This window comes from Nelumbo nucifera, chromosome 2 (assembly GCF_055504915.1).
Source record: "Nelumbo nucifera cultivar China Antique chromosome 2, China Antique-T2T, whole genome shotgun sequence".
Classification (NCBI taxonomy): domain Eukaryota; kingdom Viridiplantae; phylum Streptophyta; class Magnoliopsida; order Proteales; family Nelumbonaceae; genus Nelumbo; species Nelumbo nucifera.
The window spans coordinates 92054510-92198688 of NC_142650.1; the positions used below are offsets into that span (position 1 = coordinate 92054510).

Below are 144179 nucleotides of genomic sequence, written 5' to 3' on the forward strand. Positions count from 1 at the left end.
AGGAGCTGCTTATCCAAATCATATTTGGATCAGCCTTCTCTTCAGGTGATAAAGATTAACCCTTATCTTATCTGCAGATTAGATTAGCTTTCTCCTAATCTCATTAGGAGGTTTCTAAATCTAAATCACATTCAGATCTGGACTCTCTGAGTGGATAGGGTCAAGACCCTATCCTACCTGCTAATCCATCTCAGAATTTGCCCCATTATTAACTAAATAAATACCCCAATTCGAAATGGGCTTTAGGCTCATTAAGCTTATGTACTCACTTAACCTTCCTAACTGCTGCCCAGTTGGGCTTCCTTGTATGGCGTGGGACCCAAGCATTGAGCTACCCATCAGCCACATGGGTCCGGCCCAGCCTTTGTTACAAGGCCTGGTCGAATACACTGTTAAGGACAGTGCACCCCCTGAAACCCATCAAATGGGCTCTATGGGCCCAACACTTACCCTATGTGGTCCCTGGGCCAAGTCACCTTGTAACACCCAGGGACTGTGGGCAGATACAAGATTAGCCCATCAGGTATTATCCTCAATGGTATCCTGTCACTATGATCACCCACTCAGATGAATTCTCATACTGTCCCAACATACCCAGGTTTTGACCCCCGCTAAGGATCTCACTGATTGGTACATCAAAGACAGCCCGATCCAACACCTAGTGCAGTATCATAATCGAGTCTAGGGGTTGGGTGTAACTTTCCAATTTTGCCCATCAATCTCCAAAGTCCAAGGCAATACTGGAAATCTGGTCCAGTTCATGGATCGCCTAGGGTCTCACCCTGGTAGCTGAGACACGCCACCCCAACCGACTTGGTGGCACTACAGTGTCAGCCTTGTCAAGATAGGTCTCCCCAGACTGATCCACTGGCTATGAACATTCTAAACTAACACGAGTCTCATTAAGTGTCCAGTTTAAGGGTATTACACAGAAACATACCAAGGGAACATGAATCAAATATGCACTTTTATTCATTTACAATAAACTCATAAAGTACATCATTCTGATTGAAGCTAAGGGCATACAGAACTGTCTAACAGTAGGTCGGTGGTGGATGTTGGTGTGCTTCTGACACTTGTCGCATTTTTTGACAAGCTCGGTCCCATCTGGCTTCATTGTTGACCAGTAATACCCCTGTCGTAGTGCTTTCTGAGCGAGGGCTCTGCCCCCCAAGTATCCACCGCACAGGCCCTCATGGGTATCGTGAAGGACGAGCTCGGCTTCAGAGGGTCGCAAGTAGTGCAGGTAGGGGAGCGTGTAGGATCTTCAGTATAGCCATCCATCTATCATGACGTATTTAGCTGCCTAACGCTCTACCCTCCTGGCGGCATTACGATCAGCGGGGAGGGTCCTGTGTAGCAGGAAGCTCGTGAGCGGATCAATCCAGCTCGGCTCTACTTGAACAACAGGAGCGGATCAAGCCGAACTCAATAGAAATAAAATAGAAAAGAAAGTTTTAAAACAGAAAATAAAAAAAAATAGATGTTCAATCTAAGGCTAATTTATGTAGTTTTGAAATGCAATAAACTAGTCTCCGGCAACGGCGCCAAAAACTTGTTGTGTAATTTATCCACAGTTAAATTCAAGCAAGTGTACCTCAGTCAAATGTGCATATAATGATGAGAAAAGTGTCGATCCCACAGAGACTAGATCACAGTACCAAATCAATTTTAAACTATCCTTAGTTGAACTCATGAATCAATTGAATGAATAAAAACTAAAAGAATTAATGCAAATCCAAGAACTTAATAAAAACTGAATTGATGGATGAGTGCAGATAGGGTTTAGATTTCATTAAATCAATGTTATATAATTACCTATTTAACCCAACTCAAGACCAAAATTACCCTAAGGTATATTAAAGTTACTTGCATGTGATGGTGGATTTCCCTAAATTAATTAATAAGCTTTCTCAAGTCATATTAGTTCTTTATTAATCCAATTGTACCATCAAATTTCTAAGTGGTTGTCAAAAGAAAAAAATAAGCATTAATTTCTTTGGAAACCTCTAATCGTAGAAGGAGATTTGACTCACTAAGCTTCCTTGATTCCCACACATGAGCTAATCATCTTTCGATATCATAGTCTATCATGCAATTTTTATTGCCTAGGGATCTAATTCATAACAATCCTTTGGTCAGTCATGCATGAATCATCAAATCATTAAAAGATTGGCCAATTCTTTTAAAGCATTAAGCATAGAAATAAAAATTCCTCATGCAAATAATAAAGGTCTCGAATTGAATTAAACAAATAACTATATAATCTTAAGATCAAAATCCATCTAAACCCTAGCTAAGAGAATTTAGCTAGACATTATTAAATTCAACATATTCAAGAAAATTAAAGGGGAAACACACCAAAAACACATCAAAGAATGAATAGAATAATAAGAAAATTTTAGCCTTTGGAGGTCGAAGATAAGTGCAGCAACTAAGCCTTCCTCCCTCTTGAATTTAGATTCTTCCTCTCCTCTCTGGCATGCTGAAATTGCTTCTTCTTCTCTTCTGATGTGCTGAGACTGCTTCATCTTCTCTTCTCTACTGAATTCTCTCTAAGGATGTGTCCCTTTGCCTTGAGTCTATGGCCCTTTTTATAGTGCAACCTCCCCCTCAATTGCTTCTCAATGCAGACCCTAATTCAACACAAATTTGGTTTCTTAGTCTTTATCTCAATTGAATTCCTATCTCTTCTGCACTGCCAACTGGTAGACTCGAAAATTGTAGCTAGAAATGCACTAGGTTGGCGGAGGAATTAGGTTGAGTAGTAAACACAGGGGTTGTAGCCCTATCTCTTATCTTTAATTACCCGTTTGAATCACCTCAATCCGAGTTGTTGGAAGAATGTTATGCCCAAAATATGGGAACTATATCAAAACAGGAAATTTCCCGATTTTTGTGCATACATATCAAATCCGATTTCAATGGATTATCTCCTTCATGGCTACATCCTGGAGCATCATTGCTGCATGGTCCTTCCTCTATGATTATCTTGATCAATTAAATCAAATTTCTCCTTAAAATTGCACAATTATGCTCCAAGTCATCTTGCAAGATAATTTCATCATAATTAGTGCGATACCATGCTAATTCCAAAAACATTATTACCCAAAATCATCAAGTTAGAGGTATGAAAATAGGTACAAATATATGTTTATCACTTAGAAAAACCAACCCCATCGAACCAACAATCTGGTTCAACTAGTTTGGACCAAACCTGGTACAAATCGGCCCATGTTTTGGTGTCCAATTCAAGATTTAATTCAAGAATAATGATCTAAAAATAAATTAATACAAGATAATCAAATTATCAAGAAAACTAAATCAGAGTGTTGCATTGTGTTTTTCTTGGACATCTTGCAAATTTGCAAAGAACAGTTAATCGCAGATTGCAGAATCGATATCTGCAAAACCGCAGATCGCAGAACTTCTTTCTACAAAATCTTCTTCTCCTCTGTTGTGCACTCCAACAATCTCTAGATGGAAATAAAATAAAAAAACCAATTTTTTTCTATTATTACATCACATCAAATTTCTATAGAATCTATCTAAAAATAAAAAATAAAAAAATTATTTACAAACCAAATTGAATAGAAAAGAAATAGCAGGGTGCACCAATCTTGGCACCAAAAGGATTCGATCTCCATCACATGTGCAGCCCAAGAATTCAAGAAACACTTACAGAACAATTCTATAAATGTAACGGAATAATAAAGATTTATTTTCCAGATCATCTGCCCATAATCTAGGAAGCAATTCCCAAAAAAAAAATGCTAATTGTGCAAATCGGGTAGAACACCTTCTGCCCATTTGCACAGATCCAGATTTGATCTAATTTGGTTTTAGACTTGAACCTGGATCTGATACCACTAAAGGTATGGGAGATCCATCATATGGATGGCCGAACCCTGTAGAAAGGTTGGGCGAAATTTCAAAAATTTCTTTACTCCCATCTGGGAATCCTATTCACAATTTAGAAAGCTGCTTTTTCAAGGTTCGTTCTTGCAACCAAGCCAGACCAAATATAAAACCAAGATTAGGGAGGGATATACCTGATATGGAATCCACACAAGAATGCTCCTCCCAATGTAGAGGTTCACGCCCAAAGAGTGTACCAAATCCTTCCTCCATTGAAAATGACACAGCTTAGGATGAGGCAGGATCAGTAGGTAGTTCTTCACCAAGAACCATTGATTATTCAGCAAGAATTGAATGGGAAGTGAGCATAGCTTTAGAGTTGTTTCTTCTAGCAAAAAGCAATATCAAGATCAAATCTTGATTAGTTCCAAGAATTGGAGATCAAACAGGGTAAGTTGGCAAGAGTAGGGAGAAAAAGAACTGAAGGCAGAAATAGTCATACTTAGTTGTCTTCTCTATGTTGTGTGTGGTTTTTTTTCAGATCCGCCCGGCTTTCTATTTATAGCCTTAAAGAGACAACCTCCTAATCTGATTAGGAGTCTCCTAATCCAAATTATTATTTGGATCTGAACTCTTTAAGTGATAAGGATAATCCCATATCTTATTTGCAGTTAAAGATCAACTATTCTTAATCAAATTAGGAGTTCCTTAATCCAAATCTCTATTTGGATTTGGACTCTTTAAGTGGATAAGAATTATCCTCTTATCCTTATCTGCTGATCCAAACCCAGATCCGCCCCTATTTAATCAATCCAATTAACCCAATTCGAAATGGGCTTTAGGCCCCTTAAGCTTTCAGGCTCACTTCCTTTTAATCCTAGCTAGCTTGGCTCTCTTTGTATGGCGTGGAACCCTAACATTGATCTATACATCAGCCACATGGGTTCAGCCTAGCCTTTGTTACAAGGTATGGACAAATTCACTGCTAAATGCAATAAACCCCTGAGTCCATCACCATAGGCTCTTTATGGGCCCAACATTTAAACTAAATGGTCTTTGGGTCCAGCCATCTTATGTAGGCCCAAGGATTGTGGACAGATGAAAGATTAGCCCATTAGGTATAACCCTCAATGATCTTAGACTTAACTTCTCATCCCTTAATGATCAAATACTGCCCGACAGGAGAGGACATTTCGCTCAACTGCAAGGTTCAGTGCTGCACTCTCTACTCACATAGATCCTGGGAATTAAAACCTTTTGCAAATAATTTGTGAAACCATAAAATATAAGTATATATATATATATATTTCAAAAATAAATTTCAAACACATTTGAAATCTACTGCCGGTAGTTTAGTTTTCCATCAAAGAGAGTGCATTTTTCTGATCATTCACTTAGTCTGACAAAGGGGCTGATCCTGTCACTATGATCACCCACTCAAATGAATTCTCAAACTGTCCCGACATACCCAGGTTTTGACCCCCTCTAAGGATATCACTGATTGGCACATCAAAGACGGACCAATCCAACACCTAGTGCAGTATCATAATCGAGTCTAGGGGTTAGATGTAACATTCAAGTTTTGCCCATCTATCTCCATGGTCCAGGGCAATACTAGAATTTCGGTCTGATTCAAGGTTTCAACAAAACCCACACTACATGTGCCACAGGCCTCACCCTGGTAGCTGAAACAAGTCACCCCAACCAACTTGGTGGCACATTAGTGTTAGCGTTGGCAGGATAAATCTCCTAGATCTATCCAACTGCTGTGAAGATTCCAAACTAACACAAGTCTCATATGTGTCTAGTTTAAGGGTATTACATAGAAACATATCATAATAACATGAATCAAATATGTACTTTATTCATTTACAATAAAAGTCATAATGTACATTAGGCTAATTAGAGCTAAGGACATACACTATCTAACAGCTCCCACTTGCACTTAGGTCTAATTAGGTACAAGCCGGAGTCGCATACTTTCCACGTGTTTCTCAAACACTTTCTGTGTTAATGGCTTAGTCAATGGGTCTGCTATATTTTCCGCTGATGCTACCTTCTGAATCAGAACGTCCCCTCTTCCAACTATCTCCTGTAGTACATGGTACTTCCTCTCGATGTGCTTTGACTTTGAGTGGGCTCGAGGCTCCTTAGCCTGAGCAATGGCTCCAGCGTTGTCACACAACAATGGATTGGGTGATGTATTGGATGGAACTACTCCTAATTCCTAAATGAACTTCATCCATACGACTTCCTTGGCAGCTTCACTTGTGGCAATGTACTCGTCCTCGGTTGTAGAATATGTAGTGGACCCTTGTTTGCTACTTTTTCAGCTAACTGCGCAAGACCCCATCGTAAAGATGTATCCAGATATAGATTTTCTATCACCTGGGTCTGACTGGAAATCGGCATCGTACTCAAGGATCTGTAGTGAACTACCATCGAATACCAGACAAAACTCTTTTGTCCTGCGAATGTATTTCAGTATGTTTTCCACAGCGGTCCAATGCTCTTGTCCAGGGTTAAACTGGTATCTACTTACCACACTCATGGCCTGAGCAATGTCCGGCAGAGTGCACAGCACGGCATACATGATGCTCCCTACGACAGAGGTATAGGGAACTTCCTTCATGCCCTCAATCTTCTCAGGTGTCTTAGGAGATATACCCTTGGAGAGAGTGACTCCATGCATGTATCTCTTAACTATCTTGTCATCATAAATAGACTGGGATAATTCTATTATCCTTTTTTATCTATCTCTACAGAATCGAAGCCCCAAGATATAAGAGGCTTCTCCATGATCTTTCATGGAGAATTGTTGTAAAAGCCATACTTTCACTGTAGTCAACATTCCTACATCATTCCTAATCAGTAGAATGTCGTCTACATACAAAACCAAGAACGTAACCTTATCCCCATTGGTCTACCTATAAACACAGGGCTTATCGGAATTTTGCTTAAAGTCAAATGTTTGACTGTAGAGTCAAACCGGATGTTCTAGATCCTAGAAGCTTGCTTAGGTCCATATATGGATCGATTGAGTTTACATACCATGTGTTCCTGACCTGCAGCTATGAAACCATGCGGTTGCAGCATGTAGATATCTTCAGTAAGATCTCCATTCAAGAATGTAGTTTTGACATTCATTTGCCAAATCTCATAGTCATGGTATGCTGCTATAGCTAGCAGGATCCTAATGGATTTAAGCATGGTCATGGGCGAAAATGTTTCCTCATAATTGATTCCCTCTTTTTGAGTGTACCCTTTTACCATAAGACGAGCCTTGTAGGTCTCAACCATACCATCGAGGCCCTTCTTCCTCTTATAAATCCATTTGCAACCAGTTGCTTTTACCCCAAGGGGTGGATCTACTAGAGTCCAGACTTCATTGGTCTCCATTGAGTCCATTTTAGCTCTCATGGCATCTACTCACTTCAAGGAATCTATGTCCAACATAGCTTCCATTTAAATCACGGGGTCCTCCTCACTGGTCATGGCTTCCACCAAGTAACTTTCTTGGTCATAACCGTAATGAACTAGAGGTCTGGATGCCCGAGAAGATCTTCTAGGTTGGTTATTAATAGGAGCTTGTGGGACATCTCCCACTACCCCTGAGCTATCCTCATCAAAAACAACTTCCTCATGATGATTGTTAAGGATGTAATCTTTCTCCAAGAAATGGGCAATGTCTGATATTAGATTCCAATTTGTCAGCACTTGTTCTTTTAACATGTGCCAAACAACCCCAAATCTTCAAGTGTCTTACACTTGGTTTTTTACCGGTCCAAAAGTCATAGGGAGTCTTCGAAACAGATTTGATTGGAACCTGGTTCAACACATTTATCGCAATCTCCAATGCATAACCCCAACAAGATGTAGGTAATTCCGAGTGGACAAGAAGTGATCGGACCATATCCAATAAAGTTTGGTTCCTCCTTTCTAATGCATCGTTTAACTGTGGGTTAGCAGGAGGTGCTAGTTGCGATATTATCCCGTTTCCCTTTATGTAGTCCCTGAATTCATCCGAGAGATATTCGCCTCCTCGATCTGATCGAAGGGCCTTAATGTGTCTCCCCAACTGTTTCTCGACCTCTTGCCTTTGAACTTTTCAAAGGATTCAGACATGTATCTCCTTAGGTACACGTAACTATACCAAGAATAATCATTGGTAAATGTTATGAAATAAACATGTTGATTACGTGTCCTAACATTCATGGGACCACATACATCAGCATGTATAAGGTCAAATGTGTCTGTCCATCTTTTAGGCTTACCATTAAATGGTCGTTTCCTCATCTTACCTTGAAGGCAAGGTTCAAAGGTTGGAAGATTTTCTACAGTGAGAAAATCCAAAGGACCATCATTTATCAACCTTGTGATACAATCTATGTTAATGTGGCCAAGTCGATAATGCCACCGGCACGTGGGATTAACTGTATCAAGGGTTCTTTTCTTGGGGTTATTTTCCAACGTAGTTCCGATTATATTTGTTTTCAAAGAAGGATGGAAAACATAGAGACCATTCTCAAGTTATCCATATGCAAGGAATTTGTTATTCCTTTTGATAGTAATCACATTACTAAAAAGAACAGAATAACCATCCGCACACAGTTTTGAAACAGAAAACAAATTTCTTCTCAAATTGGGTACATAAAGACAATCTTTTAATGGAATTATTCCTTCTCTGAAATATAATTCTACAGTTCCTATGGTTGTAGTTGCAACACTTGTAGAAGTCCCCAAGTAAAGAATCACTTCTCCATCACTCAGTCTTCTACTTGTCCTGAACCTCTGCAATACGTTACATGCATGAGTAGAAGCCCTAGAGACAAAACATCAGGAAGTAGAAGTGACCAATATATTGGTTTCTATGACAGGATTTGAAATTACCTTGTTTCTTGGTCTCCAAGTACTGAGAACAGTTCCTCTTCTAGTGGTTAGTCTGTTTACAAAAGTGGCAGGCATCTGATGCCTTGTCCTTCTTCTTCTTTTTAGGCTTGCTAATTTTCTTCTAAAGTTTATTCTTTGCCTTCATCTTCTTCTTGCCCAATTTTCCAGCTTCAACAAGCATGGGTTCATCCTTCTTTATCAAATCTTCGGCCCATTGCAACATGTTATTGAGTTCCTGAAGGCTAATATTTAGCTTGTTTATTTTGTAATTCATTATGAACTAATTGAAGGAAGGAGGCAAAGAGTTCAGGATGGCATCAACTTTGGTGACCTTATCTAGCCCAGATCCAAGAGCCTCTAGTTCATTGATGTATCCCATCATCTTAAGACAATGGTCATAAACTTGTTGGTTCTTGGACACTTGTGCGGTCAAAAACTGCTTTAGGACCTTCTAACAAGTAGAATGATTATGCTCTTCATACGCTATCCTTAGACTATCCAAGATATCCTTGGACACTTCAATCTAATCGAACAACCGTTGTATTTGATTGTCTAAGGAGGCTATGATGTAGCACCGGGCAAGAGAGATTTTCTCTTCCCATTCTTGATATTCCCTCCTGTGGACCTCAGAAGCCCTATCATCCAGACGATCTGGAGCAGGGTTTTTTGCAACTTTGTCTAATTTCTCGGACGTCAAATCCAGCATAGTGTTACAAAACCAATCAGTGTAATTTGGGCCCTTAAGCTTATTATTGTCCAACAGTTTGGCGAATTGTCTGTTTACCATTTCTGATAAAAGGCAAAGCAAATATTAATCCACAACCTGATTTGATTCATGTTATCTACATTGATATGGCTTTTAATCTATGTTCCATTTTCATTTATTCATCTCTGAGATTTCCCTCCTATCTCAGTGACAGAGACTACAAACTAAGTCTCTAGAAATGTGGAAAATCACATATAGTGCATGGAGCCAACTGTTTTAGCTTCATAACCCCACCACCTTCTATGACGGATCATATCCACTCATCTCATGAGCTTTCCCTTTGGCCTCTGTCAGACAAGATTCATTTCCATTTTAGGTTAAAACTTTCTGTCCAATAAGTGTTAACCATCATATTTGTTAACACCAAGGTACCGTAAAAGAGTCTTCCATTTTAGGATAGCCCCCCCCCCCCCCACTTCAGTCTATGATGCTCCTATTTTCTTATGAAACAATCCAACAGATCCAGTAGCAAATGGATACCCCTATTCTGTGGTGTATCTCCTCATTACTAAAGGACCCATCTTCACACTAATGATGGAAGGCCTTTAGAGAGTTCATAATATGAATCTCCCTATCACATGCACTTATTTTTCAGTGGAGGGAACAAAATATTACGCCTTAGTTTTATTTAGGTCAAACCAAAGTGGCTCCCACTGGCTTTCTCAAAGCTAGATTTAAATACGCCCTAAAACGGCTAGGGTTCCGCATGGTTCCTCTTGGGGAAGAAGTTTTGATGTGGGGCCCATCAAGCAGGGAGATCATCTAATGATCTTATGGACACCATGGCAATGATGTGCATTCAGCCATGGTGTGCGAAAGAGCCACTATCAAATTAGCATGGACCAAGTGCTTATGGCCCTTGTACGTAGCACATCACAGATTCATACATCTAGGAATGGCAACGGGGCGGGTTCGGGGCAGGGATTACATTCCCCATCCCCGACCCCGACCCCCAAATCACCCGCCATCCCCGTCCCCGATCCCCGGCGGGGAAAGGAATCCCCCCTCCATCCCCGACTCTGATGGGGATGAATTCCCCGTCAGAGACCCGAATCCTCGAATTCCCCATCTTCTCTCCTTTTATTTTCTCATCATGGCATTAATTTTAAATTATTCAAATAAAGAAATTTTCTTTATTTAGTGCAAGTTGTATGAGGTCCAATTTTTTAAGTTAGTGAATGTGTGTGCTATTGGTTTGAACATGTAGGGTGTGGTCATGTTCTGTGTGGGAGCCACAAAGGACCCATTAAATCATATTTAAAACCATGGACTTGAGGTAATAGTGATGGACAAGGCTTCTGATGCTAGCATTGTTTATCATTTTGTAATAATTGCCATAGGAGAATCATCTAGCTCCTTCTACAAACAAAACCCCATCTGACTTAAGTGGCAGCCACTCCATCCTGGAAAGGTGGAGAGGAAAGGTAGGTGGAAGTTAGGAAAGTAGCACAAATCCAAGGTTTCCTACCTATAGAGAATTCATAGTGGTTTCAAAAGGATCCTATTCTTTGAATCTGATGTAGGATCTTTGCGATCCAACAACTTCTCTTGCAATGAAACTCAGGTTGCAGATATGTAGATCAGAAAAAAATAACAAAGAAGGAGAAACAAGAGAATAGGTGGATGGATGTAAGACAATAACCCTAGGCAATCACACCTAATAATAAGGCCATTCATATCCTAAACTTGGAAACCACAGCAAATTCTGCAGAGAAGCTTTATTTGTTCATTATCCAAAAAAGCCTTTTGGCTAGGCAAAGACCTACAAAATGGCATAGCCTCCGATAAAGTTGTCAATCTCGAACTATCAGAAACTGAATGAGCCACCAAGAAAGAGCCATCGAAATCTGATCCAAAATACTAGCTAACTTGAACATTGACCAAAAAAATTCCATCTGCCCAAGCTAAAGCAAAATGTATGTGAGGAGCACTATTCACAGCAACCGGGACTCTAGCAACACCTAGCACCTAAGTTTTCATGTACCACTATGCTTTGAGATTGTATCAATCAGCATAAGCAGTTCAAGAGAGCACATCTAAGTTCCCTCATCACATTGTTGACCCTAAAATCACTCTTTAAAGCCATGGAAACTCTATCTCCATGGATGACTCATTTGACTCCCTCCAACTTACCTTTTCATAATGAGGGTGGTTCTAGAATAATTGAAACCAATTTGTCTCTCATAATGTTTGGCTGGGAAAATTATAATTATGAAGCTTGACTAACAACCATTAATATATGTATATATGTATAGGTAAAGGAGTTCTGTTCTTGTAAATATTATTATTCTTATTACTAGTTGAACTGCAATTTCAATTCAAGTTCCTCTCCTATTAGTATTGACAACCTTACACCAATACTTTCTGCCATTAACAAAAACAAATTTCCTTAATCTACAATATCATCATAAAATTTGGTTGGGATACATATATTTTAATGGGAATCTAGATCTAGGAATGATAATAGGATAAATGCAGCAATGACCAATGTACAATTAAGATCATTGAAGAAGCAAGACATTTCTTCTAGATTTTGCAAAAAAAAAAAAATCCAGAGAAATTTCATGCTCACCTTCCCAAGTTCAGTCCAAGCAATTGGATTGTAGTTTTGTTGAAAACTGTATTGTTGAATCGGTTACAGGAATACACTGCGCCATTTTTAGTGGAGGCTGGTTTTAGGACTGATTTGGACGTAAACTTTCACCTCAGGATCTGTGTTTGTGGTATCCATATCATGTCTGGTCCAGTTTAGTGTAAAACCGATCTTGATAAATGTAGTTTTTCAAAATATAAGGAATTCGATTCCTAGAAGGATTAGGAAATTTTTTAAAATTTGCCCAGCCATTTAGCATGGTTCGACCATCCATATGATGGATCCTAACCATTTCTTCAGCAACAACTTTTCAGAAGCTGGTAGAGAAGAATAGGGTTTTTGAGTTTCTAGTATGACTTAACCCTGAGTATGACATTGCACAACAGCATATTCTTTCCCAAGAGAATGTAACTCTCTCTTAGGCATATGCTTTGTGTCTGGAGAGGAGAGTAGAAGGAATGTGATGATGAGGAACCCAAGCCTTGGTAGTTAGCTATGGTTAGCAAAGTGAAGCCTAAGTCGAGTGGGGACAAGGGTGGAAATGAACCGAGGAAGGAGGATAAGAAGGAACTGATCTGTGACTACTATAAGAAACCTAAACCTACTAGATATACCTACTGGAAGCTTTACCCACACCTTATACTAAGCCAACTCAGAAAGAAGAAGGAAAATGTGAATATGGTAGTGACTAGTGATCTATCAGGACCGCCTACTATAACTTCTCTAGAGTTTGTTGTAGTAGCTGTAGTGAGGGCCGAATTGGAAAGATATGGGCAATTTCTGAATCAGAGGGATACAACCAATTCCAACTCATTATATTAAGTGGACAACAAAGTGCAGGTGGATCAAGAGGTAGCCATTCTACTTCGTTTGTAGATACAGGTAGTTCACATTTCACTACAAATTATGTATCCACTACAAGTAAGAGGGGGAGATCCCTGGATTATAGACTCAGGAGCCTCAGAACATATGACCAACATTTCCCCCATTTACTCCTCATATCACCACTTCTCTAGAAAAGATAGAGTTTCCATAGCCAATGGATCACATGTTCCCATTGTTGGGAAAGGGTTTGTCAAGATAACTAATACCTTTAGCTTACCTTTTGTCCTTCATGTTCCTAGACTGAGCACTGATCTTGTATTTATTAGTAACTTGACAAAGAATTTGAACTGTTCAATAATTCTTTTTCTCCTAGTCATTATGTTTTATAGGATTTGGAATCAAAGAAGATGAATGGGAGTGGTCATGAGGTGAATGAAATCTATCTTATTAATACACTTCCTAGTCATGAGAGTCATCATGTCAATGGAAACATTGAGTCAGAGTCAGTGGATCAGATTATGCTTTGGCATAATCGGTTAGGGCATTTGTCTTTTGCTTCTTTGCATTTTTTGTTTTCAAAATTGTTTGAGTTTGTCACTTTGTATAGCTTGGAGTGTAAGGGTTGTCAACTTGGAAAGCATTGTAGACATTCCTTTAAAGAAAGTAATAAAAGATGTTCTTATGTTTTTTATATTGCTCATACTGATGTGTAGGAGCCACACCATATTTCCTCTTTGTGTAACTATCGATATTTTCTTCTATTTGTAGATGATTATTCTTGATACTCTTGGATATATTTGCTGGGATCACGTGATAAGGTATCACCTTTGGTTCGACATTTGCATCAAATGGTGCTGACGTAGTTTGGGTATGAGTGAAAGTGTTTAGATCAAATAATGACAAGGAATAATTTGAAAAAACCTAGCATCATACCTATTGGAGCATGAAGTAGTCTATCAGAACAGTTGTACATACACTCCACAACAGAATGGTGTAGTATAAAGGAAGAACAAATATATTGTGGATGTAACAAGAAGAATGATGTTGAGCTCTACAGTTCCAGTTCGTTTTTAGGGTGATGCAGTCCTTACAACAGTTTTCTTGATTAATCGGGTGCCTTCTCGTGTTCTTGGATATAGCACTCTGTTCAGCCTTCTTTTTCTTGAGAGGGAGATGTTCCATATTCCTCTAAGGGTTTTTAGATGTGTATGCTTTGCCCATGTTCTTGGTCCTCATTGCTTAAAGCTAGACCCTAAGGCGAAGAAGTGTGACTTCCTTGGGTATGCAGGAAATTAGAAGGGGTATTGTTGTTATAATCCAGTCTTTAGGAGTCAATATGTTACTATAGATGTCACTTTTTCTGAGTCCACACCTATTTTCCTCAAGGGGTTCCTCTTAGTGGTAGTGTTTTGGGGAAGAAAGTGAACAATCTATACCACTTCCTGTTCTAACTCCTTTGTCCACTCCAATGTCTAACCAACCTACTCTACGCACTTTGCCATCTCTATTGTGTCCTACCTCTCAGTGTTTTACACGACAGAGCATACGACAGCACAGGAAAGTTATTCCACAATAAAGGAACCCACGTCACTCCCTATCGATTCATTGGAGATTCCAAGTGCAACTGACACAAATCCAAGTATGCCTCTTGTTTCCTCTTATGGTTTAGTTCCTATTGATACTACTATCCCTGCTCTTAACACCATTGTAGATGACCTAGAGCTCCATATTTCACTCCAAAAAGGAAAGAAGAAGTGTACTACTCATTGCATCTAACACTATCTTTCCTACAATGGATTATCCCCTTCATATCGGGCCTTCATTTCCTCCCTCAACTCTATTTCTATACCTGGGAGTGTTAGTGAGGCTTTCTCCAAACCTGAGTGGAAGAAAACTATGCAAGAGAAAATGAAAGAACTGATTAAAAATCAGACATGAGAGATTTTGGATTTACCTGATGGCAAGGAGACAGTTGGATGTAGATGGGTTTATATAGTGAAGTACAAGGCTAATGGAAGTATAGAAAAGTACAAGGCGAGGCTGGTTGCAAAATGGTACACTCAGACTTATGGTGTAGATTACTTGAAGGCTTTTACACCAGTGGCAAAGATGAGCTCAGTCCATATTCTTCTATTACTAGCAGCTACATACTCTTGGTCACTCTTCCAACTTGACATGAAGAATGCTTTTCACAATGATGTGGATAAAGTTAATGTATGTAGATTGAAGAAGTCTCTATATGGTTTGAAGCAATCATTTAGAGCTTGGTTTGACAGGTTTAGAAGTGCATTGGTTGTATTTCGCTATACTCAAACTCAATCTGGTCATACTCTTTCTGTGAAGAGGAGGGGTCACTAGTGTCAGTTTTGATAGTGTATGTAGATAACATTGTAGTCACAAGAAATGATCTGAGTGAGATTGATACATTGAAGAAGAACCTGCAAAAAGAGTTTGAGATTAAGGATCTTGGGGAGCTGAAGTACTTTCTAGGCATTGGGTAGGAAGGTCCAAGCATGGGATCTTCATCTCATAGAGGAAGTATGTTCTAGATCTACTACAAGATACAAGAAAACTTGCATCAAGGGTAGTTGATACACCTATTGATCAGAACCACAGAATAAATGCTTTAAAAGGTGAATTAGTGAAGGATGTTGGAAGGTATCAGAGATTAGTGGGCTGATTGCTATACTTATGTATGACATGATCAGATATCTCTTATATAGTGAGTGTAGTGAGTCAATACATGCATGCACCACAAGTTCAAAATTGGGAGGCTATTGACAGGAGACTTTCCTATTTGAAGGGACGCCTGGGTAGAGGCATACTATTTGTTGACCATGGACAATTGAAGTTAGAGGCTTACACAGATGCTGATTAGGCGGGGTGTCTAGATGACAAGAAATCTACATAAGGAGTTTGCATTCTTATTGGAGGTAATCTAATTTCATGAAAGAGTAAGAAACAAATAGTTGTGACAAAGTTAAGTATAGAAGCTGAATACAAAGCCATGGCACATGGTGTTTCAGAGCTCCTTTGGGTCCATTCCTTGTTATGGGTGATTGGAGTTGACGCTGAAGAACCTATGATGCTATACAATAAGAATCAAGTAGCAATTAACATTGTCCACAACCTAATTCAGCATGATAGGATGAAGCATATAGAACATAGAGGTATCAATGTTTAGAACATATGGGAAGTGTTTAGCCAGCATATATATATCAATGTTTAGAACATAGAGTCTAACAAGTAAGATCTTTGTCTTCTCTTATATGCTCTAAATTTCCTCCAATGCCTTAATGGGATAATCCTCTTCAAGGAGTCACTTCACCTAAAGACAACCAATGGCAAACTTTTGTAGAGATGTCTTCAATAAGGAAGGTGTGATGCCAGAAATACACACTTTCATATATTAGGAAGAGGTCAGCTTGGTTGAGTCAAGCTGATAATAAATGATTATCTACCCATCAACATCCCTAATCCTACATTTATAAAGCTAAACGCATCCCTAAAATTAGAGTGAACAGTGTTTGTTCATAGAAAAAAATAAGCATTGAAATGGGTCACTGCAATGTATCTAATACAAAAAATGGATTATCTTGAAAGCTAAAGAAATGGGTAATTTGAACAATTCTACAAGTGTGAATGTCATTTCCAAATTGGTATAACCGCTTATAACTTTTTGGCCCTTTGAGAAGGTGGAAGACTAATTAAACTATAACCAAGATTTGGTCATTCAACGTTAAATTGACATTAATCAAATACTTAGCACTGCCAATTAAAAAAAAGGGTATATTTCTATTTGGTAATTGCAATCACCTCCCCTAAACTTTCTAACACAATTGCAAGTAGACCCCCTCTATTAGAATCCTCTAACAATAGGTATGAAAATGTCCAAAATACTCATTCAATTACTTTTAACCTTTTGAGCAAAATGTTTATTATTCAAATTTTCTCTTCATATCAATTGCCATCCCAAATCCTTTCAATCTCTTTTCAAAAATTTATTTATTTCCAAATTTTCTCTTCATATCAATCCCTTAAAGGTAAAGCTACAATTCTTTCTGCTTTTGTTCATAAACTTTGTATTGCTTTTTGTAGAAACCATCATCAATAGTAATTGCATGGGTATTTTGAACATTTTTGTCTCTGTGGGTAGGGGTGGATTTGAGTCGAGTTGAGCTAAACACTTGGCTATTCAAACTCAACTCACTGAAATTGTGTTAGGCTCGAGCTCAATTCGAGTTAGAGACTTGAGATCGAGCTTAGCTCGTTTCAAAGCTCGTAAGTTCGAGCTCGGCTCAACTTGGCTCAATACGATAACCAATTGAGAACACTTGGGTTTCAATGACAATTTAGGACAACTATACATGAAATAGGAAAACATGTAAAACATCAAATACGAATAATGATAAAGGATGAAATATTAAATATACTTTGGTTTTTGGGAACTTTCAATTACCATTCATGTTGAGAAATTATAGTCATTAATTTTGGTCTTTAAATAGGCTTTATCAAGCACATTATAAAATACTTGTTTTCTCCTTGTTTGCACATCAAATAATGTCAAATATAAAAGTAAACAAGTTCAGTTACCAACTTAATATTTAGTACACGTTGAGCAATTACATCTTTAATTTCAGTCTTTAAACATGTTTTATTAAACACATGAAATACTTGTTTTTCCCTTATTTAAACTTCGGAAAATATTAAATAAAAGGCTAATTTTTTCCAACCAAAATTCCAGAAATATTATGAGAACATCTGTACATTTTATAGTACTAGTAATTAAGCATGTGTATTGCACGTAAGAAAATTTTCTTCATATTAATTACTTGAATTTTAGATATATCATAGTTAAGATAGAAATTGGAAATTAACAAAGTAACAATTTGATTAAAAATAAACATAAATGTTTTTTGTAAATGTGCATGCACATTGCACATGGAAATTTTACATTACATTAACAAGTATTATCGTTATTATTTCCTATTATTATTATTATTAAATTTTGTATTCCATTTCTGTCATAAATAAAATTAATTTTTAATTTTTTTTACTATGATGAATATATAACATTAGAAATGTTCCCAACTGTTTTCGACAAAATTCTGTACTTATTCATTTTTTTTATGTTCTATGTTTTTTTAAATAATTATTATTCAATTATGACATCATAAGTTTCTTTGAAAAGTTAGATCATTGACCTACCATCTAGATAAGCAAATAGCTTTGCTTTTGGATTAGTTTTAAATTATATAGTTTATCTATATTTTATAAATAATTTTTATTTATTAGACCTAATTTTGGTTTGAAATAATTAATATATATATATATATATATATATATATATTATTTTGATTATTTGTACTTTTTTATTTTTTTTAAGATCTATTGTTTAACTATCATATCATTGATTAATCCATTTGACCCAAATTACCAACCCACCACCCAAAAAGGAAAATAGTTTGATTTATAGGTTGACATTAAATTTTGCATTACATTTCCATCTTTGATAAAATTATTTCTTATATATAATTCCTATTCTTGTTCAATATAATAAATTTATAAGATGTACCTAATATTTTATTTTTTATAAATATATAATATTAGATATGTGCCCAAATTTTCTCATTTTTTTCAAATTTTTGTGATTCTTTGTGTTTTCTATTTTTAAAATTTTTATTATTTGACAATGGAATCATTTCATTTCTAAGTTGATTTTAAATTTGGTATTCCATTTTCATCATTAATAAAACTACTTGTTATATTTCATACTTATTTTTGTTTAGTATATTGAGCATACAATATTAGAAACAATCTCAATTATTTTTTTTATTTTTTTGTATTATATATTTATATATTTTAATTTTTTATTATTTATTAACTCATTTGACCCTAAATAGCTTAATTGCTTATCCACCACTAGGACAGAAGAAAATGGTATTATTTTCAAATTGTTTTTTGAAATATTTTTTATACTATTAAAAGTAATGTTGTATATTTAATTAGTAGAATTTAATTATGAGAAAAAAATATATCTTAAATATAGGATTTAATGAGATAGAATAGGAAAATGGTTTTACTTAAATTTTATATTCCATTTCCATACTTAATCAAAACATTTCTTAGTTATCATACTTATTATTGTTTAATATGTCAAATATATGATGTTAAAAATGTTCCTAATTTTTTTTTATTTTTTTATAGTTTTTGCATTTTATCTAACTTTGAATTTTATGGTTTAATTGTAGCAACATGTATTGGCCCATTTGACCCAAAATGGTTTAATTTCTTACCACCACCTAAATGAAAACACTATTTTTTAAATAGATTTTAAAAGTATAAATTTTTATGTTATTGAAATTATTAATTTATTATATATGAATTTAATTAATATAATTTAATGATGAGGAGAAACAAAAATGCCTTAAATATATGATTCAATGAAAGTAAATGCGAGTTAATATCTTAAATGTTGGATTTAATGAGAGGGAATTGAATGAATTGAATATCTTAAAATTACCTATTTTCAACTCATTTAATATCAATAACCAATAATCCTATTTGCCCTCATTTTTATCAATAAATTTAAATATAGAGGGGTAGATTTTGTCCTTACAAAATTCCAGATATATTCTTGAAGCTATTCATACTTTTTAAAATAGTATAGATAGATATCTATATCGGTATTACTCACCTTGCTACAAATTGGGTCTTTCACACATAAACTAAGTGGAGATCATTTTTAATTTCATTTCATCTGTGACTTGATTTTAAATAAAAAAATTATGTTTTTCATGTTGATTTTCTAGATCAGATTGTTGATGTATTTATTAAGGGTCTTTTAGTTTTCATGCACTTCTTGAACTGCATGCCATGTTAAAATTTTTCACCTTGAGGAGATGAGACCGAATAGTCAAGTAAGTCCTTGATCTATAGAATGCACTCTGTGTTTTCAACTATTAAAAAAGATCAATGTGTTTAGAGTTTCATACGACTATATAGTTTATCTTGTGCACGTAGGTACCTCTCATCTACTTTCCTGTACAACGACTAATCCTATAATTCAAACCATCGTATATAAACATACAATGAAATCACTCAAATAAACGACAGAATTGACCCTTCAGCATTTGTAAATACAAATGCTGTCACTTTTATCAAACTTGCATATTTGTAGTTGCATTATTGAGCATATTTGTGTTTGCACTCTTCCCCAATAGATAATGTGTCTAGTTGCGGTGCAGATCTGAGATAGATACATATTTTCCACCCAGTTCAGTTTTGCATCATTTTAATTATAACCATGATTTGCAGTCCTACCTGATACAAAATTAGTATTTTTTCTCTGATTTGCAGTAACAGTATAAATTTTAGCATCCAAAAACTGATGCAAAAATTTGCACCACATTCCTCCTACCTCAATTCTCTCTCATAGGATCACATCATCTTGCTTTTCTACCTCACTCCCAAGCAAATAATCTTCCTACCTCCATTTTTCACATATGGATAAGGTGGAAAGGAACCACACCATTAATGTATATTTACAGTCGACCGGCCGGTTTATTTGGTCTACCATGCATTAGTGTATATTTCATTTGCATTGGTATAAATGCATGTAAACACTGGCCGGTTGTTTTTGCTTCAGAATTGACTTTCTCCTATATATTTATTTGTCAGAAGTAAAATAGGAAGTGAAAAGATATAGTCCCCATCTTATATTATATGAAAGAAAATTAAGGTAGAAGGGTTATTTGTTTGAAAGAGTAAGGAAGTAAGATGGATGTGATCCCCAAAAAGTGCAAACTATATATATATATATATATATATATATATATATATATATATGATTACAAATTAACTAACACAAAACTGAACTAGGGGAAAAATCAAGTAAAACCAACGTTCTCAGATCTGATATATTCCATGTGTGGCTGGATGGATGTGGCCAGCAATGTTTTGTGGACAACGTATATGAACTCTTCTTTGGATCTGTTAGTTATATGCTGCTAGAAGGGAGATTATTTTTTATTTATTTTTTCAGCTCCATTAGGATGGTGGGAGCCAATAGAGCATCAAAGAGACGGTTGAGAGACAATTTTGACATAACCGATCCCGGTTCAAAAGGAATTGGGTACTAAATAAGAGAGGATGAGTATCGATCAAGCAAAAGAATTACCAGCTCCCATCCAACGTAAACGGACCTTAATTAAGCATCTTTTCTAATTTTATCGCCACTGCAAACGGTGAAAGGGAAAACAAAACTTATAAAAGCAAAATGTCTCACGTCAAACTACTTCCTGCTTGCTTTCTAGGTTTCGTTCCTTCTCTTCATTTCTCTTCCCTCCTTTTCCCCTTCTCCGATGACCTCCCTCTCCTGACCTCTTCGATTCCACCTTTTCCTTCTTCCATTTTCACTCTTGATTTGGAGTGGAAGAAGGAAAAGAAAGGATCAGAGGTCAGAGGTAGGGGCGCCCCACGCTTGTAGGTGGTGGTGGGTGAAAGCTAGAGAAGGGAGGAGGAGGAAGAAGAGACGAAAATGGCAGCTCCAGAAAACACTGGCAATAACTTCAATATGAATCTCACAGAGAACACAATCATTTGTTACTCGCCAACCATGATTACGACCAATGGAATCTGGCAAGGTGATAACCCTTTGGATTACTCGCTTCCTCTCTTCATCTTGCAGCTGACGCTCGTGGTTGTCATTACTCGTATTCTCTTCGTCCTTCTCAAACCCCTACGCCAGCCCAAAGTCATCTCTGAGATCCTTGTAAGGAAAACAGACAGACCTTTATCATATTTTCTTTTTCTATATTCAAGATAACACTAACCGAAGGAAAAAATGATAATACTAAATGCAGGGAGGTATTATTTTGGGTCCATCGGTTCTGGGACGGTATCCGAATTTTGCCGACAGTGTTTTCCCCTTGAGGAGTGTGATGATGCTGGAGACAATGGCAAACGTGGGGCTTCTCTACTTCTTGTTCTTGGTTGGGGTAGAGATGGATCTGTCGGTGATCAAGCGCACCGGAAAGAAGGCGATGACCATTTCTCTGGCTGGTATGGTCCTGCCATTCATCATTGGGGCTGTTTTCTCAATATTCTTCTACAAGGAAAAAGACAGCATGGAGCAAGGAACCTTTATGCTGTTTCTAGGAGTTGCTCTCTCTGCAACAGCATTCCCAGTGCTAGCCCGAATTCTTGCAGAAATCAAACTACTTAACACAGAGCTCGGGAAGTTGGCCATGTCTGCATCCATCATCAATGACATAACTGCATGGATATTGCTTGCATTGGGCATTGCCCTGTCCGAGAATGATTCGACCACCCTAATCTCCCTATGGGTGATTCTCTCAACCTCTGCCTTCATTGCGTTCTGCATCTTTGTCATTAGGCCCATAATTGAATGGATGATAAGAAAGAACCCAGAGGGTGAGAGCGTCAAGGATAGTCACATCTGCATCATCCTCACGGGTGTGATGTTGTGTGGATTCATCACCGATGCCATTGGCGTCCACTCCCTCTTTGGCGCCTTTGTCTTTGGCCTTGTTATACCAAACGGACCACTTGGAGCTGCCCTCATTGAGAAACTCGAGGATTTTGTCTCAGGGCTGCTTCTCCCCCTCTTCTTTGCCATTAGTGGGCTGAGAACAGATTTTTGGAGCATCAACGGGTTTGGCACCTGGGGACCCTTAGGAATCCTTATTATCTTGTCATGTATTGGCAAGGTGGTGGGCACAACACTCGTTGGTCTCTTCTTTCAGATGCCAATAAGGGAAGGCATTAGTCTTGGAATGCTCATGAATACCAAGGGCCTCGTTGAATTGATCGTCCTCAATGTTGGCAGGGACCAAAAGGTTTCTCTCTCTCTCTCTCTCTCTCTCTCTATATATATATATATGGTTTTGTTTCGACCCTAACCCAAACTTACGTTGCTCCAACCTTGTCTTGGCCTATGTTTGAATATACATTGAAGAGTTGATTAACCAGTGGTCATGGCAAACAGGTTTTGAGTGACGATGTATTTGCTGTAATGGTGATCATGGCGGTGATTATAACGAGCATCATTTCTCCAGTTGTAACTTCCATTTACAAACCTGCAAAGCGAATCATATCATACAAGCGTAGAACAGTTCAAAAGTCGAAGCCTGATGGAGAGTTCCGTATGTTGACTTGCGTTCACAATCCGCGTAGTATCCCAACCATGATCAATCTCCTTGAAGTTACTCATCCCACAAGAAGATCCCCAGTTTGTGTGTATGCTCTCCATCTTGTCGAGCTCACTGGTCGAGCCTCCGCCATGTTGATCGTCCACAACACTCGCCAGTCTGGCCACCCTGCTCTCAATCGTACCCAAGCTCAAACCGATCACATAATCACTGCTTTCGAAAACTTTGAGCAGAAAAACTCAGGCGTTTCTGTCCAACCTCTCACTGTTATCTCTCCCTACTCAAGCATGCATGAGGATATATGTGAGATTGCTGAGGACAAGCGAGTGGCGTTAATTATCGTCCCTTTCCACAAGCAACAAACAGTTGACGGTGGCATGGAGGCCTCAAACCCTGCATTCCGAACTATAAATCAGAATGTCTTAGCCAATGCTCCCTGCTCTGTTGGCATCCTTGTTGATCGAGGCTTTTCTGGGTCTACAAAGTCGGCATCCGGCCAAACCGCCCACAACATTGCCGTGCTCTTCTTTGGCGGACCGGATGATCGAGAGGCATTGGCATATGCACGCAGGATGGCCGAGCACCCTGCTGTTAACTTGACAGTGGTGCGCTTCGTTCCAGGGGAAGAGGCAACCGACGCCGTGGTGCAATCTTACACCGACGATCAAGGCTCTAGCATCCTAACAGTGTTCACAGAAAACGATAAAGAGAAAAAGCTCGACGATGAATATATACACGAGTTTAAGACGAAGGTTACCGGTGACGAGTCAATCACATACATAGAGAAGATTGTGAATAATGGAGAGGAGACGGTGGCGTTAATACGATCCATGGGTAACGCCTATGACTTATACATCGTTGGGAGAGGACAAGGCATCGTATCGCCTCTAACAGCTGGTCTCACAGACTGGAGTGAGTGCCCAGAGCTGGGGGCCATTGGAGATTTGTTGGCCTCGTCGGACTTCGGAGTAACAGTGTCCGTGCTTGTAGTGCAGCAATATGTGGGTGGAGGAGCTCAGGTAGATGGACCCGATACCCCATCTCATAATAAGGTTGATCGATACAGTTTTAAGTCCATGAACAGATCGGTAATTATGGAGGTATAGTAATATTGTACAAATGAAGAGAAAGGTAACAACTTTGTAGTGGTTAGGTGTAAAGATCGATTTTGGTTGACAAACAGATGCATTCATCTGATGCAATTTTTACGACGACTTCAGTTCTCGGTTCTCACCTACTTTTTTTTTGTCCAATTTTTCATTGAATCAAGATTTGCTCCTCACCAAATAATATGCAAGTACGGGTGGATATATGTTGCATATATTTATGCTTAAAATGAAATTTTTGAGGAAAAGATCCAGATTCAGTACCCACTTAACGGTGCTCACGCCGTCCTCACAGTAACATACAACTGTGTATGGGTATGAATACGGTGTAAGCACCCTTTTGTGGAGACTGGATATATCGCTAATAGAGCACGCCTTAGAGCACGCCTCTCACAGCGTGTCCTGGTCGTACATTGGGAACATTGTATTTATGGGAAGTTGTTCCTAATACACGGTACGGTATGGTTGTGAGGTCGGTGTTATTCACACTCTGTGATGAGCAGATCCCAATTCTCTGTTGTGAGGACTGAATCTCATCTCATGCGAATGAATTGTGACCACTAAATTTATGACCTCAGCTCCCATGAATTGAGAGGCTGCAGTTTTTATATACTATATGGTTAGAACCTCGGCCTTTCTCCTAAGTTCATTATTTAATTTGTTTGATAATTCCTTTTTTTTTCTCCTGTGCATTAATGAAAGTGATAGAGCCAATGGGAGGGAGGGGAGGCACACTTGGGATCTTTTATACGCACAAAATTTTCTCACATCCCTACCCACAAGACATTGCCAAGTAAGTAACTTGTAGTAATCCTTGGTTAAGGATGTGAAAAGAGATTGTGGGTAGGAGATCCAAGAATCTCAGGCGGGTAGCCCATCCGATACCCTTAACCTCCATCCTCTTGGTAACAATAGGATTTATCTCAAGTATCGGCTACAAATACCGGTCGGAGAGCCCCCGTACCTTTTCCACCCATGCATAGTTGTACTCGAAAATATATGGGTTGTTAAGTTTTTAAATCAAGTTCATCTACACAAAAAATAAGGCCCATTTGGTGCGTCTTTTTGGGAAGATCTTCTGACAGTTTTAACGGTCAAAAGACGCATTGAGTTTTTGCATGAAGATCTGAGTAGCTCAAAGCACATTTGATAAACATGCTTCTTTCCAAAATCCATCAAAAATGGGCTTTTCACATCTTTTGGCGACTAGATCTTCCGTGCACTAAACAGAAATAGTCCCAGCTTGTAAATAACCGAAAGACCACCCGAAAAGACACACCAAACGCAGCCTAAATAAACAAATAAAATAGAGGGATCTATTTTGAGTACCAAGCAAAGTAACCATTTTTCAAAATCTTTCAAAAGAAAACCTTTCATTGTGGCTGAAGAGGAGATGAAGAAAAAAGGGAAAAATGGGGGAGATGAACGGGAATAAATGAAAAGAAGAAGTACAGGAAAGACAACTTCGGAACAGTTTTAAGTTTAGCTAATTTGGCATTAGCCAAAGTTTTCTTGAAGGACATTTGAGCTTCTCAACTCATGATCAAGATATACTATTCTCTCCAATCTTTATAAAGACAATGTGGGATCACTTTCATTTAGAGGCATCTTAGGAACAAAATCATCTTTAGCACAACCCAATGGTCGCTCCAGTAGCTAGTCTGGTTGAGGCCCTTTATCAAACACTTCATTGCTCCACTTCTCCACCCCATCCAGCACTTTCTCTGCCACTTCAACAACCTGCTCAGATTCATCCAGTGTTGCATGTTTCTCAACCCCCTGTGGTTGTTGTACTTCTACAAGTTCTTCTATTCGAATAATCCAGCAGGTTGATAAACTTATTACATCTTAATAGGCTTTTCAAGCTTCAAAACAATCTCCTTTCCTTTCTCCATCTTCTCAATCATTTCAAGTTTCTATTCCTTTTCCTCTTTCCTTTTCTTTAACTTGCACTCTAGGGCATTCTGCCCATGCTTATAACATTCATGCAATACATGGGGAGATCTTCGTAGACTATTGGCTGCCAAAATCCTTCCTTCCCAACACCTACCCAAATCCTTTTAGGGTTTCCTTTCAGCAAATCCACTTCTACACAGACCCTAGATGTCGTTTTATGTTCTTGTGAACCTTCTTGTCACTCTGTCCATTTTAAGCCCTCTACCAGCAACTTGAGCAATGGATCTCAGAAATCTATTATTGTAGAGATTAATAGGTAACTATGACAAAGAAATTCATGAGGAAATGAATAAAAGTTTCCCAACCTAACACCATTCCAGGCGTCTATTAATTTCAACATATGAAAAAGAAAATCTTTTATCCAGAAATCTTCCTTCTGCCAAACTCAATGAAACGGAGATCAAATCAGTCAAGTAACTAAATGGTGAAGTGAGACCATTGCCTTTATAACCATGAGTGCTTGGATTCAAATTTGTACATCTTTCAAAGTATTTTGGGGTTTATTTCAAAGCAAGTTTAAGTTTCAAGGCCGGTTCCACCACAGCTAAGGCTGGTTCATTGGGTTGGATTGGGTAGGGTAAACCCCTAGACTCTGCAAATAGCCTAATTGGGGGTCGGTTCCTAGAATTTGGAACCAGACCCTACCCTATAACAGATTGGGTAGGGTCAATTCAAGGCCGGTTCGAGGTAAGTTCCATTTGGTTCCAGATATAACCTACCCATTTGCTCAACCCTAACATGCCCAATAAACCATCTAATTCTAATGCTTCCTTCCCTTTCCCTTAATCTCTTTATCTATTTGTTTTATCTCTATCTCTCACCACGTTCCATATACATGCATCTAACTTTTCATCAAGTTCTTAAAATTAACTAGTGGGGACCCGTGCGATGCACGGGATTTATTAAGCAAAAGATAAATAATAGAAAGGGTCATTTACTAAAATATCCCTTATAATTTCATTAGTTTACTAAAATCTACCCTATAGTTAGCATTTTACTAAAACACCACTTATAATTTGCAATGAATTTAATCAATCTTCCATTAGATGACAGTGAAAAATGATAGTGTTAACCCTACTGTTCATTTAAATAAATTTAATTAAAAGAAAATAAAAAATAAAAATACCATTTTTGCCCTAAATAAGATACAGGAAACCACTCTATTGGTTATATTTGGTCAATTTTTTGTACAAAAAAAGTGTTAAGAGTATTTTTGGAATAAAAAATCATGGGCCTAATGGCCAAACAAACACTACTTAATGAAAGGTTGATTAAGTAAATAAGTTGTAAAATATATGGGATGTTTTAGTAAAATGAAAACCATAAGGTAGGTTTACGTAAATATGTAAAACTATAAGGTGTGTTCTAGTAAATGACCCTAATAGAAACACATAAGAGTATACAATTGTTTTATATTTTCAACTTTTAAATAATTAATAATTATTCATATTTTATATACTACTTTTAATAAATTTTTTATATTTTCACATAAGAGTGCAGTTGGTTCTTTTGAATCAATTGACCAAACCAAAAAATCGACCCAAACTGATACAACTTGAGTGGGTTGGTTTTCACAAAAGGTCAGTCGGTTTCAATTAACCAACTCCCCAACCTGACCAGGTCAATTTGGTTGGCCAAATAACCTACAGCCGAACTGAACCAACTAATGAATACTTATAATTTCAGCTAAATTAATAGTCTCATCTCTGATAAATAACAATAGTTTAATCTTCAATAATAATTGAAAACCTATAGTGAAAATACACAATTATTGAAAATATATTAATAATGAAAATACAATAATTACAAAAAGAAAATAAGTACTAAAAATATATTAACTTAGTCAATAAATAGTATAATCTCAAATAATAGTTTAATCTTTAATAAATATCAATCTATAAGTTATAACAAAAACACAATAAATACAATAAGTACAATAAATTAAATTTAAAAATTTCAATAATAGTAATTTAATCTCCAATAATTATTGAAAGTTTTCTATTAAATAAGTGGTTTAAACTCTAATAAGTACTTATGATAAATATCTAATTATTTACATATTTAAAAAATCTATAAAATATTTAAAAAATTTTTTATTTGAATTTTATTTATTTAAAGTTATTACATATTATTAAATGTTTGAAAAACATTTAAATTGACTATCCAGAAAAACATAATTTAAATTGCTAATACATAATTTCATGATATATTCTATAAAATTAATTATTAGATAAATTCGTTATTTTAACTATTTAAAATATAGTTATGATAAATATTTAGTTATTTAAATATTTAAATAATTTAGTTATTTAAATATTTAAATAATTTATAAAATATTTAAATTTTTTGTTATTTGAATTTTATTTATTTAAAGCTATTACATATTATTAAATATTTGAAAAGCAATTAAATTGATAATCTGGAAAAACATAATTTAAATTGTTAGTACATAATTTTGTGATATATTTTGTAAAAATATAAAATTATTTTTTGTGTTTTTGATAAATATTTTAAAGTTATTATATAATTTTTTTTTAGAATATTTAAATAATTCTTAAATTTTTTAATCCAAACTTTCTATAGATAGATATAGGTAAAAAGTAGGGGAGAGGATAAATAGGAATTAGAGATAATTCTCGAGAAAGTGGGGGAGGTAGTTTAGGATAAAATTTTAGGAGAAGAGATTATTTAGGTTATTGGGAAAGTGTATTTCATTGGTTGTTTCAAAAATGACATGGAATAAAAAACAAAAAAAAAATGAGAAAATTTCTTGACCGCTTTGTTTTAATATATCTATCTATCTATCTATCTATCTATCTATCTATCTATCTATCTATCTATCTATATATATATATATATATATATATATATATATATAGATATAGATATGTAGATATAGATATATCTACATAGATAGATATGTAGATATAGATATAGATATAGATATATAGATGCTTAAGGTAGAACTTAAGTATTGAAATAAGATGAGTAAAAAGTATCTAAAATAAGAAAAAGTAAATAGTACAGTAAGACAAATAATAAAAAAATAAGTAATAAAATTTAATAATTAATTAAAAATCTTATTATAATTATAAATAATTTTTCAATATTATAATTATAAAATCCATCTCTCTCCATGGGCATTTTAGGCCCCTCACATCACTATTTTCATTGACATTGAAACGATATTGTGATCGTGGAGTGAACATTGTACCAAAAATATGACTATAATCGATTGGAAAAGGTGACTGCCCCGATTTATTAAGTTATTGATTCAAATAGATCTTAATTGATCTAGTTTGGCCTGCCAAATACGTTATATATTTTCTTAGAAAATATATTATGAAAGTAAATATAAGAAACACTATTAATTAACATGTTTTTATTAAAATAATTTTACTATTAATTGAAATTTTAGTAAAAAGTTTTTCTTATATTTAAAAAAATTGTAAAAAATTCATTAAAAATTATAAATCATGTGAAATTTTCACTACCAAATTTTTAAAAATATTTTCTATGATCATCAATTGTCTCCCTTCTATCATAATTCCATTGCGATGAACTTAATTTTTTGGCATTGCATGATAGATCAAATGGATTAGGTGGTTTCCCAACTTAGTTTATTAGTTTTCTAGGATAAGAAGAAAGCTAGAGAAGAAATGAACCTACAACCTAAAAATGACTATGCTTCAAGAAGATGAAGTTCATGGATCGAGTTATTTTAATGATCGAAAATTGTCCAACCCGCTAGCTTCAATTACCAATTCATACTAAATTAGACCATTCTGGTTTAAACAATTTAACATGGTTATACAATTTTGAAAACAAAATGAGAAGTGTCGAGTTAAAATACCTAAAAACTATTTGACCTGCTGCCTTTAATTACTAGTTCATAACTAGACTAATTTGGTTTGATTGATTCAAACCAATGAGACAAAATAAAAAGAGCAAATAAGAGAAATTTTCACTAAAATATAATTGTATCAAATAAAAATATTAAAAAGTTATAAAAATAAAGGTAGATAACAGAAAAATTAATTATTAACAATTTTTTTAACTAACAAAATATTGATGAAATAAGGGAAATTTTGTAAAAAAAATCCAAAAAAAATAACAAAAAATTAAAAACTTACTTTCTTTAGTTAACTAATAAAATAAAAGAAAAAATCCCTAAAAATAACAGAAACTTTTAATATATTAAAATTAATATTTATTGAGAAAATATTAAAAACTAAAGTAACAAAAAAATATCTAAAATACTAATAAAGAAAGAAATAGATAATACGACAAGAGAAATAATAAAAGTAAAGTAATAAAATTTAATAATTTATTAAAAATTTTATTATAATTATAACTAATATTTTAATATTATCATTATAAAATATATCTCTCTCCATAGGAAGTTTTGGGCTACACACATCACTAATTTTTTATTGATGCTAAAATTTTGTGAACACTATAGCAAGAAGATGGGTCAAGAAAATATAAAGTTTTAGTTACCAATTTGAACAAATCTTGATTGATCTAGTTTGGTCTACCGAATCTACTATATAAATTTTTAGAAAATATGTCTTGAAAATAACTATTAGAAACGCTTTTAATTAACATGTTTTTGTTAAAATATTAATTTCATTGCTATTAAATTTTGAATAAAATATTTTTCTACTGTATTTCCAAAAGTTTTTGTTAAAAGTTCACTAATTTTTTTCTATAGATTATGTGAAAATTTCAGTATTAATTTTCTAAAAATATTTTCTATGAACATAAATTATCTTTCTCTTATAGCTCCATCACAGTGAACTTCGGTTTTGGATTAGATTGTTTTCCCCAACTTTGCTAATTCCCTAGGAGATGAAGAAAGAAAAAGAAGAAACGAACTAGGGGCCCAAAAAACACTATGCATCAAGAAGTTGAAGTTCATGGGTCGAGTTATTTGAATTCCTAAGATGGATAGGATTCAACTTTGCCCAATTACAAATTGTTCGCCCTATATGTTTTGATGATAACAAACTCATTAAGAATACTAATGAATGTGTTAAGTGTGCATCTAATCCAAGTTACTCCTATTAAGCTAAAGTGGTTGACCAATCTACTCTGAAGAATCAAGCTTGAAATCAAATGCTTTGGACAGTTGTTAATCAGTTGTTAATAATCAACTTGTGACTCTCCAAAGAAAAAAAAAATTGCTACAATGAGATGAAAGAAAGAAGTATCAAGTTCAAGTGTTATACATTGTGTATAGTGCTTTTTAGGACTTGATGTAATAATATGCATGAGAGTCAAGGGTAGTGTTGACCTATGGCTTGACTAAACTCGATTAACCTAACCTTAGAGACCAATGGATAATATTAGGTTTGGTTCTTAGGTGTTCTTAGACTCATTTGTAGACTCAATAGTTGAAAATTTAATTTTAGAAGCCTAAGAGAAAATGATTTTAGACCATAATTTGGAACCAATATCTCTATGTTTCTAAAGTTATGAATAGTAAGTAGTTAACTACCTATGATAGTCGAGGCCAATGTTGCTTGGACATTGCTTGGTAGTCAAGTATAAAAATTCATGTGTCAACTATATCTTATAGATGAGAATGGACATAAGTTAGAAATCGACTATCAAGATGAAGTAGTTGACTGACAGAGAAAAAAAGACTCCTCTCCTACAAGTGGTAGTTGACTACTAACTCATGCTAGTTGACTACTTGAAATTTAAAAAAAAAAAATACATTTAAAGGAACAACAGTTATTTCCTCTTTTAATATGCCATCTATCTTGCTGGGAACTTGCTCTGAACAATTTTAAATATGAATTAATCCTTTCCAATGAATCTATAATGGTCATATGTGGTTTATCCTTGGAGTGAAAAATGTAAAAGCTTGAACCAGCGTTTATCTACTAATAAAAGAGAGCATTTATGTGTAAGAGTTTCATATATACAAAGAGATTTCTAAGTTTTCTCTGTTCCATAGTAAGAAAAGCTGAGAAACATTTGGGCTTAATTGTTTCTCATTGAGATTTCTTAAATATCTTCCAAGTGCTTGAGCCTATAGTATTGTGCATACTCTTGTATCTAATATTGTTTGTTTGTATTTGTTATTATTAGCTTCTTATGAGGCATTTGTAGTATTTGAGCTTTACATTGCTATATCTATTGTATCTGTGTTGTGCTTTGAATACCATTAGAGGTCTAGTTGGCACTAGTAAGCCCAATTGGTTTGGTTTGGTTGACACTCGGAAGTTCCACTGATTTAGGTCTTATAGGCACTAGAAGTCCTACGGTTTAATAGGCACTCAAAAGCCTTGTTGGTTTTAGTGGAACTCTCAAGAGGTTGCTTGAGAAGAGGGCATAGACTTAGGTTTGGTCGAGCATCTATAAAAATCCTTGTATGTTTTACTTTTCTGCAAACATTTACTTTACTTGTTCATCTTTACTTATTTGATTATTTTGTTATTTACATTGCATTGATTAGCACACACATACACACACAACCTTACACTCCAAGTTTGCACTCATGCATTTAGAAGGCATTAGTCAAGGACAATCATTCTAGTACCCAATTCACACCCCTCTTGGGTTTGGCAATCTAGGAAATAGAAATGTCCCATGACTCTTGTTTAAATGTTACTTGATAAAGCCTATGCATCACATTGAAGAGTAATAAAACTAATAAAATGTAATAAAAGTAATAAAACTTAACACAAAATTATCTAACAATATATAACCCAAAAATAGTTTAGGTTGGACTTGGGGTGTCATTCTTTTGGTCTGAAGTTCGTTGTCTAAACAGCAAAAAAGATGTGAAAAAAGTAATTTGAAAATTGGTATTTTTTTGTTGTATCTAATATTTTAATGTAGATAATGTTATGCCGGAACTTGAATACGGTTACTTTAAAATTTTGGCCCCATAATTGATTATGAGAATGGGTATTTATGGTAATTATAATTAACATTAATAAATTGATATTAATCATTATTTAGAATAAAATCCATATTAAAAACAAAAATAATAACAATAATAATAAAATATTTTAAATAATAATTTCAAATAACAACGTAAAAGTTAAATTAATTAAAATAATAACTAAAATAAATTAAACAATAATATAATAATTAACTCTTATTATTTTAAAAAAATTTAAGAAAATTAACTAGACAAATAATAATATTTAATCAAAAACAATAAAAGAACTAAAATAATTATAATAATTATAAATAAATAATATATAAAAAAATTAGATAATAAAAGAATCATAAATTGTTAATACGTTAATACTAAATAAAGATTTAGTATAGCAAGAAAGTTTTACTAATAATAAATGAATAAAATGTGAAAAGAAAATTTTGGGGACAAATAATAACAATGTCTTATGTATGAAAAATAAGAGGTATTAAAAGAACAATCTTATGTCTATAGTCTTTTACTTTTAAGATATTAGTCATTGAAAACAGACAAAAGAAGAAGACCACGGTACCACTTAGCCCAATTGATGTTTTCATAAGGTTCCTACCACAATTTCTTTTAACAATACCCATGCATAGAGGTCTAAAGTAGGAGGTACGGTATGGCCCGCAGGTGGCCCGGGCAAAGTGTAGGCCGTACCACCCTCCCCGATGAAAATTTTGAGAGTTGGCCTGGCATGGCCCAGGCCCACGTGGGCCCGTGTTGTGTCGTGTCGTTCCGCAGGCCGGGCTGGCCCATGGGCCAAGCCTTGGCCCAAGTCGGACCATGGACCGAGCCAAAGCTATTTTTCCCTATATGAACTTTGATGTATACAATTGCTTATATACAATAATTAAATAAATTAATATAATAAAATTGAAAGAAAATTTTATTTTATTATTATATTATATACTATATAGTATTATATAATTATAATTTATATAATATATTATATATTATATATAAGTATATAAAATATATAAATATTATGTATATATATAAATAAATATAAAATATATATAAATAGTATATATGGGCCATGTTGGGACATGCCGACACATGGGCCACGGGCGACACGGCCCGCTTGATCATGTCATAGTATGCCGGCCCGTGGACTTCAAACCCTAGGCCCAGTACGGCACGGACCATCGTCCCAGGCATGGCACAACCCATGGACTGTCATGTCGTGTTGTGTCGGGCTGGTCCAAAATCATATTGGGCTATGCCAGGCCTCCGATTTACACCTCTACCCATGCATCGCACAGGCCCAACTAATGGTAGTAATAACAACAACAATAACAATAATAATAATAATAATAATAATAATAATAATAATAATAATAAGTGTATAAAGTTAGAAATCATGTTATTATATTGATTTGAAAAATACTATCCTTATAAATTTGTTCTTTTTTGGTAAGCCTTGATAATTACAACTTAAAGCACATATTTGGAATATTATGAAGGATCCAAATGTTCTGATGTTTGGGGGATCAATCTTATTCTCTGTACCATGTGAGAAAGTTGTTGTGGCACAACTCCGATCCATGTACCCTACCTCCTCAAACCAAGAAGCTCTCATAATTAAATGAAGTCCACTAACACTGAATCAACCACTAAAAGCAACCATAATCTCAGGTAGCTTTACTTGATTCGGCCTTTTCCTTCACAAAAATGTAAAAAACCTGTAACAATGGGCCATGGTCCATAATCTCAGGTAGCTCTTCAACGTCTTGTTTCAAATCATAGAATAAGTTGCGGAACAATTGGGACTTCAAATAGAAAGGAGAGGAGTATTAACCACACAAAAGAGTAACTCCTCCAAATGGGGCGCTGACCACCTAAAGAAATAATTGCTTGTCTTCCTTCTTTTTACCACCATTCATCTTTTAAGAAAAACTTAAAGCAAAATCTTACGGTCTTGGCTGCATGTCAAGCTCGTTTCTTTCCTTATCTTCTTGGTTTGGTTTCCTTGTTTCTCTCTTTTCCTTTGTTCATTTCTCGTTCGTCCCCATTTCCTCTCTCTTGACTCAGTTCTCCCTTTCTTCCTTTCTGTGTTATGGTGATTGAAGGATACTACCAAACGGTAGTTGTTAGTTAAGCTGAGGAGGAGGAGGAGGAGGTGGTGGTGGTGGTGGAGGAAGAGTATTAGGTCAAAATGGGATCAATGGGGGAAATGGGTATCGTCTCGACCAGTAGCGGTGGGCTTGGCGCGAAAAACAACGAAACAATAGGCATGATAGTATGCTACTCACCAAAGATGATCACCACCAGTGGTATCTGGGTAGGCAGCATGCCTTGGGATTATTCGCTTCCTGTGTTCTTGTTGCAGATCACTCTGATCATCATTACAACCCGCTTTCTTGTCTTCATCCTCAAACCCCTCCGCCAACCTAAAGTCATATCTGAGATCCTTGTAAGGAACTAAACCTTAGATTAACGTGTCACTGTGCGTCATCTTCTCTACTTGATCAGTCTCTAACAAATTAAAACATATAACGGAATGAATGAACGATGAGTGCAGGGAGGTGTGTTGTTGGGTCCGTCAGTCATGGGGCGGATCCCTAAGTTTGCTGACATAGTGTTCCCGTTGAGGAGCGTGCTGATTCTAGAGACAATGGCAAACATAGGACTGCTCTACTTCTTGTTCCTGGTTGGGATTGAGATGGACCTATATGTGATCAAGCGCATAGGAAAGAAGGCCTTGACCATCGCCATTATTGGAATGATCCCGCCATTTCTGATTGGCATTTCTCTCTCCTTCTTTTTGCAAACCTCCGAGGACGTTGGCCCTGGCACATTCCTCCTTTTCCTAGGCGTTACCCTCTCTGTCACCGCTTTCCCTGTGCTAGCTCGTATTCTCGCGGAGCTCAAACTACTCAACACCGAGTTGGGGAAGCTAGCCCTGTCTGCGGCCATCATCAATGACTTGTGCGCATGGATCTTGATTTCCTTGGCCGTTTCCCTGGCCAAGACCGGTGCCACCCGTTTTGCCTCTCTATTGGTGGTCGTCTCCGCTGTTGTATTCGTCATGTGCTGCATCTTTGTTATCAGGCCAGCCATTGCATGGATCATAAGACGCACGCCAGAAAGCAGCAACTACAATGAATTCTACATTTGTCTCATCGTCAGTGGAGTCATGATCTGTGGGTTAATCACTGACACCCTTGGTACCCACCCCATCTTTGGTGCCTTCGTCTTTGGCCTTGTCATACCTAATGGACCACTCGGAGCTACCATCATTGATAAGCTTCAAGATTTTGTTTCGGTGTTTCTTCTCCCGCTCTTCTTCGCCATTAGCGGGCTCAGGACTAATATCTGGGCCATCCATGGCTCTTCCACCTTGGGCTTATTGATTCTCGCCATTTTTCTGAGCTGCACCGGCAAGGCGGTTGCCACAATCATTGTTTCTGTGGTTAACCATATGCCAATGCAGGAAAGTGTCGCGCTTGGCTTACTAATGAATACCAAAGGTCCCATCGAAATTATCATCCTCAGTGCTGGAAGGGACCAGAAGGTATCTCTCTATCTATTCTCTCTCTATATCTCTCTATCTATCTATCTATCTCTACACCTTGATTCTTCTTGTTGAAAACAGGTTCTAGATGATCAGTCATTTGCAATCTTGGTGATCGTGGCAGTTATCATGACAAGCATCATAACTCCAGTCATAACGGCCATCTACAAACCAGCAAGACCATTCATACCATACAAGCGTAGGACCGTTCAGTGGCCGAAGCGTGACGCAGAGCTTCGTATACTGGCCTGCGTCCACACACCTCGCAATGTCCCGACCATCATCAACCTGATTGATGCTTCTCACCCAACGAAGAAGTCCCCCATTTGCGTTTTCGCGCTCCACCTTGTTGAGCTCACCGGGCGTTCCTCAGCGATGTTGATTGTCCACAACTCTCACAAGTCCGGCGGCCATCCTGCTCTCAACCGCACCCAAGCCCAATCTGACCACATCATAAGCGCCTTCGAAAACTATGAACAACACTCAGGTGGAGTCTCTGTCCAGCCCCTCACCGCAATCTCTCGTTACTCCACCATGCATGAGGACATTTGCAATCTTGCTGAGGATAAACGAGCCTCACTCATCCTCCTCCCTTTTCACAAGCAACAAACGCTTGATGGCAGTATGGAGGCCACAAATCCTGCCTTCCGTGGTATAAATCAGAACGTCTTAGCCACTGCCCCCTGCTCAGTCGGCATTCTTGTCGATCGTGGTCTAGATGGGTCTACACGGGTGGCAGCAACCGAAACCACCCACCACGTTGCTGTGCTCTTCTTTGGTGGACCAGATGATAGAGAAGCATTGGCGTATGGATGGAGGATGGCAGAACACCCAGGCGTTTGTTTGACGGTGTTACGCTTCCTTCCAGGGGAGGACGCGGCGGATCCTGTGGTGGAACCAAGCAGCGACACCCGGGATTTGAGAATCCTAACAGTGATCACAGACAACGAAAGGGAGAAGAAGCTTGACGATGAATACATAAACGAGTTCAGGATAAAGAATACGAACGATGAATCAATTTCATATTCAGAGAAGATTGTGAATAATGGGGAGGAGACGGCAGCGGTAGTTCGGTCCTTGGACAACACACACGACCTATACATAGTTGGAAGAGGACAAGGAATGATATCACCTCTCACGGCTGGTCTCACTGATTGGAGTGAATGCCCGGAGCTAGGGGCAATCGGGGATTTGTTGGCATCGGACATGTCAGAAACAAAATCAGTTCTTGTGGTGCAACAATATGTGGGAGGAGGTGAGGAAGATAATGAAATGGAGACGCAAAGCAGCCCCATACGACAGGCTCACTGTAACATTAATAGCACGAACCGGTGGCCGTCCAGAGGGCCTGGTACTGTTCAACTTCAAGTCATGAACATGCAAAGAGGGATGGGGGCTGGATATTTTGGCTGAGTGTATCTCCACTGAGATTGGTTCTTCAACAATTCTTATAGAATGGGAAATAAAATTCTTTCTCTGACCAGCGTTGGAAAATTTGGAAAGAGAAGAGTTTTTCTTTCCTTAACCAGAGACCATAGTCTTACCTGTCTACTAGGTTTAGGAAGATGTCCAGATGTTATCAAAAATTCTATATAGTCAATTTGATAGAGCCTTATATGGGGAAGAGTGTTTGGTGTCAATGGACCCCAAGGCCTCTCACATGCGAACTTTATTTTTCTCAAGCAACTGCGTCACATATCCATCATACAGCTTGATGACAAACAGTCTTCGGTACGTTGAAGTTGTGTTTCCATCTGATATTTTGCATGGTACCGCCACTAATGTGGACTTGATAATAACATTTCATCCCGCCTGTGATAACAAAGACACCTTCCAACCATCTAGCTTTTTACGCACCTTCTCAAGTAAGGACTGCCTTTCAGAGCATTTTGTTCTACGTTGTAAAAGGGCCGGGTAATCCAAGTAGATCATCAATACCCACCCAAGTATTAGGGGTAGATTCAAGTCGAGCTGAGCCGAATCCAGTTCAAATAACTCTTTAAGTTTGAGTAAATTAAGTTTTTTTGAAAAATAAAAATTGTATCTATAAAATTATTTTTTATTTTTTAAATAAAAATTAAGAACTATAAAAATTATTTACTATTATACATAAAAAATAAAAATGTTATTATATATATAACAAAATTATTTATTTTATATATATATATAATAAAAATTATTTATTTAATACTAGGTTCATAAGCCTCATGAATCAAGCTTCATTGGACTTGACCCCACTAGCAAACAAGTCTGTATATTAAACTCAAATTCAACTCAAAATTTTATTTAAACCAAACTGAATCAAGCTCGAATAACTTATAAAAAACTCGGCTCGTGGCCATCCCTAATCAACACCCATAGAGCGCACTCTTAAAGTAGTGCAAATGCTGGATCGATCGTATGCGATGGTGAGTATTATAACTGAAATAATTAAATGGAAGATTTCTAGTAGTTGATGTCTTGATCTGACCATTTACAGAAGGTTGATAAAATCTCCCGTAAACAATTAATTTCATCCTTCGAGCATCGACCAAAGTGAACCATATTCTGTGAATAGTGGTTAAGTTTAATTCCTGGTCGTCCAAACTTAATGCCACGTAGACAACTTTCCTCTAATTTTTGCACCAATTACTGTGAAAGCACCTCAGTACATATAATGTAAAGATGGGGATAAAGGGCATCGTTACGTAAGCCAAGGGTTCTATTTAATAAAACCTCCATTCCACACGATCATATACGCTTTGCTGTGAATGCATTCTAAAATGGTCCAATTATCTTCTATTTGATTCACAAGTATTTTAGCTATTATTTTATAGTAAAAAATTATATATTATATACACATATATATGTATATATAAAACTTGTATAAATATCTAGAAAATGATATAAAATTATAAATAGCTAAATATATGTCTGAAATATCTTAAAACTTATAAAAGAATGCCTAATATTTATGAAAAATATATATCCAAAAATACAAAAAATAATGTGAAAAAAATTGAAAGAAAAATGTAAAAAGAGAAGGGTGCTCAAGTTGGGACTTTTGGAGATTTTTTTGATTTTTTAAACCTAAAAATGGACTAAAAAGTATAGGTGGACAGTCGAACCGTCACCCGCTTACTGGGTTGTCGTTTCGATGGTTCAACTGTCTGAGTCATCCGGTTTGCTGACTTGTCAATGGTTTTTTAACAAATCCTGGGTTTTATGAGAACTGGACCCAGAAAGTCGACCGGGTGATGGTTCAAACGGTCCAACCATTCACGTCAACGACAGGTTAAAAACCTTGGTATTACATGACAATATGTGTGATTTAATTTTTTAAAACACCAAAATTACCCTTTTTAAATATTTTTTAGACTTTTACTTTAATTGTCTTCCCCAGCAACGAAAAGAATTTCCCATCTTCTCTAGCAGTAATGGCGGTCTAAAACCCCATTTGTTTTGAATTGAATAACTGAAAAATAGGGTTACAATGATAGCAGTCTAAAACCCTCTTCTCCCGCAATATTTTTCCATGTAACTTCTCTAGCAGGAAGCATCGGTTTGAAACGTTGACGAAAAAGTTACAGAGACTGAGAGATGGGGAGAGATTGCGGGAGAAGTTACATGGAAATAGTTGATCTTCTAATTTTGCCCGTTTAAATCCATTTCCTTGCGATTGGGAAGTATAATTGTTGATCTTCTGCTTCAAAATTCTCATCCAAAATAGTATAATTTTGCCCGTTTGACTCGGGCAATGGTTCGCATTTTTATAGGGTGAAAGATCGAGAGATGGGGAGAGATTGAGACTCAGATCTGATTAGATCCCAGAGACTGTGAGAGAGAGAGAGAAAAGAGAAAAGCAATATTGCAGATCTGAGATCTCAGAGAGATCCAAAGTTGTCATTGCATTTTCTACATCGGATGCTCGTCCTCCTATTCCTCCTTTTTCTTTCCTCCTTTTTTTTGTTTCCTTTCTCTCTTCTTTCTCTCCAGGGGCAGAGTGAGGAAATTGTTATAAGGGGACCAAAACATTAATAATGGATGGGCTGAGATGGAGAGTGGGAAGATAAGAAAATTTACAGTTTCTGAATCATAGGGGAGGGGCATGGCTCCCCTGAGTCCTCCTTAGAAATATTATAGAAGAATGGAAAGATCAGTCTAGGGTTTTGGTTGAGAATTTTGAAGCAGAAGATCAACAATATTTTCAAAATGGAAGGATAAATTAACTCTAAACATTTGATTGATGGAGGGCCTATTTATGTTATGTGGGGCCAACTAGAAAGGTATATGTACGTAATTTTTTAAAGTACAATGTAGATATAAAATAGTTTTCATAAACTTCAGGGTATATATAACTCATTAACACTATAGATAAAAAAGTTAATGAATTAAAAGCAATTTAATAGAATAAAGGAGAGGAGAGAAAATTAGTGGTATGAGTTATTGAAGGAGAGAATTAATGACAGGAGATAATTTAAAGGAATTAATGAAAAGGAGGAGTGAGTTAATGTAAAGTTAATGAGATGATATAAAAATCTTAATTTTAAAATTGGAAAATAGATACAGATAACTAGTAGAGTAGTACTACTACTTTACCCTTACAAGTTCAGTTATCCCTTCTTTCCCCATAGAAAATCAGATTCCTTTGAATGACTATTGATCATCCAATTTAACAATACCCCCCTCAATACAAGGACAACTAGGGCCAGGAGTAAGGTGGACTTTCCATTGACTTAGCTATCAAGCCTATAGCGACTGTTATTGTTCAGGGTTCATTGTTCTGTGAGGGAATGAAAATCGGTGAGAAAACGATAGTTCTGTCGTGGATCGGAGGTGTGTGAACACGCTCGAGCTTAAGGATGGAGACGGTGGATGGAGGAAGAGTGGAAAGAAATCAGGAAGATGCTGGTCAAGAACGTTCAAAGCAGGAAGAGTTTGTATGCAAAGATTATATCGGACAAACCGGTGAATGTAACAAGAGTCATGGATCAGCTCAAGAGCATGTGGTGGTGGATCAAATTAAGGAGAAATGAAAAGGAGAGAGCGAGTGATGATATTCTGTGAATCTCCTTCTCTAGAGAGAAGGATGTGAGGAATATTTTAAGAGAAGAACCTTGGACAATTAAGGAGTATCCCCTCCTTCTCAAGAACCAAATCCCAAATCGAACGCGCGATCTGCTAGTTCCTGAGGTGAATCTAAGCTCTACTACATTGTGGATTCGTGAAACGGGAAAGTTGCTAGAAAGGGAGGCGGGGGAGGTTTTGGATGTGAACCCAAAAGAGGATAGGCAAAGGAAGAAAAAGTTAGAATGGAATATGGGACTGAGGGTCAGAGTGAGAATAGATGTAAACAGGCCTTTGGAAACTGGCTCCAAAGGTGTCCTAGAAGATGGTCGTGAAGAGTGGTTCTCTTTTCAATATGAGAACATCCCTTTCTTTTGATTCAGATGCGGTAGACTGGGACATGTAGAGAAAACCTGTACTGAAGACAAGGATAATTGGGAGGACGTGGATGAATTAGTTGCCAGAATGGAGAAATACAAAATGGATCGAACAGAGATTCCAGAGGGGTATGGGCCTTGGTTAAGGGCTGATGTTGATAATCAAAATGATAGATTTCTGAATGCAGGTAGGTGCGCAAAACTTCAAAGGAATGCTGGGAATGAAAATACACACAGTAAAATACAAAAGACAGATCCCAAAGCAACGGTTTCGAACAAGAAGGCAAGGGACGAACCCCAATCGCCAGAAGTGAGCATTCTGAACAACAATGATGAAGAAGAGCAGCAGGGCCGATTGGAGCTTATTATAAGGAAAACAACGGTCAAGCGCAGACTTTTTGAAGAAGAGCCTCAGGGAACTTCAAATCCAGCAAGTCCAGGTGGTTTCAACTGAAGCTTCAAGTTTATCCTGTCATCTAAGAAGTTTTTCCGGCGAAGCTTTATTGCTCCGATGGGGGACAGATGGAACGACGGAGACTCCAGCGGTAGTCAACATGGATTTACTTTTTCGGGAAATAGAGTAAGAAGCTTCAATAGCCCAAAATTTTCAGAGGTCGGCAAGTCCTCCAAATCCGAAAATTTCTCTCATGATGAGTCAGAAGCCTTGGCTGGTAATTTGAAGGGAGCAGACCAAGGTGGAGAAGAGGGTAATACGGGTTCGGATCTGGGTTTAATGATAGTGTCCATGGGAACCAACACAGACCTGAATCTGAGGATTTATAACACTCCTTTAAGAGCTTTTAAGGTTGAAACATTCGTGATTGTAAAGAGAGCAAGGAACCATTTATAGAGTTACAGGAGGCCTCTGCAACCCAGAAACGAAAAAGGCTAAGGATCAAAGATGAAGACAACCTCGACAGAATGGAAAAGGAGGTTCTCAAGTCCTTCAACAATGACTTAGGTCAGCCCCTAGCAAAGGCAATCCAGTTGAGCTCGTCGGTGTCAGATCAGGTATGCCTAAACCCTAACCCTTTTGATGATAAAATGTGTGATCCCTTGCCAAATACTAGTAGTTTCTTGTTTGTTGGAAGTAATACTAGTATGCCAGGCTGTGTGGATTTAAAAGATTTTGATAATGACTATTACCTTGTTAATGTAAAATTGATGGAAAAAATGTTTGGGTTTATTCATGCTGTTAAAAGCTTGAGAGTCCATATAGGAAATCAATATGGGGAGGGTGGAATAAGACAAAAAGGAAAAAATTAAGAATCCGTTATAGGAAATCAATATGGGGAGGGTGGAATAAGAGAATCCGTTACTTGAAAACTCTAACTGTAGAACTTATCAACAACATCTAAGAGGGTTCGCGGGAGTTGTTCCTATACAACTCCCTAGTGTGGTCATGAGAGCCTTCTATCAGAATTGTCAAGGGTTGGGCTCTCATTTGACAGTTAATGCAGCGAATGAGGTGAAGGGAAGGGAGATCCATCATATGGATGGCCGAACCATGCAGGGCGGCTGGGCAAAATTTAAAAAATTTCTTTTCTTCCTTCCGGGAATCGTATTCTCAGTTGTAAAAAAATTGCATTTTTCAAGAATCATTCTTGAAATAAACCGAACCAGTTCTGAAACCAAAAGAATGGGAGAAAAATACTTTATACGGAATCTACACGTGTAGCTCCCAACGTAGGTGTTCACGCCCAAAGAGGGTACCAAAACCCGCTTCCACTGAAGATAGTGCAGCTTGAGATGAAGTAGGTTCAGCAATGTTGTCGTTCAGCAAGGATCAAGCAAGGAGTGTGAGCACGAAATCAGATCTGATTTTCTAGCAAAATCAAATGTAGGAACTGATCTCTATCAATCCAAGAAACTAGATATCAAATTAGGGTAGGGCGGAAAGAATAGAGGGAGAGAAGTAAATGCAAAAAGGTGAAAAATAAAGCAGATCACCCCCTCTATTTATAAGCCTTTAAGATCAGCTCTCCTAATCCTATTAGGAGTTTTTTGATCCAAATCTTTAAGGTCAGCTCTTCTAATCCTATTAGGACCTAAACTCTTGTTGTCATGTGACTTCTTAATTAATCTAGTTAGTTATGGGCCTAAGGTCCATTAAGCTTGCAGGCTCACTCCCCCTTTTAATTGCCAGCTAACTTGGCTCTCTTTGTATGGCATAGGACCCTAACATTGATCTCACAAAAGCCATATGGGTTCAATCTAGCCTCTGTTACAAGACCTACCCGAATTCACTACTGAATACAGTGAACCCTTGAGTTCATCAGTATGGGCTCAACATTTACACTAAATGGTCATTGAGTCCAACCACCTTATGAAGGACCAAGAACTATGGTCTTAAGTGAAATTAGCCTATCAGGTATAAAAGCCCTAAATGGTCTTACACTTAACCTCTCAGCCCATAATGATCAAACACTGCCTGACAAGAGAGGACATCTCCCTCGACTGCAAGGTACAGTGTTGCACTCTTTGCTCGAATAGATCCCGGGAATTAAAACATTTTGCAAACATTTTAATAAAACATAATATATATATATATAAATATATTTTGCAAAACAAATCTCAAACATGGTTGAAATCTACTACCGACAATTTTGGTTTTCATCAAAGAGAGTGCAGTCCCCGATCTTTCACTTTGTCCGACAAAAGCGTTGATTTTGTCACTATGATCACCCACTCAAGTGAACTCTCAAACTACCCCCACATACATATGTTTTGACCCCCGCTAAGGATCTCACTAATTGGCATGTCAAAGACAGCCCAATCCGACACCCAATGCAGTATCATAATCGAGTGTAGGGGTTAGGTGTAACTCTCCAGTTTTGCCCATTTGTCTCCAAGGTCCAGGGTACAACTGGAAATTGGTTTGGGTTCAGTGTTTCAAGCAAACACACACTATATGTCATTTGGGTCTAATCCTGGCAGCTAAGACAAGCTGCCTCAACTGACTTGGCAACACATTAGTGTCAACCTTGGTAGAACAAACCTCCCCAGGTCTATCCAATGGCTAAGAACATTCTAAACTAACACAAGTCTCATAAGTGTCGAGTTTAAGGGTAGTTATACAGAAACACACCAAATATAACATGAATCATATATTTACTTTTATTCATTTACAATAAATGTCAAATATACATCAATCTGATTGGAGCTAAGGGCATACACTGTCTAACAAGAGGCCCTAACGGAAACAAAAGCATAGGTGATTTTCTTTAGTGATACTAAGTGTAGTGTCTTAACTTGAAGGAAGAAATTCTGGTGCCTTTGGGATTGTAATTGTTGGGGTGTTGATTTGAGGGGTTTATCAGGGGGTTTAGTGCTTTTTTGGGAAAAATATTTAAACCTTCAAGTGATTGCCGCTAATAAAAATATAATTCACACCAAAATTGTTGATGATAACAACGAGAAATTGTGGTGGTGTACATTTGTGTATGGGGAACTTGAGGAAAGTAGAATATTGTCCTTTGTGGGAAAGTTAAATCAATTAGCCACCATTTCAATGGGAGCTTGGTGTTGTGTTGTAGATTTTAACATAATTTTTATTTTGGATGATAAAATTGGAGGCAGAGAGGTAAAAGTGAAATAGATAAGAAAGAATAGGGGATTCCTAAGAGGGTGGGGTTTGGAAGAAATTCCTAGTTTTGGACCTAAGTATACGTGGACAAATAGAAAGGGATCAAGGGAAACATATAAAAGTCAAACTAGACAAAGGTCTTGGCAATCAGGGATGGAAATCTCTATTCCTGGATGCAAATGTCATAGTTATTCAATCCACAGATCAAATCATCTTCCTATTTGTCTAGATACAAACCCTATAAGTTTCAAAATTAGAAAACCCTATAGGTTTGAAGAAATGTGGCTCTCCCATGATAAGTGTGAGGACTTAATTAAAAACTCCTGGAATGAGCAAATTCATCCCATTCCTAGTTCCATTACAAAAAAGTGTGTAAGATTAAAAAAATGAATCCTTAAAAAATGGAACCAAGAAGACTTTGGTAAGGTTCAAGAATGGGTACAAAAGCTGAAGCATGAGCTAGAATTTGATCAAAGGAATGAGGGGTTAGATTACCAAGGAAGAATAAATGAAATTGAAGTTGATCTTGATAGTTGGCTAAAAAGGGAAGAAATTCTTTGGGTCCAAAAGTCTAGGGTCAATTGGCTAAATTATGGGGATAGGAGCACAAAATTCTTCCACAACTCCACTATTACAAGAAGGGAAAGAAACTAAATTCTGAAATTAAAATATGTGAATGGTGAGTGGAAGGAGGGTTAGGAGCAAATAAATAATATCTTAGTAAATTATTTCAGTGACATTTTCTACCTCCTACCCTTCTGAAATTCCCCTAGCTCTTGAAGGAATTGGCTGCCTAATTAGTGATGAAATGAATGAAGAACTTCATAAGCAAGTCACTGAAGAGGAAATAAAAAATGCCTTGATCCAAATGGCTCCCAGAAAATATCTGGGACGAGATGGGTTCCCTAACCTCTTTTTTCAAAAATTCCAAGAGATTACTAGAGAGGATGTAGTAAGAGAAATAAGCATCTTCTTTAATGAGGGGAGGATGAACCGCTCTTTGAATTCCACTTTTATTGCTTTAATTCCTAAAGTAAAGAATCCTGAAGATGCATCTCAATTTAGGCCAATTATCTTGTATAATACTATCAATAAAATAATAGCTAAAATTCTGGCCAACAAATTGAAGCAAATTTTGGAAGGTTTAATTTTAGAAAACCAAAGTACTTTCCTCCCTGACAGAGCCATTTTAAATAATATCTTAATAGCCCATGAAATTTTGCACTATATGTCTAACACCAAAGCTAGGAATGGCTATATGGCAATCATGTTAAACACGAGTAAGGCCTATGATAGGGTGGAATGGGTGTTTCTGAAATCCACTATGGAAAAAATGGGTTTCGGTAGTAAGTGGGTCTCTTAGGTGATGACCTGTGTGTCAACTATGTCATATCAAGTCTTGGTAAATGGTTCATCCTCAAGAAGAATTTTACCTCAAAGAGGATTGAGGCAAGGTGATCCCCTATCATTCTACCTCTTTCTGCTTTGCTCTGATGTCCTATCAGCAATCTTAAGCAAAAAAATGGCTAGAAATGAACTATCAGGAATCAAAATTTGTAGAAGGGCTCCAACTATCTATCACCTCTTTTTTGCAGATGATAGCTATCTTTTTACAAAAGCTTATCTCAGAGAGGCAAATTCTATTTTGGAGGCCATCTCACTCTATAAAAGAGCTTCTAATCAAAAGGTAAACTACCAAAAGTCAAAGGCTTTTTTAGCAAGAATTTATACCCCAAATTTAAAAGGATGATAATTGTTTGCATATAAGAAAGTGGATTTTCCTTCCATTTACCTAGGAACCCATCCTTCATTGGGAGGAAGAAGTCTTAAGATTTTGAATACTCAATTGAGAGGGCTTTTAGTAGAGCTAAAAGCTAGAAGGGTTCCTTACTTTCTCAAACTAGGAAGGAGGTTCTTATTAAATCTGTTCTCACTACTATTCCAGCCTATTGTATGTCCTATTTTTTGCTTCAATTCTATGGCAAAGAGTCAAAAAGCTTTTTGGTGGGGGCATAGTGAGGACAGGAAAAAAATAAGATGGGTTAAGTGGGACCAAATAAGTAAAAACAAGTGTAATGGAGAATTGGGCTTTAGAGACCCTCATGCTTTCAACCTGGCCCTTTTAGCCAAGTTGGCTTGGAGACTATGCTATGACACATCCAATCTTTGGGATAGGCTCCTAAAAGCAAGATATTTCTAAGACTCCTCATTCCTCAAAGCATCCTTGAAGAGTAGACTTTCTTGGGGTTGGAGAAGCATCCTGGCAAGGAGAAATGTCATAAAAAGGGGATATATTGGAAAATTGGTGAGGGATCAAATGTGAGCATTTGGGATGACCCCTAGATACCTGGTCTAGAAGGAAATAAACTAATAGGACGTACTCTAGAGTTAAAAGTGTTTGATCTAATTGATCAATTAAATAGATCTTGGGATGAAAGTAAACTAAACTCTTTGTTTACCAGGCCCATTGCTCAAAAAAATCATGGAGATAAAGATCCCTATTAATTCATGGCTTGATAAGTTAGTTTGATAGGAAGCAAAAACGACAAGTTCTCTGTGAAATCAGCTTATTTTATTACCAAAATTATATCTCCACTTGGAATGATCAAAGTGATGACAAGAGCTTGTTGAGGGTTTTGGAGTCTTCCAATTGAACCCAAAATCAAGCACTTTTTGTGGAGGTGTTGTGTAGGTGGATTAGTAGTTAAGGAAAGTATTATGAAAAAAAGCTTGTGTGAGTCGGACATCTGTATAGATGTGGAAGAGAGGTTGAATCCATTTTACATGCCCTTCTGCTTTGTGAGAAAGCAAGATGCATCTGGCTAGGTTCAGGACTTGGGTTAACCCTAAGTCTACTTGATACTTTAATTCCTTTTACGACTGGCTTAAATTCATTATTTTTGAGCTAGAGGATAGTCAAGTGGATTGGTTGGCTAACTTAATGAGCTGTTTGTGAAAAATATGGAAAGACGGGAATTTATTCTGTTTTGAAAAAGAAAATGTGAATCTCTTTATTGTTCTATCCAAAATTCACAGGTCAATAGTAGAGAGATCTCTTCACTTGCAAAAGAACTTGGAAGGCTCTTCCAATTCTAAAAAGATGGATGCAGATTTTTTGTGGGTGCTTCCTGAAGAAGGTTGCTTGAAGATGAATTGTGATGCAGTTTTTGTGAACCCAAATAAAACCTCATTCGGCTTTATTTTGAGAGATCATTGGGGAGTGTGTTGGGTTGCTGGCTATGGTCCTCAAAATGCTTCATTACCTATCGTTGCCGAGGCAGAGGCAAAGGCATCATGGGAGGCTGTCTATTTTGCAGGCCAAAATGATCTATCCAATGTTATTTTTGAATTGGACAATGTCAGCTTAGTAAAAGCTCTTAACGCCAATAGTTTTGATCCTCATCCTAATATTTTATTCTGCTGCCAAGACATCAAAACCTTTTCTGACAGAGGAATTTCAGTTTCTCTTGGTGCTCTAGGAACAAGAATTTGGCAGCTCATGCGGCAGCCAAGTAAAGTTTTGTTTCTTGTTTTAAGTCCTGTAATGCTGTTTCTTTCATGCTCTCTGCTCCCATTTGTTGGGACTTTTCATCTTGCCTGTAATTTGGCTTCGTTGTTTAATGAATATGATTATTACCAAAAAAAAAAAAAAAAGCTAACAGCCTATCAGAAAAAGAAAATTGAATCTACCAAACACAGCAGTGACTGCGGGAACTTGTTTAGGTAGGAAAAACTTCGTACCGTCCTCAAGTCATCAAATAATTGCAGGAACTGGTTCTAAGCAGGAAAAATGGTCTCCAAGCATTAATTTCAGTTCATTAATCACCAGCAAGAATGAGGTTCTTGTCATCTCTTTAGTTGACGAGACAGAACTTAGCTTATGAAACGGAACTTGATCAAGTCAGGTGCGCTGTAAGATACTAAATTTTTGTCTTCCAGAAACCAATTTGCAATTTGCAACAAGAGAGCTATTCTTAATCTAAAACAAATTTTAAAAGAAAATTAAGTCATACACTCATGTCAATAATAAACACAATTGCTCATGAATAACCATTTTATACGCGGTACTACTTTTAATATACTAAATTGTAATATTAGCGTGCACATATTACTCATCTACCAAGAAGACTGCAATAGATTAATTACAAACACTATACAAACATTTATCAGTTTTACAATTAATGAAACAGCCAAAAAAAAAGTGTAAAAGTTGTTGAATTCCACCTCCATGAAACCTTAGTCCCAAATATGCTTGTATTTGCAGTGCAGACAGTTCCTGTGTAGAAAAAGAGGAAAAAAACCAAGGTCCTCATTGAAAGCTGGGCCTCTATAATTCAGTGAATGGATATATTTGCTTTCACCACAAACACAAAACATTATGCAAAACATCCGTAAGGACCAGCAACTCCAAGAACTCTGTGCAAGTCTTCAATAGTATGTATCCTGGCAAGTAAAGCCACAGCAGCCATCTTCATAGAAAAAACACTGCTTGTGATGGAAACTGCCGAAATAAATTCTGTGAATTTCCATTCCCTAGAGACTTGGTATCCTTCTGGAATCCATCTTGACCTGAACTAATACTGTGGAACTATTGGAACTGTATATCCTTTCCTCAAATATGCAAAATTTCCACCAAGGTTTCACATTCTATCCAGTGATTTCAAGGTGAATCATTTCTTGGAATGTATCAAGCTACTAGTACAGTTCTTGTCTCCGTAAGTAGATTTCGTCTCAAGTTTTCACATTTTCCTCATCACGCTTCAATACTCCGCATTTCCACTGCAGAGTCGGGCCGATAATGATTGAGACAATGGTGAATAATTACCTGTACGAATAAAAACATTTACATATAAGATCCTAGACTTTCAAAATTCAGTAAAATGATAGCAAGATGGGAGTAGGTGGGACCAAAAACAGGTCATATAGGGTGAAAAAGAAATTTATCTTGCACCTCTAAAGGAGGAACTTCTATCAAAGTCCTTTGTCACATGTAATAAAATGGTCCCAGAAAGCACAACAACAAAGCCGCATATTTCTGATATAATGCTCCCCACACTTTGGCCATCCCAATCCTGAAATATTCCACCAGAAATAGTGCAAATTTTAAAAGATTTTTTTACTTTCCAGCAGATCCTTCTCAATTTTTTATGATAGATTTAATTCCAGATGTTTGACCTGACTCAGCTTGTTTTATGTACCATATTGCTTGATGAACGAACCAACCTAACAGTGCCAGGTCTAAACAAGATGCTTATGAAATGACTAAAAATGGCAGGTCCAGCATATATACCATCTGTGAATTGGCAATACCTTAAACATTATGACACTTGCAAGAATTGTAAGAGTTGTGAACATGACATAATATATAGGAGAAACAATTGCCGTGTTGAAGGTATCAAGAGCCTGAAACATTGCAGAAAGACAATCAATAAGAATAAGTTTCTAAAATTCTATAAAGAATTATTTATCAAAAAAAATTCTATAAAGAATTATTTGTATCAACTAAAGAATTTGAATGTGTAAAAAAAATGCACCCTTAAAGTTTTATTATATGATAACCTTTTCCCAAAAGCACATAGCGCTCTCTGCTACCAATTTAACAGTGACATTCTATACTTTTCTTTTCATAACTGTGGGTTAATTACCATATAATCATAAAGTAGAGAGACCAAGGCTGTGTGTGTATATATATATACACTAAAACAAAGCAATCCTTGCTTTGTTCTCCTTTTTCTTTGAATTTTTTATTTTCTAAAAGCCAAATCATTTTCAAACAAACGTATCATATTTGAGTAAAGTGATTTTTTTTAATGAGTCTCGAAAAGAGAGAGAGGGGGTGATGAGTGTCGAGAATAGAGAAAGAGAGACTTTTTACTCTTTGTAGATATCATTCAATATATATATATATATATATACTAGTGAAGACCCATGAGATGCACGGGAGCAACCCCAATGACCATGGGCAGAGCCAAGGCAACCCAGGGGAACCTAATCACCACTTATACTACCCCTCTCCATGTAAATTTCCCATTCCCCCCACGCCCACCCAATGATTAGCCCCCCAAAGCCCCATCCATGTTTATTCTCCCGTCCCATCCACTTAATTAGGTTTTGGCCTCCATAGAAAAAATTATGACTGCTCCAAAGAAAAGATCATTGAGCTTAGCTCTTTCAATGGAAAACTGGTCAAATTTTCTGTTTAATTACCACTTAGCCCATTATTTTGTAAAATACAGTTTATTTTGGTCAATGGACTTTCAATCCAGACTATAATCATTGATTTGTTTGAAGTGGACAACCGTTCACAGACCGATAACTATTTTTTATAATTTAAATATTTTATTATATTTTATGATGAATATCATGGTTTTTGAACCGTCATTGACCCGGATGGTCAGAAAACTGTCGAGGTAACTGGTTTCATTTCACCTTTAACCCGTATATTGGCTAGAAAACCGTTTGACTTGGTCAGCGACCCACTAATTGTCAAACCTCGCCCAGGACAATGGTTTTTTGGTCATTTTTTATTTTTTGTTAAGTTAGAATGGATCGTTCGTTCGAAATAGACAGTCGGACTGTTAAAAACCATCGAGGCAACCAGTTCCATTTCACCCTTAACCTATGCCTTGGCCAAAAACCATTGACTTGGTCAGTGACCCGTTGACTCGAAAGGTCGACCTGTTGACCCATTCGATGTAAATAATGGTTTTTAGTCGTTTTTATTTTAATTATTTTTAAATTTTTAAGTTAGGACTGGTCATTTGTTTGAACTGGATAGTCGAGCCCTTTCAACCTGAAAACCGTTAAGCCAACCAATTCTACTTCTCCCTTAAACCATGTGTATATATATATGTATATACATATACATACATACATACATACATACATACATACATACATACATATATATATATATAGAGAGAGAGAGAGAGAGAGAGAGAGATTCCCTAGGTTGTACCAATTAAATTAGCCTCTTAGGTCATATGTGGTATAATATAATAATAATTACTATTACTTTCTTACCTTTTGAAGTTATGGTTTAATATGGAGGTGTTTTAGGTGAGTATTACATTATGTAATTAACTCACTTAAAAATAACAAGAATAATAAAATCAATAAAACCTAATAAAAGTACATAAAAATATTAAGAAACACAAATTAATTCTAATTAATACAAGTTTAGTAGCTTCAAAACTAATTTCTATAATGTAATATTCATTTAAATTTCATATAAAAATAATAACAATAAAAACAATAATTAATAAATTAATAAATATATTCAAAAAATTAATTATTTTAAAAATCATTTAAAATAGTAAATTAAAAACTCTAATAGAAAACAATAAAATCAATAACACTAAATACTACTATAAATTTCTTAATAAATAAAAATTAAATAATTATTAGTTTTAAATTTGATTATTATTAATTTTAAATCCCCTAAACAACATTTAAAAATAACGATTATTTTTCTACTTTTTTCTCCTTTTTTGAATATTTTCTTTTTTAAAATCTACATAATTTTCGAAATAGAAAATTACAAACAAGAGAATTTTTTGTTTTCCAATGAATCTTAAAACTAGAGAAAAGGTCAAAAGGAGAATCATATCAATGGGTGTAGGAACAGGGAGGAATTAATACAAAGGGCTATGTAGGAGCATGAAATGGAGAAGGTGCTTCAGACAATGTTGGTGATGAAAGATAGGCACAATACAAAAAGGGAGATATGGAAAAGATGGAAGCTTGGGAGCATATGGATGAAATCCAGCCCCATATCATGAATGTTGTTGAATACATCAAGGACTAGACATGGGACCTAAAGATTGCCAAGGACCATCAAAGTAGTAGGAAGTGGATGTAAATGCTTAAATCATTTCTTACTACTTCAACCCATGCCCTTTTTGGTCTCTCTGGTCCTTTTAGACCCTTTAACTTGCAAAATTAATAACACTAAATACTATAATAAATTTATTAATAAAATATAAAATTAATAGAGGTATTAGTTTTAAATTTAATTACTATTAATTTAGACTCCCTTAAACTACATCTAAAAATAATAAAGCATAATAAAAATAGCAAAAATCAAAACAAATAATGCCTGGGTTGGACTCGATTTGGCTCAACCCAATTAGTAGGGGTGATCATAGACCAAGTTGGGCCCATGTCAGGCTTAACACTTGTGATAAGGGATATAGCTCTAGGACTAGCCCAACCTGGGTTTCAAGCCTGAAACATAAGCCCGAGCTTGATTCCAAGCCTATATCATTTATGTTTAAAATATTAAATATATATAGTATTTTATATTATATGTCATATAATATGTATACAAAAATTATTATACACATTATATAAAGTAGTGGGTCCACACCTAGCTTGGAAATTTGTGGGCTTGATGTGGGGGCCGAAGCCAAGCTTGAACAAAAAAACATAGGTCAAAGCCTTGATTTCTAAGCCAATCCAGGCCTAGCTGAAAATGATCACCCTACCAATTAGGAATGTCATAAGTCTCCTTCGGCTTCAATTAGGAATGTCACAAAGAAGGGCCTATTTCTTTATACTTTTTCTAATTTTTCATTGTCTTAATTCCATGTCAGTTTTTAAACAACCAATGAGGAGAGACTTTTGTGAAGAAAGCACCCAAAACGTGGGGGGAAGATAGAGAATCATTAACTCTCTACTTCCCTTCTTTCTCATTAACTCCTCTAATTTTCTCCTCATTAATCATGCCATTAACACTATTTCTTGCAATAACTCAAGCCACTAATTCTCTCTTATCAATTACTCCATTAAATTGCTTAAAATTCATTAATCCTATCTTATCTATATCCATTTTGATTTAATTATAATTTTATATCCATTTGATATATTTACATTTAATTATAATTACTAATGAATAATCACGTTCAATCAAAATACAATTTAAAAATAATTAAATTAAATTAATTGCATATAATTATTATTTACTTCATAATAAAAATTAAGTTTAATTTAATTGTAATTTATAACCCATTTGATATTCAGTGGCTGATTATTATAAGCTAAATGATCAACTTCCATTTAAAAGACAAAAATGTATAAGTTAGTTAATCAGTAAATTGCATTTTGGAATAAATATTACTTACTTCACTCAAAAATAAAATTATTAATATTTGAAACATAAAATCGCATTTAATTATAATTACAGCCTATTTAAATTCCATTTCAAAATTATAATTATAATTTAAAACCTACATAATATACCTCCATTAATTATATATTTTAGTAAAAATATATAACTATTAACCAGTTTATTTTTTTGAAAGATAATATAATTATTAACAAAGTTTAATTACAAATAATAAAAGTATTAATACAAAATCATCCCAAATTAAAATTACTCAATAAGAAATTTTAAAACTAATTAGTCCAAATAAAATGTCATAAAAATTATAATCCATTTGCATTCCATTTGGAAAAATAAAAAAATCATTATAAATAATAAAAATAATTTAGTAAATTAATTAACGTAAAAATAATTGTTAATTATTATTATTGATAAAAATAATTTTGATTAATAGAATAAAAACAAATTAATATAAAGTAATAAAATTTAAAAAAATAGTAATTGAATTTATGAAATTAATAATACTATTTTTTGTTAAAATTAATAAAATTTGTTTATCTTAATAAAATAATAAGATAGCAAAATAAATTAAAAAGTAATATCCATTCAAAATTCAATTGAATTTAATATAAATTCTTGGAACTGACCCCCACCTAGGCCAGTTCTAGGGTCTAAGGGTTTACCTTACTTGAACCAACCTAGAGAATTAGCCTTGGTTGGCCTTGGCAGAACCAACCTTGGTGGAATTGGCATTGGAACCAATCTTGACTTAAAATAAATCCCAAAATACTTTGAGGATGTGAATACTTAAGTGATTTGATCATGGTTACAAAGACCACAGTCTCACTTGACCGAAGTGATTTGATCCTTTTTCTTCAATTTAATATTTGAATGTGTATAATAAGTAATATAAAATGTAACATTTACAAAATTTAAATTATAATGATAAGTTTTGAACTATGTTGTTATCATTATTGTAACATATTCCATTTTTTTATTTGGGGTGGGGGGCGGTAAAGAAAGAACAAGTCCCAAGGTAGACCCCAGAACCAATCTTGACAAGGTAGGTTCCAGTTCCAAAAACTTGGAAACGATGGGTAGGTTCCAGGTTCTACCTTGGAACCAAATCGAACTAACCCAAGCTCACCCCCCTATTGTGAGTTCATCTTGCTCTAATTTGTTCATTTTTTTGCCAACAAAAATCATAATAATTTTATGCTTTAAATTTTTAGTTAAGTAAAATTAAAATTTCATTTATTTATTTTGTTAATTAACTAATTAGTAATGTCATAGAACCAGCTAGACATAACCAAATAATGATGTTTGAATTGGTCTTAGACCAGCTTGGCTCAACTCAGGATGTCATAGAGGTCATTTTGCTTCAATTTTGCTTAACAAAGTGTATGCATCACATGGGTCCTAACTAGTATTAGTACAAAGAAGTTCCTATACATCAAATAAGGAATCAAATAAGACTTTTTTTGACAAGGTATGAACATTAATGAAAAGGAGAAAAGAAGACACAGCACTCTGCTCAAGCAAAGCAAGAGAATGACACAAAACCACCCTGGCCTACCTAGAAAATCCAACTTAGAAACAGACCAGCCAAAAACAGAACCAAATAGGCCCATTCTTAAACTTGTGAAAAACCAAGGGCCACCCATCAATCAATCACACAAACAAAACTAACCCAGAGAAAACCCATTAAAGGCCTGGGCCCAAGAAACCATCTTTAAACTAATACCTTCCTTACCCTGCCTCCCCTACACCTCTTCCTCAAGTGCTGTTGCCACCTCTACACTAGGGTTTTTCACCACAACATCGTCATAGAGGTCTACCAACATCTTGACTTTTCGACACCCTGATAGGCCATCCAAGGAATCAAGAGACCATTCCGAATCCATGAAACTCATGAGTCATCATCCATCTCCTTGATCAATTGGCTCCTCTAAGGTTTCACACGTTACTCTTGGTCTGACAAAGTTCTAGCTTTTAACCACTCTCATTTAGATCAATGTTATTAAGCTTAATGCAACCATTTCTATCACCTTCTAACACTTCTTTGCTATGGACTAGGGGTACATCGAGATAGACAGACCCCATAAATTTTCACGATCACCTTTGGTACAGTTCTGAAGCTCACACCTTCTCACTATTTGTTGATTACCTTAGTAGATATAACCGACACCCATTGATATGATACAGGTTAGCTACTAAGATATGCTACTCCACTTCATTTTTTAGATAAAAAGAGGAATCTACCTCCATTTAGGTAAATGTTATTAAGTTACTAAGATATGCTATTCCACTTCTGTTACCAATAAATATATTTATCCTTTTTTCATTGGTAACAGAAACCTTACTTGGAGAACAACTAGATGTATACAACTATTGGAGATCAAAGTAGCCAAACCTTTCAAACAAATTATCTCTAAGGAATTTGATCAAACACCTTGCATGCAAGTTGAGAAGACAAGCTAATTATGCACAGAATTGATTCAGCAATTAGTTCTCCAGGCCATTGGATTAGATTAGGATTTACCCTTGGTTTGGTGAAATCCCAAGGCAATGAACAGCCTCTCTCAAGCACATGTTCACTCCATGCATGAGAATTCTTGTACTCTATCTGAGTTTTAATAAAATTACTTTACCTATTTCCACAAAAGACCAACAGGACTTGAGCTTGGGTTTGAGGGCCTTGGTCAAACCCATTAAATCAAGCCCAAGAATATAGAATATGCACAAAGTTATATACAACCAACATTTCTTCGTTTGTTAACACTTTCGCTATGTGCTATACATAAGAGAATGTAAATTTAACTCTTAATTTCAAGTTTAACAAAGGAGTTAATCTGACTGTTAGGGACTGCCTAACTCAGGGTTCTGATGAGGAACCACCTCCTGAAACAGAAAGAAAAGATGGAAAAAGAAGAAGAAGAAGAGAGAGAGAGAGAGAGAGAGAGAACTAGAGAGAAAAAAGGACGAGAGAAGTCCGAGTAATTCTGCCTGTGTCTTCTTCTTTCTCGGTTTGTATTTATACAGAGGAAATCTGTTATATTCTAGGTATTATATCTCATTTTCTTGTTACATTCAGTTAAGGCTCTCAAGGGGCATCTTCTTTGGGTAATTATGACCATACTACCAAAGCTTCAGGCTCGATATGATTTCCCTTTTTCACCCAATGAAAATCAATAATGGACTGGGGTTCAGTGGCTTTAGGCTTTAGGCATTTCTTTATAACTGAAATGTGAAAAAAGGATGAATTTTAAAGTGCTGAGGTAGTTCAGGCAGTAGGCTAACTTTCCAATCCATTCAATGATCTTGAAGGGCCCAAAGTAGTGTGGTGCCAGCTTGCTCCAGTGTTGCTGCCTTACAGACAGGGAACGTTAGGGGGGTAATTTCAAATTTTCAAGTATACGAAGTCACCCACCTGATACTTAACTTCCCAGTGATGCCTAGTGTTTCATCCACTATTGCACCCAGGCCAAGTTATGTTTAAGATCTTGTAGAGAGGCATCCCGCTTTATCAATAATTCTTCCAATGATGCAACTGGAGAAGAACACCTTTCGTAGGGTAACAGGGCAGGGGGATCTCGACCATATAAAGCATGGAAGGGTATCATTGCTCAGCTACATGATAGGTGGTATTTTAACTCCATTCTTCCTAGTGGAGCCATTGGGCCCACAGTTTGGGTTTGGAGCCCAAAAAGCACTGCAGGTATTTCTCCAGGCACCTGTTAACCACCTCCGTCTGCCCATCAGACTGGGGGTGGTAGCTAGTGGCCTTATTTAACTGAACTCCTTGCACCCGAAATAGCTGTTTTCCAGAAGGTGCTGAGGAAGATAGGATCCCTAACGGACAGAATTGATCTGGTGAATCTATGGAGGCGGGCCACCATCGTACAAAGGTATCAGCCACTGTTGATGCTGTGAATGGGTGTGCTAAAGCCAAAAAATGGCTGTACTTGGTGAGGCAGCCTACCTGTTAAGGGCCCGAGAATAGGATCTCGTCACGGGTCGGTCCACGGGAAAAATCTCCTGTTTTCCCTTGTTCCTCCCTTTTCTTGAGGAACCTATCTTGGTGCCTTAATGGTGATTTGTTCAAGAGATCACCAACTCTCCTCTACTCTGTCTTGACTGAGAATTTCCATGCCTTTATTGAATATTATCAGCTCCTTAAATAGAAGATTACAAGAGATAAGAGTCCTGCTTTTAGGAAGACTCCCTACTAATCTATACTACTGAACAGATAAGATAAGAACACTGAACAGATAAGACTCCCTACTAATCCTACTACTGAAAATAGATAAGATAAGCTAAGAACACTGAATAGATAAGGCTCCCTACTAATCCTACTATTGAAAGCAGATAAGATAAGAATGTTGAATAGATAAGATAGAACTGTATCTAGCTGGAATTAGATAAGATGAGAACTAAGAACACCCAATTACTGTTGTTGTCGGCGGCTATACTTCTTCCCAATAAATGCGTCCACATCATTACTCCCCTCCTGGACTAAGATCTTGTCCTCAAGCTCGAAATCAGGATATGTGTCTTGAAACTCAGTCAAAGGAATCCAGGATAGGTGGAATGATTTTGCCCCCCTGGGTCGGGTTCCAATGAAGAGGGTTCATCCTCAGACAGCTGCAGTGAGATACCAAGATTTGACCATGCGTAGCTGCATTCTTTGCCGCGGGCAACTGCAGCCTTAAGGTACTTCTGAGATGTCTTGAACCGTAGAGTACAAAGATTGTGAAGGCCAAGTTGGTGCCACTGAACTGCATCATCTAGATCCTCTTCTATTGCCTGCTTTAGTGTGTACAGAGCTTGCTCTTCCACCTCCGTCAAATCATTATGTGTAGTTTCAAACGTTGCTGCAATTTCATGTTGAGCCTTGTGAACCATGGCAAGTCCTGCCCATGCTATCCGAAGCTCAATTGTTGTAGAGTCCCCTTCTCTGAGTATTGAAGCCATTTCATTCGCAGCCCATGAAAGTTGTTCAGTGGGACCTTGAGACCTTTCTGCATCCTTGATATGATGAAGTGCAACAGCATATCGAGTTGACATGCAATTAGGCTCCAGTTTTGCTGCCTTCTCTAGGCACTTTCCAGCACTTTTATGATCACCAGCCAAATAGTATGCATTAGCAAGATTCACCCAGATATGTGCAGCCCTAGGATCTTATCTAACTGCAGCTAACAAACACTCTTTTGCAACATTTGCAGCCGCAACATGAGGCATACAAGCTCCTTCACCAGCACTTGCCCCCGCACCTGCAACAACTGAACCATATTTACACAAAAGAAGAGATGCGTAATTGATTAGGGCCGCAGGATGGTTTTGATCTTTTAGAATCAAATCTTGAAAACATTTCATTGACAGCTCCAAGCTACCACTTTGAAGATAAGCAATCCCAAGATTTGCAAGGGAGTCCAAGTGGTCAGGAGCAATAGACAACAAAGAGGATAAAACCGATATAGCACTCTGTAGACGGCCAGTTCTAATAAGTAATAAACCAAGTGTATTCCAGACAGATGCTTGTCTAATATCTGACTGCACTGACTCCTTCAACTTAGAAATAATTTCTCCAAGTTCTTCATGCGTGAGTTCTTTATCGGCACAATGATCAATTGTACTTCCTAGCAAGAGGCACTGTGCATGATGAATTTGAACCAAAGAAAGTAACTCAGGCCTGTCAATCTCTTCCTCACTCCGAAGTAATATTTCTGCTGCCTTTCCATATGCTAGCACTACCTTCTGTGGCTGACCCAACCTTTGGTACATTAGGCCAAGTATAAAATGTGCATGGGCATTTTTGGGCATCTTCCTTGCAACATGAACCAAACCAGGTTTAAGGCTGCTGACTTTTTCCTCACAGGATGCTGGAGCCCCTTGACAGTGTTGATCGGCATTCGTATCAGGCCCACATTCAAGAGAACATTTTCCCTTGTTAATTCTTGAACGGCACTTCCCCAGTTTATTTAACCGTTTAGCTTCTCCTTCTGTGGCATCAACCACAGCGTCTGTGGCATCTCGTCACGGGTCGGTCCACAGGAAAAACCTCCTGTTTTCCCTTGTTCCTCCCTTTTCTTGAGGAACCTATCTTGGTGCCTTAATGGTGATTTGTTCAAGAGATCACCAACTCTCCTCTACTCTGTCTTGACTGAGAATTTCCATGCCTTTATTGAATATTATCAGATCCTTAAATAGGAGATTACAAGAGATAAGAGTCCTGCTTTTAGGAAGACTCCCTACTAATCTATACTACTGAACAGATAAGATAAGAACACTGAATAGATAAGACTCCCTACTAATCCTACTACTGAAAACAGATAAGATAAGAATGCTGAATAGATAAGATAGAACTGTATCTAGCTGGAATTAGATAAGATGAGAACTGAGAACACCCAATTACTGCTGTTGCCGGCAGCTATACTTCTTCCCAATAAACGCGTCCACATCACTACCACAATTAAAATCACTGATTTATCGGCTAAAATTGGAAGCCCAGTAAAAAAATCCATGGAGATACCTTCCCAAATTTGGGTGTGAAATGGTAGTGGTTGTAGCAGGACTGCGGGTGATTGGGCATCATATTTACACTGTTGATAAGTCTAGAGTTGGCAATGTAGCTTCGAACGGTTTTCAACATTCCCTTCAAAAAGAACTGAGTTGCAATGAATTTGTATGTATGGAGCACCCCTGAGTGACCCCCTAAGGGTGAAGCTTGAAAGTAATCCAACAATTGGCCAATATGGGCCAAAATTAGTTGGTAGAACTAACCTGTTTTTGCAGTATAGTAGGGGCTCTTTAAGCAAGTAATTGGTTCTAGAAATAGGCTGCTGTAATAGTTGATCCTTGGAATGTTGTAGTTCTGGGCTTGTAGCAGCTTCCTCTCAAATTTGGGCTCACAGTGTTGTCGTGGGCTGGAGAGAAACCTGCAGCTGCTGCAACTCCGGGTGTTTAGATAGTGCATCAGAAGCTTTAGTTGCTCCAGTCCGGTATTCAATCGAGTAATCAAAACCCATGAGTTTTGAAACCCAACATTGCTGATCTGGGGAGAGAATCCGCTGTTTAAGAATTTGAGACTTTGGTGATCCGTTCAAATAAAGAATTTGTGCCCAAGTAGATACAAACACCAATGGTAAGACCGCCAAGACAACAGCTACCAATTCTCATGTGTAAACTGAGCTAGATCCCTGCTGTACTGTAAGTGCTTTACTAAAGAAGACAAGAGGTTTCCCTTCCTGCATCAACACTCCACCAATCCCTTGACCCAACACATCACATTCCACAACAAATGTTTTGTTGAAATCGGGTAATGTCAAAACCGGAGGTGAAGCAATAGATGTTTTAAGACTTTCAAAGGAATGCTGAGCTTCCGGAGTACAGGTGAAGGCATCTTTTCTTAGCAAGGCTGTCAATGGGGCAGCAATGTGATCATAGCCTCTAATGAAACGACAGTAGTATCCCATCAGACCGAAGAAGGCTAGAAGTTCTTTCACGTTAGCGGGGGCATGCCACTGCTTAATGCTGGCCACCTTTTCTGGGTCTGCCATCACAGTACCCCCTTCTATTACATGGGCTAGGTAGTGTACTTGGGATTGACTGATGGACTGAATGCACATTTAGATTCTTTTGCATATAGCTGATTGCTCAAGAAAATCTTCAAAGTAATATCTGAATCCACCAAGTGTTGGGACTATGAATTGAATCCAGAGCAAGAAGAAAACAGATCTAGGGGTGTCAAGAATAGTCAACCCCCACCCCAAAGAGTCTCTTTTATATTAAAGAGATAAAAGGTACGTACAATTACAAAAATGCCCTTACAGGGCTGAAAGATAAAAAGAACAAATAAAATAATAAGAAGTACGATACTATACAACAAGGACTACTCTAATAATGTACATCAAGATATATCTTCACACTCCCCCTCAAACTGATGCGTAGGCATCAGCATCAGTTTGCCCACAAGAATGAGATGTCGATTTTTAGTCATGGCCTTGGTGAAGATGTCAGCAATCTGCATGTGAGAGGCAACATGAGGAAGAGATATAGAGCCTGCAACAAGGAGGTCTCTAATAAAGTGACAATCCACCTCGATATGTTTAGTTCTCTCATGAAAGACTGGATTAGATGCGATCTTGATAGCACTGGTGTTGTCGGCATACAAAGGGATAAGAGTAGGAAGAGAAATACCAAGATCAATGAAAAGTGACTTCAGCCAAACAATCTCGCTACATGCAGAAGACATAGCTCTATACTCAGCTTCAGTGGAAGACTCAGAGATAGTTTGTTGTTTCCTGCATATCCGAGAGATGAGAGAGTCACCCAATAGTGGATTGACAAGTGTCAGGGCAACCAGCCCAATCAGCATCAGCATAAACCCTCAATTATATGGATGATGAGGAAGAGAAAAACAGTCCCTGAGAGGTTGTCTCTAACATAGCAGATGATGCGGCAAACAGTAGTCATATGAGGTTGAACAACATGTGAAATATCAGGCCTGGTCATAGAAAGATAGATCAAAGAGCCAACAACCTGACAGTACAAAGTAGCATCAAGAAGGATGAGGCCTTCGGATTTAGATAGCTTGACATTCAGCTCCAGGGGAGTATCAACATGTTTCTCATCAGTGATTCCGTTTGACGAGATCAGAGGCGTATTTTTGTTGACAAATAAAATACCCTCAACTGCTACGATGAACCTCCAAACCCAAGAAGTGAGAGGACCCAGGTCCTTCATGTGAAATGAGTTATGAAGTAAGGACTTCAGCTCACAAATGCTGTCATGATCATCCCCCATTAGGAAAATGTCATCAACATACAATAGAAGAATAGTAATACCATGGGGTCTTCTCTTAACGAAGAGGGAGTAGTCAGAGGAACTTTGATTATACCCAACTGCAACAACAACATCCCGGAAGCGCTCAAACCAAGCCTTGGGTGCTTGCTTTAGGCCATATAAAGACTTCTGCAGGCAACAGACACATGAAGGATCACTACAATATCCAGGCGGAGGAGGTTTCATGTAGACTGTCGCCTTTAGTTCACCATGAAGGAAAGCATTCTTCACATCTAATTGGTAAATAGTCCAGGAATAAACAGTAGATATGGCCATAAGAGTCCAAACTATGGTGATTTTAGCAATCGGGGCGAATGTTTCTTCATAATCAATCCCATATTCCTGACTATATCCTTGGGCAACTAATCGGGCCTTATATCGATCAAGAGAGCCATCTGATTTCAGTTTGATCGTATAGACCCAACGGCTTCCAACAATAGAAGCATCTGGAGAAGCTGTCACAAGATCCCAAGTATCATTCTCATGGAGGGCTTGAATTTCGGCATCCATAGCTTCTTTCCACTGAGAACTTCTAATGGTTTGCTGATAAGATCTAGGGATATCTGTGGAAGAAAGAACAGCAAAAAAGGAACTATTGTTTGAAGGGAAACCATAGCGGTCAAGAGGTCGAGAGATACAGGTAGAACGACGAAGTGGAATAACCAAACTACTATCTGAAATAGAAGGATCTTGGGTCAAGGTATCACTTACAGAGGATATCTGAGATGAATGCTTTGGACCGGGTGGAAGGGGGGTTGCAGGCACAGGAGCCGGGACACGTAGTCGCTTGCGGGTGAAGACAAGAAGACCTCTCTCAGTTAAGGAAGTAGTAGTGTCATTTGAATCAAAGTCCTACAAAACAGAGATGGAAGGAGCAGACAATCTAACAACGCCAGTAAAGAAGGAGATATGTTCAAGAAACACAACATTCCGAGAAATCCGGATACGAGGAATAGCAAGATCATAACACAAAAATCCTTTGTGGTCAGGACTATATCCCACAAAGGCACACATAGCAGACTGAGCAGTTAATTTAGATCGTTCACGAACAGGAAGATGAACAAAACAAAGACAACCAAAAACATGAAGGCTAGAGAAATCTGGGGGATAACCAAAAAGTTTTTGGAAGGGAGAAGTGTTGCATAGAATAGAGGATGGAAGAAAATTGATCAAATACACGGTTGTATTGGCTGCTTCTACCCAAAACGAAGTTGGAGTATGAGACTCCTGTAGTAATGTCTACACAACACTGAGACTAAATTCCATAACTCCTCAAGTATACCAGGAAGTCTCCATCTCTATATTCTCCCCCTGAATCTGAGCAGAGGATAGTCACATTGCACTTGAATCAGTTTTGCACCATAGTATGAAACAATTTAAATGCACCAAAGACTTCTGATTTGTGTCACAGAAAATAAATCCAAGTATATTTGGTACAATCATCTATAAATAATACGAAATATCTGTACCCTAATCGTGAAGTAATAGAAGCAAACCAAACATCACTATGTAATATCTCAAAAAGTTTAGTGGCATGTTCAGATGTACGAAGAAATGGTAAAACATGACTTTAAATCAAACAACACGTAGTGCAAGAAACACCAAAAGTATCAACAGGGGAAATTTTATTCTTAATCAAACCAAAGTCAAACAAAATTTAATTTTTGGGAATATTGATGACCCAATCGTTTATGCCATAAATCCCAAACATTATTTCTATAACTCAACAGACAATCAGACAAAGAAGAACTAAGTAAAGTTGAGGATGCCCCTGGTTGAGATTTCTCGAACTCCAGCGCAAACAGACGGCCCAGCCTACGCCACTTCCCTTTCACCTTCCCAGTGTACCGGTCCAGTATCAAGCAACCATCATGAGAAAAGGTGAGAACATTTTCTTCATTAACAAGTTGGCCAACATAAATCAAATTAGTAGTAAGGTTGGGTACTAAGAGGGTTTGGGAGAGAGGAAAGGATCTGGTTGGTGACAGTTGAAGGGACAGATCATTACTACCAATGATGTCTAACTTTTCACCATTAGCAGTAATAATATGTTTATGGTGAGTTTTAGTGGAAGGGATTGGGTGGCTGAGGTAGGTTCCTGTCATATGGTTGGTGGCACCTGAATCTATAACCCAAGCATGTGAAGGGGAAGACCAACATGTAGAGAACTTACCAAACAAGCCAATAGTAGAGAAAGCAAAGGAAATAGCAGAAGATACCAGTTGCCGAACCCTTTCTTCATCCATGACACCTGTTGAATCACCTTTCACTGAAGATTCACCCTTGGTAGATAGTGTCTATTGTTGGTCCATCTATTGCCTGATAGGCCCAGCGCAAAGTCTTTTTCTGAGAGCCCTTAGCTAGTCGGACTGGACAGTCTGGAATGATGTGACCATGTTGCTTGTAATAGGTACACACATTCTTCTTATAGTGAGATGCAATATGTCCAAAACCCTTACACTCATAGCACTGCGTTTTGGAGAAGTCCTTGGAGGTTGGCTTCTTACCCCCATGAGCAACAAAGGCTATTTCAGCCCGAACTTCAGCCATCTTCCCATCAAACCCAGCTGCAGTGAGAATTCTAGTCTCTTCCCTCAAAAGTTCCCTTAAAACAGAATCCATATCTGGAAGTGTTCCCCTACTTAGAATGTTGGACCTGATTATCTCATATTCAGGTCTAAGTCTCATCAAGAATTGAGTCACATTTCTCCTCTCAAAGTACTTCTGAGGATATTTCACACACTCCACTAAATCCAAGGGTTCAATGTGAACAATCTCATATTCAGCCCATAAATCAAGAAAACCAGAATAATACTCATGTATCCTCCTATCTCCTTAGATGTAAGAGAATATTTCTGATTCTATCTGATATTGTTTAGATACGTTGGACTACTGATAAACTTTTTCTAGATACATGTACATCTCATATACTGTTTTCATTCTCCTCATGGGTACAGATATATGATAGTCAATAGAACTCAGAATCCAAGAAACAAGTTTACCATTATCCAACTTCCATTGTTGTAAATCTTTGGCCTCGGTCTCAGCTGGTTTGGTGACCATTCCATTCAGATATCCTTCTAAACCCTTTCCCTCAACATAAAAGTCAAAGTGGAACTTCCACATCCCATAGTTCTGTCCATTCATCTTTACAGGAATGATATCACCCCTGTCTGAAGCCATTACAGCAAGAAAATAGCACAAAATAGGGTTCGACTGAAGTTTAAAGAAACTAAATTGAAGTAAAACTTGATCCAAAGATGAGTGAAATAGGTTGTAATCAATCCAAGAGAGTCAAAAAACTGAGATAGAAACCCCTTTCTTTCACTGGAGATTGTTCAAGAAACAAAACAAAGAAAAGTTGAACACAGTCCAGAAAAGGAAAGTCTGGGCACAGCTGCCAAGAAGAGTCCAGATCTCTCTCAAAACTTCACGAATCTCCGTAAAAATTTCAGAATATATTGAGAATGGCTAGGTGACAACTCCTTTCAATTCTTGCTGCAAACGGAGGTAAAACGAGAGAGATCCAATAAAATCTCTCTCTGGATGCGTAGAAAACAGAAGAGGAGTTCCTGGAGAAATCACAACAGTCCAGGACCACTCGGCAGAGATGTAGGTTCTCAATAGATCACAAAAACAAGATGGATCAGAGAGAAGGAAGATCAAAGAGCAACCTGCTCTGATACCATGTGAACTGAATTCAGAGCAAGAAGAAAACAGATCTAGGGGTGTCAAGAATAGTCGACCCCCACTCCAAAGAGTATCTTTTATATTAAAGAGATAGAAGGTATGTACAGTTACAAGAATGCCCTTATAGGGCTGAAAGATAAAAACAAATAAAATAATAAGAAGTATGATACTGTACAACAAGGACTATTCTAATAATGTACATCAAGATATATCTTCACAGGGACCATGTTGGGCTGTAAACTAGGATATCATCAAGAAAAACAAGTATGAACCGGTGCAAATAAGGATGGAATAGATCATTCGTGAAGGTTTAAAAGGTTGTTGGGGCAATTGTAAACCCAAATGACATGATCCAAAACTCGTAGTGACCATCATGGGTGTGGAATGCCATCTTGGGCATGTTTGTATGTACTCTAATTTGATGATAACCAGCCCGTAAACCCAGCTTAGAAAAAATCTGTGCTTCTTTGATCTCATCAAGAAGTTTGTCAATTATCGGGCTTGGGAACCGGTATTTGACCATGATATTATTAAGTGCCCTATAATCAATGCAAAACCGCCATGCCCCATCCGTCTTTTTGACAAGGAGGACCAGGGAGGAGAATGGGCTATGGCTTGGCTGAATGAATTTTTTATCTAACAGTTCTTTAACTTGTTTCTCAATTTCTTTCTTTTGAAAATGAGAACAGCAATAGGGTCTTACATTCGTGGGGGCAGCTTCTGGCAACAGTGGAATGCGATGATTATATTCCCGAGAAGGCGATAATTCTGTGGGTTCTTGGAACACTGTTGCATATTGCTGCCAAAACTCTTCTTGTGCTGTTGTAACCTAGCCCTTTGTTAATATTGGGATTGTATGATTAAGCTCCCAAATAACAGGTTGGTTTGGATCTTGAGCTTGTTTCAAGAGAGAAGCTAGACTAATTGGGCTTGCGCCTTTTGTTGGTAAACCTTGTAGGTGAATCTTGACTCTAACTGCCTCAACCATTGAATTCCAAGAACAATGTCTACTCCACTAAGCTCTAGTGGATACAGATCAACCATGAATTGCTGGCCCTAGATTATCAACTCGATGCATGTACAAATGCCATCGCAGAGAAGAGATGTCCCATTTGACATGTGAACCTTGAATGCTGGCATGGGTTGGATTGGTAATCCCAGTTGTTTGGCCAATCGGGCTTGCGCCTTTTGTTGGTAAACCTTGTAGGCGAATCTTGACTCTAACTGCCTCAACCATTGAATTCCAAGAACAATGTCTACTCCACTAAGCTCTAGTGGATACAGATCAACCATGAATTGCTGGCCCTAGATTATCAACTCGATGCATTTACAAATGCCATCGCAGAGAAGAGATGTCCCATTTGACATGTGAACACTGTTGCATATTGCTGCCAAAACTCTTCTTGTGCTGTTGTAACCTAGCCCTTTGTTAATATTGGGATTGTATGATTAAGCTCCCAAATAACAGGTTGGTTTGGATCTTGAGCTTGTTTCAAGAGAGAAGCTAGACTAATTGGGCTTGCGCCTTTTGTTGGTAAACCTTGTAGGCGAATCTTGACTCTAACTGCCTCAACCATTGAATTCCAAGAACAATGTCTACTCCACTAAGCTCTAGTGGATACAGATCAACCATGAATTGCTGGCCCTAGATTATCAACTCGATGCATGTACAAATGCCATCGCAGAGAAGAGATGTCCCATTTGACATGTGAACCTTGAATGCTGGCATGGGTTGGATTGGTAATCCCAGTTGTTTGGCCAATTGGGCTTGCGCCTTTTGTTGGTAAACCTTGTAGGCGAATCTTGACTCTAACTGCCTCAACCATTGAATTCCAAGAACAATGTCTACTCCACTAAGCTCTAGTGGATACAGATCAACCATGAATTGCTGGCCCTAGATTATCAACTCGATGCATTTACAAATGCCATCGCAGAGAAGAGATGTCCCATTTGACATGTGAACACTGTTGCATATTGCTGCCAAAACTCTTCTTGTGCTGTTGTAACCTAGCCCTTTGTTAATATTGGGATTGTATGATTAAGCTCCCAAATAACAGGTTGGTTTGGATCTTGAGCTTGTTTCAAGAGAGAAGCTAGACTAATTGGGCTTGCGCCTTTTGTTGGTAAACCTTGTAGGCGAATCTTGACTCTAACTGCCTCAACCATTGAATTCCAAGAACAATGTCTACTCCACTAAGCTCTAGTGGATACAGATCAACCATGAATTGCTGGCCCTAGATTATCAACTCGATGCATGTACAAATGCCATCGCAGAGAAGAGATGTCCCATTTGACATGTGAACCTTGAATGCTGGCATGGGTTGGATTGGTAATCCCAGTTGTTTGGCCAATTGGGCTTGCGCCTTTTGTTGGTAAACCTTGTAGGCGAATCTTGACTCTAACTGCCTCAACCATTGAATTCCAAGAACAATGTCTACTCCACTAAGCTCTAGTGGATACAGATCAACCATGAATTGCTGGCCCTAGATTATCAACTCGATGCATTTACAAATGCCATCGCAGAGAAGAGATGTCCCATTTGACATGTGAACCTTGAATGCTGGCATGGGTTGGATTGGTAATCCCAGTTGTTTGGCCAATACTCATGTTATGAAATTCAAGGTGACTATATATCAAGATTGACATGTGGCGCCATTTTACCATTCCCAAAACTCTCACAAGCTGTGGAGAGTCAAGCCCAGTAGGGGTCTGAAGGGATATCTTTGGTGCTTCGCACTGATCCTCGACCCAATTTTGGTCTATTAATCCATTCTGATGTATACCACTCTTGATTCCATCTTCATTGTCATCTTGAAGGGTATAGATTTGCAAAGTTTTGCATGACCTGGCCCGAACTGCTCTTCACAGTTATAGAAGTGACCCTTCTCTCTACGAGCTTTCATTTCAGCCCATGATAATTTCTTGGAAGGGATAGTTGGGATGGGTATTACATTTGTGGGCTTACCTAGAATGCAACCCTCTTTTCCTAGGCCAGTTCCATCAGTTCTTGGGCCATCGGATCTTGGGAGGCTGGCTAGTCTTTGCAGTTATACCCAAGGTCAACCGATCCTCTTTACACGATTCATTTTTTCCTCTTGAATTCTTGCCAGGGTGACAACATCCATGACTATGGATGGCTGTAGCACCTTCACTTCTAATCGGATGTCTTCCTTGAGTCCTTCGACAAAAGTTCCAACTAGCAAACACTCTGGCCAATCATGTACTTGGATGGCTAAGCGCTAGAACTCCGTCTGGTGGTCGCAGATGCTCCCAATTTGCCTCAATATTGCAAGACTCTCGTCGAAATCTTCACAACCAAACTCTCCAAATCGAATGCACAATGCATCTGTGAAATCCATCCATGACAATATGGGGTGCCTTCACCAGAACCATTGATGCCAAAGAATTGCTTCACTCTCTAGATGAATTGCCACTAGAGCTACACAATCTTGACCAAGGATTTCGTTCAACTTAAAGAACTTATCGGCCCTATAAATGCACAGAACTAGGTCTCCACCCTGTAAATCCAAGGGTTGCTTCGTCGATTTCTTCCTTGGCTTTCCCCTGCAGCTAGATCAATCCCTCTATTCCCATCGACCCCAATCTGTTTGAGCTTTTCATGAGGGCAGACAACATATCCTTCATTTCTCATATGTCGTCGATACGCGATGTTGATCTACATCAACTTGGTCAGTTCTTGCTCCCATTGATGTTGATCATGTGTTAGGCATCAGGAGCTCTGATACCAAAATTGTTAGGGACTGCCTAACTCAGGGTTCTGATGAGGAAGCACCTCCTGAAAGAGAAAGAGAAGACAGAGGAAGAAGGGGGGAGAGAGAGAGAGTTAGAAAAAAGGTCGAAAGGTGTCTGAGTAATTCTGCCTATCTCTTCTTCTTGTTCTGTTTGTATTTATGCAGAGGAAATCCATTACATTCTTGGTAGTTATATCTCATTGTCTTGTTACATTCAGTTATGCAACTTGGTTATTTGTTGTATCTGAGAGCTGATGTGGACCTCTTCTTTTGTAGGCCTTTAGTTTCGGTTGGTTACTCCCATTCATGGGTCTAGATTCAGAATTATTGCTTGTTCTTACACTGACCCAACTGCCTTGTGGATAATCTAGCTAGAAGTGTAAGAAGGCATTCTTTATTTTGGAAAATCAACATTCTGAGAAAGGTTGTTCACTGATTTATGTGAGATTGTTAGCCTCTTGGTTGTCGGCCTCTTTCTTCTCCATTATCTTGAGAAGTGCTTCTACAATTGTATATTTGATCTATAATAAAAATCTTTGATATTGATTTTTTTTATGAGTAACTGGTAAATTTATTCATTGAGTCCTAAAAGAATAAAATATGTGCAAGTATGTCTGCAACACTTAAAGAGGCTGGCCTGTATGTACAAGTGTGTCTGCAACACTAAAGAGGCAAGTTTGTAGCTACCTCATCCATATCCATGAAATATTACATTTCCCCAAAATAATTTATGTATGTCCACCACCTGTTTGACTATACAGCCATCCAGCCCATTTTCTAATATATGGATCCATAAAAAACTTTTCTTCCACCCTTGCAACTACATGAATTTCTTTAATAATGTTCCTGTAGTACCACATTCCTAATTTGTTCTTTAGCCAGTTCACTACCACTTTTAGTCACCTTCCACCAAAATATTTTTGAATGTTAAAAGATTTTGCTATCTATAGTCCTTGTAGTACTACCATCACCTCAGCCATTGTGGGTCCCAAGTAGACTACCATAATTGAGCCCCAACTGTCTCTAATGGCTCCTCCTATGCTTGATCCTACTGGGTTGACAAGGCTGCACCCATCAAAGTTGAGCATCACATGGTTGCTGCTCCATTGGGTTCCACTACCAACAATGTCTAGATTTGTGGGAAGAAGATGTAGCCACCCAGTATAACCCTCTCAAAATCTTTGATATTGTTACTAATCAAAAGAATAAAGAAAGTTGATTTAGCCTAAGACTTTATTGCATAGATAGAAAATCAAGTTTTTTTCCTAAAGAACTCAGAGGATAAGATTTTCTGGTAATCAATCACCCAAAGGATTAAGTTGAAAAGGAATTCACAATCTTCAAGGCACTGTGAACGAGCAAACCAAGTGGTTAGTTTACAAGATATTGACAATTGACAACTGCACAGGACTGAGGGAAAGCACCAGAGTGTAAATGTTGTATAATGTCTTGCAGTGTTGTTCTAACAGAAATAGTTTAGTCATTTAACTAGCAAACCATTTTGAGTAACCTTGTATTTTGTTCCGTAGTGTACTTTTAACTATCTACCTCAGTATCCCTAATAGCCCTTCTCAATCCCAAATCCCAACCAAACCCAGAGCCAGAATTGGAGGGAACCAGGAAAGTAGAAATAGGCTCATTTTTGTAACAAGACAAGGCAAACAAAGAGGGAAATTTGGTCCTTCAAAGGAGAATTCCCCACCCATACTTGTTCCCAAAATTTAATACAGTTCCCAAAGTGCAAATCATACCTGATCCGAGGAAAGAATAAAGGATGGCTTGGATGGCTTTCCACGGGGATGCTCTTGTAGTCCTTGCTCTAATTCCAGTGTCCTAGCCATTTGCTGCTATCCCATGAATGCTCACCACTACCTTGGCCCAGAATTTTTCTTTTTCATCAGGAAATCTCCAAAGCTACTTACCTAAAAGAGCAGTATTTCATTTCCGTACATTCCCAATTCCCAATCCCCCTGGCTTCTTGCTCTTACACACCACTTCCCACCTCACTCTATGATCATTCTTATCCTCTCCTTGTTCCTAAAGAAAGTTTCTCATTAAGCTCTCCAACTTCCTAGCTATCCCACTGGAATTTTGAATACCGACAAAAAGTAAACAGGTAAATTAGCTAGAGTGGACCTAATTAAGGTAACCCTGCCTCCCATAGATAGGTAAATACATTTCCAAGAAGTCTCTTTTCAAATCTCTCAACCACCAGGGACCAAAAGCTCACTTTCCCTTGGTTGTCACCTAACGAGAGACCTAGGTATTTTAGAAGCCAACTAAGGACCGCACACCCCAAAGTCTCCACACACTCATCCATTTCCCTCTCTTGCATATTAATTCCTGCTATGCAACTTTTTTCAAAGTTCACCTTTAAGCTTGACATTTTCTCAAAAAGTTGCACCACGGTTTTGAGATTTCTGATCCAGCCTAACTCTCCTCCATCACAAAAGAGAATTGTATTATCAGCAAATTACAGGTGAGTAATTGGTACCCCTTCCCTCCCAATTCTCCATCCTCTTATTAAATTCCTAGACTTTGCTTTTGAAGCCAATCTCCCAACACATCTGCAACTATAGTGAAAAGGAAATGAGAGAGAGGGTTTCCTTGTCTAATACCCCTTAAGGCAGGAAAGAAATCCACTACTGTCCCATTCACCATAATAGAATATTGACAAGTCCTCAAACACCCCATCATCCATTTGCACCATCTACCTCCAAACCCAAAGCATTCCATCACCTCCTTTAAGAAGGACCATTCCACCATATCATAGGCCTTTTCTAAGTCAAGCTTACACACCACTCCTTTCCTCCCAGATCTACTCACATCCTCCACACATTCATTGGCTATCAAAATTTGATCCACAATTTGCCTCCCTTGCACAAAAGCCCCTTGGTTGGAGAAAATGATGGTAGGAAGGACATGCTTAATCCTGAGAGGTTACACCTTAGCAATATTTGTACAAACTATTCACCATGCTTACTTTTAATGTATATAAATGTTCACTAAGGCTGTGTTTGGTTTGAAAGAAAAGAAGGGAAGAGAAAAAAAAGCAAGGGAAGGGAAAAGAAAGGAAGAGGAATAGAAAAGCTTTCCCTTCCTTTCTTTTCCCTTCCTTTCTTTTCCCTTCCCTTCTTTCCTTTCAAACCAAACATAGCCTAAAAGATCCACCTTCAAATCAAAGGAAAGTGAGAGTGTCTTGCATGTATATCACCTATTTTTTATCTCGGAAGACAAGTCAATAAATATCCCTCCATAAATTAATCCCGTTAGCCACATTCTCTGTTCAATGATTTACCCACAAGTACGGCATTTTTAGCATTAGATTCAAACATCCAAAATCTTGATATTTCTCCCATTCTGTCAATTGTAACAACAAAATCATTCAATAGGGGGTGTTTAAGGATTAGGATAAAACATCCCCTATCTTTTAATGTGCATTAAGCAACTCAATAAGAAAATAAATGGGTAAATTAGAAGTTGAAGTTGAATCTATCATTCTACAGACCCGATATATTTTCTTTTGGTCTTTTACCTCTTCATCCTTTTGTTCATCTATTTTAAAGTTTCAACTACAATTAAAGTATCCAAAAAAAACTGAAAAGTTTCAAGTATAATTGACCCTCTAGAATAGACATGGCTCCTCTATTTACTATAAAATGTTTCAACTATACTTGACCCTGCTCCTCTATTGACTAGAATAGACACTACATTAACATTTCTGTTGGCTCATGAATGACAAGAGGAAAAAATATATCAGACAGGTCCTTATCCATCAGTAGGGTGATAGAGGGAACTGCATCTAAAAAGAACTGTCAGGTGAAATTGCTACAATAGTGGCATATTTTCCAAGTGCAGAACTCAGAAAGCCTACTCAAGGACCACTGGTAAATCAGAGAAATTATGCCAAATAACCAAGTTGATTTTGCTGCTGTTAAGACCCATTGTACCCTAGTATATTGGCATGAAGTATAAAATTCCTCGTACTTTGGCAAACCAATTTTGTTTTTTCTCTATTAAAATAAAAAAAAAATCCAAAACTAAAATTAAAATTAAAACAAAAATATATCAAGAATTCAAGATAAAAATGCAGGCAGCTACTGATCAATCAATTACATAAATAAGGCTTCAAAGAGTATAATAGACATCAGAAAATCCAAGTTTCTACAAGGTTGGGAAATTATCAAACTTGTCCTTCTTCAGTTATTATATCACAAACAATCATGCACATCATCCTATTATTTTCTACATGTGTTACTCTTAACCCTATATAGAATTTGACTCTAAAATGTTACAATAGAAAAGGGCAAAATGTTTTAAGCATTACAGTAATGACGAATAACTGTTACAAGGAGTTGAATTTGCCAAAGAACTGAATTGTGAACAGGGTGATTCCAAGCTGGTGATCCAGTGGTTAAAAGAGTCAGAAACAGCTGCCTGGTCCTATAAGGGGGTTTTACGAAGATTCAGATGGCTAACTACAAATATGTCAGTCCATTTCCAATGGGAAAGAAGATCTGCAAATGGGTTAGCAGACTCACTAGCTAAACAATGGGTGCATAGGAATCAAATGTTTTGGGCTAAGCTGTAATTCTTTGTTTTGATCTGAGGCTGCATCTCACGCCTCTTTTTGGGAACCTTCTCTGTGTATCTCTTATAATTCTAATCTTCTAATAAAGTCATTCATTATTCATCAAAAAAAAGAGTAATCCATCACTAACCTTGTTGAGATAATTCATTTGTGTGATGACACAGGTAACCACTACCAACAAGAAGAACCATGTCTCTGGGTAGATCAACTGGTTGTTACCCTCAAAGGTTAATTTCAAGGAAGTTCCAATGGCTTTGACACTCATCACCTGCAGAGTAAATTTAGATGATAAATGGAACATTTTATATGGGATTTTATTATAATTTTTCCATCATAACCTTGTAAGTAGATAAAGAGATCAAGAATATCCATATGAGCAGCTAAAGGAGTACTTCATAGTTAAGCATGTCTGACCAATTCATATAAGGCATCAACTCTAGTCCAGAACTGCACTTGGTTAAGTTGTTCCATCTGGACCTCTAACAAGTTTATAAGTTGTCACCAAGTACATTGCAGTGCCAGATCAGGAAATTCAAACTAGAAAACCAAAAGCAACTTAATTAGATTACCGAGAGGGAGCCCATCAAAGAACAAATGCCTGTGTAAACCAGTACATTTGTATTCCCGCATTGTGGTGCAAAATGGAAAGCCAGAATGAAAACCAGAATGATCACTGACACCACATAAAACAAAAATGCTGAAACATAAAACAGAAGAAATATAAATACTATGATGTATGTTAGCCATCAACGGAACAGAGTGTCCAAATTGAGTACAATAAACTTTAAAAAGAATGAGAGAAACCTTATACCTGTTTGAGTTGCCATACTCCAGATTTCCTGAACGGAAGTGATGGGACGCTCCTGCGGTGCATGGACAACAATTACAACTGAACCAGAAATGCACATCACACAGCCCAAGATCCCAAGTTTGTGCAACCTCTCCTTCAAGAAAAAATGAGCCAATACAGCACTACCGCATGCCATCAAAAAAACAAAAAAAAAAAGTTAATAATCACACAATCAATGAAATTCCTTTTACATGGAAAATACTGAGCAAACCTTGAAATAAAGAGAAGAAAACATGGAGAGTAATTACCTGACAATGATACTTAAGGCACCAAGAGGGGTAACCAGAACAGCTGGAGCAAATGCGTATGCCACAAAATTTGCTACCTCTCCCACAATCACTAAACCAGAAAGCATAAAACAACAGACACCAATAAGATATTGCAGACAAATAGTGCGGAGGACCAAAGATCATAGTGAACAACATTTTGGCCTCTGAATTTTCCAAAGGAAAACAATAAACGAATGACCTGCAAATTCAAACCTAAAGAACTTTTACAATCACTAAAAGTATTACCAGAGATCCATTGGATTAACACCTAAAACAAGTTATCTCTCTTTTATGTCAGGCTTGCCAGAAGAAAATTAAAGTAAAATTTCCAATAACACGTAAGCAAATGAAGAAATTGAATAGAAAGGAAAGAAATCTCATAACAAGAATGAATATTCATAATTCTGAAATAACTCCGACACAAACTCAACCAAACAGCAAATTAAAAAAAGCCCACACATATATAAGAAGAATAAAGAGACAATTGAACACCATAACTTATGTATCAGAACAAAGAAAGATAATTTATAGAAAAAATGAAGCAGGAGATAACTTTTATGTATAATAGAAGAGAAATTACTTGTGGTCATGCCTGCCCACCACAGAGGCTCCAAAAGATAAGAATAGCCACCAACTCCTACACCAGTAAAAGAAAAAGGGAAATCAAAAAAGAATCAACAGAAATCCATCAAACAAAAACCAATAATTCATCAAATAATCAAACCTACCTGCTCGAACTCCAGAAGAAGCTGCAGCACGTTTCAGACCTTTCTTCTTGATTATAAAGCTTGCCCCTATAAATCCACTTGAGAGAAGAGCCAAGACAAACCCTTTCAGATTATCTTCGGAGAAATCCATCTCAGATCTTCTCTCCCTCTTCTTCTTATCCTCCTCCTCATCGAATTTTCAGCAAGCGAAGCTTCAGATCGTTGGCGTCCTCCATTCAACACGATAGTTTTCTGTTCCGCTCTGCAAAATGAGTTTAGTCGTGTACTCGTGTTTAAGTTTTAGTCCCCACAAACAAGACACATATCTAGAGACCCCACCAATCAGCTCTCGTAATTCTCATCGTTAGATCTCTTCTACTTATGGCCCACCATTCTATCATATACAATTCAAAGGTGCTTATGAATGAATAACAGTAAGATACTCCAATTGAATGGTCAGGATTTCATATAGAATTCGGCAAAATCCTCCCTTCCATTATTTATGGGAGTGTTTATTCGAAAATTGATATTTGAAATAATCAATCGAATTTGGATAATTCGAATATCTAATCAGTCGAATTCAGATATCCTGTTCTTATCGAATAGTTATTCAGATTTAAATCCGGATATCATTAGAATCAATTCGATAAATATTCGAATTCGACCGATTATTTAATTCTTAAATAATATATAAAATATTTTTATATCATTTATATATAATAATTAAGTTATATAAATAATTTATATATTTATATACTTTATATCAATATAATATTTGTTTTATATATTTATTAATTATCTAAAATAATTAATTAATCAAATTCGAATCGGATCGGATATTTGAATATTTAATCGGATTCAAATTCGGATATGAATTTTCAATATCCGACGACTATTGAATCGAATTCAGATACGGAATTTTCTAATCAGATTTGAATTCGGATATTTTCTTATTCGTTTTAAATTCGATCCATTTATACCCCTAGTTATTGAGACACACAAAAAAAACTATAAATTTACAAAATTGCTCCTAATTAATTGTTAGGGCATCATTAAAAATATCTTAAAATACCAGAATTGTCCTCACTCGAGTAACAACGCTTTTATGTTTTTTATGATTATTTTTTAGAGCAAAAGAGAAAAAAAAAACGCAAACCTACGAAAATAATGAAATGGCAAAAGGAGATGAACATAGATTTTATTCTGGGGAGGGGGGGTTGGGACCGTTGAGCTACTTTTTGCTGAAAAGAACAAGGCTGTAATTTTCTTAATGGACTATGGACGGGAAAATCAGGCACTCGGTTCTCTATTTTTTGGGTCGTCGATCTGATTCCGACACTAAGGTCCAAGTTGACGTCGCTCTCCCTTACTTCCGAACAACAAACTGGTTCAACTCTCCTCCGCTTTGCTGTACCTAACAAATGCACAACTCAGAAGCAGAACGTCCTCCTCTAAAGTTCTTCCAAGTGCATAGCACACATCATCTTCACTCTGCAACGCCAATATCTCAAATCTCAACTTTCAAGGTTTTTATATTTTTTTTTTTTCCTTTAAAGGCCAAGCATCTTGGGTTTCTCTGGTTTTTTACTTTTTATTTTCTTGTGGAACATGGTTTTGTTCCCAGTTTGACGAGATCTTCTATGGTGGATCTAACTAGTGGAGTTGGCACCAACATAAATTTCAATGAAGTTGCCCATATCCCAAACGATGGGATGCTTCGATTAACAAACAAGACGAGTCATTTTGTGGGTCACGCCTTCTACCCATCTCCTCTCCGGTTTAAAAACTCCACTGATGGCACAACTTTCTCTTTATCTACTTCTTTCGCATTTGCCATCGTCCCCAAGTATTCGAAGCTTGGTTGGTATGGCCTCGCTTTCATGATCTCTCCAATGAAAGAGCTCAAAGGGGAACTTCCGAGTCAGCACCTCAGAACCAAATCCAACGAATGAGACCAAAGGATTGGAATTCAAATCCAACGAAAAAGTTCAATGACACAGTTCTCCAACCATGTTTTCACTATGGAATTTGACACAGTTCAAGACTTCGAGTTTGACATCAACGACAATCATGTCAGGATCAACATCAATGACTTGAAGTTGAATGCATCTGTTACCGTCGCTTATTATACCGATATCTCAACAAACGAAGACCTTAATCTCAAAAGTGGCAAGATGATACAGGTGTAGGTAAATTATGATTAGTGTTGTTGCTCGAGTATGGGCAATTCCAATATTCTAAAATATTTTTAATGACAGGCTGATGATTAGTCAAGGGCAACTTTGTAATTTACAGATTTTCTGTCTACTTAGTAACGGAAGGGAGCATTTCGTTGAATTATTTAAAAGTTGAGGAGAGGTTTTTATTAAAATGAAACTACGGGTTTTTATGATTGTCAGAGAGTTGAAGGGAGGTTTTGTTTATTATTATTATTGTTATTAGGGTAAAATACAAAAACTTTTCCTATAGTTTCACTTTACCAAAAACCCCCCTTCTATTTTTGAAAAATTCAACAAATACCTCCCTTTCATCAATGACTAGACGAAAAACACTACAGAGATGATATTTTTTTCAAAATGCCTATTTTACCTTTTTACGAATTAATGTGCATCTATTTTTACTAAAATATCCCTATCTCAACAACTCCATAATTTGCTCGAACACTATTCATCTTCTTCCTCATGACGCATAGCGGCAAAATGGTGGTGCACTCCCCCCTCCAACCTTCCCTCTTCTTATTTTCCCCTGGTTCTCTCTCTCTCTCTCTCTCTCTCTCTCTCTCCACCAACACAGAATAGCATTATTCATCATTCCCCTCTCCCCAACTAAAACACACAACGATGGCAATTGAATTCAATTCCACCTCCAACCATCCAAACTATCAGTCTTCCAATGATAGTACTGGGATGGTGGACTAACTGTCAATCTCCACCTCCGGCCTCATGAACTGTCAATCGTCTAACGAACTGTCAAAGTCCCTTGATAAACTGATCCAAACCCCCTTCCCCAACCTTCTTTGAAAAATTTTCAGTCATTTCTTTCAATTCCCCATACAAAATTTTCTCTGACTTCTACAAATTCTTCTGCTCTCACATTAAATAAAAACTCTAGAAAATTATATGGGTTCAATTATTTTAGGCCAAATAAGCAAAACCCATGTTAGATTTCAAATGAATTTCCTAGATTTTTTTATGTAATACTGTTATTTGGGAATCTGCCTCTGAATTATCGAACCCATTCATCTCCTTTGATGGAAAAAGTAAAATTTCATTCACATGTGACAGATATCCTATTACATGTCTGTAAATTAAAATTCACATGTTTAGTCCAAAAAAATAGTGCAAGATTGTTAATACAAATCCTAATAAATCAAAGAGAAAAAAAAAACTATAAGGAGCCTCTACTAATTGGATGGAGGTTGAAGTCGGAGCACATCGCTTGTTTTTTTTTGCTATATCGGGACTAGCAAGGTGAGAAAAGAATGGTGTCAGACCACTGGGTGGGAAAACAATGCCCCACCTCCCACGTCAAGCACCTTAGCTTAGGCAAATAGGCTCCGTCTTGGTTTTATTACGAGGACGCCATCGTGTCAAACCCTTTGTTTTTTTGGTATTCGGATTCGGTGCTATGCACCATTACCGTTTGGTTGCTGAGAAAAGATTAAATGAGATGGGATAGGATGAGAAGGGAATTTTTTTTTCTCAACCTATCACCTGTATTTGATTGTTGAGACCATTTTGTTCAAGGGAGAAGAAATGAAAGTTATTAGTTAATATGATCTTATACGAGTTGCAACCTTGATAGTAGCAAGGAGGTGATCCTCCTCCTCCATGCGCTTCTGCCTCCAAAATTTGGAAACCTCCTACTTCGTTACGCTCTGAATAGTATTCTCTGCTTGTCCAATCAGGACCTAGCACCTCAGCTTCACTTGCTTACTTCAATATGGTCTTAGTCTCTGCTTCCATTTGCATCATCTTTTGAACTTCGCTCGCATACTTCTACGACTCTGTGACTTCAATCTTCTTGTGTTAATTTGTTATGGATAAGTTTAGTTTTGGAAAGAGAACAAATTAATAAGAAAACATTTACAACGCCAAATATGGAAGAGGTAGACGTCGGAAGTCAGATCTAGAGCTCCGACATTAAAATGGTTGTCGATATGGAAGAATGACACCTTGAACGGTAGATCAACTATTTTTTGGCAATGAAAATTGGTCTGGACAACCAAGGATGGAGGTAAACAATGGTGAGATTTGAAGGGGGAGCTCATTCAATGAAAGAAGACAAAAATTGTTAAAAAATGAATGCAAATCATGAGAGGAACCCAAATATGAGCTTACCTTCAAAAAAGGTCGCCGGAGATGGCACCAGTGAGTAAACTATTGGATGGCGTCTGAGAAGACGACGATGCTTAGTTACCTCCCTCGATAAAAGTTTCTCACTCAATTTCCTTTCTCAGTGGGGTCGCACCTATTTTGTGAGACCCCGCATCCCAAAAATTGAAAAGTGTGTTCTCGTCCCTTCTCACCATTTTGCCCAAAACAAACCTGGGAAAATAGGAAACTTTGAAGAATATTCATATCTTCCCCAAAGTGCTAGTTGCAGGATTTGATTCCGCGTTGACATTCGAACAAACCAGTCAACACACCAATGAGTCAACCATCGGTTGGTTTTTGCCTAGTTGGTTCACATAGTTTGGTTTCTACGACTAGGATGGCAAAATGGGAATATTCCCATTAGATTCACCAAGATGGAATGGAAAACTATGTGATGCTAGTTCTCAAAATCAAGGATGTGGGGTCGTGCTGAAATGGTGCGACCTCGGTGAGAAAGAGAAAGTCAAGGGAACAAATATCGAGCCTGATGTAGGGATACTTAGCAAGCCTCAGATCGCGCCACATGGCATCAACCAGATCAAATCCTAGCCACCCATCACCAACTGCTTCCAACCACTCCTAAGGCAAGACTAGCTATAAAAGGGGGTGCCTATCTCAAGGTAAGACACATTCAGAATCTCAAGAGAATTACTCCTAGTTATTAAGGACTAAGCTCAGAGCCCTCACCTCTTTCCTAGTTCGACCCCTTTTAATCACTCTATTAACTTGACTATCAGAGTCTTCATCCCCTGGTATAACACCCGGGGCCTCCGATGTGTACTCTTCTCTCATTCACAGATCAAACCATTGGCCACGAAGATTAGTGAAATCCCTTTATTTCTCTCGGCCTCATATTTGGAAGCAACAATTGGCACCCATTTGTGGGAAGGTTTTCAAGACTTCCCTTTCAAATCAAATTAACTTAATTAATCAACCTTCCAACATGGCTAACAAGCAAGACAGCATCCCTAGTTCTTAGAAACTGGTCATGATGGACCAATTCAAGCTAGTCCTAGATTGGTTGGACAATCTTGCCCAACATTTGGAAGAGGTAAGGCGTCCAACAAGAGGCCACCCCATCGGAAGTTAAGGACAGTATAGTGGGTTATCCACTCACACACCATTAGGCCAATGCCTAGTCGGCCAGGCAAAGGCCGACCCCTCAACATCCAATAGCAGCAACCGACGGGCTAGCAAGCCCTCATTGAAGACCTCTTGGCTCCCCAGCTAGAGAGGCGAACCCACGGGATCCCATGACAACCATAGGGACCATGACCGTCACCATCGCCACAAAGAGAATAACCGGATGACGACAAGCGCTTTGGCCACTATAGTCCTCCTCCTCAAAGGGTTGGAAACCGATGTTACACCTCTCCCCCACCAGTATTTGGCCTCTGCGATCTCCTCAACAATCGTCAAGCTAGCAAGGCTTAGGATGTACCGACATTTGAGCACTCTAAGAATAAGGCCAACCCGTCCCATGTAAAAGAAAACCTGGACGAGGTTGAGGCCCTCATTGACCGATGTCTTGGTGATCTTCAGACGTAGATAGGTGCGATCCAAGATCAGATCATACAGGTGAAAGAGGGCTGAGGTGATGCCTCAACCAATCAGAACCTCTCATCCACCTGAATAGAGGTCTTCACCGACTTCATCACCTTGGAGCTGCTCCCACCTAACTTCACATCTCCCACTTTGGAGTCCTATGATGGGAGAACAGATCTACATGACCATTTGGAAAGTTTCAAAGCACTCATGCTCCTCTATGAGTATTCAGACACCCTTATGTGCCAACCCTTCCAAGCCACCTTCAAGGGAGTAGCATGCTGATGGTTCTCAGCAGTTCCCCCTCAGTCCATCAACTCCTAGGACCAGTTTGCAAATCTCTTCCTCTCCCACTTCATCAGTAGATAATGGTGTCAAATCCCACTTCATCAATAGACCATCGTCTCCCTAATGTCCATTAAGCAGAAGCACGGAGAAATCCTTCAAGCATACATGGACTGATTCAACTGGAAAGAGCTCAAAGTGAGGGATCTTGACCCCTCGGTCTCCATGCATGCGGCCATCGGTGACCTCCAGCCTGGACCCCACAACTGGTCCATCTCCAAGACTCCACCCAAGGACAAGGCTGAGTTCTTAGTACAAAAATACATCTCCACCTAGGAGGCCGAAGCCAACTAATGCCTCCAAGAACCAGAGGCCAAGCCTAACCGAGGGGCCACAAATAAGAAGAGGAAGGAAAGGGAAGGCCACGACCGCAATCACACCAACAAGGACAATGAGAAAAAGTTGTCGGCCCCTTCCTTCAACAAATATACACCATTGAACTCCACCCGAACGCACATACTCATGCAAGTAGGGAAGGAAGAATACATGAAGTGGCCAGTCAATATGAAAAGGAACCCCAAGAGGGGAAACCCAAGAAGTACTGCAAGTATCACCGCAGCACCGATCATGACAACGAGGACTGCTATGAACTCAAGAATGAGGTCGAGTCTCTCATCTGCCGCAAACACTTGAAGGAGTATTTTGGGGGGGACGCCAATGCCTTGTCCTTGCAACAGCAACAACAGGTCGGGCCCCAAATCCATCACCCCTTGGTTGGAGTTATTGACGTCATCCCTAGGGGCTTGGCCTCAGGTGGAGCATTAGCCTTGGGCCAGAAGGCATACACCAAGCAATACAACATGCAAAGCCTGACACCTAAAAGGCCGAGGCTAAAAGACATCATCTCCTTCTTCGATAGTGACTTGCAAGGGGTCTCATTGCCCCATGACGATGCATTGGTGGTGAAGAGAATCCTCATAGACAACGGCTCCTCGACTGACATCCTGTTCTACAACACCTTTGAGAAGATGCAGCTGATGCCGAATCAATTGTAGCTTGTGGACATGCCATCGGTTGGGTTTTCTGAAACTGCATCAAGTCCGAGGGGAAGATCGCCCTGCCAATCACGGTAGGGGCTGAGCCCTGCAAGTCACCTGGATTACCGACTTCTTGGCCATGAAGATAGGCTCCTCGTACAACACCATCATGGGGAAGTTGACCCTTCATGCACTCAAGGCGGCCATCTCATCCTATCACCTCACCATGAAGTTCTCCACCGAGCATGGCATGGGAGTAGTTAGGGGAAACCAATAAGCTACTAGACATTGCTATGTTGTAGCACTAAAAGGCAAGAATAAAGATGCTTTAATGTTGGAAGGACTTGACCTCAGGGATGAGCAGTGAGCCAAGGCCATCCGGCCAAGGACCTCATCTCGATTCCCCTAGATGAGGCTGAGCCTGAGAAAACAATACGAGTCAAGTTATGTCTCCCTCAGGATACACTTTTCGAACCGGTAAGCTTCCTCAAAACTAAGGCCAATGTTTTTGCTTGGTCTACTGCTACATGCTAGGAATTGAGCCCCTCAATCATTACTCACAGGCTAAGCGTGGACCTGAGTTGTAGGCCAATTCGGCAAAAGAATAGGAACTTTGCACTGGAACGCTGGAAAGTCATTAGAGAGGAGATATAAGCTACTCAACGTCGGCTTCATTCGAGAGGTCTCAACAAGGCCAGCCCCAAAGACAGTTTTCCTTTCTCAAGAATTGATCACCTCATCAATGCCACCATAGAGTATGAGTTATTAAGCTTCATGGATGCTTTCTTTGATTACAATCAGATCAAGATTCACCCTATCACCAAACATGGCACCTACTACTACAGGGTGATGCCTTTTGGACTAAAGAACACCGGGGCCACCTACCAACGGCTAGTGAACAAGATATTCAAGGACTAGATAGGGGGAATGTCGAAACCTGTATCGATGATAAGGTGGTGAAGAGTCTAATGGCTAGCTAGGACACATCAAACCTCAGCGAGACCTTTTGGGTTCTAAGAAAGTACAACATGAAATTGAACCCCAACTAATGGGTTTTTGTCATCACTTTGGGCAAGTTTTTGGGCTTCATGGTCACTCAGTAAGGCATAGACGCCAACCTCAAAAAGATACAGGCTATACTTGACATGGAGCCCCCTTCGTCCATCAAGGAGACTCAAAGACTCACCAACTGAATTGCATCCCTCAACCGATTCATGTTAAAGTCAACCGATAACTGTGTACCTTTCTTCTAAGCTATCAAGAAACTAAATGACTTCCAATGAACTAAAGAGTGCCAAAAAGCATTTGAAGAATTGAAGTCTTACCTCGTGTTACCTCTTCTACTCACAAGGCCCCTCCTAAGAGAGACCTTGTTCTTATACCTCTCGAACGAGGACAACGCCATCAACTCAGTTCTTGTACAGGAAGATGAAGGAATTTAGAGGCTGGTATACTATGTCAGTAAGGTCCTTTGCAGCACTGAGACCAGGTACCCAAAAGTGGAGAAGATAGCCTTCATGCTAGTAGTCTTGGCTAGGAAACTGAGGCCCTATTTCCAGGCTCACAGAATTTCATTACAAACTAACCAGCCCTTTGTAGGGAGGGGAGATCCATCATATGGATGGACGAACCTTGCAGGGAGGTTGGGCAAATTTTCAAAAATTTTCTTTCTCCATTCTGGGAATCCTATTCCCTAATTTAGATAACTGCATTTGCAAGGTTCGTTCTTGAAATAAATCAGACCAAATCTAAAACCAAAAGGAATCAAGTAGGGATGTACCTCATATGAAATAATAGTAACTCCCAACGTAGGTGTTCACACCCAAAGAGGTGGCCAAAACCTGCCTCCACTCAAGATGGCATAGCTTACGGTAAGGCAGGATCAACAAGGGACGAAAGATCCATCATATGGATAGCCGAATCCCACAGGTAGGTTGGGCGAAATTTTAAAAATTTCTCTCTCTCCCATGTGGGAATCACATTCCCTATTTTAGAAAACTGCATTTTCAAGGATCAATCTTGAACCCTAAACCAGACCATATCTGAAACCAAAAGGTAGGAGAGGGAAATACCAGATACAGAGTAATAGTAACTCCCAATGAAGGTGTTCACACCCAAGAATATCACAAAAAACTCCTCCCACTAAAGATGACACAGCGTAGGGTGGAGCATAATCAACAGGGTGGTTCTTCAACAAGAACCTGATGGAGGGCGAGAAAGCACGACTTCAGATCAGTTTTTCTCCAAAAATCAATATCAATAACCTTTCTTGATTGCTCCTTTAGGTGGAGATCGAACTGGCAATGGTGGCAGCAAGAGGAGAAGGCAAGAGCAGAAGATGGCGTCAGTCCAACTACAGTTGTCTTATCTCTTGTATCAGAAATCTGATTGGGTTAATTGGGGTTCGCCATCCTCCTCTATTTATAGCCTAAAAGAGAGGTTTCCCTAATCCCATTAGGAGTTTCCTAATCCAAATATTGTATTTGGATCTGCACTCTCTTTAAAAGATAATGATAATCCCTTATCTTATCTGTAGATAAAGATCAGCCCTCCTAATCTCATTAGGAGTTTCCTAATCCAAATCTTTATTTGGATCGGGACTCTCTGAGTGGATAGGGATAACTCCCTATCCTATCTGCTGATCTAAATCCCAAAACCGCCCATATTTAATTAATCACATTAAACCAATTCGAATTGGGCTTTAGACCCATTAAGTCCATGTGCTCTCTTATCCTCCAAACTGCTGCCCGGTTGGGTATCCTTGTATGGCGTGGGACCCAAACATTGATCTATACATCAGTCACATGGATTCAGCCCAGCCTCTATTACAAGGCCTGGCCGAATTCACTGTAGGAAATAGTGAACCCCTGAGTCCATCACCATGGGCTCTTAATGGGCCCAACATTTACACTAAATGGTCCCTAGGTCAAGCACCTTATAAAAACCTAAGGACTGTGGGTAGATGCAAGATTAACCCATCAGGTATTACCCTTAATAGTCTTACACTTAACCTCTCAGCCCATAAGGGTCAAGCACCTTATAAAAACCTAAGGATTGTGTCCAGTTCAAGGGTATTACACAGAAACACACCATAATAACATGAATCAAATATGTACTTTATTCATTTACAATAAATGTCATAATGTACATCATTTTGATTGGAGCTAAGGGCATACACTGTCTAACACTGGTGAGCACGAGTTTAGATTGTTTCTTCTAGAAAGAAACAATATCAAGAACTATTCTTGATTAGATCCAAAGGTGAAAATATAACTGGGTAGGGGTGGCAAGAAATGGAGGAGAAATCTACAAATTGCTGAGTACATAAACTGGTTAATTCGCCCCTATTTATAGCCTTCTTTGGATCAGCTTCCTAATCCAATCTACAAATTGCTAAAACCATAATATATATGTATATCTCTATAAATATATTTTGCAAAAACAAATCTCAACAATTTGAAATTAACTATTAGCAGTTTAGGTTTCCATTAGAGAGAGTGTGTTCCCTGATCATTCACTTTGTCCAACAAAGGGGCTTATCATGTCACTATGATCACCCACTCAAGTGAATTCTCAGATTTGTCCTAACATACCCAGGTTTTGACCCCCGCTAAGGATCTCACTGAATGGTATAATCAAGACAGCCCAATTCGACTCGTAGTGCAGTACCTTAATCAAGACAGCCCAATTGACTTACACTACCAACTGAGGCCCGCAATAAAGGCACAAGCACCTGTAGACTTCTTGGTAGAATGCTCTTTTAGCAGTGCCCTTGGCCAGGCCTTCGAAGAGGGTGAGAGGCCTCGGCCCACCTGGACTTTGTTTGTGGATGGATCCTCCAATGCTAAAGGAAGCGAAGCGGGCTTCATACTCCTCACCCCAAACAACAACAAGGTGGAGTACGTGCTGCGGTTCAGCTTCATTTCTTCCAATAATGAAGCCGAGTATGAGGCCCTGCTCGCTGGATTACAGCTCGCCAAAGACCTTAGAGCCAAGCACATTGAGGTTTTCAGTGAGTTATAGCTGGTTATGAACCAAGTGAACGGGGAATGTGAAGACAGGAAACCAAATATGGCTAAGTACTTGGCTAAAGTCTGAGAACTGGTTAATCACTTCCAATGCTTCGCCTTGTACCAGGTTCCATGGGTCAAGAACACAAGAGCTAACGCCTTGTCCAAACTTGCAAGTTGTTCAGGGTTAGCCCTCAGTCGTACAGTACACATAGAGAATCTAGCATGACCTAGCATTGAGGAACAGCTAGTGTACCCTGTCCAAGATGAGCCTTGTTGGATGGACCCCATCCTCTCCTACCTACAAAGTGAGCAGCTTCCATCCGACAAGAATGAGGCAAGGAAGGTCCGTTGGTAGTAATTCCTCTAACTCCTACTCGAAGACAAGCTATATAGAAGATCATTCACTTTGCCTTACCTCAGGTGCCTCCGTGAGAAGAGGGCGAGTATGTACTCCGAGAGATCTACAAAGACATCTGTGGCAACCACCTGGGGGCAGAGCTCTAGCACAAAAGGCACTCAGGCAAGGGTACTTTGGGATAACCATACAGAAGGATGCTACCGAGTTAGTAGAGAAGTGTGATTGATGACAGAGGCATTCTAACATCTCCCATCAGCCTCTCACAACCCTCTTGGCCCTTAGTAGCCTATGGCCCTTTGTAAATTGGGGAATGAACCTCTTCGGACCATTCCCCCAGCCACTAGAAACAGGAAACACCTCGCCGTTGAAGTAGACTACTTCACCAACTAGGTCGAAGCTGAGCCCTTGGAAACCATCACGGCTAGGATGATCCAAAGTTTCTTCTGGAAGAACATCATTTGCCATTTTGGCTTTCCCCACATGCTCGTCACAAACAACGGACGACAGTTCAACAATGTGGGGTTCAGAGAATGGTGTGCGAGTCTAGGGATAAGACAACAGTACACCTTGGTCAGCTATCCCCAAACCAATAGGTTAGCCGAGGTCACCAATAGAACTATCGTGGATGGATTGAAGACAAGACTAGACAGGGCCAAGGGACTTTGGGTAAATGAGCTATTCTAAAAAGATTAACAACTACCAAAATAAATTCTAACAAGAAATTTGTTATTCTAAAAATTAAACCAAAAATAAAATAAACAAAAGAAAATTATGTGGCAATAAATAAAATAAATGATTTTTTTGTTTTTGTTTTTGAAATAAAAGAAAAACACAAACCTAATAAGACAAAAATTCAAACAAGAAATTAAACTCAAGAACAAAAAATAGATCTAAAAACAAAATGGAAGAAAAATAGTACTGAAAAAATAAATTGAATCTAAAAAATTAATTAAAAATTAAAAAATCACTATTCAGCAAAAAAAAGAGTTCAAAAATAAAAATAAAGAAAATTAAAAATAAAATGGGACGACTACACCTGAAACGCAATCCAATTTCTCTTCTCTTTTGTCCCGCAGTCCCGCAATGCTCCGGTACTCCACCTTTCGCTATTTCGTCCTGCAGAACCGAAGAGAAACAATAATTAAAATGAAATAACAAGTCAAGTAATCAAACGAAAATAAAAAAAAAATAATGAAACAGATTCGGATAAAGCAAATAAAATTTTTTCTTCGTGCTTCCCCGGCAACGGCGCCAAAACCTTGGTGTGTCCAGAAGCGTGTCATTAAACACCCCGAAACACCAGTTTAAACATTTATAATTTTTACCGTTTCTCAAACAACTACTAACATAGTAAATGGGTGATAACGGGTTGTATCCAAAGGGAAGCAAGTGAAAAATTAATATATACTTAGATCCAAACAAGAGAACGAAATCGGGAATGGTAGAAAATACGAAAATAAAATCTATTATTGCTGAAATTAAATGCTTCAAATTTAAACAAGACAATAAATAAAAATTAGAATTTAATAAAGTATGGAAATCAACAAAGGAAATAAAAGAAATAAAAAAATGATCCAGAATCCAGATCCGGTAGCAGTAGTTGCAGATCAGCCAGATAGCTTGCAGAAACCCCTCCTAACAAGAACTAGGCATCTGTCCTTTCTACAACCCTTGAACCACTTGAGACACCTTAGCCTTGAACCGAACGAATTCAGATCTACAAAACAGATAAACGAACAAGAATTAAATCTAAAATATTGTAGAAATAAAAATAACAAAAAATAAAATAAAGAAAATAAAATAATGGTTGATCAAATCCAATGGCAGTAGTTGCAGATTGGTTGAACAACTTGCAGGAACCCTCCTGACAAGAACTGGACGTCCTCCCCTTCTACAACCCTTGAACTCCTCAAGAAACCTTAGCCTTATTAACTAGGTGAGTTGACCAACCCCTTCTCCAGGGCCCCAGGGGTCTTTTTTATAGAAAATGGTGGATATTACTGGAATTAGAGAGAAAGAGGGGGGCAACAGTTGGGTTTTAGCAAAAATATGGGTGCCCTAGGGTTTAGAATGAAGGGTTAGAATGGTTCAAGGGTGACCCTCAGGCTAAAAAGAGAAGGACGGGTAGCCCGATATTATGTAGGGGTGAGGTTTAATCGCTAAAGGTTGAATTGTGAAGATTAGAGGTTAGGTGGCTCCTTAGGGTTAGAATGCTAAAAGGAGAGTGCCCTATAATGGACGGTGGAGATTAGAAGGGATGGAAGGTGATGATTTAATAGTTAGGGGCGGATAGGGTTTGTTAAGAGTGAAAAGAATGGGTTAAAAGGCGCCCTAGGTTTTGCTAAGACGTGGGGAGCATGCTAATACAATAGGAGGGGCGCCAAATAGGACTTAGCAGCTAGGAGGCGCCCTCATGCTTTCAGTTTTTCACAGAAACACCCCTTCTCTCAACTGGACTTCACACTAGTTTCCCAAAATCTGTATTTCAGCCCTGAAAACTTCCCAGTTTTCTCCAGAATTTGCACAGAGACCCCTAGAGGCCACAACATTGCATTTAACTGGGAAAATGGCACATCTTGACTATTCTAAGGCTGAAAATACCCCCGAATTGATGCCCTTAAGGCATCAAAATGTAGAGTTATCAGAGGAGTGATTACTGATTAGGGGTGGTTTCTATCTTTGGAGTCCTATTATTTGAATAATGATTTTGTATGTGTCTCTCAATCAATAATTACTACCATGACCCATATGGTAGCCAAAGCTTATGCTACTTGAGATGGTCTCTGTTTTGCTTAGGAAGTGTGACTTTCTCTCTTCATTCTAGAGAGTGATTCACCCTTTCTTCTTTTTTGTTGGTGGATTTTTCTCAACAACCACCTTGGCATGTACATGACATTGTGTTTGTTGTTAAAATTTGAAACTAATGAGTGTAAATCTGACCTTCGAACTACTGAATATGTGGTACGTTTGGGTGAACTAACGACCTTGCCTTTAGTTTGGAGAACATCGTCTTGTCGTCGTCTCAAGAATAAGAATCACCTCGGCAACATATAAATCCATTGATTTCTTAGCTCAACTTGCACATATGGGCTTCATCGACCTCCGGCCTCCGAGGAGATCTACCTGCTAAGATGAGCTCCCACCCAAGAGAGCTCCTTATTAGCATGATGAGCTCCCTTTTGGGAGAGCTCCATACTCTGACACTTGCCCATCAAGCAGCCACCTGGTAGTGCATGCAACAAGATTATTAACACGTAAGGTGAACCTACCAAGTAACCGATAACGGGCCCACTTCCTGAATTGAATACCTAGAAGACAAATCATTGTTGCATACACCAAGTGACAAACGCATGTCACAGGAGGCTAAATAGGTAGCACTGATTAGATTCTAGGTGCCTGAGTCAGATCCTAGGTGTCTTGGCTGAATACCAGTTAGCCTGAACTGGGCCATAGGTGTCTGGACCGAGCATTATGTGGCTGATCTCTAAGAACAGGTGTCCTGATAAAGCCCCAGGTGTGCTACCTGATCACCATCGAGGCAAAGCGAGCTTAGGTGTCTCAAGGCTACAATAAATGTCCTACATCTACCCAATGCGTATGTACTCCAACGGATATTCCGAATCCTATTTAAGGGGTAGGTTTGCGTTCAATTCATACTTTATGAATAATCCCTGAATTCTCAACCACCTTTGGATACTTGGTACTAACGTGACTATCGTAGCTACAAGCTTGGTATATCACCATGGGCCCTTTGATTTTATTTCCTACAAGATACCTCTGAACTCATCCAGAGACCACCACTTTTCGATGGTATCAGAAACAAAGATGAAATTGGAAAACCATTGGAGGCCTTAATTGATGAAGTATCACCTCGGCTCCTGGAATGTCACCTCTAATCACAATGGAACGGGAGACACCAAGGTGATATCTTGAGGGCATGGACTCCTAATAGTTAAATTAATAACTCCCAAAGTAAAGAAGAGTTAAAGATGTTGGTGTATGTATAATGAGGTGAGGTGAGGTGTGTTTTGGTGTTTGTGAGGCTTGTGTGTGTTGTCTTTGTGTTGTTGGAAAAAACGAAAGTCTCACCCATTTCTAGGAACAGAGCTTCATCCAGAAATGAACACGTCACTCAAATGCAATGTACATGTGGTAAGTAGTGGGTCTACTTCAAATGCACTAGATTTGATAAGTTTGGCAATGTGTAGCATCCAACATTCTTGATCTAACATCATGCCTCAACATGGATGTCCATGCGTCATTCATTCTGTTCATTACGCTGGACAAGTACATCTTTGGGAGAATGACGGTTCAGCCTAGGGTCAGAACTTTTGGGCCCAAAGTACAGTTGGGGTGGGTGCCAGCTCATAATTGATTCCAATTCACGGCTGGGCATTGGTGTGTAGAGTGGGGGGTTTTGACATTTTGAATGTTTATAGCTATGTAGTGGAAATAAGAAATCTGCATTGGGCCTGTCCGTACTTCTCCTCACATCTTCTAGGCTTGAATGTGCATGTCAATCCGGTTCAGTATGTCTGTATGGTTGAAGCATCACTTTCAGCTATGCCATCCAAGGTTTTTAAAACCAACTCAGACAATGAATTAGTTAGGGGTCCAGTTCCCGGGTTGAACATGCCGATCATTCAAATTGGACTGATGGCCCATTTTGAAAAAAAATAAAAAAAAGGCCAAAACTATTGGACTATTTGAATGGTTTGACCGCCTAGGTTAGCGTTTTGCTGATCAAATCAATAGTTTTTGGCAAAATAACAGTTCTGGGTAAAATAGAACTGATCACCTGACTGGTTCCCAGCTTTTCTAGTCTGACTGTCCGGTTCGGTCCGGTTTTGAAAACCATGATGCCAACTACCGTTTCTCTGGGAACGACATGACAATTGTTAGGTTCGTTGTATTCTGTTTGTTAAGTCTATACTAGGTTTGTTCAGCGAGGTCGGTTGGCATCAAATCGGATTGTCATGTCTTCGAGTCACACTTTGAAGTGAGAAGACATACCTGTTTTCCCTTGTTTGGCCTTTGGTTATAGATAAATAATAGATCCATCAATTTCCCCCATGGCCCCAACTTCTAGGATGAGTTAAGGAAAAACTCGTTTGATAGAAGTAGAAAATTTACCTCTCTATTCTATCTAGTCTGTAGATTAACTTTGACTAGGGATGCAAATGGATTGAATCAGATTCGAATCGGGTATATTCAAATCTGATCTGATATTGCTCATGTCTGATCCAATCTGAAGATTCAATCAGATCTCATAGGCCTCAATTTGAATTTGAATCCTATCGAATCTTTATATCTGATTCGATCTGACTTGTTTTCTTTAAAAATTAATAAATTATTAAAAGAAAAATAAAATATACCACTTTAAATAAAAAACAAAAAATATAAGTTTTTTTAATTATTTTCATCATATATATATGCTTTTTATAAAAATGAATAATATAATAAAGTTATAAAAATACAATATAAATAATATATTTATAAATAAATAAATAACATATATGTGTATTTAATGAGAGTAAATCCGACCTCCGAACTACCAAACATGGGGCATGTTTGGGTGAACTGACAACCTTGCCTTTAGCTCAGAGAACGTCACCTTGTCGTCTTATCAAAGGATAAGAATCACCTTAACGATATATAAGTCCACCTTGGGCTTCTCAACTCAACTCGTACTTATGGGCTTTATCGACCTCTGGGAATACCTCCTTGTTGGGATGAACTCCCACCTAAGATAGCTCCTTCCTACAAACACAAGCTCTAATTCAGGAGAGCTCCATAATCTAACACTTCCATCAAGATTCAAGTGACCACTTGGTGGTACATTCAACAAGATCATCAACACGTAAGGTAAACCTGCCATGGCCGATATCAGGCTCACTTTATACATTGAAGACATGGAGGACAGATCACCACAGCATGTCACAACTATGCACCACGTGGCCAATGCATGCTACAAGTGGCTAAACAGGTAGCCCTGATTAGGCTCCAGGTGCCCGGGTCAGATCCAAGTGTTTTGACCAAATACCACCTAGTCTGAGTCAGGCCATAAATGGCTAGACCGAGCACTATTTGGTTGAGCTCAAGTAACATGTGTCGATAAAGCCCTAGGTGTCTCAATCGAGCTCCACCAAGGCAAAACAAGCTCCAAATGTCTCAACCTACAAAAAGTCTCCTACGTCTGTCTGACACGTACACTCTGACAGGTATCTCGAATCCTATTTAAGGGGCAAGTTAGCATTCGATTCATACTTTATGATTCATTGAATTCTCAACCACCCTCTAGATAACTCGGTTTACTAATTTGACCATTGGAGCCACAAGCTCGTGATATCACCCCAGTCCCTCTTACCTTGTTTCCTTACAGGATACATCTGAGCTGTTCTAGAGACTTTAGCACTTTTCGATGACATCAATTGGCGTCGTCTGTGGGAATCAGTGACTAAAAGCCATCTCCCCAACCAAATTTCTTCTACCGGCATGTCTCAAACATCTAGGCACACCCTCCGGACCTCTCGCCATTCTCCTGGCGAAACTTCATTAAGGAACTCCCAATGCACCCCATCTCTAGAGGTGTCAAAGGGGGTTACCCGTGAAGAATTCAACAATTTAGTGCAGATTGTGAAAGACATGAGCCTTCGGGTCCAAGCCAGAGATGAGATTGTACAAATCGTGTGTCAAGCAATGAGGGATGCAACAATAGAAGCCATGGCACAACAGAATCGAAAACCACCACCATTGGTTGATTAACCATTTACCCCAGTCCAGTAGAATCAAATTGTCTAACCCATTTAGTAGGTAAACTAGCACCAGCCACCTCCACCACCGGTTGACCCCCTAGCTTCACATAACGAAAGACGCCTCGAGTGTAGAAGTAGGTCGCCTTCATGCTGTGACCGACATCAGGGTGAACGAGTGGAGAAGAGAGAAGATGAAGGACAGGAAGACACAACTGACATCGGTAATTCAAACTCTCTACTCGATGTTCCCATTCTTCGGAGGAGGTAAACCAAGTCAAACTCTCCCAAAACTAACCATTTGTGAACTACCAAGTAGATGAGGAAACAAAGGTAGTACACACCAGAAGGCCGTTGAGGTGAACGATGGGGTGATTTAGATAAGCTAGACTCCATTCACCTAGAGGTAGTAAGTTAGACAATTGCATATGTGCCCAACCTAGCTAGAGCATCCCCACTGGTTCCAAAAATCCTTTTGGAACCACCACCTAAGGGGTTTAAGACCCCGAATTTTGCAACTTATGATGGAACCACTGATCCAATGGATCACGTGGAAAGTTTTTAGGCCCTAATGCTATTTCACCGGGCCTCAGAGGCCGATATGTGTATGGCTTTTCCTACCGCATTCAAAAAGGTAGCCAGACTATGGTATTCTGGGCTGCCACCTCGGTCCATAAGCAGTTGGACCCAATTTTCTAATTTATATATTACTCACTTTTCTACGAATTGTAGATGCTAGAAAACTGTAGTTATGTTGATGCATAGCAAGCAAAAGCCAGGAGAGACTCTATGAGAATAAGTGTAGAGGTTCAAAAATGAGGCATTGGAAGTCTATGACCTAGATCCTACTGTCAAGTCGGCAGCTGCTATGCGAGGTGTCCAAGATAAGTACTTCAAATTTTCACTAAGAAAGAAGACCAGCTCGTAGCAAGAAGGAATTTCTTGACCAAGCAAGCAAATACATGAACACCAAGGAGGCGCGTCTGATGAAGGACCATAAGGAAAAGAAACGCAAGAGGGAAAGTGATGATCGGGAAGGAAGAAAGAAGGCCAAGGGTTCAAAGGGTGAAGGGACGTCAACTCGCTCTCGGACTCCACCTCGGAAGTTCAAAGCATACTCTCCCTTAAACACCCCCTGAGGTCAAATTTTGATGTAGATACAAAAGGAAAAATACCAAAAATGGCTCAAGAAGTTAAAGGGCATGTTAGACAGTATATGCCCTTAGCTCCAATCAGATTGATGTACTTGATAACATTTATTGTAAATGAATAAAGTGCATAATTGATTCATGTGTTTTGGTATGTTTGTGTAATACCCTTAAACTGAACACTTATGAGACTCGTGTTAGTTTAGAATCTTTATAGTCATTGGATAGATCTGGGGAGATTTATCTTGCCAAGACTAACATTGATGTGCCACCAAGTTGGTTGGGGTGGCTTGTCTCAGATGTCAGGGTGAGACTTGAGGTGCATGCAGTGTGGGTTTTCTTGAAACCCTAAACTGGACCAAATTCCATTATTGCCCTGGACATTGGAGATAGATGGGCAAAACAGCAATGTTACACCTGACCCCTAGACTCGATTATGGTATTGCACTAGGTGTCGGATTGGACTGTCTTTGATATGCCAATCAGTGAGATCCTTAGAGGGGTTCAAAAGCTGAATATGTTGGGACAACTCGAGAATTCATCTGAGTGGGTGATCATAGTGGCAGGATCAACCCCTTTGTTAGACAAAGTGAATGATCGGGGGATGCACTCTCTTTGATGGAAACCTAAACGACCGGTAGTTGATTTCAAATGTTGAGATTTATTTTGCAAAATATATTTATATAGAGATATACATAATATATATATATATATTATAGTTTCAAAATTTTTGCAAAAGTTTTTATCAATTCAAGATATTTATATTTATTTAAAAGGGGCAAGATATGATTTATAATCTGATTAGGATTAGCTGAATGATAAGATAAGTCTTATCCATTCAAGAGTCTCGATCCAAATATCATATTTGGATCAAGAAACTCTCTCCTAATTAGATTAGGAGGCTAATCCTGAAAAGGCTATAAATAAGGGGGCGAATTCCACAGTTTCAACACACAACAATCTGCAAAATTCTCCCCTTGTTCTTGCTATCCCTACCCAGTTTGATCTCCTCCTGTGAAACTGATTAAGAAGAGTTTTTGATATTGTTTCTTGGCTGAAGAAGCAATGAGAAATCGTGCTTACTAGCCCTTTACTCCATTCTTGCGGAAGAATTTTGTTCTTGCTTTACAACACATTGTGTCATCTTCAGTGGAAGCATGTTTTGGTTTTCTCCTTGGGCGTGAATGCCTTCATTGGGAGTTACTGCTACTTCGTATCAGGTAAATCCTTCTCCTCCTTTAAGTTTCAGATCTGGTTCGGTTTATATTCAAGATTGATCTTTGAAAATGTAGTTTTCTAAAATAGGGAATGCGATTCCCAAATGGGAAGAGATAAATTTTTTGAAATTTCGCCCAACCTTCTTGCAGGGTTCATCCATCCCTATGATGAATCTCTCATCCCTTTAGTGGTATCAGAGCCATGGTTCAAATCTTGAACCAAATTAAACGGATCTACGCAAATGGGCAAAAGGCGTTCTACCCGATTTGCACAGTTAGCGTTTTTCTGGGAAATCGATTCCTAGTTTTGGTCGAATGATCTGAAATTAAATCTTTATTAATCTGATTTATATTAAGAATTGTTCTATATATATTTCTTGGATTTTGGGTTGTTTGTATGGTGGAGATCGAATTCTTTTATTGGCTCAAGAATTCTACGCACCTCCTGATTTATTCTATTCATTCTTGGTCTATAAATATATATTTTTTTAGACGGGATGTATAGGATTTAATTCTGATGTAATATTAATAGAAAAATTAGGTTTTTTCTATTTTATTTCATTGGAGACAAAGCTGGTTCGCATGGAGGAGAAGACTTGCGCAGAAAGGAAATCTGCAATCTGCGAATTGCAGTAATGAAAACTGCAATCTACGAACTAATTTCTTGTTTTGCAGGGTTGCAGCCTTACGAACAGCCTCCTTTTGTGTTTATTCACTAATTCTTGAATGTCATTTATCAGTTATTTATTTTCAGATAATCTTCTTGAATTGAATCTTGAATTAAAACATCAAACCCTAGACCCATTCTAATCAGATTGGACCGAATCTGTGGTTCGATGGGGCCTATTTTCAGCCCTAAAAATTTCCTTCATGGGCCAAGGGATTGATGGTTAATTACAAAATGCAATTCGACCACATCTATAAAACCCAGTTTTAATCTATTAAAACTACTTTAGCCCAATTCAGCATAAATGATATATGGGCCGAACTGCTCTTTGCAGTTCAGCCCATTTCCCTAGATAATATTAATTGGTAATATTATGGAATTAAATGGGATTTATTTGTGGGTTTTACAGTTATTTAATTAATTGGATCAATTATGGATTTCATGCATGTGATGTATGGATGTGTGATGTGCTACGTCCATGGGCCATAAGCACTTGGCCCATGCGGATTCGATAATGGCTCTTTCGCACACCATGTTTGAATGCGCATCATTGCCATCGTGTCCTTAAGATCATTGAATGATCTCCCTGCATGGTGGGCCTCACATCAGATTCCTCCCCAAGAGGAACCGTGCGGAACCCTAGTCGTTTAGAGCCTATCTAAATCTGGTTTTATGAAAGACAATGGGAGCCTCTTTGTTTTGACCTAAATAAAATTAGGGCGTAATTATTCGTTCTCTCCTGAAAAATATAAGCGCATGTGATAGGGAGGTTCATATGATGAACTCTCTAAAGGCCTTCTATCATTAGCATGAAGATGGGTCTTTTAGTAATGAGGAGATGCACCGTAAAATTGGGCTACCCATTTGTTGCTGGATCTTTTGGATTGTTTATTAAGATAATAGGAGCGTCACAAACCGATGTGGGAGGGGCCTATCCTAAAATGGAAGGTTCTCTCAAGGTATTTTGGCATTCACGAATATGATGGGTAAGCACTTACTGGACAGAAATGTTTAACCTAAAATGGCAATGAACCCTGTCTGACTGAGGCCAAAGGGAAAGCTCATTAGATGAGTGGATATGATCATTCGCAGAAAGTGTTGGAGTTATGCAACTGAAACAGTTGGCTCCATGCACTGTATGTGGCTTCCCACATTTCCAGAAACATATTTCCCAGTTTTCGTCATTAAGATAGGAGGGAAATCTCAAAAATGGACAAATGGAAATGGAACATAGATTAAAATCCATATCTATGAGTTGCACATGAATCAATTTAGGTTGTGAAATAATAATTTGCCTTGCCTTTTATCAGAAGTGGCAAACGGTCAATTCGCCAATTTGTTGGACGATAACAAACTTAAGGGCCCAAATTATGCTGACTGGTTCCGTAACCTTATGTTGGTATTAACATCTAATAAATTAGACAAGGTTTCTAAGAACCCTGCTCCGGATCGTCCGGGTAAAAGGGCTTCTGAGGCACGTAGGAAGGAATATCAAGAATGGGAAGTTAAGATTCTCTTACCCAGTGCTATACCATAGCCTCCCTCGACAATTCGATCAGATCGAAGTGTCCAAGGATATCCTGGATAGTCTGAGGATAATGAATGAAGAGCAGAATTGTTCTACTCGTTAGAAGGTCTTAAAGCTATTCACGACCGCAAAAATGACCAAGAGCTAGATGGTTCATGACTATTGTCGTAAGATTATGTGTTACATTAATGAACTAAAGGCACCCGGGTCAGAGCTAGATCATGTCACCAATGTTGATGCCATCCTAAATTCCATGCCTCCCTCCTTCAATCAGTTTATCATGAATAAGCTAAATGTTAGCTTTCAGGAACTCAGCAATATGTTGTAGAGGGTTGAAGAAACTGATCAAGAAAGATAAACTGTTAGCCATGCTTGTTGAATGTGACAATTTGGGTAAAAAGAAGAGGAGGTCAAAGAAAAAGTTTCAGAAGAAGACTAACAAACCGAAAAAGCAAAAGAAGGATAAAGCATCGGATGCCTATTACTTTTGCAAACAGACCGGCCACTAGAAGAGGAACTGTCTTCAATATCTGGAGACAAAGAAGCAAGGTAATTTAGAATCTTTTATCATAGAGACCAATTTGTTGGTCACTTCTGCTTCCTGGTGTATTGACTCCGAGGCTTCAACTCATGTGTGTAAATCACTGCAGGGGTACAAGATAAGCAGAAGACTGAGTGACGGAGAAGTGACACTTTACTTGGGGACTTCTGCAACGGTTGCAGCTACAGCCATAGGAACTGTAGAACTAGTTTTCAGAGAATGAACAATTGTACTTAAAGATTGTCTTTTCGTACCTAATTTAAGAAGAAATTTGATTTATGTCTCAAAATTGTGTTTGGATGGTTATTCTATCTTATTTAGTAATGTGATTACTATTAAATGAAATTACAAATTCCTCACATACGGAGAACTTAAGAATGGTCTCTATGTTCTCCATCTGTCTCTAGAAACCAACATTACCGAAACTACGTCGGAAATAATCTCCAAGAAGAGGACTCATGATACAGTTAATCCCATGTGCCTGTGGCATTATCGACTTGGCCACATTAATATAGATCGTATCACAAGGTTGGTAAAGGATGGTCCTTTGGATTTTCTAACTGTAGAAGATCTTCCAACCTGTGAATCTTGCCTTCAGGGTAAGATGACGAAGCGACCATTTACCGGTAAGCCTGAAAGATCTACAGGCACAATTAACCTTATACATACTGATTTATGTGGTCCTATGAATATTAGGACACGTAACCAGCATGTTTATTTCATAACCTTTACCGATGACTATTCTTGGTATGGCTACATGTACCTAATGAGACATAAGTCTGAATCTTTTGTAAAGTTCAAAGAGTTCATACAAGAAGTTGAGAAACAGTTAGGGAGAGAAATTAAGACCCTTCGATCAGATCGAGGAGGCGAGTATCTCTCTAATGAATTCAAGGACTACTTAAAGAAAAACGGAATTGTATCACAACTGGCTCCTACTACTACACCACAATTAAACGGTGTGTCAGAGAGGAGAAATCAGACTCTATTAGATATGGTCTGATCACTTCTCATTCACACAGAGTTACCTACATCCTTCGCATTAGAGACTGCGATTTACGTGCTGAAACGGGTTCTAACCAAATCCGTTCCTAAGACTCCATATGAGCTATGGACTGGTAAGAAACCAAGTGTGAGACATTTGAAGATTTTGGGTTGTCAAACACATGTTTAAAGAACTAGTGCTGACAAATTGGAACCCAAGACCAGCCGTTGCCTATTTGTAGGTGACCTAAAAGGTTCTGTAGGTTATTTGTTCTATGATTCAAAAGAGCAAAAGTTGTTTTGCAGTCAAAATGCCCACTTCCTAGAGGAAGATTACATCATGGGTAATCATCATCATGAAGTTGTTCTTGATGATAAGAGCCCAGGGATAGTGGGAGATATCCCACCAGCTCTAAAAAATATCCAAACTAGAAGATCTACCCGGGTTTTCAGGCCTCTATTTCGTTACGGCTATGACTAACAAAGTTACTTGGTGGAAGCCACGATCAGTGAGGAGGATCCCGTGACTTATTCGGAAGTTATGTTGGACATAGATTCCTTAAAGTGGGTAGATGCCATGAGAGCTGAGATGGAATCGATGGAGACCAATGGAGTCTGGACTCTAGTAGATCCGCCCCCTGGGGTAAAAGCAATTGGTTGCAAATGGATCTATAAGAGGAAGAAGGGTCCCAATGGTAAAGTTAAGACCTACAAGGCTCATCTTGTGACGAAAATATACACTCAGAAAGAGGGAATCGATTATGAGGAAACATTTTCACCCGTGACCATGCTTAAATCTATTAGGATCCTACTACCTGTAGCAACGTACCATGACTACGAGATTTGGCAAATGGATGTCAAACTGCGTTCCTGAATGGAGATCTTACTGAAGATATCTATATGCAACAACCGCAAGGTTTCAAAGCTGCAGGTCAGGAACACATGGTATGTAAACTCAATCAATCCATATATGGACTTAAGCAAGTTTCTAGGAGTTCAAACATTCGGTTTGACTCTACTATCAAATTTGGATGAACCCTGTGTTTGAGCAAGATCTTGGAGAAGATTCCTATATATTGGGTCTTTGACTCTATAGAGTTAGATCGAAGAGAATAATAGAATTATCACAGTTTGTTTACATTGACAAGATTGTCAAAAGATACAGTATGGAGAACTCCAAGAAAGGAAATGTTCCTTTTAGGCACGAAGTCACTTTCTCCAAGGGTATGTTTCCCAAGACTCCCAAAGAGATTGAGGGCATGAAAGAAATTCCCTTTGCCTCAGCCGTAGGAAGCATCATGTATGCCATGTTGTGTACTCGTCCTAACATTGCTCAGGCGATGAGTGTAGTAAGCAGATACTAGTCTAACCCAGGGCAGGAGCATTGGACCGCTGTGAAAAAACATACTAAAATGCCTTCAAAGAACGAAAGAGTTTTGTCTGGTATTTGATGGTAGTTCACTATAGATCCAGGGGTATCCTGATGCCGATTTCCAGTTAGACCCAGATGATAGAAAGTCTACATCTAGTTATATCTTCACGATAGGATCATGTGTTGTTAGTTGGGAAAGCAGCAAATAGGGGTCTACAATAGATTCCACAATCGATGCCGAGTACATTACCGCAAATGAAACTGTCAAGGAAGCCATATGGATGAAGAAGTTCATTTAGGAATTAGGAGTAGTTCCATCCAGCACATCACCCATTCCACTATTGTGTGACAACACTGGAGCCATTGCTCAGTCTAAAGAGCCACGAGCCCACTCGAAGTCAAAACACATCAAGAGGAAGTACCATGTACTGCTGGAGATAGTTGGTAGAGGGGACGTCCTGATTTAGAAGGTAGCATCAGCAGAAAATGTAGTAGACCCATTAACTATGCTGCTGACACAGAAAGTGTTTGAGAAATACGTGAAAAGTATGAGACTCCAGCTTGTACCCGATTGGACCTAAGTGCAAGTGGGAGTTGTTAGACTATATATGCCTTTAAACCAATCAGATTGATGTACTTGATAACATTTATTGTAAATAAATAAAAGTGCATAATTGATTCATGTATTTTGGTATGTTTCTGTGTAATACCCTTAAATTGAACACTTAAGGGGTAAGTGAGCACATAAGATTAATGGGCCTAAAGCCCAATTTGAACTGGGCTTAAGTTAGTTAATTAAAAGGGGCAAGATATGATTTATAATCTGATTAGGATTAGCTGAATGATAAGATAAGTCTTATCCATTCAAGAGTCTAGACCCAAATATCAGATTTGGATCAAGAAACTCTCTCCTAATTAGATTAGGAGGCTAATCCTGAGAAGGCTATAAATAAGGAGGTGAATTCCTCAGTTTCAACACACAGCAAACTACAGAATTCTCCCCTTGTTCTTGCTATCCCTACCCAATTCGATCTCCTCCTGTGGAATTGATCAAGAAGAGTCCTTGATATTGTTTCTTGGCTAAAGAAACAATCTGAAGTCGTGCTCACCTGCCCTTTACTCCATTCTTTCTGAAGAATTTGGTTCTTGCTAAAGAGTCGTCTTGGTGACTCTGCTTCACAACACACTGTGTCATCTTTAGTGGAAGTGAGTTTTGGTTTTCTCCTTGGGTGTGAACACCTTCATTGGGAGTTACTGCTACTTTGTATCAAGTATATCCCTCTCCTCCTTTTGGTTTCAGATCTGGTCTAGTTTTGGTTCAAGAATGATCATTGAAAATGCAGTTTTCTAAAATAGGGAATGTGATTCCCAAATGGGAAGAGAGAAATTTTTTAAAATTTCACTCAACCTTCCTGTAGGGTTCGGCCATCCATATGATGGATCTCTCATCCCTTCAGGGCATCACGGCTAAGAGTAACCAAAAAAATACTATAAGTTCCACAAGACAGTGGAACATGACATTGAAGACTGCTTCGACCTGGAGAACGAAATAGAAGAGCTGATAGCACGACGTTATTTGAAGCAGTACTTGAGAGATACCCATTGAAAAGCAAAAACAAAAAGAAATAGAAGAAGAGATGGACAATCTCACAGAAGGTATAGCATGTATTGTTCATGTTATCGCAGGTGGATCAACAGTAGCTAGGTGCAACCACACTACGAGAAAAGGTTCAGTAAGAGAACTACAAACCGATCTGGAGGGCCGACTTAAGATGAAGTCAAAAACCAATAAGTCGATCGTGTTTACAGACGACGACCTCAAGGATGTTTGATTCCCACATGACAGTGCCTTGGTCGTCCATTTGTTGATGGCAAACTACCTGGTAAAAAGAGTTTTAGTTGATTCTAGTAGTTCAACTAATGTGCTATTTTTGTCTATTTTAGAATAAATGAAACTAGATAGGGAATGACTCACCCTGACCGATCAGCCTTTAGTTGGGTTTTCAAGAGAAACAATCATGCCAATTGGCAAGGTATGCCTGCCGCTAACAATGGGGACCGCGCCAAGACAGGCTAGTGTGATGATAGAGTTCTTGGTAGTCAATTCACCTTCTCACTACAACATCACAGTAGGGAGACTCTACTTCACTCTCTCCACATTGGGTATCAACATTTCACTTGGCAATGAAGTTTCTAATAGAGCACAGTGTGGGGACAATCTGAGGAAGCCAAATCGAGTCTCAGTAGTGCTACATGGTGGTGCTAAAGGTAAAACAACCTGTCAAGGAAGAAAAGCTAAAGATGACAAGAAGGTCACGACAGGGGTAGTCGATCCAGACCAACCTACAAAAGAGAATGCCAATTGAGCTCATCCCATTGAGTAAATAATGGCAGTGCCCATCTCAGCAACTGAACCAAAAAGAACAGTGCAAATCGGCTCACTCTTTCCTTCAGATCAACGAGATCAGCTAGTAAGATTTTTATATTTGAATTCTAATGTTTTTGCTTGGTCTATGGCCGACATACCAGGGATTGACACTTTGGTCATAACTCATACGCTTAATGTCGACCTAAAAATTAGACCTGTAGTGCAAAAGAAGCAAAAGTTTTCCCCTAAACGACTAAAGGCAATCGAGGAAGAGCTCAGGAAGTTGCTGGACATCGATTTCATCAAAGAATTGTACCCATATTGGGTTAGGAACGTGGTGCTCATCAAAGAAAGCAAACAGGAAGTGGCATATCTGTATAGACTACACCGACCTAAATAGAGCCTGTTCGTATGACTACTTTCCGCTACCTCAGATTGACTGCCTAGTCGACGTGTCTTCGGGCTATGAGTTGCTGAGCTTTATGGATGCACTCTCTAGATATAACCAAATTCTGATGGACCTAGAAGATGAAGAAAAAACAATATTTGTAATAGAAACTTGACTATTTTGTTATAAAGTGATGCCTTTCGGTTTAAAAAATGTCGGGGCAACATATTAGAGACTTTTAAATAAGATTTTCAAAGAATTAATAGGAAGAAATGTTGAAGTGTATGTAGATGACATGGTGGCTAAAAGTTGAGCTGCATCTAATCATATTGACGACCTAACTGAAATAATTGGGGTGTTGAGAAAGTATCAACTTAAACTCAACTCGAGTAATTGAGTCTTTCGTGTCACCTCAGGAAAATTCTTGAGATTCATGGTAACCCATTGTGGCATCGAAGCTAACCTTGAAAATGTACAAGCAAAACTAGACATGCGACCTCCGAGCTGTGTCAAGAAAGTTCAACGACTAACTAGATGAGTGGAAACTCTCAGTAGATTCATATCTAGGCTCGGAAGTCGGTGCCTACCATTCTTCAAAGCAATTAAAAAAACTAGGATTTTGAGTGGACTCCAGAATGTCAAAGTGCCTTTGAAGAACTTAAGCAGTGCCTCAGCTTACTTCATCTGATGATGACACCAGAGCCTGGAGAAGTGTTGTCTCTATTACTTATCAGCTAGTGTGAGCTCTAGGAAGCTCACGACCAGCTCAAAGAGATGGATTTGCCACCCATTTTTTGAGGAAATGGGCCCTCATTTTCAGATTTGAAAAGATTCAATTTAAGTCTTTGATAGTGACTCTACTCTCCATGGAAAAGGCACACAACTGAGAGATATCGGGTCCCAATGATTGGGAGAGGGAAGGTATTAGGCACCCTTCTCTCCAAGCTGCTGTAGCAGCCCATTACAGGAATTATTCCGGATCAATTTCTTTCAAAGAAAAACAGAAATGGTTGCAAGGATTTCTTAAATTTGGATGAACATGCTTTCATCTTCTTCTAAAACCGATTTTGAGGTGATGTTATCGGGTCTTAGGTATTGATTTCCCTAAAACCCTTGCCTCTCTACCTTTATTCTCAATCAAGAAGAAATTCCAAATGATGGCTCTCCAATATTTCGGAACATCAAGTAACCAAAAAAAAAAACTAGGGGTCCGTTTGGTTCGAAATCGGAATTAGAATCGGAATCAGAATCGAAATCCTCTGGAAATGAAATCAGAATGGTCCATTCCCATAATCTGTTTGGTTCAGACAGGAATGGGAATGGGAATTAAAATCAATAGGAATAGGATTTCATTCCCAAGGGAGGGGCAGTGAATGGCCATTCCCTTAAATGGAGGAATGCCATTCCAGCAGGAATGGGAATGGGATTCCGATTCTGCCCAACCAAATAGTTAGAACCGGAATAGCCCATTCCGATTCCAATTCCTTATTCCTAATCCTATAAACCAAATGGGCCCTAGAAAATACTTACTTTCCATATGTACCTTATCAAAAGTTTTCCAGCAGTTAGGGATGAGAGAGAATGAAGTTTAAATGGACTCTTGAGCTAGGGAGTTCTTTTGGTTGCAACAACTTCTACTTGAAAATGAAGGAAACAAGTTTGGAATCTTAGTTTCAGAGTACTTCCGAATTTCAGGTTTTTCCTAGTTTTCTTTAGTTTCTTTCTCTCTCTCTCTATGGGCTAAGAAAAAACTCTCTCTCTCTAGGGTAAGGTTTTTCCTCCTCTGATTTTTTCTTCTTTAGTTTCTTTCTCTTTGGTTTTCTTTTTTTTGGAGCCTTCCTCAGGTTACCTTCCTTCTCCCTCTTCTTCCCCTCCATTGAGCTCGAATTAGATCAGTATTTATAGAGAAAGGGAGGGGTCAAGTTTGAATTCGCTCAACCACAGTCCTAGGATTCAATAGAGGTTTTTTTACACAAATAGGCAAAGATTCTTCAAAGGAATAGATGCCCAGTCAAGCTTAGCTATTTGGTAAAACATTTTCTTTGATTTCAAGGTGGTTTTTAAGGGTTTTGTGCGTCCAATGGAAGCTTGGGGCATGCCTATCATGGCATTCTCGTATTTGGGGCTGTTAGTGGCAAAAAATGCAAATTTGATGAATTTTTAAATGTTATTTTGTCTTTTCTTGGTTTTAAGTGGGACTATCTTTGTGTTTTTGGGCTTTTTAGGTTTATTAGGTTCTATTTCATTGGTCCAAGTGTTCTAATGGGTTAAGAATGGTTTGACATCAACCATCACCCTTTGAGGCTTCAGGTTGGGATAGATGATGTGGCTATTTAATCAGGTGCATCGATCTGGTCATAAAATTTGTTGTGTTGGGGTTTTTTGGGTCTCTAAACACAGTAGTGATGTCTGACCGGTCAAATTGGGTCAAAATGATAAAGATCTATGGCTGACAAGTTTTGATAAATGAAATTGGTTGAAATAGAATCTTTGCTTATGATAGGGATCTTTGGTGGGTTGGCACTTTTGAACATCCTGAATCTAATGGAAGTGATGGATTTTTGATTAGAGGTATAACTTGATTGATTAAATTCAGATAATGGTCTTAGCCAATGGTTTCCCAATTAATGAGAGGTCTTAAAATAGAATCTTCATTTTTTAACAGTCAAATGAAGGTTTTTGGTCGTGAAATTTGACATTATGGGGTTTTTTGGGTTTCCGAACATAGTGGTAAGGTCTGTTTGGTTATATAAAGTTGGGATGGTAGATGGTAAATTCTAATTAATGAGATTTGTTTTAATAAGATCTAGGCTTGATGGAGGGGTAAATGAGAGAATTTTGAGCTATAATTTGGTAGGTAGGCATGGATTAAGGTGAAGATCCAAGTTGATGATTCTGATATGAGATAGATATAGTTGATCTTGGTAATCATTCAGTACCATCAAAATGGGATGTTAGTGTTTTTGCAATTGATCATTAAGATTTGTGGTGGTCTTTGTCAGTTGATTTTGGAGGAGTAAGAATTTGAATATTACATAGATTGGGGCCGTTAGATGAACGGTGGATCTTTGGAGTTTAGTAATGAAAACTGATGTGTAATTAAATTATAGTTTTTCAAGTTCGGGATGGTGTCTTATCGGACGTTGATGTTGATCTCAATGTTCTTATTTGTCCTGCGGGTTGTGTCAAAGGAGGGTATTTCGGATTTTGAAAGGTCTCAAATTCATTTGGTTGTGTTTCTAAGATTTTGGAGTCTAAGAGGAGGGTACGAAGAATTAGGGTGAAGGGACTAAATAAAAATTGTGTACTAATAGCTAGCAATGAAGTCATCGGCTCAATACTAGTAGGTCAAGTTCAACATCCTATACTTCATCAGCAAGGTGTTACAAGATGGAGACACTCGATACCTGAATATAGAAAAGCTACCCAAACCATTAGTCTTGAACCAATCCATGCACTACTACATGCTGGTTGAATCTTGTCGCTGTGGTATGTAGAAAGGAAGAAGATAAGATTTGAGAGGAATGACGGGGTTTCAAGGAAAAGGAGAAGGGATGCTTACTACCAGTTGAATCTTGTTGCCGGTTAAATGCATGCCGTTGAAGCTCAGTGAAACAATAGAGAATGCCGCCCGTGGTCTCGTGTTCTTGAGCTAGTGGGCTCTAGAGAAAATAAGGAAAGAGAGTTCAAACAAGGGAGGAAAGGATGAGAGTGATTGGTTTTTGTTGCTTTTGTTTTTCAGAGAAGTACGGATACACCCGATACAGAATTCTGAATTCCAGCCCCCCCTACTACTAGCCCTCTCCCCACTATAAATCACATCCTGCCCGTGAATTTAACATCAATTCACGGTCCGGATGCATTCACTATGGGGCTATAAAATTCTGATCTGGGTTGATGGGTCATATTCCCTTTTCTCATCCCTTTCTCAGCAATCAAACGACCGTAAAGTAACGGAGTAGAGAGAACCGAAGAGGGTGACGTGAATGCCTCCTAGGGTTCACGTGCCCCGTGAACCGAAGGGTCCACTGAATCCGAACTCGTCTGAAACGGTGAAACCCTAAGCTCTGCTTCTCTGGTCTGAGTGGCCTCTTGTTCTCCTCCCCGTCTCAATCCCAAATCATAGATCGAAATCGTTAATCGTTGCTGTTGCCGTCGGCAAACTCTGCACTCTCTAGTTCTCCGTTCTCCCATCTCTGGACTCTGATTTCTCTCCATCACTTCGAAGTTGCAATCGGTAAGCACCCTGCGCCCATTCTCACTTTCTCAGCTCTGTTTAGTTCAAGCAAGGAACGGCAGAACACGAATAGTCGAACAGGCACAACACAAGCAAAGCAAGCTCTGTCTGGCGCCAGTCCGTTGCTTCGCCGTCCGACGCTCCAGTGACCAACGCTCCGTTGCTTCGCCGTCAGGTAGGCTTGACTCTTTTTTTTTTTTTACATAAATAACAGAGAAATGAGCAAAGTTGGAACCATATAGATAGATTAGATGCAATACAAGAGAACAAAATCATTTTTTTTTTGCATAAATAGCGATTATCCAAACTCAAATAGATAAATGCTTTCACGATTTTGAAATTGGAACCTATTTCGTTTTAGTATTCAACAATCAACAGACTTAAATCTCACTTTTCTATTAGCGAAAAAATCAGATAATAATTAAATTTAGTCAAGTTAATATATTGTATTATTGTTCTATTTGAGGGGGATTAACATACACAACAGTATTATTGTTATTATTATTCTATTTTGATCGAGGTAAGGTTTTTTCTTTTTTCTTTTTTTAATTTTGAGTGCAAAGTTATTGCATAAAAAACCAAAAAACTGTAGTGCGGTTAACCGGTTGCATCGGTTCTTTTTTGGTTCGGATTTTTAAGAAACCGAACAGATTGGTTCAGTTAAAAAAATACCCATGGTTCAGTTAACCGAACCGTGAGCACCCCTAATTTGCTTTAAATATCTTATTAGTTGCTAAAAAAATTCTTCTTGTTAATTTCTTTAAAAAATTATGCTATTTTTTGAAGTTGGTCGTAGTTAACTGCTTTAGGAATTTAACACTGCCTGCTATTATTTGCTTTAAATATCTTCCCAATATGGTAAGAATGTTTGTTGTTACCTGCTTTAAAAAAATGTGCTAATTGCTTAACTTGCTTCATCAGAAATTAATAAATACGAATGCTTGGTATAGATTGCTTTTTCTGGTAGAGTGGTATACATTTTTTTCTTGAAGAGGTGATGGCGAGAATGGGGCTTGTGGAGAAATGGAAAAATTATAATGTGGTAGGGGGGGAGTCTGGCTATGTGATGATGAAGGAATTAGGGTACTTAAGAGAAGATTTGAAGAGTTGGAGTAAGTCAGTGCTTTCTGTTGGGAAGTGTTTCATGGTTGCATTAATACCTATGGTCCACTCCAAAGAAAAAGACCAAATTGGTGTTTGTCTCCTAATTGGTATGTCTTTTGTAAATTGAATGGTGAGACTGCATTTCATCTTCTAATTTCCTGCCCTTTAGTTTGCTTTATTGGTTTGTCTTTGGCTGCAGGCTGGATGGTTTTTTAGCCATACTGGCATTAGCTGTACAAAAAAGAGGGGTAGGACCTTGTGGGGGTGCACTAGAGCAGCACTACTTTGGATTGTGTGGGGGGAAAGAAATGCAAGAATATTTGAAGAGAAGGAAAGAAGCGGAAGCCTTGGTAGAAACAATAACTTTGAGAGTGGCATATTGGTCAAAGAGCATGGAGCTGTTTTCAGACTTCAAGATTGAAGATTTTATCAGAGCTTGGGGTGTTATTGCTGCATCCTCATCTACAAGACAAAGATCTGTTGAGACTTGGTCTCCCCTAATAAATGGCTAGAAGAAAATAAACTTTGATGGGAGTTGTTTGGGTAATCCAGGCCCTTCATGTATAGGGGGGTCATTAGGGATGAAGAGGGGAACATAACTGCTTTATACTCTGGTCCTGTGGAGCAAGGTGATATGGAAAGGTCAGAGTTTTTGGCTGCAGTTTATGGGGTTTGAGAAGGCTAAAGAACTGGGTAATTAGTAGGCTGATTATTGAGGGAGAGTAAAAAATTGTTGTAAAGTAGCTGCTTAAGGGGGAGGGGGTGATATGGCATTTGAGGAATGAATTCAGGATGCTTAAATGGCTATCAAAGGACATGTCAATCCGAGTGAGATGGGTGAGAACTGCCAACAGTTTGGTAGTTAGCTTAGCCAAGCAAGAGGTACATAGAACACCTGTTTTGGGCTCAAATGTAATCTTGGATTTGGTCAGTTTCTAAAGCTGGTTTTCTTTTTACAACTTGTTGTAACCTGATATTTTTTAATTAATGAAATCTTTTTTTCTCTGTTGCCGATAAAAAAAAAGACACAAGATGATGGAAGGGGTGCAGAAATGGGGTGTTCACAGTGGAATCCTACTACAATTTTTTTAGCTAGGAATCAAGTGGAAAGTGCCAACTTGAAAGGCATTTGGGGGAGTCCAGTTCCTCCTAGGGTGGAAGTGCTCACATGGTTGATCGCACTGGACTGCAAGGTCACTTGAGGTGGTGATCAAGTGAACAGAAGTTAATATCTGAGGTGGTGATCAATATGGCAGTAGAAAAATTGATGAATCGGCTTTCTTCTGTACACAATTTATTTAAGGATGATATGTTTTCTTCTTTTTTGAGGATGGTCTTTTCTGGGGTCCCTAGAAAGCTATACTGTACAGCATCTCATTGTACAGAGAACTGCACTTTGAAATTAATACAATATTTTATACTTTGCCTTTCTCAGAAAAAAAGAAAGAAGAGTGCTACAAATTGTTAACAGGTATTACATATTTACGTGTGTGGTGAAGCTGAGGAAATTGTTAACAGGTATTACAGATTGTTAACAGGTATTACAAATTGTTAACAGGTATTACAGATTTTCATCTTGTATCTGTGCTTCTTCTTTAGACTCTTTGGTATGGTTAGAGGATCTCCTAACTGTCCAGTATATTTTCACTTGCTGGCCAGTTCTAAATAGGAACAATAAGGCAAAACTAGCATGGCCTGTTGTTCCTTTTGCAGTATGTTGGGAAATTTGGAAGGAGAGGAATATAAGGTTCTTCGAAGGCAAGACAAAACCCAAGGAGTTATTCTCAATTATAGTGAGAAGAATTCTGGACTGGATTTTATTTCTCTTTGAATTTTCAGGGCTTTCTAAAGAGTCTATTGGTGCTGGTTTTTGGCTTGTTTGGAATTGGGCGAAGGATCTTGATGTATTTGTGATCTTGTCTTTTCTTGTACTTTCTTTTTGTTGGTGATTCCTCATCACCTCTTCTCATGTTGTACCTTCTTTTTTGAAGATTAATGAATTTTCTTTCTTATTTTATCTTAAAAAAAAAAGAACTCACATTTTTACTTTTCTTAAAAACATCCGTTACATCTCTTAACAGTTTTTCATGAGTCCATTGAAGATGAGTATGTTTCATTAACATCAAACCAATTTTCAAAATCTCAATCTAAATCTATAGCACAGACAGATTTTTCCTTAAGTTACCATCCTTGCAAAAACTGTTGAATAGGGTGTTGAAAGTCACCGTAGTTGGATTAGCCTTGTCTACTGTGATTCTTTAATGAACATAACAAAACCCATCCATAACTTCTTACATTTTGTACTATATATATAGAGGCAATGTGGGCCTTGGTAGAAATGTTCATCCCTATTGTGGGTGGATAGTGCAAAGGTTTGCCTGAAAGACGTTAGATGGTAGGGGTGGTGCAAATGGACCGGATCATGATCCGAATCTGATCTTATTTTTGTTGGATTCAGATATCCCCTTACTGGATTTTTGGATTGGATTAGATCAGATAATAGGATCCGGTTGAAAATTGGATTGACTTCGAATACCCCCTATCTGATCCAAAAGAATTCGATTGGATAAAGTTATTTATTTATTTATAAATATGTTTATATTGCATTTTTGTATTTTTGTATAAAAAGGCATGTATACATTAGTATATATGATGAAAATAGTTGAAAAATGCTTGTATTTTTTGTTTTTCTTTATATAAACTGTTTTTTGTTTTTTGTTTTGAGAAGAAGTACCAATTCATTAAAGAGACTATTTTAGAAATATGTTTCTAATGATTTTTTTTTTTGGAGAAGTAAACTGTTATGCTTTTTTTCTTTTAATAATTTATTAAAATTTTCAGAAATTAAATCGGATAGGATCAGATTCAGATATCTGACATCCTTAATGGATTCAGATTTGAATCGACATTTATGGGATCTGATTGGATCTTTGGATCGGGTTGCATTCAGTTGATTTGCATCCCTAGTAGATGATATTGTAAAGGAGGTTGGGGAAGGCTGAGAGAGGTTGTAGAGGGAGTTTTGGATTTCAGATCTGAGATCTGAGAAGGTTTTGAAGGGAGGAGTCTTTGGAGGTTGAAGGAGGCATGCATAAGGATTCACAAAGGCTATATGGGGAGGCAAAAGGTGTGGATCCCTTTGAGGGGTCCCTATTTATAGATTTTTTTTTGGGGGGGGGGTTTCCCCTTTCTAGAAAGGCGCCTAGTTGCTAAAAGTCAAGGTGTTTGGGCGAGGCGCCCAACCAAGGGTGCTTAGTCGCCTAGGCGGGCGCTTAGTTGCCTAGAAGGGCGCCTAGTTGCTAAAAGTCAAGGCGTTTCACCCTTGGTGATGCCTAGGCGGGCACTTAGTCATCTAGAAGGGCACCTAGTTGCTAAAAGTCAAGGCATTAGGGTGAGGCACCCAACCAAGGGCGCCTAGTCACCTAGGCGGGTGCCTAGTTGCTAAGGCAACCAGCCAAGGCATTAGGGCGAGGTACCCAGCCAAGTGTTACGATTCAAAAACAGGCTTAGCCTTGCCTATGCTTGGCAGGCTTACGTTAGGGACATTCCTAAGATTTTTGGGAGAACCGGTGTCATCTTCAGGCAGACCACCAAAAGCTTAACGTACTCTTTGAGGAGGGGTGGTCGACCTCATTGGGTGCCTAACCTTGGCACTCCTAGACCATCATCCCCTTGCGGGGCGGCCCTGGTTAATGGCTAGCATGGCTTCCAGGGTTCCTCATGGGCGCACACTTGCTCATGGGGACAGTGTTGGACCGACACTGCGCTACCGATACTCAAGGGAGGCTTGGCATGCGGGCTTGGCTCAAGCATGACCCTTCACCACGCTATCCCCTTGCCCAAGCTGAGTGAGCTATCCCGTTGCCTCTAGCGCACGGGTGTGTTTCGACCCAAGCGGTTGCCTATCATCATGGCACATAGGTGCCTGTCATCGTCGGCATATAGGAGACCCTTCACATCGGTGCCAAGTCACCTCATCGGCACATGGTCGCCTTGCATTATGGTTGTCACCCTTTAGCACGTAAGCGGTGCCTCCCATGGACCGGTCTGAGCCAGGAGAGTGCCCCGGCCATTGGACTTGAGGTCATGATCCAATGCTACTGACGTTGGTGGAGCCATCCCATCGGGCAACTCCTAGCCTCTAAGCGCATAAAGGCTTGTCTTGGCCTACCTTGGCCTGGACGCCGCATGGGTTTCTTCTGCTGTAGAACTACCCCCGTGACAGTTGGTATCAGAGCAAGTTGGCTAATTGCAGCCGCAGTTGGTTTTCAGCAGATTAGCCCAGAGCCAGTTGAAGCGGTCATTACGACAAGCAGCATTTTGTGGGGTGCGGTCCCTAGGCACTTCCACCCAGGATCGAGCAGAATTCATATCAGGCTTGGCAAGAGGCCATTCATTGTTCGTGTCCCCATTCCAATGACATTAAAACAGCTTCCCTTGCGGGGGCAGACGCATTGGTTGTTGTCCTTATGCGGGGGCAGACGCGTGAGCCTTGATAGGGGATGTGGGTACACTGTCTGAGCAGATTGTTTATCAGGCCTAGCAAGAGGCCATTCAATGTTCGCGTTCCCATTCCAATGACCCTAAAATAGCTTCCCTTGCGGGTGCAGACGCATTGGTTGTTGTCCTCATGCGGGGGAAGACGCGTGGGCCTTGTTAGGAATGTGGTTACGCTAGCCGTTGGAGCATGGCGGCCCTACACCGGCAAAGTATCAGGTGGACATGCTCAGTTTTCAGGCAGAACACTTGCTGCAGCAGAAGCTCATCACAAGGCGAGTGCATGTTTGGCAACTCATGGGTAAAAGTTGCCACCACTCGTAGAGATTGCGGTCAGGTCTCCTTGAGGCAGCAGCAGTGGGGCCCCCTCGGAGTGAAGATGTAGCCCGAGTCGGCGAGGCGAAGCGTAGTTTCGAGGGCCCAGAGAGCATAAGCCATGGCTAGGTTTGAGTAACCTGAATTGGCGAGGTGAAGTCTACAGGCCAGCATGGTGAAAGGGTGCCCAGGTCATTGCCAACATGAGGAGTAGACCTATCAGCGTGTTCGGTAGCATCACTGAAAAGCTACCAAGAAGACGGTTGAGCCTTGAGGTAAGATGAAACATGGGGCGGACCTCCGCGAAGCACCACACACATTTCTTCGAGGGCCTTTCTTTCACAGTTCAACGCCATAGCCATTGCGCGGTTTGAGTAACCTCAACACTGGGGAGTGAAGTCCAGGCAGGCCGGCATGGTGAAATGGTTCTGTCCCCATAAATGGACACCAACATAGGCAAGACCCGTTTTAGCTAGACGGGCCCTGGAACTGGCAGAAGAAGTGGATGGCGCGGGACACAGACGCCCATTCACGGAAGGAGTCATTGTCGAGGACGACAATGAATTGAGTGGGGGAGCCTGTTACGGTTCAAAAACAGGCTTAGCCTTGCCTACGCTTGGCAGGCTTACGTTAGGGACATCACCGTCATTTTCGCCTATAAGATTTTTGGGAGAACCGATGTCATCTTCAGGCAGACCACCAAAAGCTTAACGTACTCTTTGAGGAGGGGTGGTCGACCTCCTTGGGTGCCTAACCTTGGCACTCCTAGACCATCATCCCCTTGCGGGGCGGCCCTGGTTAATGGCTAGCATGGCTTCCAGGGTTCCTCATGGGCGCACACTTGCTCATGGGGACAGTGTTGGACCTGCACTGCGCTACCGATACTCAAGGGAGGCTTGGCATGCGGGCTTGGTTCAATCATGACCCTTCACCACGCCATCCCCTTCCCAAGCTGAGTGAGCTATCCCGTTGCCTCTAGCGCACGGGTGTGTTTTGGCCCAAGCGGTTGCCTATCATCATGGCACATAGGTGCCTGTCATCGTCGGCATATAGGAGACCCTTCATATTGGTGCCAAGTCACCTCATCGGCGCATGGTCGCCTTGCATTATGGTTGTCCCCCTTTAGCACGTAAGCGGTGCCTCCCATGGACCGGTCTGAGCCAGGAGAGTGCCCCAACCATTGGACTTGAGGTCATGATTCAGTGCTACTGACGTTGGTGGAGCCATCCCATCGGGCAACTCCTAGCCTCTAAGCGCATAAAGGCTTGTCCTGGCCTACCTTGGCCTAGACGCCGCACGGGTTTCTTCCGCTGTAGAACTACCCCCGTGACACAAGGGCACCTAGTCACCTAGGCGGGTGCTTAGTTGCCAAGGCTCAGTTTGGAAGCAGTACAAATGCAAATATGTACAATGTAAATACATACAAAATAATACAAAATATAAGGTTTTGCACTCTACATATTTGCATTTGTACTCCTTCCAAACTCAGCCTAAAAGTCAAGCGTTTGGGCGAGGTTCCTAGTCGGCTAGGCGACGCCTAGGTGGGTGTCTAATCGCCTAGAAGGGCGCCTAGTTACTAAAAGTAAGGTGTTTGTGTGAGGCGCCCAGCCAAGGCCGCCTAGTCGCTTAGGTGATGCCTAGGCAGGCGCTTAGTTGCCTAGGCGATGCTTAGTCAGGTGCTTAGTCGCCTAGGCGGGCGCCTAGTTGCCTAGAAGGGCGCTTAGTTGCTAAAAGTTAAGGCGTTTGGGCGAGGCGCCCAGCTAAGGGTGCCTAGTCGCTCGCCCTTGGCAATGGCTAGGTGGGCGCTTAGTTGCCTAGAGGTGCGCCTAGTTGCTAAAAGTCAATGTGTTTGGGTGAGGCACCCGTCTAGTCGCCTAGAAGGGTGCCTAGTTGCTAAAAGTCAAGGCATTTAGGCGAGGCATCCAGCCAAGGGCACCTAGTCGCCTAGGTGACGCCTTGACAACATGCAAACTTGTTTGGATGAAATAGTTCTTACAAGAAGTTGGGGTGAATGTTCCTAAACCCACAAGGTTGTTTTGGGAAAGGTCTCTGAAGAGTTAGGGGGAAAATCTTGGGGTAAGGAGGGAGACCAAGAAGAGTTCGGTGAGGTGGAAGATTGACCTGTAGCTTTGCAGATAAATCGCCTCTTTGGTGCGGTTGTTGCAGAAATGATGTGTTTCTCTTGCTTTCTCTGTTTTTGTTGTTCTTGTTGGTTGGTCGTAGTTGTGCGGTTTGGGGGTTGTTATCTTAACACCTGCCCTGAGGTTGTATTCAGTTTAATAAAATTTGTTCCTTTTATTTATAAAAAAGGCTGCTATTCACATCTCCTCTAATCTAGCGTTTCATGAAAGAACAAAACACATAGAGGTAGACTGTTATTTTGTGAGAGAGAAAGTGACTAGTGGAGACTTTATCACACCATATGTGAGATCAGAAGATCAAGTAGCAGACCCCTTAAGCAAAGGATTAAGCAACATGTGAATGAGTTATATTTGTTACAAACTGGATCTCTATGACATTTATGCTCTAGCCTGAGGGGGAGTATTAAAAGCTAAGTTATTTTATTTGTTAATAGTTTAGTTAGGCGGCAGGACATATGGGTCCTTTTATTTATTTATTGTGTTTTTATATCCTATAGTTAAGTGAGGGCATATCTGTGTTTGCTTTTTTTTGATCAATAACAGATTCATTCAATTCATTGAAATATCAAAATATTTACAGCAAGGAAGACAAAAACTCTTATCTTCCAAATACAACTTAAACCCTCCAAAGACAGAAAAAGAGAAAAAGAAACAATTAAGTTACAGCTTAGCCCAAAACATTGCTTACCTTTCTATCCCTTGTTTAGCTAATCCATCAGATAAAGAGTTAGCTGATCTCTTAACCCAACTCATCTTGATTTCCATCTCCCGCACCAGCCACCTGAATTTCCTCTTCTCATTTCTGTAGTTCCATAAACCGCAGTCGTCTTTAATCAGTTACCCTATCACCACCTCCAAGTCCCCTTCAATTATGAGTTTCCTGACATTTATCTCCTTGGCTTTCTGAACTCCTTCCATAACTACCAAGATCTCAGCTCTAAGGGAATCCCCCACACCAATTGGGCCTAAGAACAGGGCATAAATGACCTTGTTCTCATCCCTAAAAACACATCCAATCCTTGATTGTCCCGGATTCCCCCTACAACTCCCATCAAAATTTAACTTTAAGAAGCCAGCAGGTGGGGTAGTCCAAGACACCCTTATTATTGGTTTGACCTGAGTGCAGTTTGCAATCTCACTCGACTTTCTCAACATGTCTTCCACTGTGTAGTCTGTAAATAGTTCTAGTGATTTCAGCCACTGTACTGCCCTTATGTGGATCACAACCCTCAATTCTTCAGCCCCTCTCTCATTTTTTAAGAAGATCCTAGTATTTCTTTCTTCTCATAATGTCTAGCATACTACATCCCTTAGACCTCTCCACGTAGTCCTTCCCCTTTTCATGTGCCACCTAGAAAAGGAAGGGGAAAATAGGCTCTGCAAGTTTGATGGAGGGTTCCACCTACACCCAAAGAGAGAAAAAGCCCACTCCCAAATTGACTTTGCAAATTGGCAAGACACCAATAGGTGAAAATCAGTCTCCCCATCCGCTTTGCAAAGAACAAACCAATGAGGTGACAAACAAGTATTGGGTCTCTTCTTTTGGGGCAAATCCCCAGTGTTGAATCTTTCCAAATAGGCTTCCCAAAAAAAACTACCAACCCTAGGAGGATTCGATCTGCACCAAACATCACTAACCGGGAAAGGGGAGGTTGCAGGTTCCACCAAGAAAAAGAGCCCGTGGGGGTAGGGGTCCAAATTCTAGAGTCCACCTTAGAAGGGTCCAAGAAAACATTATCAAGAAGTTCAAAGAGGCTCGAAATACTATCAAGGTCTGAATCCCTCACAGCCCTCCTCAGACCCAGGTTCCACCCAAACCCCGAACTGGAAGAGGAAGGGGTGATGAAAGAAGAAACTGACTCATTTTTAAATTTAGAAAGAGCATACAAAGAAAGAAATTGTTCCTTAAGAGGAACATTCCCCACCCGTATATGTTCTCAGAATTTTATGGATTTACCTGAAATCAAATCATACTTGACATGAGGGGAGACGATTGGAAGCAAATCATGAATGGCTTTCCAAGGTGAAGTGCTTGTGGTCCTTGCTCTGATTCTAACATCCCATCCATCTTGCTCCAGCCCATGTATGCTTGCCACTATTCTAGCCCATAGCTTTTCCTGCTCCAGAGGGAACCTCCACAACCATTTCCCCAGAAGGGTTGAATTCCTTATCCCAATGTTCCCAAGCCTCAAACCTCCATAGTTTTTACTTCTGGTCACCACCTTCCAGCTAACGTTGTGGTCTCTCTTCTCCTCTCCCATCTCCCAAAGGAAATCTCTCATCAACCTCTCCAATCTACTACAAACCTTCCCTGGAATCTTAAACACTGAAAGAAAATAAATGGGTAAGTTTGCTAACGTGGCCTTAATCAGTGTAATCCTACCACCCAGAGAGAGATAATTCTTTTTCCAAGAGACATCTCTGTTTTCAAATCTTTCCACCACCGGGTTCCAAAAACTCTCTCTTAGGATTCACCTAGGGGCAACCCTAGATAGTTCAAAGGTTACCCTGATACTTCACACCCTTGTACTTTTGTGCTCTCCCTTATCTCTCTCTCCTCCAGATTCACCCCCACTACACAACTCTTCCCAAAGTTCACCTTCAAATTTGACATCTGTTCAAATAGCTGAATCACCAGTTTCAGGTTCCTGATGAAGCTCACATTACCTCCTTCACAAAACAGGATCGTATCATCCGCAAACTGTGAGTGAGTGGGATGTCCTCCCTTCCAACCCTCTAACCTCTAATGAGACCCCTAGAGTCTGCCCTATGGATCAGCTTCCCTAGAACATTAGCACCCAGTAAAAACAAAACAGGAGATAAGGGGTCTCTCTACCTTATACCCCTAATGGCTGGGAAGAAATCAACCACTGCCCCATTCACTAGCACTGAATAATGACAGTTCTGAACACAACCCATGATCCATTTGCACCATTTGGCCCCAAATCCCATTTTGATCAAAACTTTCCTTAAGATTTCCCAATCCACCATGTCATAAGCCTTCTCCAAATCCAGTTTACACACCACTCCCTTCTTTTTATCATTCTTTAAATTCTCCACACTCTTATTGGTAATGAGGATTTGATCTATGATTTGTCTTCCACTTACAAAGGCACCTTGATTTTGTTCAATTATGTCTGGCAATACCCTCTTCAGCTTCAAGGATAACTCCTTTGCAATGATCTTGTACAGATTGTTTACCAGACTGATTGGTCTGAAATCCCTTGGATGCAAAGCTTATTTCTTTTTGGGAATCAGAGCTATAAAAGTGGAATTCACCCCCGGATTAACAATTCCTCTCCTATGAAATTCCTCAAAAACCATGAGAAGGTCTTCTTTCAAAGTGTCCCAACAGTCCTGATAAAAAGCCATTGTGAACCCATCCAACCCTGGAGCTTTTGTTCTGTCTATAGAAAACACAACCTCCTTAATTTCCTCCAAGTCAAAGTTCCTTTCCAAACTCCTATTATCCTCCCTTACATCTGCCCAGTCTAGACCTTCAACCCACACCCTATCATTTACAGGCCTTCTTAGAATGGATTTAAAATGTTCCACACATGCCCCGGCTATCTTCTCTTGTTGAGTTAACTCAATTCCATCCACCACCAATTTGGAAATGAAATTTCTCCTTTTTCTTCCATCTGCTAAAGAATGAAAGTACCTGGTGTTCTTGTCTCCCTCTTGCAACCATTTACACCTAGATTTTTGCCTCCAACTTATCTCCTCCTTATGAAGGCAATCCTTTAATTGGCTTCTCAAGCCCCTTCTTAATTCATTGTCTTCCTCTCCAAATTCTCCCCTTTCTTCTTTAGAGTCGAGGCTTTCAAGTTGGTCCATCAAATCTCTCTTTCTTTCTTCTATCCTCCTAAACTCCAAAATATTCCATTCCTTAATCTTTGTTTTCAGGAATTGTAATTTCTTATGAAATCTCATCCCCTCCCATTCCACCAAGGGGTTACACTCATTCCACCACTCCCTTACTCTATTGGTAAACCCTGGATGGAGTAACCACATGTTTTCAAATCTAAAGGGGGTAGGTCCTCCAATCCTTCTCTCTTCCTTGCATAACACTATGGGCCAATGATCTGAGGTCACCCTAGGTAGAGCTCTCGATGTCAAGTTCCCCCAATGATCTTCCCAATCCATTGAAAACAGGAATCTATCCAACTTAGAGCATATGGGTCTATCGTGGAGATTTGGCCAAGTAAATGTCTTCTGGGCTAATGGAATCTCCTTAAGCTCAAAGGCATCCACAAACCTGTTAAACTTCCTCATACTCATTCTCACCCTCCGATTGGTCTTATTAGTTTTTTTTGGGTATCTGATCACATTGAAGTCTCCACCCACACACCATGACCCCTCCCACAGCTCTCTTATGTCAGCCAATAGACATTTGTAAGCACCCACACAAATCCATCCTCCTGCGGTTTGAACTTCATGGAAACTGAGTATCTTCCAATCAGTTCCTCCAAGCCTTCAACCACATCCCTCTTCCACATTGTCACTATCCCCCCTGAAGCACCCCAAGATGGAGCAGCTACCCAATTGATTCCCTTGGCTTTCCATACACTTTGTGCCCAACTATTATTAAACTCCATTCTCTTGGACTCCTGTAATAGTACTATGTCTGGGTCGAACCTCTACCTCTTTTATTGTCTCTCTTTTCCTCGCACTTCCTAACCCCCTCGCATTCCAACTTAGTATCTTCATTCTCACTTCTTAATTCCCTTCTGCCCTTCACCACTACATTCCCCCTTTCCTTCTTTTTCCTTTTGCCTCAAACTTCTTGTCTCCTTCCACATCTCTTCTCAATCTCTCCACTTCACTCAAATTTCTCTTCTTTGCTCTTCCCTCCTTCCTCTTCTGCAGACCATCTTTCAGCACATTTAGATCTTCTAATTTGCATCTCAACTTCCCCACAAAATCCGCTATCAAATCCTCTTGCTTAGATTCCCACCGCAACCCTTCCTACAAACTTCCCTTCAACCCTTCCCTCCTCTCCTTAGGTCCCTCCCCTCTTCTCTCCTGTCCCTCCTTCCTTCCTGTGATGTTACCTCCCACCTCCTTTGTGCACTCCACAATTACCTTTCCAGCCCAGCCCTCCTTTCCTTCCCTCCCCTCCCTTGATCCCTCCTCTCTTCTGTCCTCTCGACCCTCTCTCCTTATTATATTTCCTTCCACCTCATTAAATACTCTCTCATTAATCTCCCATGCTTTCTCATTTCTTAACCTCCCTTCCCGCTCCTCTTCACTAGTTTCCAATCCCCTTCCCAAAACCTTAGAAATCTCACCACCTTGACTGACGCACATACATGGTTTGCAGGACATGGATTGGGAGCGGAATCTGGAACACAGGACACAGAAGACACATTAGTAGCAGAAACTAAATTCACTTGGTTACCTGGATTTGATAGAGGGGTTGGAATAGAGTTGTTCCCGGCTTCCTTTTCTTGATCCAGAGGTTGGTAAAGTTCTATCTCCCTGAGTTGGTTGTGAAGTCCATTCTTGTGTTGCTTGCGAAATCTGAAGTCTTGAGAATGGGCTTTTCCATGTACTGACTTCATTCTCATCTAACTTGTGGAGTCCTGGGCTTCTTTCTTCCTCTAATTGACCTTCCTGGCCTCCCAAATCATGCCCCCTTTCTTCTCTAACTCACTCTGAAACAACCTTGCAATGTTCCATCCTCCCATGTCACCTGCAATATAGCCGCCTTTATCATTCACACTGCCAATACTGGTACCATCATCTGTACCGTCATCTGATTCTTCTTCTTCATCTACACTACACATTACCCAACCTTCGTCCGCCTCCTCTTTGGCTCTCTCCCTTGCGTACCTTGGGTTTGGCTTCTTTGAGAAGCATCACCCTGAGCTCTGTTCCTCACTGGTGCGACGCGGGACCCACTGGAGGTTCCTTTGCTTGTGCATTTGCCGCTGCTGTAGGCTGTTCTGAGCGCCCCTCACCATTTGGGACGATGATAGACCCAAGCTCCTGTCTATCATCCGTCCAAAGCCCTTCTCATTAGCCTTGTCACGTGGGTCACTTAAAAACGACTTTGGTTTGTTGTGCGGTTTGCCTGACCCCTCTATCAATTCAACCGGCTCGGACCGAGCTAAACTGCACCCTGGGCCACTCCCTTTCTTCGCCACGTTAGCAAAGGATAAAGAGCCCGCCTTAGCTTTAAACCTTTCAAAAATTTGAATTAATTTCTTTAATTGGCTGACTTGTTGATTGAGTTACCCCATCCGTCCCATTAAACCTTTCCTTAAATTCCACCTGCACCCCTTTTTGACCGCCCTCTCTCTTCCCTCCACGTGTCCACCATCCTTCCAGCTCATCGTCTTCAACCTTGGAGCCTCTTCCCCACCACGCGTGTTCGACTTCTGAAGCTACCCATACCTTATACCAAACTTCATCCGAGCAAATCTCGAAGCACCTAGGCATGTCTTTGTGTTTAATACCAGCCACCTGAACCTCGATGGCGACCAAGCTACGTTTATCAGCTTCCACCAAGACTCCTCCTAAGCTCTGTACAGTATAATATGTTCAAGAACAGAGTCATGCCAAGTTTGGAAGGGGAGACCTACAAACTTCAGTCGCACACAACCATCTTGTACGACAACTTCATTACAGTTGGGACTCCAATTCTGGACCTGTATCAGGCCTCCGTCGACCTCTACAGCTTTGAAGCTTAGTTCCTGGTCGCCAACATCCAGAACAGCTTTTGAGTCTGTAAATGGAACTAGCAGAGCTTCGTTTCCAATTCCAATCTCTCCAGCTACTGCATTCAACACTTTCTTCCAATTTGTCACTTCTTTATCGACCTTCAGAACCATTCTTCTCCTCCATACATCCGTCCCTGCTCCCACCAGGATTCTTCGATGCACAGGAGAGCAAGCCACCACCACCCCATCGTTCAAGGTGTTTTGAGCTTCTGCGCTCCTGGTAGTTCTAATTGAAACTGACTCCTCCTGATCCTTCCTACCCTGGTGCTTGGAATTTTGACCAGTTTCCTCCACTCCTATCTTCCTTCTTTCCGATGCTACGAGGAAGGACTGCAACACCTTCACAACAGACCTCCACTCTTTCTGCATTCTCCCTTCCGGCACACAGAGCATTTGTTTTCCAGCTCTTCCAAAGAACTCCTCCACCGTGATGAACCAGCCCTTCCAATTTCTTTTCAGTTCAATTGCATATTTCTTACCTAGAACTGATATTGAGTTCTTCCAGCCATTCACCTTGCCGGAGTTGATACCCCATCTATAAAACCTTTCATCCAAACAATGACCTTTGGTACCAGTATTGTTGCCTTGCTGTTCTCTCTAATTTTCAGTGCTTCCTTACCTTTGATCCGATCCTCCTCAAACTTGAAGGTCTTATCTTCGATCAACACCTCAGACCTCCATCTTCCTATGGTTCTGAATCCCCTCTCCCCCTCCATCTTCTCCAGCCGTAGCTTTGATCAACACCTCAGACCTCCATCATGTCTGCATCCTGATTCTCTACATATGCATTCTAAGCTCTGAAAAATCGTATAGACATCCGACTTCTCAAAACCTCTATTGCCAGGTTAATGACCTCGGTTTCAGTAGTAGATTTTTTCTGAAAAATCGAATTGTTCCTTTCTGACCACACAGCCCACATATCTGTGTTTGCTTTCTTTTATTTATAGTAGTGAGGCAGCTGTTAGGCTAACAGAACATTGAGAACTCTAACAGCCGAAGCCCTTTTTCTCTTCTCCCTTTTTTCTCTTTTCTTGCTTCTCTCTGTTCTTATCTTGCATCTTTCTTTCTATTCTGCCACTTTTCCTGCAGTTTTTATTTTTTATGACCAATCACACTTCCTATTTCAGTTCAAATTATCATTAAGCTATGCTGAGATAACTTCCCAAAACATCTCTACTCTATTGACCCCTTCGTTGGCCAAGCCGTCTGCCTAACAATTACAAGATTTCTGAACCCATGTGAAGGTGGGTGCCAATTCTCTTGCAATGTGTCTGATTTCTCTCATAATATGTCTATACTGCTATGGTATCATCTATTTTCCTTAAGCCAATCCACTATGACCTTTAAATCTCCCTCAACCAGCAATAGCACTATTTCCATTAAGCCAATCATGGTGCAGGAGTAGCCCTCCTATTTCAGAAAGCCCAGTCTTCCCCATGCTATAACCATTAAAGTTCAATTTTATATAAAATGCTAGCATGGGAGACCACAATAGATCTCCCAAGTGGTGGACAGCAATTGGTGAAGAAGAATTTGTGATGTGCTGCCATTCACTGAGAAATGTCTGAAATGGGGCAATGTTTTAGTCTGGTGCACTGCCTTGTCGTTATGTTTATGAGAAACTTCCTTGGAAATCCTTGTGTTCCTCTCCTCCCATATGGACCAAAGGGTAGCAGTCCTAACACATGTCCTTGAACACTTTTCCCCTTTTAGCAGGCAAGGACCCCATTCCATCAAACAAACTACTCGCATCCCATCTCCCCACCTGCAACCAAAGAGAGAAAAAATGCTCCCAAGTGTTAGAAGTACAAGAGCAGGAGATTAGTAGATAATGTCTAGTTCTTCAGTTGCTTTACATAACAGATAAATATGTGGAGATAGACACCAGTTAGGTATCCATTTCTGTAGTAGTGATTTTCAAGTGAAAGACCTCTCAAAAATGAATTCAACCCAAACAGGTTTCAAGTCCATGAATCTGAAAATGACCCAATTGTGAAATTGGGCTGAACTTATGACCTGGAACCTACCAATTAGAGTCAGATATGTTATGCATATGGGTAACTAAGTTCTTATTGCTACTGTTACAGGTAGGGCATGAAAGCAGGTAGAATATGGAATGGTTTTACTCAAATACGAATTTCTATAAGAACAAGTAAACCTTTTACTAGAGATGGCTTCAGATTCGTGTTGGATTTGCTTGATAAGGTATGCCTTGCAAAATAGCATTTGCATACTCAAATTGGATATTCACTTAAATCTTAAATTAAAATAAATTTATTCTTAGATCCAGGTCTAGGTCAAATTTTGTGCAGATCTACATGATGGGATCCAGATCTGCTCACTTTTAACATATGGATCTTGATGATGATCTAAATTCATTAGATTTGTCAAGCTGGATTAAGCTGAGATTTGATCTACTCCATTCCAAAGTCTTTCATTTATGGTTATAATACAGCAGTTTACAACTTGGAAACTATATTTTCTTGCTATATAACCTAATTAGTGAACTTGTGATTTACAAAATTAAAATAGATAAAATAAGGAGGATACAAGAAATTCAAGAATGTTGGAAAATTACAAATATTTGAGTCAAATTGGATTAGGACACATTTGGGGGTGCTTTCTGGCCTAAAACGGGCTTCTAAAAAAGCCACTTTTTGAATAAGCACTTCTTTAGTGTTTGGCTGGTCATCAGCTTTTTTTGTTTAAAATAGCTTCTTGCGAACATAAAAAGCTAAATGAAGTTTTTTTTTCCTGTTTTTTCAAACAGGTCTTTTTGATGCCAAAAGCTCATTTGGAGCTTTTTTGCCAAATGTTCTTTTGATTGGGTTTTGGCTTCTCCAATGTTAAAAGGAACAAAAAGCCCATTGGATAAACACTCCCAAATGCGGGGTAAGTAGCTTTTATATCTTTTAATAAGTGATATTATAAAGTAACAATGAAAATATAAAGATGGATGTTTCTGTCAGTCCTGGGCTTCACTGAATCTGATAGTTTTCTTTTGCTTTTCAGCCCATGTAAGGATCAAGAAATTCTATTAAATATGAAAGATAGATGAACTTTTATATTTTGAGATGCTAGTGATTGATTAAAATGTTTAGATCTTAGAGAAAGATGGAGGGGGAGAGGGGATTCAGAACCGTAGGAAGATGGAGGTCTGAGGTGTTGATCGAAGCTAAGACCTTCAAGTTTGAGGAGGATCGGATCAAAGGTAAGGAAGCACTGAAAAGTAGAGAGAACAGCAGGGTGACAATATTGGTACCAAAGGATGTCATTGTGTGGATGAAAGGTTTTATAGATGGGGCTATCAACTCCGGCAAGGTGAATGGCTGGAAGAACTCGATGTCAGTTCCAGGCAAGAAATATGCAATTGAACTGAAAAGAAATTGGAAGGGGTGGTTCATCACGGTGGAGGAGTTCTTTGGAAGAGCTGGAAAACAAATGCTTTGTGTGCCGGAAGGGAGAATGCAGAAAGGGTGGACGGCTATCGGGAAGGTGCTGCAGTCCTTCCTTGTAGCTTTGGAAAGAAGAAGGATAGAAGGAGTGGAGGAAACTGGTCAAAATTCTAAGGACCAGGGTAGGAAGGATCAGGAGGAGTCAGCTTCGATTAGAACTACCGGGAGTGCAGAAGCTCAAAATACCTTGGAAGAGGGTGTGGTGGTGGCTTGCTCTTCTGTGCATTGGAGAATCCTGGTGGGAGCAGGGACAGATGTATGGAGGAGAAGAATGGTTTTGAAGGCCGATAAAGAAGTGACAGATTGGAAGAAAGTGTTGAATGCAGTAGCCGGAGAGATTGGTTTTGGAAATGAAGCCCTGCTGGTTCCATTTACAGATTCAAAAGCCATTCTGGATGTAGGTGACCAAGGAACTAAGCTTCAAAGCTGTGGAGGTGGACGGAGGTCTGATACAGGTCTAGAGTTGGAGTCCCAGCTGTAATGAAGTTGCAGTGCAGGATGGTTGCGTTCGACTGAAGCTTGTAGGTCTCCCCTTCCACCTGTGGCGGGACTCTGTTCTTGAACATATAGCACAAAGCTTAGGAGTCTTGGTGGAAGCCGATTGACGTAGTTTGGCCGCCGTCGAGGTTCAGGTGGCTGGTGTTAAACACGAAAACATGCCTAGGTGCTTCGAGATTTGCTCGGGTGCAGTCTGGTATAAGGTGTGGGTAGCTTCAGAAGTCGAACATGTGTGGTGGGGAAGAGGATTCAAGGTTGAAGACGTTGAGCTGGAAGGATGGTGGACACGTGGAGGGCAGAGAGAGGGTGGTCAAAAAGGGGCACAGGTGGAATTTAAGGAAAGATTTAATGGGACGGCTGGGGTAACTCAATTGACAAGTCAGCCAATTAAAGTAATTAATTCAAATCTTTTTGAAAGGCTTAAAGATAAGGTGGGCTCTTTATCCTTTGCTGACGTGGCGAAGAAAGGGAGTGGCCCAGGGTGCAGTTTAGCTTGGTTCGAGCCGATCGAGTTGATAGGGGGGTCAGGCAAACCACACAACAAACCAAAATTATTTTTAAGTGACCCAGGCTAAGGAGAAGGGCTTTGGACGGATGATAGACAGGAGTTTGGGTCTATTATCGTCCCAAATGGTCATGGGGGTTGAGAACAGCATGCAACAGCGGCTAACGAACAAGCAAAGGGACCTCCTGTGGGTCCTGCATTGCACCAGTGAGGAACGGAGCCCAGGGTGACGCTTCTCAGAGAAGCCAAACCCAAGGTAGGCAAGGGAGAGCTGAAGAGGAGGAGGTGGACGAAGGTTGGTAATGTGTAGTGTAGATGAAGGAGAAGATTCAGATGGCGGTACATATGATGGTACCAGTATTGGCAGCGTGAATGACAAAGGCGGCTATACTGTAGATGACATGGGAGGATGGAACATTGCATGGTTGTTTTAGAGTGAGTTAATGGGAGACCAGGAAGGTCGACTAGAGGAAGAAAGAAGCTTGGGACTCTACAAGTTAGATGAGAATGAAGTCAGTACACGAAAAAACCCATTCTCAAGACTTCAGATCTGGCAAGCAACACAAGAAAGGGGATATCAGGAAAACCTGAAGCAAATAAGGAAAACACCAAATAGGGGTGAATCAGGGGTACAAAGGAAAGATCACCATGTTGACCAAAGGATAGATGGTTTTCCCAACCAACTTAGGGAGATAGATTTTTACCAACCTCAGGATCAAGAAAGGGAGTCCGGGAACAATTTTATTCCAACCCCTCTATCAAATCCAGGTAACCAAGTAAATTTAGTTTATGCTATTAATGTGTCTTCTGTGCCCTGTGTTCCAGATTTTGCTCCCGACCCATGACCTGTAGACCATGTATGTGCAGCCAATCAAGGTGGTGAGATTTCTAAGGTTTTGGGAAGGGGACTGGAAACTAGTGAAGAGGAGCGGGAAGGGAGGTTAAGAAATGAGAAAGCATGGGAGATTATTGAGAGAGTATTTGATGAGGTGGAAGGAAATTTAGTTTGGAGAGAGGGTCGAGAAGACATAAGAGAGGAGGGCTCAGGGGAGGGGAGGGAAGGAAAGGAGGGCCAGGTTGGGAAGGAATTTGTGGAGTGCACAGAGGAGTTGGGAGGTAACATCATAGGAAGGAAGGATGGAGAGGAGAGAGGAGGGGAGGGACCTATGGAGAGGAGGATAGGGTTGAAGGGGAGTGTGTAGGGAGGGCTGTGGGGGGGGGGATCTAAGCAAGAGGATTTGATAGTGGATTTTGTGGAGAAGTTGGGATGCAGATTAGAAGATCTGAATGTGCTGAAAGATGGTCTGCAAAAGAGGAAAGAGGGAAAAGCAAAGAAGAGAAAATTGAGTGAAGTGGAAAGATTGAGAAGAGATGTGGAAGGAGACAGGAAGTTTGGGGAAAAAGGGGAAAGAAGGAGAGGGGGAAAGTAGTGGTGAAGGGCAGAAGGGAATTAAGAAAGAAGTGAGAATGAAGATACTAAGTTGGAATGTGAGGGGGTTAGGAAGTGCGAGGAAAAGAGAGACAATAAAAGAGGTAGAGGTTCAACCCATACATAGTATTGTTACAGGAATCCAAGAGAATGGAGTTTAATAATAGCTGGGCACAGAGTGTATGGAAAGCCAGGGGGATCTGTTGGGTGGCTGCCCCATCTTGGGGTGCGTCAGGGGGATGGTGACAATGTGGAAGAGGGATGTAGTTGAAGGTTTGGAGGAACTGACGGGAAGATACTCAGTTTCCATCAAGTTCAAACAGCAAGAGGATGGATTTGTGTGGGTGCTTGCAAATGTCTATGGGCCAAATGATTACAGAGAGAGAAAGGATTTCTAGGAGGAATTGGTTGATATAAGAGGGTTGTGGGAGGGGTCATGGTGTGTGGGTGGAGACTTCAATGTGATCAGATACCCAGAGGAAACTAATAAGACCAATCGGAGGGTGACAACGAGTATGAGGAAGTTTAATAGGTTTGTGGATGCCTTTGAGTTTAAGGAGATTCCGTTAGCCCAGAAGACATTTACTTGGTCAAATCTCCAAGATAGACCCATATGCTCTAAGTTTGATAGGTTCCTGTTTTCTGTGGATTGGGAAGAACATTGGGGGAACTTGACATCTAGAGCTCTACCTAGGGTGACCTCAGACCATTGGCCCATAGTGTTATGCAAGGAAGAGAGGAGTGGAGGACCCACACCCTTTAGATTTGAAAACATGTGGTTACTCCATTTCGGGTTTACCAGTAGAGTAAAGGAGTAGTGGAATGACTGTAACCCCTTGGTGGAATGGGAGGGGATGTGATTTCATAAGAAACTACAATTCTTGAAAACAAAGATTAAGGAGTGGAATATTTTGGAGTTTGGGAGGATAGATGGGAGAAAGAGAGATTTGATGGACCAACTTGAAAGCCTTGACTCTAAAGAAGAAAGGGGAGAATTTGGAGAGGAAGACAATGAATTGAAAAAGGGGCTTGAGGAGACAGTTAGAGGATTGCCTTCATAAGGAGGAGATAAGTTGGAGGCAAAAATCTAGGTGCAAATGGTTGCAAGAGGGAGACAGGAACACCAGGTACTTTCATTCTTTGGTAGATGGAAGAAAAAAGTGAAATTTCATTTCCAAACTGGTGGTGGATGGAATTGAGTTAACTCAACAAGAGGAGATAGCTGGGGCATGTGTGGAACATTTTAAATCCATTCTAGAAGACTTGTAAATGGAAGGGTGTGGGTTGAAGGTCTAGACTGGGCAAATGTAGGGGGAGATAATAGGAGGAGTTTGGAAAGGAAGTTCGACTTGAAGGAGATTGAGGCTGTGTTTTCAATGGACAGAACAAAAGCTCTAGGGCCGGATGGGTTCAAAATGGCTTTTTATCAGGATTGATGGGATATTTTGAAAGATGATCTTCTCATGGTTTTTGAGGAATTTCATAGGAGAGGAATTGTTAATCCGGGGGTGAATTCCACTTTTATAGCTCTGATTCCTAGAAAGAAAGAAGCATTGCATCCAAGGGATTTCAGACCAATCAGTCTGGGAAACAGTTTGTATAGGCTCATTGCAAAGGTGTTATCCTTGAGGTTGAAGAGGGTATTGCTAGTAATATTTGAACAAAATCAAGGTGGCTTTGTAAGTGAAAGATAGATCACAGATCAAATTCTCATTGCCAATGAGTGTGGAGAATTTCAAGAAGGATAAAAGAAGGGGGTGGTGTATAAGTTGGATTTGGAGAAAGCTTATGATATGGTGGATTGGGAGTTCTTAAGGAAGGTTATGATCAAAATGGGGTTTGGGGCCAGATGGTGTAAATGGATCATGAGTTGTTTTCGGAATTGTCATTATTCAGTTCTAGTGAATGGGATAGTGGTGGATTTCTTCCCAACCACTAGGGGTATAAGGCAGGGAGACCCCTTATCTCCATTTTTGTTCTTACTGGTTGGCGATGTTTTGGGAAAGTTGATCCATAGGGTAGACTCTAGGGGTCTCATTAGAGGTTGGAGGGTTGGAAGAGAGAACATCTCACTCACTCACTTATAGTTTGCTAATGATACAATCTTGTTTTGTGAAGGAGGTAATGTGAGCTTCATAAGGAATTTGAAATTGGTGATTCAGCTATTTGAGTAGGTGTCAAATTTGAAGGTGAACTTTGGGTAGAGTTGTGTAGTGGGGGTGAATCTGGAGGAGAGAGAGTTAAGGGAGAGTGCAGAAGTACTGGGGTGTGAAGTATTGGGGTGGCCTCTGAACTATCTAGGGCTGACCCTAGGAGATAATCCTTGGAGGGAGAGTTTTTGGAACCCGGTGGTGGAAAGATTTGAAAAAAGACTTGTATCTTGGAAGAAGAATTCTCTCTCTAGGTGGTAGGATTACACTAATTAAGGCCACGTTAGCAAACTTACCCATTTATTTTCTTTCAGTGTTTAAGATTCCTGGGAAGGTTTCTAGTAGGTTGGAGAGGTTGATGAGAGATTTCCTTTGGGAGTCGGGAGGGGAGAAGAGGGACCACAGGGTTAGCTGGAAGGTGGTGACCAGAAGTAAAAACTATGGGGGTTTGGGGCTTGGGAACATTGGGATAAGGAATTCAGCCCTTCTGGGGAAATGGTTGTGGAGGTTCCCTCTAGAGTGGCAGAAGTTATGGGCTAGAATAGCGGCAAGAATACATGGGCTGGAGCAAGATGGATGGGATGCTTTCATTACCCCTTCCTCTTCTAGTTCAGGGTTTGGGTGGAACCTAGGTCTGAGGAGGGCTGTGAGGGACTCAGACCTTGATTGTATTTCGAACCTCTTTGATCTTTTTGATAATGTTTTGTTGGACCCTTCTATGGTGGATTGTAGAATTTAGGCCCTTACCCCCACGGGCTCTTTTTCTTGTGCTTCCTTCTTCAAAGTCCTTTGCCAGTCCACTAGTCCTGCAACCTCCCCTTTCCCGGTTAGTGAGGTTTGGTGCAGACCGATTCTTCTTAGGGTTGGTGGTTTTTGTTGGGAAGCCTATTTGGAAAGATTCAACACTGGGGATTTGCTCCAAAAGAAGAGACCTAATACTTGTTTGTCACCTCATTGGTGTGTTTTTTGCAAAGCGGATGGGGAGACTGGTTTTCACTTATTGGTGTCTTGCCAATTTGCAAAGTCAATTTGGGAGTGGGCTTGTTCTCTATTTGGGTATAGGTGGAACCCTCCATCAGACTTGCAGAGCCTTTTTTCCCCTCCCTTCTTCAGGTGGCACATGAAAAGGGGAAGGACTACGTGGAGAGGTCTAAGGGATGTAGTATGCTAGACATTATGGGAAGAAAGAAATACTAGGATCTTCTCAGAAAATGGGAGAGGGGCTGAAGATGTGAAGGCTGTGATACACATAAGGGCAGTACAGTGGCTGAAATCACTAGAGCTATTTACAGAGTACACAGTGGAAGACATGCTGAGAAAGTAGGGTGAGATTGCAAACTGCACTGAAGATCAAACCAGTAATAAGGGTGTCTTGGACTCCCCCACCTGCTGGCTTCTTAAAGTTTAATTTTGATTTGAGTTGTAGGGGGAACCCGGGACAATCAGGGATTGGAGGTGTTTTTAGGGATGAGAATGGGGTCATTTCTGCCCTGTTCTCTCTCTCAATTGGTGTGGGGGATTCCCTTAGAGCTGAGATCTTGACAGTTATGGAAGGAGTTCAGAAAGCCAAGGAGTTGAATGTCAGGAAACTCATAATTGAAGGGGACTCGGAGGTGGTGATAGGGTGGCTGATTAATGACAACTGCGGCTTATGGAATTACAGAAATGAAAAGAGGAAATTCAGGTGGCTGGTGCAGGAGATGGAAATCAGGATGCGTTGGATTAAGAGATCAGCTAACTCTTTGGCGGATGGATTAGCTAAGCAAGGGTTAGAAAGGGAAGCAATGTTTTGGGCTAAGCTGTAACTTAATTGTTTCTTTTGTTTCCTTGGTTCTCTCTTTGGAGGATTTAAGTTGTACTCGGAAGATAAGGGTTTTTGTCTTCCTTGCTGTAAATAGTTTGATATTTCAATGAATTGAATGAATCTGTTATTGATAAAAAAAATAACAAATGAAAATATAAAGATGTTTACTAACAAATATTTCAGCTATTATACAATCTAATATTATTTTCTTTCTTGCCAACAAGTGGGCACATGGATCTCAGCTCACCCTTAATCTCAATTATTTGGGGTTGGCTACACAAATCTTATTAAGGGAGCACTCAAGCATTTAAAGTTCTTGCTCAGTTTTTGTATTTCTTTATTTTTTTATTGGGGTGGGGGGTGGGGGGACGCACAGGACGGGTAGGCAAGATATACAACCTATTGTGTAACTAATAGTTTATGCAAATACGATATTAAACCTCATTTTGCTAAGACTTGCACCTTCATCAATAACGGGGTGTCTTTGTGTCTACCTAACCTAGTACTGTGGCCATTCCTTGGCATCTAGGTTGAGAATTCCATCCGTTTGGATAGTAAAGCCCTTGATGCTATTATGTATTAATTTGTTATTTGACATTAACAGATGGGAATTGATTTTATGCATAAAATGTCAAGGATTTGGTAACCAGTCCATTGCTCCCAAGACCCCAGATTGCTGAGACCAACATTTGGTAATAGCCCTTCCTAGATGGGAGTTGGTTTATTGCTGGTGTGGTCCTTCCAGGTGATGAAGTTTGTTTTCTTATGGAAATTTTGAAATTTCTTTTCTTAGTTAAAAATTTTTTAAAAGTGATTTTGTTATTAATAAAACAAAAAGGAAATGAGAAAAAAAGAAAAAGATGTTTCACCCAATGGAGTGGATTTGCAACCTGCATCCTTTGAACTAAGTTTAAATGAAATTAACTTCTCTTTTTGGGCATATATTTAGAGTTATTTAGGACAAAAAAAATAGGTTTCTGAAATGGTGTTATTTTTCTTTCCTCTATATATGGTACATCTGGTTGACAAGGGAAATGTGGACATTGATACATTTATTATTGAAAAAGAAAATATGTAATACTTCTACATGAATCTAATTGCCTGAGGTTTTACTCTGGACATCGGTTTACTGTGTCTCCTTTCCCAGAAGGTTAACCATTTTTTTGTGCTCAAATTAGAGATGCCTGCAAAAGAGATATTTTAACTAGTATCTGTTATTGTTTACCATGGACTTAAAATGTTATAAGTTCAAGATTTTTCTGAAATTTGGCTGACCTCTTGCTGAACTTTTCACTTCATGGAGTGAACTTGTGGTTCCTTACCCTCATACTGTTCTAACCTGAAGTCTCTTTTAATCAGGATCCTCCATAGGCATCCAAGAAATTCCATATGGGCAGTGCAGAGGCTAGGGTTACATGTACTGTTTCGTCAACTTTGCCTGGACTGCAAAAAAATCAAGGATCAGCTGCAACACCTGTGGCTAACGCAAAACCAAAAAAGATATGTTGTGCTTGCCCCAACACTAAAAGGCTCAGGGATGAGTGCATTGTGGAGCATGGTGAAGCTGCTTGCACAAAATGGATCGAGGCTCATCTTGCTTGCCTTCGTGCAGAGGGATTCAATGTTTGAAATTGATGAATATGGATGAAGTGATGAGAATAAAGGAGTCCAACAGTTTTGCTTAAATGATACAACAAACTTTTAAATTCTGGCTCTATTTTCCCAGAAGAGTCCCTCTACTTTTAACTGTAGAAACACGGATGAATGACTCCATTTTTTAATAAAATTAGACAAATACATTTCTAATTTCTCAATTTGGAATCTTTGTACTCATATCAAGGGAATAAATCAGTCTTGATTTCTTCCAAGCATATTTCTGTTCTTGCAGAGGTTGAAATCTGAATATTGGAAGGGACTGATCAGTTCTTTAGAGTAATAGGTCGAGGATAAATGATTCATTTTAAGTGAAGACAAGGATCTTGTATGAGGGATCAGTAAGTGATGGTTTAATGATCTCATCCAAGTCTCAAATCCTTTCAGTTGATCATGATTTCATGGCTATATTATGTTATTAATATTATGATTATGAACTTCATCAACTGTGATGACTATTTTCTTGCAAGAGTGATGCATGATTGGTACCAAAAATATTGATACATGTCAATATAGGCAATATATGTAGAAATCTGAAATCTAGTGCCATTATTCTAAATAAAAAATTGTGTTTAGATATAGATAATTAGATATAAATGTGTAATAACTAATAAGTTTGTATGGTAGTTCTACAAGAATGGAACTTGTATCGTTTCATTGTCAGAAAGAGAATTGAATTGAAATAGATTTGTAACTTATGCAGAGGCAGCTTGATGAGAGAATGGCCCAATGTTCCAATAATATTGAAGCGTCCTTTGGGCATTATCATCAAATCCTATAAATAAATAATTATTATTTTCATTAGTAGAGGTTGTAGAGTCACTTGTCAAAGTTAATAGCAACTGTATTTGTTTTCCGATCGTTGGATGCCTTACCTAATCATCATCTATTTCAGTTAAATTATAAATAGTAATTGCACCCATCTTGTTAATGGGTCTAGTTACTTTGTAAGTTTCTCATATCGAGTCATTAAAGATATGTTTGCATGTTTTCTCCTTCACCTGTATCTTAGTAAAAATGAACATAGTTCCGTCATTCCATCATTGGTTGTGGAGTGAGGACTTGTGTTACTTTGATAACATCATCATAAATTTTCATCAAAAACATCAAAACCAAATTTTAAAGGGCCTTAAAACAGAACACCACTAAAAAATCTCCTCTTTTGTTAGACATTGTGTATGCCCTTAACTCATGGATGCATTATACATATTTTATTATGAACTAATAAATATGTACGTGTGGAAGCACTTTTAGACAATAATGATGATAATAATAATGTGTAGTTTTTTCTATAAAATTTGTTTGTTTTTTTATAATTCAATTATAAAATCATGTGTTGACCCATTTGACTTGGATGACTGAATTGATTATCCACCATGTGCATTGAAGAAGGTTTTATTTTTGGGTCAAATTTAAAAAAAAATATTAAAAATATTAGATTCAATTAATAAGGTTTATTGATGAAAATAATAATAATATAAAATATAATGAGAGAAATTGGAAGTTGATATCTTAAAAGTAAGATTTAATAAGAGAGAATTAAATGAGGTGAAAAGTAGTAAGTAGTAAATAGAAACATCAAATTACACTTTTTCAAATGGGCATTTTAGTCAAAAGAAAGATCCAAAAGCTCATTCATACTTTTAATGTAGATATAGATGTGTTTAATTTGCCTATAATTTTTTATAACACTTATTTTTTGTTTAATATGATGAATATACAATATTAGTCATGTGCCTAAATGTTTTTTGCAAAATTTATGCATCTTTTTAGTAATTTTTATTATTTAATTATGACATAAAGGTTAACACATTTGATCTAGAAGTTGAACTATCAAGACTCATCACCAAATAAGAAAACAATTTCTCTTTTTGTTGGTTTTAAATTTTGAATCTCATATTCATCATCAATAAAGGAAATTCTTATTTATCACACATATATTTCTTTAATTTGATTAATGAAATGTGCCTAAATTTTCTACTTTTGGTTTAAAATTTTCATTATTTAGTCATGAATTTAGATGGTTGAATTTCTTAGTTACCACTTGGACGAAATAATGATTTTGTTTTTGATTTGGTTTTGAAAATCATAGGTTTTACATTCTTAAAAGTATTGAACATAGATTTAATTAGTAGAATTTATTAGTGAAAAAATAGCTTAAATATAGGATTTAATGAAAAAAATGGGAGTCAATACTTTGAATATAAAACATAATGAGAGGTGATTAAATGTGGTGAAAAGTAATTGCTAAAATTACATTTTCAACCCTCACAATTAGAGAAAGACTAAATTCACAAATATAGGAATTTTAGTCAAAAAATGTTCCACACCTTCATTTGTACTTTTAAAAGTAGTATAGATAAAAGAATGTTTATTCCATGTGTCATTGGGTTGTTCTGGTAAATACCCTTAGTTCATATAAGTATTATGCATGAGACTACATGATTGTTATAATATGGTCTTAAAATTTCATAACTAGTAGATGTACTTAAGGAAGTCTATTTTGATAAAGTTGCCATTCTGCCCAAGGTAGTGGAGTAGTAGATTTTAGTTGCCTGGGTTGTAACCTAAGGTATGAGAATGAGTGTTTACAAGAAACATTGAATTGGACCAAACCGAGCATATTCTTGGATTTTCTAATAGGTAGGATAAATTGTTGTTGCTTCTAATCCCTAGATTTGATATTGATATTAGATTGAGTATCGAACTTGTCTATCTTTAATATACTAATCAGTGAGATCCTTCTGGGGTCAAATATTTGGGTATGTTAAGACATTCAAGAATGGTATGTTGACTGATGATCAATATGATAAGATCTTTTACTATGTTAAGACATAGAGAACACTTTGTACAACTTCCTCATAGGAGTTCTAAATCTTCCAACTGTAGGATTATTTGATTCCTCAATGAAAGATTCAATGGTGATTGGAAGTTGGATATCATGTCATAAAGACAAAGAGGGAAAATGCCATTCCCTTAATGTAGTGTCAAGTGCTTTTAGCAGAGAGATTGATTACAAGTAATTAATTGGATTGTATTGACTTGGTTATTACATAATGCTGAACCAATAGACTTGGGCCTTTGGTATGGTAAGGTTCCAAGTGATTTTATGTGTTTAGACACTTAATGGGCATAATCTCTTCAGCCCATAACAACTATGATTGAATTAGCGTGTAATGGCTAATTAAAATTTAAGTGGTTAGCTTTACTAACTTATATAAAGCATGTAACATGTTAGCTCTCCCATTAAATAGTGGGTCCCACACCATACAAGTTATAATCTCCTAAATGGATAAATTTTTTTAGAATTAATAGAGTGCTAATGGATAATTAAGAGACTTACATAAGAATCCTAGTCAAACTATGTGCTAAATAAGTCTAGTAAGACTAGGATTTGACTAGTTGAACTGATTCCAATCTAATGACTAATTTAGGAGAGCTTGACTCTCTTTAATCTTATCTTAAATGAGTTAGGAGTTGTAAATATGTTAAGAGAGAGCTTTTGCAGCCTTCCTAAGTCTATAAATAAAGAGGAATTAGAAGGGATCGAACCATGCATGTGTTAGACAGTGTATGCCCTTAGCTTCAATCAGATTGATGTATAAATACATATATTGTAAATGCAAAAAAGTACATTAGTGTTTCATGTCGACATTGGTATGTTTCTATGAAATTATCTCTTAAACTGGACACTTATGACACTCGTGTTAGTGTAGAATATTTTTGGCCATTGGATAGACTTGGAGAGTTTATCCTACCAAGTCTGACATTGATGTGCTGCCAAAGAAGTTGGGGCAGCTTGTCTCAACTGCTAGGGTTAGACCCAAAGCACATGTAATGTGTGTTTGGTTGAAACACCGAACTCGAACTATTTTCTAGTTATACCCTGGACCTTGGAAATTGATGGGCAAAAGTAGAAAGTTACACATAACCCCTAGACTTGATTATGATATTGCACCATGCGTTGGATTGGGTTGTCTTTGATATGCCAATCAGTGAGATCCATTGAGGGTCAAAACCTGGGTATGTTGAGGTAGTCTAAGAATTCATCTGAGTGGGTGATCATAGTGATAAGATTGACCCCTTTGTCGGACAAAGTTAATGATAGGCTTACACTCTCTTTGATGGAAACTTAAACTGCCGGTAGTGGATTTCAATTGTGTTTGAAATTTAGTTTTGCAAAATATATTTATGACATATATTTATTATGTTTTATGTAAAATTTTGCAAAATGTTTTAATTCCTGAGATCCATCCGAGTAGAGAGTGTGACACTGTATCTTATAACCAGGGGAGAGGTCATTCTCTATTGGGTAGTGTTGTAATCATTATGGGCTGAGAGGTTAAGTGTAAGAGACTATTAAGGGATGATAACCTGATGGGTGTTATCTTATTTAAGTCCATTATCCTTGGGTCTTCATAGGATGGCTGAATTCAAGGATCATTTAAGTGTAAATGTTGGGCCCATATTGAGCCCACAGCGATGTGCTTAGGGGTTCACTGTGTTTAATAGTGAATTTAGGCAAGCATTTTCGCAGAGGATGGGCCGAACCCATGTGGACTTATGTGAGGTCATTGTGGGATCCCACACCATACAAATCAGGCCTAAGTTGGCCATGCAACACCCTTAGGTCGTGACCCTTATAGTTAATGGGCTTAAGGCCCATAATTAATAAGATTAATTAAGTTGTCACGTGACATGGGACAAATCTGGGTATGGAGCGCCTAATCTTATAAGAAGATAATGTATATCTGTAATTAAAGTCTAGATCTGACTTAGATATGGAGTATCTCCTAATTAGATTAGGAGATACCTCTATAAGAGATTATAAAAGAGGAGGTGGTAGACCAGTCCAAGACAGCTTCATATTTTTGCAGTTTCTGGTTCTCTCTACATCCTTTTGTCTCCCAGTTTTTTCCCAGTTCGACCTCAGATATCTAGGACTGATATAGATAAGTTTTTCCTCTAAATTTTGCAAGAAAAATTTAGGTGATATCAGGCTCAACTTCCCTAGTTCGACCCAAGCAGATGGGTTGCAGTTTTGTTAAAAACTGTGTTGCTGAACCGACTTCAAAAATACACTACGCCATCTTCAGTGAAGCCTGGTTTTAAGACTGATTTGGGTGTGAACTTCCACCTTTGGAATTTGCATTTGTGGTATCCATATCAGGTATACATCACCCTCTTTGATTGGTTTCAAATTTGGTCCGGTTCAGTGCAAGACCAATCTTGAAAAATGTAGTTTTTCAAAACATAAAGAATTTGATTAATAAAAGGATTAGGAAATTTTTGAAATTTTGCCAAACCATCTTGCATGGTTTGCCCATCCATATGATGGATCCTAACCCTCCTATTAGTGGTATTAGAGCACTAGGTTCAACCCTTGGACTGAACCAAACTGGATTTGAAGCAAAACTCAAATAAACAAGAACTAGTATAGCCAAATTAAGGAGTTATCAAAAATCTCTAAGAATTCGGTTCTCGAAGTTGGTCAATGATCTGAAATTTATATATATATATATATTCTGATATATTATAGAATTATTTTATTATTGATTCTTGAAATCTTGGGATGAAAGTGTGATGGAGATCGAAATCTTGATGGTAGCAAAATTCACATCGAATTTATTAATTTGATTGTGGTATGTAATTAATTATTTTCCTTTTCTAGAACGAATGTATTAGGTTTTTCTTATGTAAGCAATAGAAATTAGGATTTTTGTATTTTTTTTACATCGGAGAAATAATCGGATCTTGTTAAGAAGACATAGATTGTAGATGGAGATCGATTTGTAGATTGCAATTTCGTAAGGATGCGGTTTTTGTCTAGATTGGATTTAAACCATCACCCTATCAGCCTTAGTTATTTATTTCTAATTATATGCTATTTATTTGCTGATATAGTTGTGAATCATAATTTAGAATTTTAGATCATTACTTATGTGAATTTATGCATGTTTTGGACACTAAACCCTAGGTTGATCTGACTTAGTTTTGGTTTAATCTTGTTGGATTGAACCAATGGTTCTATGGGGTCTGATCACAGCCCATTGGAATATGGTTTAAGTGACTTAAAATCATTTTTAGGCCAGGGGTTTGATGGCCCATTGCATAGACCAATTCGTCCCATACTTGAAAACCCCTTTTATGTTATATTTAAGCAAGACTAGCACATTTCAGCATAGACTGCTATATGGGTTGAACTACTTTTTCTAGTTTAGTCCATATACAAAGATAAAATTATTAGGTAATTTGGTCCATTGATGGGCTAATAATGTGTTAATCTAAATGAATATGGGTTTTGCAAGTTTTAAATTGATATGGATCAATTATTTATGTGAATATGATGTGCTGAATGAATGTGATTCGTTTATGGGCCATAAGTGCTTGGCCCATGTATTGACTTATGTGAGTCTCTGCAAAGTTCATGGTTGAATGCACATCATTGCCATGATGCCCATAGATCATTACATTATCTCCCTTTTTGATGGGCCCCCTAGTTAGCTTCCTCCCCAAGAGGAACCTCGCAAGTACCCTAGTCCATTAAGGGCCCATTTGAATATGACTTTATGAAAGTCAGTGGGAGCCAATATGGTATGACCTAAATCTGACTTACAGATTGATATACATGTTCTCTAATGATTAATATAAGTGCAATGAGATAAAAAGCATCATATGATGATTTCTCTAAAGGTCTTTCATCATTAGCACGAAAACATGTTGAATTGGTGAGTGGAGATACAACATAAAATTGGGTTATTCATTTCACTAAGAGAGTTAGTGGGATTGCTTCATGTGATGATAGGAGAGTCATAAACTAGTGGGAGGGGCCTAACCTAAAATGAAAGACTCTTCCATGGTACCTAGGAGCACCCGATATGATGGGTTTGCACTTGCCAGTTAGAAAGGTTTAACCTAAAATGGCAATGAACCTTGTCTAATGGAGGGCAAAGGGAAAACTCATTAGATAGGTTGATATGTGATCCTTTATAGAAAGTGGTGGGGTTATGCAGATGAAACAGTTGACCCTATGCACTTATGTGATTTCTTATATTTCTAGGGACATGAATTGTGTCTTCCTCATTGAGATAGGAGGGAAATCTCAGAGATGAACAAATAAAGATGAAACATAGATAAAAATCCATTTTATGAAAGATAACATGAAACAATATTATGGTCGTAGACTAATTAATCATGCCTTTTATTATTCAGAAATGGTACACAGATAGTTCGCTAAATTGTTAGACAATAATAAATTGAAAGAACCCAACTATGTAGAATGATTTCTTCACCTGAATCTAGTGCTCACGTTAGAGAAATTAGACAAAGTTGCTAAAAACCCAATACCGAAATGTCCAGGTGATAGGGATTTTGAGGCAAGAAGGAGGGAATATCGGGAATGGAAGAGAAAAATTCTCTTGCCCAGTGTTATGTCATAGCCTCCTTGGATAATTTTATCCAGAGACAATTTGACAAAATTGATATCTGCAAAATATACTGGATAGTCTAAAAATCATGTATGAAGAGCAGAATCATTTTGTAAGAGAAAAGGTCCTCAAATTGTTGATGACCATGAGGATGACTGAAAGCCAACCAGTTCATGACCATGTCATATGGATGGTAGGTTGTATAAATGAATTAAAGACTCTTGG

The 144179-nt window shown here is 38.8% G+C and overlaps 4 protein-coding genes, 1 long non-coding RNA gene and 1 pseudogene across 10 annotated transcripts; 4 read left to right on the forward strand and 2 right to left on the reverse strand.

The window, feature by feature from the left end:
* The first annotated feature begins 21230 nt into the window (after nt 1–21230).
* Nucleotides 21231–24315, forward strand: LOC104612017 (cation/H(+) antiporter 15-like). Its single transcript, XM_010279326.2, has 3 exons — nt 21231–21705; nt 21797–22792; nt 22942–24315. The coding sequence occupies exons 1-3, from the start codon at nt 21472–21474 to the stop codon at nt 24208–24210; spliced, it is 2499 nt and encodes an 832-aa protein (XP_010277628.1). The 5' UTR covers nt 21231–21471; the 3' UTR covers nt 24211–24315.
* A 10689-nt stretch (nt 24316–35004) lies between these two features.
* On the forward strand, nt 35005–38122 carry LOC104612018 (cation/H(+) antiporter 15-like). The gene is made up of 3 exons (XM_010279327.2): nt 35005–35519; nt 35628–36620; nt 36702–38122. Exons 1-3 carry the CDS (start codon nt 35262–35264, stop codon nt 38031–38033), a joined length of 2583 nt encoding a protein of 860 aa, XP_010277629.2. The 5' UTR covers nt 35005–35261; the 3' UTR covers nt 38034–38122.
* A 3084-nt stretch (nt 38123–41206) lies between these two features.
* Nucleotides 41207–49168, forward strand: LOC148802517 (uncharacterized). Its single transcript, XR_016082291.1, has 2 exons — nt 41207–43054; nt 48666–49168. It is a non-coding gene; the product is annotated as an uncharacterized LOC148802517 (long non-coding RNA).
* A 497-nt stretch (nt 49169–49665) lies between these two features.
* Nucleotides 49666–77725, reverse strand: LOC104611985 (putative magnesium transporter NIPA4). Of its 3 annotated transcripts, none has more exons than XM_019200193.2 (9): nt 77457–77725; nt 77309–77365; nt 76708–76798; nt 76421–76581; nt 76179–76306; nt 75740–75877; nt 50940–51032; nt 50581–50701; nt 49666–50454 (listed from the first exon to the last, which is right to left on the reverse strand). In XM_019200193.2, the coding sequence occupies exons 1-9, from the start codon at nt 77584–77586 to the stop codon at nt 50390–50392; spliced, it is 984 nt and encodes a 327-aa protein (XP_019055738.1). In that variant the 5' UTR covers nt 77587–77725; the 3' UTR covers nt 49666–50389. The 3 variants fall into 3 exon arrangements, with proteins under 3 accessions (XP_019055738.1, XP_088753512.1, XP_088753511.1); XM_088897386.1 differs by having other exon boundaries at nt 76708–76927; XM_088897385.1 differs by lacking the exon at nt 50581–50701.
* On the reverse strand, nt 59299–62291 carry LOC104612978 (uncharacterized; annotated as a pseudogene).
* A 32173-nt stretch (nt 77726–109898) lies between the features above and the next one.
* Nucleotides 109899–136745, forward strand: LOC104611986 (cytochrome c oxidase copper chaperone 1-like). 4 transcript variants are annotated; one of them, XM_088899250.1, is made up of 4 exons: nt 109901–110426; nt 127121–127238; nt 127804–127925; nt 136234–136745. In XM_088899250.1, the coding sequence occupies exon 4, from the start codon at nt 136264–136266 to the stop codon at nt 136501–136503; it is 240 nt and encodes a 79-aa protein (XP_088755376.1). In that variant the 5' UTR covers nt 109901–110426; nt 127121–127238; nt 127804–127925; nt 136234–136263; the 3' UTR covers nt 136504–136745. The 4 variants fall into 4 exon arrangements, with proteins under 4 accessions (XP_019055742.1, XP_088755376.1, XP_019055741.1 ...); XM_019200197.2 differs by lacking the exon at nt 127804–127925 and having other exon boundaries at nt 109899–110426; XM_019200196.2 differs by lacking the exon at nt 127121–127238.
* Nucleotides 136746–144179: the final 7434 nt, after the last annotated feature.

What these genes read in the sequence shown, in the direction of transcription:
- LOC104612017 (XM_010279326.2), top strand. Translation starts at nt 21,472, where the DNA reads ATGGCAGCTCCAGAAAACACTGGCAATAACTTCAATATGAATCTCACA. An exon ending in AAGTCATCTCTGAGATCCTT is followed by an intron (nt 21,706 to 21,796) that starts GTAAGGAAAACA and finishes TACTAAATGCAG; the next exon opens with GGAGGTATTATTTTGGGTCC. An exon ending in ATGTTGGCAGGGACCAAAAG is followed by an intron (nt 22,793 to 22,941) that starts GTTTCTCTCTCT and finishes CATGGCAAACAG; the next exon opens with GTTTTGAGTGACGATGTATT.
- LOC104612018 (XM_010279327.2), top strand. Translation starts at nt 35,262, where the DNA reads ATGGGATCAATGGGGGAAATGGGTATCGTCTCGACCAGTAGCGGTGGG. An exon ending in AAGTCATATCTGAGATCCTT is followed by an intron (nt 35,520 to 35,627) that starts GTAAGGAACTAA and finishes CGATGAGTGCAG; the next exon opens with GGAGGTGTGTTGTTGGGTCC. An exon ending in GTGCTGGAAGGGACCAGAAG is followed by an intron (nt 36,621 to 36,701) that starts GTATCTCTCTAT and finishes TGTTGAAAACAG; the next exon opens with GTTCTAGATGATCAGTCATT.
- LOC104611985 (XM_019200193.2), bottom strand. Translation starts at nt 77,586, where the DNA reads ATGGATTTCTCCGAAGATAATCTGAAAGGGTTTGTCTTGGCTCTTCTC. An exon ending in AAATGAATTATCTCAACAAG is followed by an intron (nt 51,033 to 75,739) that starts GTTAGTGATGGA and finishes GCAATGTTTCAG; the next exon opens with GCTCTTGATACCTTCAACAC. An exon ending in CAAGTGTCATAATGTTTAAG is followed by an intron (nt 50,702 to 50,939) that starts GTATTGCCAATT and finishes GGAATATTTCAG; the next exon opens with GATTGGGATGGCCAAAGTGT.
- LOC104611986 (XM_019200197.2), top strand. Translation starts at nt 136,264, where the DNA reads ATGGGCAGTGCAGAGGCTAGGGTTACATGTACTGTTTCGTCAACTTTG.